Source organism: Schistocerca nitens, chromosome 4 (genome assembly GCF_023898315.1).
Source record: "Schistocerca nitens isolate TAMUIC-IGC-003100 chromosome 4, iqSchNite1.1, whole genome shotgun sequence".
NCBI classification, from domain to species: Eukaryota; Metazoa; Arthropoda; class Insecta; order Orthoptera; family Acrididae; genus Schistocerca; species Schistocerca nitens.
The window spans coordinates 577,019,438-577,122,712 of NC_064617.1; the positions used below are offsets into that span (position 1 = coordinate 577,019,438).

A 103,275-nucleotide genomic window follows, 5' to 3' on the forward strand; every position below is an offset into this window, starting at 1 on the left:
ACATAAGAAGAAATAATCATCATAGTAGAATAAGAGAGATCAGAACTCGCACGGAAAGATTTAGATGTTCGCTTTTCCCGCGCTGTTTCGATAGAGAAACGGAGAGATATAGCTTGAAGGTGGTTCGATGAACCCTTTGCCCAGTAGTTAATTCTGAATTACAGAATAATCATGTATATGTGGGTGTAGATCGCCTAATTATGTACACTCATAGCATAATTACCTGTAGGGAATCACAGGAAAGATTGAGACCATTAAATGTAAAGCAGAGCGATCATACATTTCTTTAATTGTAATAAGAGAACATAAACACCGTGTTTCATGGGAAATAACTGAAGAAGTAAATTTGATGACGGAAAACACTGCACTGTCTCCGATGTAGGAACCGTGTACTGACGTCATGACAGCTGTACATGTTAAGCTGAAAGGATATAGTATTTCAGCCCTCGCACTGGATTAATAGGCACTGCGAACGCGCCATCATGGCGCCCAGAACACAATTATTACAATTAACTGAATTTTAATAGCTGGTATTGTGGGCCTTCGGGACGCTAGTTGATCCTTCTTTTGAATTTCCCAACACGGACATCCTTACCAGTATTTTCAGTTGTTGTAGAAAGCCATAACCAGCAAACGACTGTATACCTCAGATGTTTGTAAGTAACATTTAATACTATAAGAAATTTCTAGAACGCATTGCTAACCCTTCTGTCCCCGTTTCTGTAAGCTGTAGGGGCGTGCAGTTTTTTTTTTCTTTTTTTTTTTACATGAGTTCAGTCCAAGGGGGTGGGCTGTCAGTGTACAAAAGCCTCTCTTGATTCGAAAATGAAATCCACTTTACAAACGTTGTACAATACAAAACAAATGAAGATGTTATTGTGGTTTTAAATACTATTTTATTTATTTATTTAACCTGGCAAGATTAGGGCCATCAGGCCCTCTCTTACATCTAACCAGGCATTCTACATATTTTACATTCATATGTTTTCGTAGGCATGTTAAACTACATCTAGTACAAAAAAAAAAAAAAATTGCAAAGGCACACTTGGAAAAAATACATACATATAGAGTTTATATTCGTAGATGATAAGTACTGTTATAATTAGACATTATGAAAGAGACAGATTGTAGATAGGAGTGCTAGCAGAAGGGAGTATGAGGGAGATTGGTGGTGAAGGGAGGAGAAGAATAGAGACATGGTGAAACATAGTTAAGGAAATATAAAGGAATTGAAGATTGCGTGGCTAATCGAGATAGATGAAGAGGAAGAAGAAAATGGAGCAAGATAGGAGACACTAACTTTGCTATTTGACGGAGGAGAGGATTGGCCTTGGGACGGACGGAGTGGCCGAGCGGTTCTAGGCGCCACAGTCTGGAACCGCGCGACCGCTACGGTCGCAGGTTCGAATCCTGCCTCGGGCATGGATGTGCGTGATGTCCTTAGGTTAGTTAGGTTTAAGTAGTTCTAAGTTCTAGGGGACTGATGACCACAGCAGTTAAGTCCCATAGTGCTCAGAGCCATTTGAACCATTTGATTGGCCTTGTACATTAACTTTGCGGAAAACGTTATGAGGATGATAGCAGGAAATGCTTCAGCTTCTTCTTAAAAGCAGCAGGTGATTGAATTTTGCGCAAGATAAGGGGCAGTTTGTTCCAGAGGCGGACAGCGGCAACTGAGAAGGAGTTTGCAAAAGTTTTTGTTTTGTGAGTGGGCACAGTTAGGATACCAAATAAGAGTGACCTCGTGTTTCGATTATGATGGCATGAAAGGTGTTTAATTTCTGAAGCAAGGTACTGGGGTGCTTGCGCGACGGCCGCAGCCACCCTAGCTGGGAGTATGAAGCACTAACATGATCATATCGGCGAATGTTGCAGGTGTAACGCATACAGGCATTCATGGTTAGTTCTAACCGTCTTTTGTTTTCACTACTCATGCCTTGTTGAATTACATCACAATAGTGGAGATTCGATAGAACGAGTGCTTGCACGAGCTGGCATTCAAGTCCTGTGGAAATACGTTCCGAAACTTTTTGACAGCACAGAGACAAGCGGACGTCTTCGGGCACACTGCGACTGTGTTCTCCGCCCAGTTGAGATGCTCATCCAAAGTTACACCCAGGTTCTTAACTGTTTTCTGATACGGTATTGTAATACCGTCGAGCAGGATAGGAGGCAGTCGTTCGCGGAAATCTGAACTTATTAATTTCTGATGGGCTATTAATATTGCTTGTGTCTTTTTTGCATTTAGTTTAAGACTCAGGTATTTCGCCCATGTCACTACTGAAGACAGATCATCATTCATCTGAGCGATTGCAGTGTTTACATTTTTAGGTCTGACGCTCCAGTAGAGCTGGAGGTCGTCGGCACAGAAATGACATTTACAGGAGGACAGAACCGACGAAATATCTTTGACATATAAAGAAAACAAAAGTGGTCCTAAGACTGATCCTTGTGGCACTCCCGAGGAGACATGTTTCCAGGAAGATTTTTCATTTACGCAGACAACACATTGCTGTCTGTCTTTTAAGTAGCTTTCAAACCATCTCACTGCACTATCTGAGAAATTAAGCTGTTGCATTTTTCTGAGCAATATGTCAAAGTTAACAGTGCTGAAAGCTTTGCTGAAATCTAGTAGCGTCAATTTTGTTGTTTTTCGGCTGTTGATGGCATACTTAAATAATACGTTGATTTGAAAGTGTAAATTTAGAACTGACCGATGAATTTACTAGTTGTTTTGTAATGCATTAGATGTCGATGTTGGTCTTTTTATGCAGTGCCAGCTTTGATCATGGAAATGAAAAAGTTTTTTGTGATTTGTCCTTGAAAAACCGGGAGAGGCAACGAATATTAATTGAAGCTAGGTAGACAGAAGGAAGAAGAAACGGAAGGTTAGGTTGGGTTGGAGCTAAGATTTAGCATTGTTTGCTGTAGCTGGTAGTAGAGGTAGTTGTGCGTGTTGCGATCCATTTCAGGGTTCGAAACCGAGTATCAGAAGAGGACAGCGCGTACTGGGACTGGCTTTATGGTTAAAGTATTGGGCTCGAAGTCGCTAAAGGCAAAATGTCTTAAATAGATGTCTTGAAGTAGTATGCAAGCTGATGAAGGTAGTTGCATGCAAAAGGTACGTGTTTCCCTTTTTCTATTTCAAGTAATTTACTTTTAAAATAAATTGAGATAAATCAGGCTTGGCACAAGTTATGATGGGACGAATGAGGAATCTCTTATTGAGGATAACGCTAGAAGGACCGAAGCGCAAATCCTTTGGCCAGTGTTCCATATGGTACACGCATATATTCCAGGTAAAATCTTACGTAGTAGCGTACTGCCAAAATTTCTCTAAGTATCTACTTTCCAGTGACGTTCAAGCCGGAGATTGGTTCAAATGGCTCTAAGCACTATAGGACTTAACATCTGAGGTGATCAGTCCCCTAGACTTAGAACTACTTAAACCTAACTAACCTAAGGACAGGACACACATCCATCCCCGAGGCAGGAGTCGAACCTTCGACCGTAGCAGCCGCGTGGTTGCGGACAAGCCGGAGATTGAAGTAGCGATCAGACAGCAGACCACCATCCTAGAAAACCATGGAATTTTATTTATTTTTTCTTAGTTTTGGATGTAGTATTTCAGAAATGTAACACTGAGAAGGTGTCAGCTTGAAAATAAGAAAAGAAATTACTTAGTCCGAACTGTTAATGTGGCTGAACCGTGCACGTATTTATGGCAAATAATACTGCTCGTGATTTGTTTGCGTTGAGCGGAGCTCTGGGTTTTATCGCTTGTACCCAGTTGTAGCGGAACAGGAAAGGTCACGTGGAGATAAACCCCTAGTGTGTGTGTGCTCGCGCGATAGTCTGCAGTGGCCGAGGCGCTAACCCGCTCGTTGGCTGTTGTTGAAAGCGGTTGGTGACATCGGCCATTCAGTTCTCGCAGAACAGGTACTGTGACCAGTAAGAGTTTTGTACAGTAAATTGTCTCATTGGAGTCAGTGGTGCAGCTTCCGATACGCGTACCTCCTACGTTAGCGTGATGTTCACTCTTCTCTTCTGAGCTACAGTTCACCTAGCTGTCGCCGTTGACATTTGTTTATTTTGTTTTCTTCGTATGGCGCTTTTGCATTACTGTGTGGTTGGCAGGATTTCATTATTTGTTCATTCGGTTGCAAGGGTCTTCCATGGGCCACGTGAGGACTTCTACCTCTCCCGGTGTTGTGGTTGGGATTATTGTGTAAAGTAGAAGATGAGACAATTAAAATTCAGTCAGTTAATGAACTTGGTACTTTAAAAGGGTGGCCTGCTCGAGGAACTGTTATGCCTGCGTCACTGACTGTGATATCTCGTATGTTGTCAATTTTGTCATGAATCTGCCGTGATATTTCCGTGATTAGGTCCCATAAATTCCTAATATTTAATTTTCCATGTGTACCGGTATCTGCTGTTTTTTGCCACCTGACTGACACGTAACTGGTATCCACACGTTAAGCTCCGAGATGAGATACTATACACGACCGCAGGTAAGACTCCAGCTTTATTGAGACGCACTTTCGTATTAATGTCCAGTTATCAGCTGAGGAAGAACGGTAGCAGCGGTATCACCGTACCCATAGACCACTGTGGTTTGTCTTGGACTTGGTATCTGACAGCACGTTTCAAGTCAAAATTGCCATCGAGGTATTTGTCTGCCCACGCTATTTGTATTTGATGGCTTATAGTTGAAGTCACGTTCCAATCTTTGGAATTTTGGTGGCAAAATCGAGGAAGATAGTATTTTAGGACTGAGTTAAACCTTAGTTTTGCTGCATTATCTTTCTCTTTCTGTCTGTTGAGTCTTCAGTGGCCGAATGTTCGCCGCATGGTATCATCTACTCGTGAGAGACACAGTACCGCCTGAAAATTGGGCAAGGAATGTACTGTAGTGGATCTGGGTGTCGTCAGCAAATATCGAAGAGTGCTGAGGAAAAAAACTGATCCCTGAGAGAGTTTTGCTTTTGACATATTTGTTTCTAATCCTTGGCCTATTTTTACCACGATTCATCGTCGTTGGAGGTAGGTGGCTTTCAGCTTTCGAGAATCCTGGTTTGTTGTCGCAGGCACGCCATCTGCTAGTGACATCTTCGCCTATATCTCTTCCTATGCAGCCTAGAAGCGCTCTGGCCATGTCGCAGAAAGTTACTTAAGGGATCTCTATATTCCCTGCTCTAACCTCTTGTAAATCGAGCTAATTCGGACTGCTTTGCCGATCGTGCGCTGTCCTTGCTTTCGCGTCAACTAACAATCTGTATATATCAAACCTTCAACAGCGACAGTTAAGAAATATGTAGCTGTTTGTAATGTCCGTAAATTCCACGATTCAGCGTCGCGACTTCTAAGGGATTCCCACACTTTCTTGATTTTTGTACCGGAAAGCGTTACGTATTTATAAACTAAAACCACTAACTAAAGTGTTTCGATTCTATTAGTCAGGAGAACCGTCCGACTTTTTTTCCAAAATACATACATTAAATCACAGAGCTGCACAAAATAACCTTTTATTTTATTTGCTCAGAAAAGATGAACAGGAACAGGTTCAAGAGAATATTACATATAGATCAGGTATATCCACATATAAAAATGAAATACCGTCGAAGTTCAGTGAATTTTCTCGAACAAAATTCCAGTTGAGGATGCGAATATTTTGCGGAAAACCAACTGTCAAGCATCTGGCTGTCATTTATGATAACTGTAATCCTACATCTACATCTGCACGGATGCTCTTCAAATCACTCTTAAGTGCCTAGCAGAGGATTCACAATACTTCTCTATTATTCCTCTTTCGAACAGAGCGCGGAAAAAACGAACACCTATATCTTTCCGTGCGAGCTCTGACTTCCTTTATTTTATTATGATGATCGTTTCTCCCTATGTAGGTCGGCATCAACAAAATATCTCCGCATTCCGAGCAGAAAGTTGGTGACTGAAATTTCGTGAGAAGACCCCGCGGTTCCGAAAAAAGACTGTTTTAATGATGTCCACCACAAACCTTGTATCATATCTGTGACACTCTCTCCCATATTCCTCGATATTACAAAACGTGCTACCCTTCTTTGAACTCCCTCTAAGTACACTGTCCATCTTCGTTTTTATTCAGTTTGAATAAAATATAGTGTGCGAAATTTTCTGTTGAGTTCCTTCCGAAGCATAATCACATACGCAACTGATGTATTCGTTAATTTGTAACTACACTCCTGGAAATGGAAAAAAGAACACATTGACACCGGTGTGTCAGACCCACCATACTTGCTCCGGACACTGCGAGAGGGCTGTACAAGCAATGATCACACGCACGGCACAGCGGACACACCAGGAACCGCGGTGTTGGCCGTCGAATGGCGCTAGCTGCGCAGCATTTGTGCACCGCCGCCGTCAGTGGCAGCCAGTTTGCCGTGGCATACGGAGCTCCATCGCAGTCTTTAACACTGGTAGCATGCCGCGACAGCGTGGACGTGAACCGTATGTGCAGTTGATGGACTTTGAGCGAGGGCGTATAGTGGGCATGCGGGAGGCCGGGTGGACGTACCGCCGAATTTCTCAACACGTGGGGCGTGAGGTCTCCACAGTACATCGATGTTGTCGCCAGTGGTCGGCGGAAGGTGCACGTGCCCGTCGACCTGGGACCGGACCGCAGCGACGCACGGATGCGCGCCAAGACCGTAGGATCCTACGCAGTGCCGTAGGGGACCGCACCGCCACTTCCCAGCAAATTAGGGACACTGTTGCTCCTGGGGTATCGGCGAGGACCATTCGCAACCGTCTCCATGAAGCTGGGCTACGGTCCCGCACACCGTTAGGCCGTCTTCCGCTCACGCCCCAACATCGTGCAGCCCGCCTCCAGTGGTGTCGCGACAGGCGTGAATGGAGGGACGAATGGAGACGTGTCGTCTTCAGCGATGAGAGTCGCTTCTGCCTTGGTGCCAATAATGGTCGTATGCGTGTTTGGCGCCGTGCAGGTGAGCGCCACAATCAGGACTGCATACGACCGAGGCACACAGGGCCAACACCCGGCATCATGGTGTGGGGAGCGATCTCCTACACTGGCCGTACACCACTGGTGATCGTCGAGGGGACACTGAATAGTGCACGGTACATCCAAACCGCCATCGAACCCATCGTTCTACCATTCCTAGACCGGCAAGGGAACTTGCTGTTCCAACAGGACAATGCACGTCCGCATGTATCCCGTGCCATCCAACGTGCTCTAGAAGGGGTAAGTGAACTACCCTGGCCAGCAAGATCTCCGGATCTGTCCCCCATTGAGCATGTTTGGGACTGGATGAAGCGTCGTCTCACGCGGTCTGCACGTCCAGCACGAACGCTGGTCCAACTGAGGCGCCAGGTGGAAATGGCATGGCAAGCCGTTCCACAGGACTACATCCAGCATCTCTACGATCGTCTCCATGGGAGAATAGCAGCCTGCATTGCTGCGAAAGGTGGATATACACTGTACTAGTGCCGACATTGTGCATGCTCTGTTGCCTGTGTCTATGTGCCTGTGGTTCTGTCAGTGTGATCATGTGATGTATCTGACCCCAGGAATGTGTCAATAAAGTTTCCCCTTCCTGGGACAATGAATTCACGGTGTTCTTATTTCAATTTCCAGGAGTGTATTTTGTGGTTTCCTCAAAAGACACACAACTTCTTTAGCAACACAGACTCATTTCATTTGTACATGGTTTCTCGCAAGCTGAAATTGTTTTCATATTTTGCGATTCATGATCAACATCTTGGCAGCAGAGGTTAATTTGTGCCGCTTTTTCTCTAAACCCTAAAGATTCGTTGTGCATTTGTGTATTTTCTTCCTTTCTTTCGACTGTGAGTGAACTGATACTTTTCTTTCTCGGATTCCACATTTCATTTAGAAGCGTTAATTATACTCGTATTGAATGTTGTAAGTAAGTACTGTTTCCCACGCTACACGTAAATTTGTGTTCTTGTGCATCTATGTGTCGTTGTAACCTTCTGTAGTTTCTATTAGGTAAATAGCTCTCGTGATAGGCTATGTATGTTGTATTCTGCCTTTGGACTACACTTGCGCGACAGAGGAAAAAAAGATAAAATGAGACAGTGTAACTGAGAGAGGAGACAGCAGCAGTGGGATATGCTGTAAATCAATGGGTGAAAAAGGAGACAGCGGGAGATGTATAGGCAGTTGGAGTGAGAGAGAGAGATTGGGTAAAAGGATCTGGAATGTTCTGCGTTAAGCGGGAATATGTGCGCGGCCAAAATTTTTGGTGACGGTGGCGGAATGAGGATTGAGGAAGCTGGTTCCCCACTTTTCTGTAAGCGTCATTTAAAGAGGAGCATATTCAACATTTTTGTGCTCACTAGCTGTATATTGTATTGTGCTGTATGGAACTGGGGACCTAGAAACGACGGAGAGGCTGTGTCCCTGCCGTAGCCCTCAGTGGTTCACAACCCCCCAACAGGCTACAGCCGTCCACTCACCCCACCGCCACCCCACACCGAACCCAGGATTATTGTGCGGTTCGGCCCCCAGTGGAGCCCGACGGGATCCTCTCATTCCAGACGAGTGTAACCCCAATGTTTGCATGGTAGAGTAATTATGGTGTACACGTACGTCGAGAAAGTGTTTGCACAGCAATCGCCGACATAGTGTAACTGAGGTGGAATAAGGGAAAGCAGGCCGCATTCGCCGAGGCAGATGGAAAACCGCCTTAAAAACCATCCACGGGCTGGCCGACACACCACGCCTCGACACTAAATCGCCCGGTGGACTCGTGTCGGGGACGGGCACATATTCCCGCCCGGAAAGCAGTGCGTTAGACCGAACGGCTAACCGGGCAAGCTTTAGCTGTATATTACACGTCTTTTTCTGTAGCTTTCACCTATTTTCGAACATCTTGCACCATTTTACATGTCGAACAGATTTTCTAGGTTGGTTGGTTGGCTGTTTGGTTTAGGGAAGGGGAGCAAACAGCAAGGTTCAAAATTCGTTCAAATGGCCCTGAGCACTATGGGTCTCAACATCTGAGGTCATCAGTCCCCTAGACTTAGAACTACTTAAACCTAACTAACCTAAGGACATCACACACATCCATGACCGAGGCAGGATTCGAACCTGCGACCGTAGCAGCAGTTCGATTCCGGACTGAAGTGTGTAGAATAGTTCGGTCACAGCGGCCGGCAAAAAACGTCATTGGCTCCGTCGGATTAGGGAAGCATGGAGAAGGAAGTCGGCCTTGCCTTTCAAAGGAACCATCCCAGCATTTGCATCAAGCGATGCAGGAGGGAAATCACGCAAAACGTAAATCAGAATGGCAGTAGGCGGGTTTGCACTGTCTCCTCCCGAATGCGAGTCCAATGGCTAACTGCTGCGCCACATCGCTCGGTATTTTCTAGGTCGACGAATCCTATGAAGGATGCTTCCATTAACAAGCGCGACGTCAGTGCTGCCTCTCTGTGTCCTTACCTTTCTTAAAGCCAAACTGATCGTCATCTAACAAATGCTCATTTCCTACTGTCAAGCCCATATGCTCCATGTCTTCTGTTCCTTCCCTACTCTGGCATCAAGTCACCCACAATTATTCAACTTTCATCTCGATGGACGTATTAAACTACACTTTCAGAATCCTCACGTACTTTCTCTCTCTTTTTGATCTTCTGATTGTGACATCACATTCTCTTCTTTGCTTTATCATCCATGCTGTATCCTACACTTGTTACACAATTTGTTGTTGCTGTTGAGCTTACTTTATATTCGCTTAACTAGAAATGTTTATCTTCTTTCCATTTCACTTCACTGGCCCCCGCTATAAGTAGTCCGAGTCTTTTCAGACTTAATGATTTCTCTACCACATTCAGGCTTCTTGCGTTCCAAAGGCTAACTTGTAGAATGTTAAAATAATATTATCTTGGAACTGTTTGTAGAATGTTACCCTTCCGTTAGTCACTGAATCTTTGACAATTCCCTCCCGGAGATTCGGGAGGAAAACTAATCAGAAATCTTTTGCCAATGAAAAGACGATCAGAGTTTTAGGTGACATGTCCTGTAAACAAACATTGTTTCTGTAATGCAGCTGTCTCCATTGCCTTCTGAATTCTCATGCCGTTGATCTTCGATGAATCTTCCGCATTTTAAGTGTTGTTGCCCACCCTAAGGGCAAGAGGGTGCCCTGAAGCTCCGTACACTTCCCTTACCCTTCCCAGATCCGTGTTTCTTTTGCATCGTTACAGATTTCGTCGTCAACAGCTTACTACCTATCCACCTTGTCCTTCTCTTTTTGCTTATTTATGAATAGCGCTACAAAGGAACTGGCATTAATGGGCCCTTTAGCGCCTTCAGTCGCCGTTAAATGATTTAATATTTCCGATACACATCTGTTAATCTTTCACATGGAATGTACTGTACATTTCGGAGCTCTGCCGTATTTTGGCAAAACTCGGTGATTTTTATCTCTGAAGGCATGTCTTAGTGCGTCCATATGAATTGTGGATTAGGGAGGTTGAATTTATTTCCCATGGAGAAAAGGTGGGGGGAGGAGTTAAGTTCAAAATTCAATGTACCATGAACAATTAATGTATTCGGAGAATATGGCACATTGCACCTTATTTCTGGGTTAACATACTGATGAAAATTTAAAATGAAAGAAAGATTCTACTGAGTTTCTCAGACAGCTCAGTTCAACAACTATACCTCTTCTTCTAATTGTTAGTCTGGGAAACAAACAAATCAGCTTTTTGGCATACTTTTTCATATTTCTGCTCACTAATGCAATCTGGAATAATTTTCGGAACAGCGCATTACTTCGAAACAATGCACTGATTGTCGAAAAGCCAGCAGTGAGAATAATGCGAGATCAGCTGTAGTAGTGTTGTAGGCTCTTCTTCAATGAATGTAAGCGAACACTGATAGAATGCCTATTAAAGCTGAAAGTTATGTTTACTTTGGTCATCTCCATCATGACAGATGAAAGACAGTTACAACAATTTTTGTAAATTTACGAAACTGAGCTGGTTTGTATTCAGTAAACGGCCAGAAATCATACATACCAAAACAAATCACTTATACGCAGTCCGTAAAATGACTTGTTATGATTACTCGTTACACATCGTTTTGACAGAAACTGCTCAAGTAAACAACCAACCAACCTATCTATATACCGATTTGTATCCGTCGATTTGAAGGACTTATTCGGGTTATATGGATGTTTCGGAGCGAGCTTTGTATTTGGGCTGATGGTCTCGTGCTCTCATGAGGTGGGAAGACGGTGGCACTGAATAAACAGGCTTTTGTTTTCATTGGCCAATAGTTCCTAATAAATACTGGTGCTTCTACTAGCCACACGGCATTTCCATTTGCTCTCACAAGTTATACATTTTCTAGTTTCCCTGTTGTGCATAGGTTGAATTTAATTATCTAATGTAAAACATGTGTCTTTCACAGGAGCTAAGAACCCGTAAAGTTATATATTATTACTGAATTGTGTTCTGTTTTTTGAAAAATATATTGTCTTGGTCTTATCGGCATTTTTTCCTGTTTGATATACATGATATATCACTCCCAACGTAAGCACCGTGTCAGGCGCTGCACGTAAACCAGTACAGAGGTGACAAGACTCCAATCGCCGTTTGCGCTGTGGACCATTCCTCAGGCTATGCCTGGTAGCGTATCGGCTTTAGCCAAGCTTGACAAGGGCTTGCAAAATAGTCCTAGAAAACTGTTATCCAAGTTATAACTGGAGGTGTCCGTGTCATTAGGTGCAGCCCACGGGGCTGTAGACAAACTGAAGCTGAAAATTTACAAAGTAACAGCAGAGATTCGGATGACCTGTTCCGATGTCCTATAATCCTGTCGCTTCTCCGTATCAGTGTTTTCCACATACTCCTTTCCTCTCCGATTCTGCGAAGAACCTCCTCGTTCCTTACCTTATCAGTCCAACTAATTTTCAACATTCGTCTGCAGCACATCTCAAATGCATCGATTCTCTTCTGTTCCGGTTTCCCCACAGTCCATGTTTCACTACCATACAATGCTATCCCCGAGACGTACATTCTCAGAAATTTCTTCCTCAAACTAAGGCCAATATTTGATATTAGTAGACTTATCTTGGCCAGGAATGCCCTTTTTGTCATGGCTAGTCTGCTTTTGATGTTCTCCTTGCTCCGTCCGTCATTGGTTATTTTACTGCCTAGGTAGCAAAATTCCATAACTTCATCTACTTCGTGACCATAAATCCTGATGTTAAGTTTCTCGCTGTTCTCATTTCTACTACTTCTCATTACCATCGTCTTTCTTTGATTTAGTCTCAATCCATACTCTGTAGACTGTTCATACCGTTCAGCAGATCGTGTAATTCTTCTTCAGTTTCACTCAGGATAGCAATATCATCAGCGAATCGTATCATTGATATCCTTTCACCTTGAAATTTAATTCCGCTCCTGAACCTTTTATTTCCATCATTGCTTCCTCGATGTAGAGATTGGACAGTAGGGGCGAAAGGCTACATCCTTGTCTTACACCCTTTTTAATACGAGCTCTTCGTTCTTGGTCGTCCACTCTTATTATTCCCTCTCGGCTATTGTACGTATTTTTAGAATTTCGAACACATTGCTCCATTTTACATTGTCGAACGCTTTTTCCAGGTCGACAAATCCTATGAACGTGTCTTTATTTTTCTTTAATCTTGCTTCCACTATTAACCGCAACGTCAGAATTGCCGCTCTCGTGCCTTTACCTTTCCTAAAGCCAAACTGATCGTCATCTTTTCTATTCTTCTGAATATTATTCTTGTAAGCGACATGGATACATGAGCTGTTAAGCTGATTGTGCGATAATTCTCGCACTTGTCAGCTCTTGCTGTCTTCGGAATTGTGTTGATGATGCTTTTCCGAAATTCAGATGGTATGTCGCCAAACTCATACATTCTACACACCAACGTGAGTAGTCGTTTTGTTGCCACTTCGCCCAATGATTTTGGAAATTCTGATGGAACGTTATCTATCCCTTCTACCTTATTTTACCTTAAGTTCTCCAAAGCTCTTTTAAATTCTGATTCTAATACTGGATACCCTATCTGTTCTAAATCAAATCCTATTCCTTCTTTTGTCACATCAGACAAATCTTTCCCCTCACAGAGGCTTTCAGTGTATTCTTTCCACCTATCCGCTCTTTCCTCTGCATTTAACAGTGGAATTCCCGTTGCACTCTTAATGTTATACTCTTGCTTTTAATATCACTGAAGGTTGTTTTGACTTTCCTGCTAAGTCTGTCCTTCCGACAATCATTTCTTTTTCGATGTCTTCACATTTTTTACTGCAGCTATTTCCTCTTAGCTTCCCTGCATTTCCTATATATATCATTCCTCAGCGACTTGTATTTCTGTATTCCTGATTTTCCCGGAACATGTTTGTAGTTCCTCCTTTCATCAATCAACTGAAGTATTTCTTCTGTTACCCATGGTTTCTTCGCAGCTACCTTCTTTTTACCTACGTTTTCCTTCCCAACTTCTGTGATGGCCATTTTTAGAGATGTCCATTCCTCTTCAGCTGTACTGCCTAGTGAGCTATTCCTTATTCCTGTATCTGTAGCCTTAGAGAACTTCAAGCGTATCTCGTCATTCCTTAGTACTTCTGTATCCCACTTCTTTACGTGCTGATCATTCCTGACTAATATATTAAACTTCAGCCTACTCTTCATCACTACTATATTGTAATCTGAGACTATATCTGCTCCTGGGTATGCCTTACAATCCTTTCGAAATCTCTGTGTAACCATGATGTAATCTAACAAATCTTCCCGTATCACCCAGCCTTTTCCAAGTATACCTCCTCCTCTTGTGATTCTTTAACAGAGTATTCGCTATTACTAGCTGAAACTTCTTAGGGAAATCAATTAGTCTTTCACCTCTATCATTCATTGTCCCTATCCCATATTCTACTGTAACGTTTTCGTCTACTCCTTCCCCTACAACAGCATTCCAGTCCCCCATGACTATTAGATTTTCATCCCACTTTACATACGGTATTACCCTTTCAATATCCCCATACACATTCTCTATCTCTTCATCTTCAGCTTGCGACGGCGGCATGTATACCTGAACTATCGTTGTCGGTGTTGGTTTGCTGTCGATTCTGATAAGAACAACCCTGTCACAAATGTTCAGATGTGTGCGAATTCCTAAGGGACCAAAGTGCTGAGGTCATCGGTCCCTAGACTTACACACTACTTAAACTAACCTATGTTAAGAACAACACACACACCCATGCCCGAGGGAGGACTCGAACCTCCGGCGGGAGGGGTCGCGCAGTCCGCGACATGACTCCTCAAACCGCGCGGCCACACTGCGCGGCACAACCCTGTCACCGAACTGTTCACAGTAACACACTCTCTGCCCTACCTTCCTATTCATAACGAATCCTACTCCCATTATACCATTTTCTGCTGCTGTTGATATTACCCTATACTCATTTGACCAGAAGTCCTTGTCTTCTTTCCACTTCACTTCACTGACCCCTACTATATCTAGAACGAACCTTTGCATTTCCCTTTTCTGATTTTCTAGTTTCCTTACCACGTTCAAGTTTCTGACATTCCACCCCAACCCCCCCCCTCCCCAACTCGTAGATAGTTATCCTTTTGTTGGTTATTCAATCTTTTTTTCATGGTCACCTCGCCTTTTTTAGTCTCCTCCCGGAGATCCGAATGGGGAATATTCCGGAATCTTTTCCCCATGGAGAGATCATCATGACACTTTTTCAATTACAGGCCACATGTCCTGTGGATACGCGTTATTTAATTTAATGCAGTGGTTATTGCCTTCTGCGTCGTCATGTCGTTGATCATTGCTGATTCTTCCGCCTTTAGGGGCAGTTTCCCATCCCTAGGACAAGAGAGTGCCCTGAACCTCTGTCCGCTCCTCTGCCCTCTTTAACAAGGCCGTTGGCAGAATGGGGGTTGGCCGCCAATATTGATTATTATTCAAAATTTGAGCAGCTGCGTGATTCGAACCCAGCACTGAAGACATTTTGATTATGAATCGAAAGATGCTACCACGTGTGCTACAACAGATTACTTTAATGTTTGTGACGGATAGATTGATCCTGAAATGGTGTTTCTTCTTATGAAGCATGGTGTTACTGCAACTAAGTGCTGCAGGGTGTGCGTCATGGATAGACTGATCATGAAATGCTCTTCTTTTTTTTCTGATATGCGTGACTTGCAGGACAGCTGACGATGTTCTTCTGGAAGTCCTCATCAGTTACAGCAAGAGTCTCTACAAGTTTTAAAAACAGGAGAGCGATTTGCAAATAGTGCAACAGCTCTTTTCCACCCATACTATAAACCCTGATATGTTTGTGAACAATATATTCCCATCTCTTTTTAGAGAACTAAAATGTAACGGAAACACCTACAGTTATTTCGTGCAAGAGAGCACAAAAGCAAACACCGCCAATGCACTTGGCAGTATTATCAGGTGATTTTTTGATAAAATCTTTCCAATAAATTGTCGCAAAACTAGTGTCCAACAACAGTATCCGAATCGGTGAGTTTACTCACTACCACAGTTTTGCGAGGTTTCAGTTGAGTGTGTGCACTACTGTGAGAGAAAATGCCGATGACACAACAGTCTGAAGTGCTTTATGGCACAACGGCTTTCCTCTTACTTCTTGCCTATGCCGGTCCTCACTCGTCTAGTACAGATGAAATCGTTACGTTTCCAGTCTGAGGAACAGGCCGGAGTGAATGAGGTGCTCGGTGTCGTATTGGTTCGCACGCAACGCCGAACACAGTGATGCATTGTCTGTAAGACACCGTGGAGATGCTTCATCAATCTGTCTTTAAAGTGTGTAGATATTGTTGTTGTGGTCTTCTGTCATGCAGCGCTCCATGCTACTCTAACACAAAAAAAAAAATTAGCATGATAGATGTCCCATCTACGCATTCTCTTCGATAGGAAGACCCACCTCCTGTGAATGATGTTTGTATTCTTTTTTTCACTGGGAATGAGAAGACTCTGGGAAGATTCTTACTATAGATCAGTGCCATGAAACGCGTCTGGTTGTAGCCAGCCTCGCACTTCATTCTAATTATTCACGTTTACCGAATCAGTAATATGACAGGGAGATTTGTTTTTCAAGAATTTAATACATCTTGCTATACTGAATCTCTGTGTAGTTAGAGGGCAGAACAGCAGATCGGTGACCAGGGAACCCCTTTAGGCTCGGGTGGCGGTCAAGTCAGTGTCCAAGGAACTGGACGTCAGCAGTCTACTGTGTAGGCGAAGTCGCGGGAGATTTCGCCACGGTCCTTCAGGTGGGCAGCCGGATTCTCTGTTTAACAGAATTAGCATTTACTTGATCTAGCAGCGCCTGGACTGCCGCTATTCGCAAGCCTCCCCAACCGCTAGGGCGATGCCATGATATTTTCTATATAGCGCCTCCAAACTGCTTTTGACCACCTGCATAGTGCGCGCTGGTGTCCGGTCGGCAGGCGGTAAAGGCATGTGACTCCCGGTTCCTCAACAAGATAAGATCACTTCGAAACGCTGGCAGAGCAAAACTACATCGTTAGGACCAGTTTCGTAGCTCGCGGGCCCTTTATGGGGCCGCTATTAGAAACATAGTCCACTTGTACTTTATGTGGGAAAGTATGGCTGAGCTACGACTTGTCGGCATTCGCAAACTACGGAAACGATGGCTTACCATTCGTCAGTACTCACAACTTTCGAAAAAGATCAGACTATTTTGCATTATGAGTTTATGGGACAAGATTCCACTGGCAGAGATAGAGACGTTCATTTAGAATGTCTTGCGAGTAGTTTTAGGCATCCGGTCTCGTAAACTGACACACGGCCGGGAGAGCGGTGTGCTGACCACATGCTCCTTATCCGCTTCCGGTGACGCCTGTGGGCTGAGGATGACACGGCGAACGGCCGGTAGCGTTGGGCCTTCATTGCCTGTTCGGATTTAGTTTAGTTTTAGTTTCATTAGTTTTTGGCAACATCGCGAGGGCTGAAGCGGAAAGCACTAGGTTTTCGAAATCAAATGGTTCAAATGGCTCTGAGCACTATGGGACTTAACATCTGAGGTCATCAGTCCCCTTCAACTTAGAACTACTTAAACCTAACTAACCTAAGGACATCACACACGTCCTTGCCCAAGGCAGGATTCGAAACTGCGACCGTAGCGGTCGCGCGGTTCCAGACTGAAGCGCCTAGAACCGCACGGCCACACCGGCCGGCGCAAGTTTTTCGGAGCAGAACATTTAGACTTGAGCCTTCTTGAGACAGTCAGGAGATAGCCTTTTTCGGAGACACCTGAGGAGGGGGAAGCAGGGGCAGAGGCTGATGTGTCACTTACGTGGCAGACCACCACTCACTGCACTTCTTCGTACATCGGCACCGTTTAAGTTGTTTAAGTTTACACAGCAATGTGGCAAGCAAAAACACTTGCGGAGCAAATGCACTGTTCCCGACCTCTTGTCTATGACTTTGTTGTCAGATTTTCTAACATGTTTATCAATCTCACTTAGCAAATCGATGCAATCATCGTGATCAGAACGATTCCGCCTCTAAATTCAATTACATTCCCCGTGAAGCTTTGTTTCCAGAGTTAATTCAATTCCTTTAAGAGTTGTACCCCTCACCCCAACAGTTAACGTGATTATTTCCTGAACTCAGGTTCAGCACTTGTTCCTTCCCAGAGAGAGAATCTAGTAGCTAATTTTGTCCAGTGATAATTTACGTGCGATTAAATTGTCAATAAACCAAAATGTCTGTGAATTCTTGTTTCATTCTAGTAGCCACCTGTCCCCCGCACTACTCTAATATTTATTAATTTCGTACAAGACACACAGCTGCGGTTCATATGTCAGAGTCATTCTTCGCTGCCGTTTCCTTGGACTTACATCATTACCACACATCTGAATCGTTGTGGGGCTATATTGCGTATAGGGGATATTCGCTGCATATCGAAGTCTCATTTAATGAAGTATAGTCATGGCGTCTTCCAGTGAGTAGTATTAACTGTTTATGTGAAAGATTCTTAAGTTCCTGTGGTTGCTATAAGATCGATACGTGACGTTTCTCTCTTGATGGTTTTTTTACTTTAGTCTGTGTTGTGAGTGCTGGTAAATTTGTTGTGGATCTGTTTTGGAATTCTTAAATTAACTGGCCGTTCGTTATATATTTCCTTCTTGAATCCTAGATGCGGATGCGAATTTTGCGCATTATTAATTTCCATTTTCTCCAGTGTGTAGGAAATGAGATCTCTTTTGGAGCCCATAGTTATTTACGGTTGCCTTGAGATTCTAAGTCTTTTAATTGCCATAATTGTTAGTTAGTTAGTTTCATGTTCATGAATCACTTGAATAATAAATCGTAATGATGTGGAAAACGAGTTCTTTCACATGCACATCGACAAATTAATTTGTAAATATGGCTATATGCAGGAATATTTACAAGGTCTTTTTTTAATTTTTTATTGATGAGTACATCTTGTCCTCCTATATTTGTTTATTCTGCTGCCATGATACGTAATTCGTATTGAAATTTGTGCGTTCTGCATTTTATGCGGATGTCTGTAGATCTCTCAGTGTCTCCTGTGTTAGTGTTTCTGATGCCGTAATTCCTGTAGTAGTTATCAAAGTTAAACCTGTTGATTAGGATACACGTCAGCGTTTGTCGATTTACCGATAGCCTTCTGAGTTAGGCAGTCATTCGCTGTTTTTATGATTTATTTTAACGCTTGCTTGTTTTGTTATAGAGCCCTTGAGCTTCTACCAGTTGATAAATTGTCTTGACAGAGCCGCTGACGGATTGACATTCGTCTGAGATTTCTGAGGACTAGGTCGTTTTTTCTATGGATCCCACTTGGTGCGTCGAATTCAATATTTGTTGTTACATTTCCGTTTATTTTACTTACCAAACTTCTATCATATTTCACTATCTTATGCACAACTATCATGGCTTGTTATAGACAGTCAGGGAAACTTCCGTAACTCTGTCTCCTCCACCGGCATATCAATGGACATTGTCACTCATACCTCTTCTCTACAAAACGCTCTTGTCTAAATAATGTAGCAGAACACTCGTTCCCGTCAGAGTAAAATCCTTCCTGTCGCACTCCATCACTTAGCCAGTAGCAGGAACAGGACTCTGAAATGACGTTGCTCGTTATATCGGAGAAATGAATAATCGCTCAAGCTTCACAAGACACTTGACAACACACCGATTCAAGCAAAAAGTCTCACTTTGTTCCTTTATGCACTCATAACCCGATTGCAATTAAATATCCTTCTTTCCAACCGGATTTTCCTTATTTTCGAAAGCTCTTTGCTGGTACAGTCTACCTAATTTACTCTCCTTCAGAACTCACTATCCGAAAAGGTCACTTTAGTACAATAATAAACATATATTTTATCTGTCACTGTGATTATTATTACTATTATTATTATTATTATTATTATTATTATCAGCAGCAGCGGTAGAATTAGTAGTACTTAGTATAGTTATTCACAAAGTCCTTACATTCAGATCACTTTTAATTCTGTTAACACTACTTTACTACTGTTTATCGTGTTAATACTGTCAGTTCTTAAGTAACTATGCTCTTCAAAAAATACTTCATGTAAAGGACCGGTCTGATGTAAGGTAGGATTCTAATCTCATTACGCTAAATAAATAAAACAAATATTGTGATGTTCGGATATCTGGGTGTTCGTGGAAATGGGAGAGTTCATACACCGAGTCTGCGCATGCCTCTATCACAGTTTATACTGTAGTTCTCCAGATTCGAAAAATACGTTTGATTTCCTATTGTCTCTATTTATTTATCAGGTGGGATTCTTTGGCTTCAGATTGTCATTTATTCTCGTCGTTTGATGATATTTCTAGGTGGTGATACGTCCTTCTGTAAGTGTGATGCTTCCTGTGTTGCTGGCTGCTGTGGCCGAGGGGGGGTTTGCTGCTACGGTCGCAGGTTCGAATCCTGCCTCGGGCATGGATGTGTGTGATGTCCTTAGCTTAGTTAGATTTAAGTAGTTCTATGTCTAGGGGACTGATGACCTCAGATGTTAAGTCCCATAGTGCTTAGAGCCATTTGACCCATTTTTTCCTGTGTTTGTTTGCGCAGTAACCACTAAATACCTTCACTGGCTGTGGCAGTTCTTAGTTGCTGTAGTTTCGGTCAATTCTACTTGTCACCTTTCAAAGTTTGAAACACTCAGTGATACGAATCTGCTGTCCCGTTGTTTTTCTGTTTTAATCCGTTTCAGTCCGGCTGCTTCAATGAAGTCTCTATAGACGGGTTCTCTGGTTGCTTATTTACTCCCGTACCCTCCCCCCCCCCCCCTCCCCGGCAACCTTAAATGCTATGATCTTACGTCTCGGGCCTTCTTCACAGTCGTTGATATTACCTCGCCTTATTAATGAGATTAGAACTGAAATGATGTGCACCAGATCTGGCTCTGGGATCGACAGCCTGCGTATCATCTTTTGCCAATGCCGTCAATGAAAGTGGTACGGAGCGGGGTGGGGTCAGCATATCGTACATTGCTGGTGTTTTTTCTTACCATGGAGCCACTACTTCACTCAAGTAGCCACTTAAAGGACATCAAGACGCTGTGCGCACCCTCTTTCCAGGTATCCAACAAAAGAAAAATCTCTAGCAGTATCGGAAATCAAACCCAGATACCCACATAGTAGCCACACATGCTGAGCACTGGGATATATATATATATATATATATATATATATATATATATATATATATATATATATATATATATAGTATCGTTTTCAAATCATTTTCTTGTCCAATATTTACGTTCAATATTGAAGTTGTCACATTGAATTAAAAAAAATGTGTGCCTGTATTTCACATATTCACTCGAGTTCCACTTTTCTCGTGGCATAACACAAAGCCACTGCAACATTATTTCATAACATTCTGCTGCAGATTACCATTACTGTATATTTCACAGTCGAAGTTAGGCTTCATCCGGTGGATCTGGTGATTTGTTCACCCAGGATACAATGGTTTGCTTCGCAGCCGCTTTTTACATCTCACTGAATTCTCTGACATGCAACAAAAAGATTGGACGATTTTATCGTCCTTCTTTTCCCTTTTGACTTCGTTAGTCTTCAAGACTGAACTTTGCGTTTTATTTCTCAACTTTTTCAGTGTTTGTCTTGTCCGTTTTGAACAAGGTACTGTTGCTGTTTTGCACCTTAGCAATGACAATTTTGACAACTGTCTCAGTGTAAAACTGGTCTCGGTATTGCATCTATGGCCCAAGAATTTTTCGAACATAGTGCTCCCATCGGTGCAAGACTCATTGTCTCATTTGTTGGCTGCGTGTTCAGAACAGCTACATGGCCCATTCGTACTAATATGACCACCGCGAATGCTCGATGTAAAGGTGCAATAACCACTTAGACGGCAGGTGGCAGAACTAGCAGTGGAGGGTATACAAAGTATATCGGGGGGAACGCGGGAAACGGTGCAGTCGTTGTCCTAATACGGAAACGGGGCGATTTATCTGATATCCAAATGGGGATGATCATTGGTTTTCGGACCAATAGTGGAAGCATTTCCGAAACGGCTAAGTCTGTAAATTGTTCGCAGTGATTAAAGTATACAGTGTATGGCAAAAAGGCGCTACTGGAAACCAACACCGAGGCAAGTATGGTGCACCACAGGCTATAGATGGCAGGGGTAAACGATGGCTACGGAGATGTGTATGGACAAATAGACATACAAGTGTTGAGCAACTGACCGCCCAGATCAACCAAGGTGCTCCTCTGCGAACACTCAGTGAACGTTGCAGTGTATGGGCCTCCTCAGCAGGCTCCTGGTTCTTGCAGCCTTGCTGCCTTCTGTTCATCGGCGACGAAGGCTGGAATCTGCACGCCAATACAACTGGACGTCTACTGAATGGCGACAGGTGGCTTTCTCAGGCGAATCACGTCTCATGCTCCATCAGACAGATGGCCGTTGGCGTGTACGGCGTGAATCGTCTGAAAGCAAACACCCTGCAACCAGTAGGGAGCATTATGGTTTGGGGAGTAGTTTCGTGGTATCTCTTGGAAGGCACAATGGTTTAACACAAGTATCCATCTACCCTAAAGGAGCATGTACACCCCTACAAGCAGTATGTTTCTTCTCGGTATGATGGCATCTACCTCTAGGCCAATGAAAAACAGCTCGCGTTGTACGTGTGTGGTTCTAAGAGCACCAGTTGAGTTTATTGTACTCCGCTGGCCGCCAAACATCACAGATCTTAACTCTGTGGGACCAACCCGGGTGTTTGGGCCATGGATCCTTAGCCAAAAAACCTAGCTCACCTGGCCACGGCACTGCAGTCGGCTGGGCTCCACATCGCTGTCTTCCAGAAACTTTCTGACTCTCTTCCTGCACGTCTCGCGCTGTAGAAGGTGGTTATTCAGGCTTCTAACAGGTGGTCACATTAATGTGCCTGGACAGTGCAGTTTCACTGTGTTTCAGTTTTGCTATGCTTTCATTAACGCTTGCTGCCACTCCACATTTTCTTCCATCCCCATGGTCACATTCTGATATTTCTCATACCGTACGTTATCAGTGACGTTGATTGATTTACTTCTATCGCTTGCTACGCCGCTCTAAACTCAGTTCCCTCGCTCTTCGGCAATAGTATCACTGACGCTTTTGCCATCTCCACTTCCATAGGCGCAGTCTTACGTTGCACATCGTGTTTGTTATAAATGACATTAATTGTAACCTTGTTCGGTGACTTACGTTTATTGTCTGCATCATCGCTAACCATTTGACTCCCTTGATCTTTGGCGATAGTTTCTGTAACGTCCTCATGTAGATTTCTCCCACTTTCAGCCCCTGATGTTCTCACCGTCCGGTCTGTCTGCACTAACAGAATAGTTGCTTATGTGATTACACCTGTTTGATTTCTTCCAACAGGCAACTATACAGGTCTATGGGCACACTTTCTCTCAGGTGTTCAATAGAATTGCATATGGAGTATGTGCAGGGTTGGTTTCCGTATTGCTTTTTGTATAGAACACACGTTCTATGACTGCAGTCAGATACGTAAGAGTATATCTGCTTTTTTTAATTCTACTTAAGCTATTCTATTGCCAATTAACAAGCCAAAGCAAAAGTTTGCTGACCAAGTTTCTTCTCTGATACCATAAACTGTCCCGTTCATCCTAAGCACTTCTCTGGCGGTTTTGGGCGCCACTTTGCGCGGCATATTACAGACTCTCACAGATTGCAAACCAATAGCTATGTAAGTTCTTGACAAAATGCTGACAGATCAGCCATTATTCTTAAATTTTACGCTATCATCAGTGTCCCTGATTATTCTTTCACAAAACTTCTTTATTTATACATTTTGCATATAAACAGTTCACAGCGTTGTTAAATTTAATACCTATCACTTCCTCATCACGCAAGTTTACTGCATCAGTCGTCAGTTTCCCTCTAAGTGGTAGGCGTAGCGTTTTCGGTCTTCTTCTCAAAACTAAATGTGAAGCTTGCTCTCCTCGAGGAGGAAGTGGAGATTAGTGTTTAACATCCCGTCGACAGCGATGTCATTGGAGACGGAGCACAAGCTCGGATTAGGGAAGGATGGGGAAGGAAATTGGCCGCGCCCTTTCAAAGGAACCATCTCAGCATTTGCCTGAAACGATTTTAGGGAAATCACGGAAAACCTATATCACGATAGTCGAAGACGTGTTGAACCGTCGTCCTCCCGAATGCGAGTCCAGTGTGCTAACCACTGCGCCACCTCACTCGGTTGTTCTCCTCCAGGATGTCACATTACTTAAAGTTCTGTTCACACTACCCGTCAGCGCAAGCGGCACTCCACAGTAAGTAATGGTCCGCTGTACACAGTGCAGCATACACCCGCACGCCACAACATCCAAACACGGACTGAGCAATGCAGATGAACTTCTGAAGTGAGGAGCTGTAAGATATTTCCAAGACTAGCTTCGTTTGTTTTGTTCGTCTCTCGTGAGGTAGTGCGACGGTGTTGGCGATGCGGAGGCAGCCTCACTCTATCAGAGTTGGTGGTGTGTCGCTAGTGAACTCTTTGTAAACGTTCCTTCCTTGAGTCGAGTCTAACAAAATGGTGATGGCATCCACAGACAGGTGTTATGCATATCTTCCAGAATCGTACTAACGGACTATACTCACTGGATAAAAAGTTGAACTAAGTGCATTTATCCTACAGAGGATACAATGAAAAATATTAAAAAACTAAAAACCCGCCTCGATTGCGAAAAATGCACCTAGTATTAACCCAGGTTTCGGCGTAGATAACTACATCTTCTTCAGAACAACAATAAAACCCTGAAGTGCCTAAGAAGACCTTTGTCAATGATTTTGTGGGTTTTATTGTTGTTCTGAAGAAGGTGTAGTTATCTACGCCGAAACCTGCGTTAACACTAGGTGCTTTTTTCGCAATCGAGGAGGGGTTTTAGTTTTTTAATGTATTAACCAACGATTGCTGACGCGCTGCGATGCTGAAGGTTCTACAATGAAAAATCTGTTTGACGTAGAAAAAAGCCTGTCATTGTCATTTCACATTTCCCTTCTAAATGCAATTCCACTCTGACTAGCTCCTGTTGATTATAACATCCCCACACAACATTTTCATCTGGTGTTGAGATCCGATCCAGAAAGATAGTCTGTGTATTGATCTAAAAGTGAGAGAACCGTCTGCAAAGTAAACCCGAACACTGTTGACAAAATTTCGGAACTGTTCAGGAATACTTCCTGAATATTTTGTTGTTAGGGATACTTGGATTTCTGCTGCACGCAACACAGCAGTAATGTAATTAATAATAATCTAATTGTTACTGCAGTTACCTTTGTTCCATGAAAGTACCTTGCAGACAGAAAAATACTGTAATACGCAAAAAGTAAAGTGTACGAAACAAATGATAGTAACGCAAAAATACTCTGACAGATGCAAAAGTACTGCGATGTGCTGCCACCACTACGGGAACTGCTCAGCATAGTGCCTTTGTGTCGCTCAACGGTGAAACTCCACACAAAGTGCATATTTGCCAACTATCCAGCAGTAAACCTGTCCATAGCGCTGTGTATCACTAGTAATGGAAAACTAACATTGCCCGACGAACAAACCCTAGAGAGAGCCGTGCAGTACTGAATGCACAGTGAGGTTTAAAAGTGAAGTGGAGTTGCTATCGTTAACAGAAAATACCGTGAACACACAGAACATACCATCAACCTTTGCACTGTTGTGTAGATACTTTCAGTGCAGTACTGATAAGAAGATAAAGTAGGGTAAAAACTCAAACGAAACGCAATTACCACTGCTCCCTAGGATACTCAGCACATATCCCTTTCAACCTCCATTTTGTTGGTGGCATTCGGGTTCACCGTGTATATCTGTTCAGGTATTTATGCACATTCAGATGACTGCCTGCCAGTTCTCCCATGCGCTAAGCAGCCCGTGAGAATTTAACACGAAACGATGTTGAAAATGCTTATGATACTACTGTCGCGTCCCAGGCGTGAGTATGGCCTGAGGTTGGACGACGGGGTTCGTAAGAATGGTGTTAGCCACTATTTTATGTGAGAGTGAGCCTTGACCTGGCTATAATATTAAATCCCTTACTACAAAATGTATGGATTGGAAACTGACTTGAAATAACGTCAACAAGAAGTTGTCAGGTTGCAGCAGTTAGAGTGTGTTATGATGGAGTACAACTTCTGGTTTTATGTATCTGACATATAAGAATTTGATGAGCACGATATGTAATACATGACATAGCAAATGTGCCTGATAATGATTCACGGCCGGAACTAGCTAATAGCACGAAGGAGCCGGCCGGAGTGGCCGTGCGTTTCTAGGTGCTACAGTCTGGAGCCGAGCGATCGCTACGGTCGCCGGTTCGAATCCTGCCTCGGGCATGGATGTGTGTGATGTCCTTAGGTTAGTTAGGTTTAATTAGTTCTAAGTTCTAGGCGACTGATGACCTCAGACGTTAAGTCGCATAGTGCTCAGAGCCGTTTTGAAGCACGAAGGAGCTGTACCCACGAAGAGGCCAAATCTTAGAACAGAGACTGTGACTGGTTAGCAGCGTTCCGTCTGCTTTGAAATGAGGCTGTCAATATTAACTGAGTCGGCACTCACTATACGACACACAGAGTTCCCCAGCTGTTCGCCACCGATTTTATTAACTGCGCTGACAGTATTTCATGTTCAAAATGGTTCAAATGGTTCTGAGCACTATGGGACTTAACATCTGTGGTCATCAGTCCCCTAGAATTTAGAACTACTTAAACCTAACTAACCTAAGGACATCACACACATCCATGCCCGAGGCAGGATTCGAACCTGCGACCGTAGCAGTCGCGCGGCTCCGGACTGCGCGCCTAGAACCGCTAGACCACCGCGGCCGGCAGTATTTCATGTAGTTCCCGGCTACTCTCCTGCTTCTCTCTCTCTCTCTCTCTCTCTCTCTCTTCGCTGATTTCACTGCTGACTTCCCTCGTTCGGATCGCCCTGCTTCTGAGTTTTGTTTGGATTTCCCTTTTGTCCACCCTCTCCCTGACATGACACGAAGCTGAAGGCCTTCTGCCACCCCATTGGCTCTAATTGTGCACTGTTCTTCAGTAGTTTTCCGGAAGCTGCATAAAGAGGGACAGCAGTCTGCCTCTGTATGGTCACACCCTGTGTCCTAACACTGTCATTGGCTTTCCATGACGTATTGATGTCCCAAACTTCCTCTCTCTTTATCCCTGTTGTCCCATGCTTTCTGTAGAGCCAGGAAATGCTGACCTCGGCATTACTGTCAATATGTGTTCTGAGTACACTTGGAGTTATGTCTGACAATGGCACTCTGTAATGTCCCTGGATCATTGTGTCCACAACTTATACGGTTTAGCTATGCGTGGTCGCCCGACATGCCGGCGTCCGAGTGGAGCACTGGCAGCCCGGTAGCTTTTCCTTACCACACCCTAAGACTTCTAAGATGTAACGTTATACACCATTTTTACTATTTTTCTACCAGACTTGGCTCTTTTCTGTGTATACGACACTACGTCGTTTAATGCAATATACAATTTTAACGCATTGGGTGCCATGCCCATAATATTACAAGATTTTAAACATGGCTGAAACAGCAACTGTTGAAAGTCTTCACGGTAAATGATAACAGCCAAACAGTTACAGGATAAAGATATATTAAAATCATTGACCACGATTTCGGTGTATCTGAATATATCTTCATCATAAGTAAAATACACCAAAATCACATCCTGCAGCGTAGAGACATAAAACAATCGTGCCAAAGGCGTTGTCAGTAGTTAAAACATCATCTCCACTTATACAACACAATTATTGACAAAGGGTCGATGCGAACACACCATAGCATCAGTAGTTCGCCTGTATAAATGGAGATAATATTTTAACTGCTCACAACGCAGCGTAGATCCTGCAGCGTAGATACATAAAACAATCGTGCCAAAGGCGTTGTCAGTAGTTAAAACATCATCTCCACTTATACAACACAATTATGGACAAAGGGTCGATGCGAACACAACATAGCATCAGTAGTTCGCCTGTATAAATGGAGATAATGTTTTAACTGCTCACAACGCAGCGTAGATCCTGCAGCGTAGATACATAAAACAATCGTGCCAAAGGCGTTGTCAGTAGTTAAAACATCATCTCTACTTATACAACACAATTATGGACAAAGGGTCGATGCGAACACAGCATAGCATCAGTAGTTCGCCTGTATAAATGGAGATGATGTTTTAACTGCTCACAACGCCTTTGGCACGATTGTTTTATGTATCTCCGCTGCAGGATGACATTTTAGTGTATTTTACATCTGATGAAGGTATATTTAGATATACCGAAACCGTGGTCAATGATTTTAATAAATCTTTATCCTGCGACTGTTTGGCTGTTATCATTTACCGCCCATAATATTATGTTGTGTTCACTGCTGGAAGAATGCCATTCCCATAGTATTTTAGGCATATTAAGGGCACAACACCTTCGTGAGGACTCAGTAACATGTGCCCACAACATTAAGGGCGTGATTGCAGGATTTCTCAGCTTATTCCAATGTTAAGTCTTATCAGGTGATCATCCGAGTGGTGGCGTCGTCTTGTCACAATGTTTCGATGAGCTTCGAACCATGATCTTCACCTGAAGTTGGTGGGTACGAAACTCATCGAAAGCTTGAGACAAGACAAAGCCAGCACTCGGCTCGCTTGAAATGATGAGTATGAAACTCATCAAAATGTTGTGACAAGATGATATCACTAATTGCCTGATCTCCTGAGAGGATTTTATCGTAGGCATGTAGAATTAAGTGCATGGTACTCAAAATGTTTAAGAATATCAATGCAAAACAGTCATTGACAGTACGAAGCTACTCATATCAATGCACAAGCCGTTTTGTTGATGTAGTATTTCTTTCTTATTCCAGAAAGCGAGTAGAGAATGAGAGGGGGAGAGACGGAGAGGAAGTGCAGAGGCAGAGGCGGCACGCAGAGGGCTCTGGCGGTGGGTGTTCTGTGCGTGCTGCTGGCATCTGCTATGGGGGCCGCCATCGACTCCGACCCTGCAGCGGAACCCTCGCAGGCCACGCGCTGGCTGGACCAGCTCGTCACGCCGCTGAGAAACGTCTCCCTGTCGCAGGTAGGTCGCTACACTAAAAATCTGCATCTGCAACCTTTTCACCTGAGGCCAATTAGATCAGCTCGCGGTACACGTCATTAGTCATCCTCTACATGAGTACACTGGGCACGATGGAGCGCTGTAGATGGTGTGTGTACCACCGGCACAAGAGGGTTATGCCACGCTTCATCACTGATGTAACTCATGGCTGTGAAGTGATGTGTGCCTGTCAGTTACATGCAAGCACCACTGTAAAATGGGTCGCAATGAAGGCGTTACATGGTGGCAGAAAGAAGCTATTGTGTATGGCCAAGGCCCCGAACATCCCGTGAACCAAGTTGCCCGAACTGTGGTATATCAGTACGACCTGTCCAACATGTCTACAAGTAATGGTGCATCACTCGCAGCCAAAGTAACACGGCGTGAGAACAACGATCCTTAAAATGTCAGAGAGAGACGAGACTCATGCTTAATCAACAATAGTTTCCATTCCCAAATAGAATTGCTGTTACCACAGGATACAGGTATATCTCAGCCAGTTTATGAGCTAAATTTTTGGGCAGAAGGGGGTGAGGGATGTATGGGGATGTAAGGGGCTGCTTTTTATACCATCTATAGGGCCCATTATGAACCACAATGTTAAAAGACATTTTGAAGTTTTCCACCTCAGCTGTTTTTAACAAGTACTCACATTATTACATCTTACACGACTGACCTATTTAGGCCTTTCTGGCTAATTTCAAAAGCAATTTACAAAGAAACACATCAAATATTAGCTTTCTGACATACAAAAATGATAATTTACAACGAACAGCCTAAAATTGTAACCACAGCTATCTATGTGTTGTACAGTGACTCTATTGTTAAAGGTGGTATAGCCGATCAAAAGCGAGCACATAACATGCAAGCGTCAGAATTAAAACCAGAAAGCTCACAACTAATGCCAATTTCTAGAACACTACATGTGCTCACTTTCTTTGTTGGATACCAGCTGTCACATCTTCAATGTGGGAACAGTTAACGCAAAGATACAGCGATCTGAATAAGTGTGCCCATAGACCGATACATGCGTCAGAGATGCAACGAATGGTATGATACTATAAGCACATATTTAAAGGTCGAAATCGTAAAAACCAAATTTAGAGCGAACAGTGTGCCAAGGTGTCAAATGCGTCTGCAGAGTGTCGTGAAATCCAGGAAAAGGTGGTAATTAAGTGTTTATTACGTTTTGTATGTAAAATAATTAGAAATACTAGCCTGTCAGACGGCAAATCATTATAAAACAACCTGCGGCTACATAGCTTCGTATATGAGACAAATAATGTTTATTTTAGCTAGAAAGCGACATTTATGACTGAAGATAACTTGCATTTAGAGTATGAATAGTAATTGTTACACGTGGTTGGCCAGATGACACGTAAACATCCTCGCCGCATCAAGACCATTTTCAAGGCTAGAACCGGTGTTATACCATAATAGTTCAAATGGCTCTGAGCACTATGGGACTTAACTTCTGAGGTCATCAGTCCCCTAGAACTTAGAACTACTTAAACCTAACTAACCACGCCCGAGGCAGGATTCGAACCTGCGTCCTTAGCGGTCGCGCGGTTCCAAACTGAAGCACCTAGAAGTGCTCGGCCACAACGGCCGGCCCGTCGTATTAGTGTGAGGTTCATTTGGGGGGGGGGGGGGAGGACTAATTTTTTGTGCGCTGCGTTTACGAATACTTACTTATTAAAGCGAAACTCTTATTAGCATTTCTGTTAGTGTTAAGTATACATTAATTTTCTTCCACTGTGCACTGATTTCATAACTTCTGTTCATCTTCGGTGGTTAGCGTCTTCAAAAATCGGCAATACATATTTCATAATATGATGTATCTTACACTGTTTTCTTTGTAGCAGATTGACTATAGTCCACTTAAAATTACTTAAGCCGGCACGGTAGCTCAGCGTGTTTGGTCAGAGGGTTAGCTGCCCTCTTTAATAAAAAAAATGAGTTACTGGATCAATAACGAACTTGAACGGATGTCTTACGACGTCCGCCCCGAGCAGCTGCAATGAACAAAAGCGAACAAAATGAAATTAAAAAAAAAAAAAAAGCTGTTCTAGGCGCTACAGTCTGGAACAGCGCGACCGTGACGGTCGCAGGTTCGAATCCTGCCTCGGGCATGGATGTGTGTGACGTCCTTAGGTTAGTTAGGTTTAAGTAGTTCTAAGTTCTAGGGGACTGATGACCGCAGAAGTTAAGTCCCATAGTGCTCAGAGCCATTTGAACCATTTTGTTCTGTGGACAATTGTCTAGGCTAACCACAACCTCGTGATGCGTAATGTATCCGAGAATGCGGTGGTGAACAATCTGCGACAGAAATAAAGTCACGATCAGTTTGCTCATGGCTATTAAAGCTGACCTCTACGATCAAACTCAAGACAGAAAAATTCAGTTTCAGCGCTAAAAGCAGACTGTAATTTCTCACCATCATTGGTTACCTGAAATTATTCTCTCACTGGCTAGTGGAGCTGCCGCATTGCAGACCTCGTTGGCATTTGGTTGCAGATTATAGACAACACATTCGGATTCTAGATTAAAAAGAATGATAGGTAGAAAAATAAGATCAAATAAAGAAGTCAATATGTTGATGAAAATGAAGTGACAAAGAATTAGACCTAAAAAATTACATTTAAACAAATTAATTGAATAAAAATGATAATCAGACTCTTTTGATTAGATCCATAAATAAAAATTTCATGCGATTTTACGAGATTCAGACGTGCAACCTTCAATTATGGATCAACACGCTAACCATTGCGCTATATTACAACGCAATGTCAACTTGTTACATTTTCGATTGTGATTACTCAGTGGCGGTGATGAATTGCAGCCTTCAAAAACTCGGTTCAACGCAATGACGTGCGAAGCTTATTTAATGTAAGCCATCTCCGTGATTATGATAATCGCGCCCTGTGCGGAAGTATCCAGTATTGTTTAGTTAGTGATCTGTATGAAACTGTGTGTACTTCATTAGCATCGTTATATGTGTGTATCGTTTATGGTGTGGTTATCAGGTACGGTGAAACACGAAATAAAAGCACCAGATCCATGATGCGGGATCCAAACACACCAAAAATCAATGGCGGCCAAGGAACTGGAAGAGAACTGATCATTAGCCGTGGCAGTTCCGCAACAGTGGAACGGTTCGGTCGTGCCACTGAGCGCTCTGATTGGAGGAAACTGACTCCAACTGGTGAAGTGTCAACTATCAACTATAATCTACATAGGCTTAATGTCTCTTAGTCATATGTCCTACTAGTAATGGTTTTTCGGAACTTCTGCCTTCATCTAGTCCTTCCAGTAACTCTTCATGTCTAACTTTTCCGATAAAAGGGTTGTGCTAATCATATGTAGCAACTATTTCTTTTATCTCTGTTTTGTCGATTTCCAAATAAAAAAATCTGCTGGTAATAACATGATTACCTCCATTTTATATTTCCTCCGAGTTTTGAACTCACGACTCACCATGCACCAGTCTAGCATCACAACCACTACACCACAGTGACTGTGCTACTGAGCTTCTTGTGCGACATTGCTGCGTCCTTAAGAGAACACCGTCTCGGTGTTACGTCCTCCTAGTCCTGGAACGAGTCATCGGTCCTGCATACTCCGACTCCCGATGACTGATGTTCGCTCTGGCGGTGATCTTAGAACTTCCTTTGCCGCTACGCTCTTCGTCACCTTTTCGCTTGTTGACTGTCGCTGGAGCTTCGAATTTACCCTGGGTTGCAAGATCCTTATAGGGCTTCATTCGAAGGACGTGGACCGTATCTCCGAAAACAGGTCTTTTTTTTATTTTTGAGTCATCAGTCCTCTGACTAGTTTGATGCGGTCCGCCAGGAATACCTCTCCTGTGCCAACCTCAATTATTTGCTGGATGTATTCCAATCTCTATCTTCCTGTACAGTTTTTTCCCTCTACAGCTCCCTCCAGTACCATGGAAATCATCCCTGATGTCTTAACAGATGTCCTATCGTCCTGTCCCTACTTCTTGTCAATGTATTCCACATATTCCTTTCCTCTCCGATTATGCGTAGAACCTCCTCACTCCTTATCTTATAAGCACACATAATTTTCAGCATTCGTCTGTAGCATCACATTTCTAATGCTTTGTTTCTCTTCTGTTCCAGTTTTCTCACAGTCCGCGTTTCGCTACCATACAATGCTGTGGTCCGAACGTACATTCTCAGAAATTTCTTCCTCAAATTAAGGCTTATGTTTGATACTAGTAGAATTCTCTTGGCCAAGAATACTCTATACTCTCTTTGCCAGTACTAATTTTCTTTTGGTGTTCTCCTTGCTCCATCCGTCATTACTTATTTTGCTGCCTAGGTAGCGTAATACCTTAACTTCATCTACTTCGTGACCATTGACCTCGATATTAAGCTTTTCGCTGTTCTCATTTCTACTACTTCTCATTACTTTCCTCTTTTTTCGATGTGCCCTCAGTCCATATTCTGTATTCATTAGGCTGTTCATTCCATTCAGCAGATCATGTAATTCTTCTTGTGTTTCACTCAGGATAGCAATGTCAGCAGCGAATCGGTCATTGATATCCTTTCACCTTGAATTTCAATTCCACTCCTGAACCTTTCTTTTACTTCCATCATTGCTTCTTCGATAAACAGATCGAACACTAGGGGCGAAAGAATACATCCCTGTCTTACACCACTCATATTCTCGGACTCTCCATATAGCTTACCCCTATTTTTTTCACAATTTCGAACACCTTGCACCATTTTGACTTTCGTACGCTTTTTCCACGTCGACAAATCCTGTGAACTGGCCTTGATTTTCCTTTAGTCTTGCTTCTATTGTCAACCGCAATGCGGAACTGCCTCTCTAGCGCCTTTACCTATCCAAAACCCAAACTGATCGTCATCTAACACATCCTCAGTTTCCTTTTCCGTTCTTCTGTATATTATTCTTGTAAGTAAGCTGTTGAGCTGATTGTGCATTAATCTTCTTACTTGTCAACTCTTGCAGTCTTTGCAATTGTATGGATGATATTTTTTTCGAAAGTAAGATTGTATGCCGCCAGACTCGTACAACCTACACACCAAAGTCGTTCTATTGCCACTTCCCCCAACGCTTTTAGACATTCTGACGGAGTGTTATCTATACCCTCTGCCTTACTGGTCTCAAGTCCTCCAAAGCTCTCTTAAATTCTGATACTGGATCCCCTACCTATTCTAAGCCGACTCCCGTTTCTTATTCTACCACATCAGACAAATCTTCCCCTTCACAGAGGCCTTCAGTGAACTCTGTCCATCTATCCGCTCTCTCCTCTGCATTTAACAGTGGAGTTCCCGTTGCACTCTTAATATTACCACCCTTGCTTTTAATTTTGCCGAAGGCCACTTTGACTTTCCTGTATGCTGATTCAGTCCTTCCGACAATCATTTCTTTTTCGATTTCTTTACATTTTTCATGCAGCCATTTCCTCTTAGCTTCCGTGCACTTCCTATTTATTTCATTACTCTGTATTCCTGAATTTTCCTGAACGTTTTTGTACTTCCTTATTTCATCTATCAACTGAAGTATTTCTTCTGTTACACATAGTTTCTTCGCAGCTACCTTTGTTGTACCTATGTTTTACTATTCGAAGTCTGTGATTGCCCGTTTTAAAGATGTCCATTCTTCTTCAACTGTATTGCCTACTGAGATATTCCTTATTGTTGTACCTACAGCCTTAGAGAACTTCAAACGTATCTCGTCATTCCTTAGTACTTCTGTAGCCTACTTCTTTGCATATTGATTCTTTCTCACTAATCTCTTAAACTTCAGCCTACTCTTCATCACTACTACATTGTGATGTGAGTCTATATCGGCTCCTGGGTATGCCTTACAGTATCTGATTTCGGAAACTCTGTCGGATGCAATCTATTTTAAATCTTCCCGTATCACCAGGCCTTTTCCAAATATATGTTCTCAAAATGCTCAAATGTGTGTGAATTCCTAAGGGACCAAACTTCTTAGGTCATCGGTCCCTAGACTTACACACTACTTAAATTAACTTAAGCTAACTTATGCTAAGAACAAGGGAGGACTCGAACCTCTGGCGGGAGTGGCCGCGCAGTCCGTGACATGACGCCTCAAACCACGCAGCTACTCCTCGCGACATATCTTCTTCTCTTGTGATTTTTGAACAGAGTATTCGCTATTACTAGCTGAATTTTATTACAGAACTCAATTAGGCTTTCCTCTCTCTCATTCCTCGTCCCAATACCACATTCTCATGTAACTGTTTCTTCTATTCCTTCCCTACAACTGCATTCCAGTCCCTCATAAATACTAGATTTTCATCTCCTTTTACGTGCTGGATTACCCTTTCAGTATCGTCATATACTTTTTCTATCTCTTCATCTTTACCTTGCGACGTCGGGACGTATACCTGAATTATTGTTGTCGGTGTTGGTTTGCTGTTGATTCTGATAAGAACAGCCCTAACAGCCCTACCTTCCTATTAATAACAAATTCTACTCCCGTTGTACCATTTTCTGTTGCTGTTGGTATTGCCCTATACTCGTCTGACCAGAAACCTTTATCTTTTTTCCATTTCACGTCATTGACACGTACTATATCTAGAGTTAGCCTTTGCATTTCCCTTTGAAATTTTCTATCTTCCCTACCAGGTTCATGCTTCTGACATACCACGCCTCGACTCGTAGAACGTTATCCTTTCTTTGGTTACTCAATCTTTTTCTCATGGTCACCTCCCCTTTGGTAGTCCCCTCCCGGAGATCCGAAAGGGGACTATTCTAGAATTTTTTCCCCATGGAGAGATCATCATGGTACTTTTTCAATTAAAGGCCACATGTCCTGTGGGTACACGTTATGTATCTTTAATGCAGTGGTTTCCATTGCCGTCTGCGTCGTCATGCTGTTGATCATTTCTCATTCTTCCGCCTTTAGGGGCAGTTTTCCACGCCAAGGAGGAGAGCGTGGCCTGAACCTCTGTCCGCTCCTCCGCCCTCTTTGAAAATGCCTTTGGCAGAATGGGGATGTCTTCTTATGCCGGAAGTCTTCGGGTGCCAATGCTAATTATTAAACAAAATTTAAGCGGTGGTGGGTTTCGAATTCGGAACCGAGGACATTTTGATAAATAATGAAAGATTCTACCCATAGACTACGGGTCCAAAAATAAAACTGTCCCCAAAGTAAAAAAAGAGAAAGACAAATTCAAAAATGTGGAGAAAATACAATCGAAGAATAAAGTGCCTCACACCTTACCCGGTCCCTGTGAGCCACAACGAGAAATGAGGTTGTGAGCAGGGCACCACATTTCGTTAAACAGGTGTACCAAGAACCAGCGGATATGATGCAGAGGACATCATGCATCTAGGCAACTCGACACTAGAACAAGCTAGCCCACCAACCATAATTTGTCAGTGGCTCACAGTCGTCTGAAATCATGCAGATGTCCCCTGAAACCATTAACGTTCCACTTAAGTACGGGAGCCATTTAAAATGTGTTTACCAATTCCTGCTATCTATTTTAAATGGCTCCCGTACTTAAGTGGAACGTTAATAGTTTCAGGGGACATCTGCATGATTTCAGACTTCGTAAAATAAAGACCTTCCTGCGTATATTTACAAGGAACACATTTTAAATAATTATTTAAATGAAAATAAATTATTAATATAACATGCTTTAAAATCAGACTAAAAGCATGAAATAATTTCTCTTAGCACCATCAGATTCCTAACCCCGTACACATAGGCCGGAAAATATATTCTTGTGAATTTTTAACAGTTATAACGGTACTTGAATTACGGAAGACATGAAATCCAATAAGGAGATGAAAATGCTTATAGCAGTTGCCAAGGAGACTTTAGAAAGAGGAGGCTTCAATGTGGATGTATGATCAGGGAGCTGAGGGCGAGACTGACGAAGTGCTTTGTATGGAGCATATGGACACCGAGGAAAGTGGAAGAAAGAAGAATAGATGCATTTGAGATACGGTTTTGGAGGAAGATGGAAAGGATAAAATGGATAGACAAAGTGAGAAATTGAGGGGTGTTGATAAGAGTGGGAGAAGAGAGAGAAATATTGAAGGGAATCATGAAGAGGAAACGCGTCTGGCTTGGACAATGAGAAGAGATTATTTACTGATGGGTACTATGGAACGACTTTGAATGGAAGAAGAAGAAGAAGAGGATGCGGAAGATACCATATGGTGGATAGTATAAGGACAGAAAACCATTATGAGGAAACAAAGAGGGTAGGAAAGGACAGCACTGCATTGAGAGCTAGACGTGAAGACCTGTCCTGGGGCAGAACACTGATCATGATGTAGTTGTAAGATTTATAACATAAAACGGGGGTGCTTACAATAAATAATTAACGCATAAACGTATGTGATGAAACATGATCATGCTGATCATGATGTGTCGCCAATAGGACGTGATTATCAGCATGTAAAACGCAATAAGACCTCAAAAGAAGAGCCATTTATAGGAGATGAAACGTAGATCAAGAGCTTTTGACTATTACCTTCCGCAGCTGGTGGCTGTTTTTATTCCATATACTACATTTGCACGTTGCTGCTGTAGCCAAGATTAAGATTCCAATGCCCTGCAGAGCAGCTGACGTGTCGGATATTACTAACAACCCCACCCCCACCGCTACCTAACATTCCGACAAGAAAGCGAGTTCCCACTGCACTGCCATCCAGGTCTGAGCTGTGCCTGAAATTTCAAGTCTCTACCCCATCGGGAAGTTAGTTGAAAATAAATTTCAAAATTGGTACCGATCAGACCGATAACAAAATGACCCGTTCAAAACGTGTTAAAATATAGACGCTCCAGTGCCCAGAAAAAAAGACGTAACAATGACAGGGCAAAGGTCGGTGTATCTGCCACCACATCTGCCATTTGAACCAGTGAGACCTTTAAATTATAGTTGGACGTCCCTATTTTTTACTATACAGGCGTCCAAAATTGAAGCAAGAAACGGAAATTTTGCGAGGTTGCGTTTATTTTGCCACAATACAGTATAAACAGGTGATAGTAAAGTAGAAACAATATAAGGAATACAGAACGTAATCAACTGCAACATGCATAAAGGTAGACAAAAATGTTCTTCGTTTTTTTTTTTTTTTTTTTTTCAACTTCACGGATTTACACACACATTCTGACAATTGGTTAAGTGGTGTACGGGGTGTGACCACCTCTGGCTCCAATACAGGCCTGACAACGGCGGGACATTCTGTGAATGATGTCATAGATCTCATGTTGAGGCAATAACATCCATTCTTCCTGCAGAGCTGCTCGCAAGTCTTGCAGAATGGTTGGTGGATGCTGACGTAATGTAACCTGTCTTCCTAGTGCATCCGAGACATGCTCTATGGGATTCAAATTGGGAGACCGAGCTGGCCAAGCCATGTATGCAATGTCTTCCATTTACAGAAAAATATCAACCATCCGTGCTTGATGAGGTCGAGCACTGTCGTCCACCAGTACGAAGTCTGGGCCCGCAGCCCCTCGCAACAACCGCACGTGAGGTCCCAACATCTCGTCACGATACCTCACAGCAGTTTAACCTTGCCGATTTAACCGTGCAATTTCATGAAGAGTTTTAGAGTGGTCAACATAATCCCTGCCCACATCATTAGGTTTCATCCTCGATATCAGTCTCTTTCCAAAATGTTTGGGCCCTGAAATCGTGTTCCACTTTCCCTCCAGATGCGAACCCGTCGAGAATCATTGTCTAGACCAAGTCGGGACTCATTTGTGAAAAGAACATTGGCCCACTGTGCGACCGTCCAGATGGCATGTTGACGGCTCCACTCTGGACGTTCCCTTCTGCGAAGACGCGCTAGAGGTACACATCAGCAGGTCTCCGACAATAAAGGCCACTCTCCCAAAGCCTTCTGTACACCGTTTGCCTCGATACAACACGTCCAGTGGATGCTGCCTTCTCAGATCCCAGTTTCAGTATAATACTACGGGGGTACCGTCAAGCCCTCACAGCTAAATAATGGTCCACTCATTCTGATATCACACATGGTCGGCCCTTTGCAAGTCTCTGTGATAAACTTTAGGTCTCTGTAAACTATCGCCTCATCCGAAAAGAACATAACGATTCACATTACGTCATGGGGCCTCATCAGTTTGCGACTCTCATGCTTCCATTCTACCTGTGGCCCTCCACAGCGGAGTGCCTGTAGACATATTCAAAAATGTTCAAATGTGTGTGAAATCTTATGGGACTTAACTGCTAAGGTCATCAGTCCCTAAGCTTACACACTACTTAACCTAAATTATCCTAAGGACAAACACACATATCCATGCCCGAGGGAGGACTCGAACCTCCGCCGGGACCAGCCGCGCAGTCCCTGACTGTAGCGCCTAAGACCGCTCGGCTAATCCCGCGCGGCTGTAAACGTATTCTTTGTGACTGCGTATACAGCGATTGTGGACGTGGGACTACCCTGCAAATACTACCCCGCTTTATAGGTGCCCTGACGTCATTGCTAGCGTGGTTGTCCGTTGATCGGAATGTCATCTTCCGTGCAGAACACGATCGTAGTAATATTAGTTGACAGGTTGTTCATTATATCCCGAATTAGGCACAGGACGCAGAAATAGCATTTCGCTGCTTCATTCCATATGAATCTGGAAACTGCAGTTATCACACAAACTGAGGATATCATGTTGATAAGCAGGGATCATGCTACTCATTGCAACTTTGGTACGACAGTGGGAAGTAGATCACGATCTTCACAGAAGTGACTACTCCCCCTTCTGGACTCCTGTGCTAGATTCACACATCCTATGAAGAGACCGCATAAATACATATGCTCATAAGAGATAATGGACTCTTTATAGCTCTGAATCTGTTTTCGAATAGCGTGAAGCCGTGTAGGGCTCGATGAATATCTCGCCATGATCGAGCATGTTACTTATGCATCCACTCCAGAGTCATCAATAAAATCCAGGAAGTTCGTGGAACAATGAGCACCATACCACACACAGTGATGGTGGGGGTGAGGAAGGGAAGGGGGAGGAAGGGGGTTTGGAGCTACCTGAAAGGTGAAGTGATGTCCCAGGGCCAAAAAAACCTTTAAATATTTCTGGTAGCAAGACTAGGATGAGGAGAACAGTTAGTAATATCTCATGCCGACAGTTGCCAAACTCAATAAATCCACAGCTAATGTAAAGTACGCTAAGTCATTATTAGGAATTTTATGTTGCATTCACAAACGCTAATCGCAAGTGTCAAACATCAGGAATGTTTCCAAATAAGACCAGTGAACATCTTCCAGACAGTCATGTTCTCAAAAGAGGACGACAATAAGTCGCCTTAATTTTCACTTCAGGAGGTATTCCTGCACCTGCGGATACCTGACACAGCTGGAAGCGCCAATTCAACGGGTTTTGCTGCATGAGCTGTACCGAGTGGGAGAGTACTTCTATCTAAAGACGACTGCAGTCTGATTTTGATGATGATGATGATGATGATGTTTGGCTTGTGGGGCACTCAACTGCGCTGTCATCAGCGCACGTACAAAGTCCCAATTTTTACACAGCCCAGTTTTTGTACACAGGTTAATCTAACCACTCTCACGAATGATGATGATGATGATGAAATGATGAGAGTAACACAAACACCCAGTCCCTGGGCAGAGGAAAACCCCCACCCGGCTGGGAATCGAACCCTGGACCCCGTGATCCACACGCAGCAACGCTAGCCACTAGACCACGAGCTGTGGACATGTGTGATCTTGCAGTCGTTTCTATCCACTCTGAACGTTTTATGCAGAAAAATAGCATACCTTGACGATGTGTTTCAAACCTAATGGCGTTCGGCATCGTGATGAACTATATACCGTAAAGACCCCTGTAAAGCGTTGCTTATTTGTGGATCGTTTTTTCTACCGCCATCAGTGCATCCTCCAGGTCCAAAAAAAAAAAAAAAAAAAATGCCCAAGAGATCTGAGGAATGGGTGAAAGCCACAAGGTTTAATTTCTCTTCCGAGAAAACTGTTGGTGTGGTTTGCAATCACTCTAGGTCTTCCTTTAATTTACCCAGTAATACCCTATTCAATTTTAAGGAAAAAGTGAACTTTCCGCTTCTCATTTGTATAAGACTACCACAGCCGCTCTATCTCAAAGACCCGGCATTTCTGCTCCATTTCATAAAAGATTCGAGCGGTCCCGGCTCGACGGCGGGTAACTGAATCACGTAACAGAAAGCTCTTCATACATTAAAATGCTGTACGCCGCACACAGTGCCGAAATTAGATTAACCGGGGTTTGTGGCACAAGCTCAAAAACTAGCTTGTGTGCGGAGGCTGTCTGGCTAGCGCAGAATGTTTGGTCTACACTTTCTATTTGAGAGTGTCATCTAATAGTATACCAACATATAAGGCCACTATCCACTCTGACGACCACCATTAACAGTAAGACTTACTTAACAAGACAGGACGAGACTTATTTTTCTTTTCTCACCAGATACTCGGCCGTTGGTTTGAAGTAGAAGAAGTGCGAAATTTTGCGCTGCAGCCAATAGACCTTTGCGAGACATTCGACTTTTTCCGGAGTTCCGACAATGGCACCGTGCTGTTGAACCAGTCCCTCAGCAGGGGCTCTGAATCGTTCGACCTGAAGGAACTGACAGTTCTGCCCGACGCTTCCTGGATGGTTAACAGTGAGTCTACACATAACATTTATTATTATTATTATTATTATTATTTCTGGTAGTAATGGTATTAGTAGGAAAACATTACTTAATGGGCTTAAGCCAGTTAGGAGATTAAAAAATCGTTTTGCCGCCGGAGTGGCCGTGCGGTTCTAGGCGCTACAGTCTGGAAACGAGCGACCGCTACGGTCGCAGGTTTGAATCCTGCCTCGGGCATGGATGTATGTGATGTCCTTAGGTTAGTTAGGTTTAATTAGTTCTAAGTTCTAGGCAACTGATGACCTCATAAGCTAAGTCGCATAGTGCTCAGAGCGATTTGAGCCAATCGTTTTAAAAATTAAAAGCATTTTATTGTTTGCCTTCAAGAAGGAATCATAATTATTTTGCCATAGGTACTACTGTCACTTTTTATTTACATTTGACTCTTAGCGATTTGTGTTTTTATCATACTTTGCAATGGCATGTTAGTAGTTTCGACAGCATTAGTTCCCTCGATAGAAAGCCGCGCGTAGTAGCCGCGCGGTTGAGGGCGTCATGTCACGGGCTGCGCGGATACTCCGGCCGGAGGTTCGAGTCCTCCCTCGGGCATCGGTGTTTGTGTTGTTCTTAGCATAAGTTAGTTTAAGTTAATTTAAGTATTGTGTAGGTCTAGGGACCGATGACCTAAGCAGTTTGGTCCCTTAGGAATTCACACACATTTGCACCTCGATAGAAAGAAAGGAGCTAATACACACTAATGGTATAATAGGAGGACTCGTTCCAAAAGAATCCGCTGCTGAAAGCTTTGGTCGATTACATTTATAGCAACAGGATTGGTTAGGCAAGGGAAGGAGATCGAAATATTTATATTTCTTCAATGACTGACGTTGTGTAAATATCCTACATTAAATCATTACCACCTCTGTAGTGCCTCATAGAATAAAGTCATCAACGATTTCATTGTCATTTTATCTGACGGCGAAAAAGCGACTCCCATGGTGCTACTGTAAGAGTCTTCTCTTTCTCACCTCGTATTCGTTTTCCAACGCACCTCTACTTGAGAAATCTATCAGGGCCCTTACAAAGACGTACTACTGTTGCATGCCTACGTACCTTTGTTGAGTTCGGAGAAGGAAGGAGTGGGAGAGTGGGGCCTGAACATCATCCGTTACAAGAACAGTACTAAATACCATTTATTCCTAAATAAAGACTAACTTAAAACCCAAAAACCTTAAGATTTAAGATAATAATTTCCTTCTCGGCTAAAAGAACTGCAAGTATTTTGATTAAGACAACAAGATTACACGAGCAGCCAGTTAAATTTAAACTGAACCGTAAATCTCCAGTGCAGCAAAGGCTGCATAATAAATTCGTTAATCCCTAGAAGACTTACAACAGATTTAACAGGAATCAACATCAAATACATTGAATTCAAATTTCAAAATTAGTAAATAATGTGAAGTCGGGCATTAAATTCCCAGAGCAACTCCGGAAGTGGTCGTGCTTTAAACCATCGCCTCTGGTGACACCGCTAAGAAGTGCGCCTCACAGTAAACCGCCCAAACAACTCAGATTATCTGCCTCGAAAACACACATAAAACACAATTTTAAAAATAAGAGCAAAGGCACACACACACACACACACACACACACACATACGCGCCCGCTCACGCACGCACGCACGCACGCACGCACGTAGTCATCCAACAGCGATATGCCAACTCCAGTTCCCCGCAGGTTAAGTAAAGGAATCTGTCTCTCCTAAGACAATTCAGGCAACGAGAAGATTATGTATACTAAATAAACAGTCACAAACAGAACACTTTCCATACATAGCGTGAGTAACAGCTACTGGCAGTTACTCAATAAACACTGACCGCACGGGCGGTCATAAGCAAGTAATGAAATCCAAAAGCTACATGCAATGCTGTCAATAACATTTATAAACCACCTAATATATTAGTAATACATGTATCAAGATGTAGGGCCGGCCGAAGTGGCCGTGCGGTTCTAGGCGCTGCAGTCTGGAACCGCGAGACCGCTACGGTCGCAGGTTCGGATCCTGCCTCGGGCATGGATGTGTGTGATGTCCTTAGGTTGGTTAGGTTTAACTAGTTCTAAGTTCTAGGGGACTGATGACCTCAGAAGTTGAGTCCCATAGTGCTCAGAGCCATTTGAACCATTTTTGAACCATCAAGATGTAGGCATTAAATAAACAACAAGTGACTCGCCTGAAGGATCTTCCCCATGGGAGACTGAACTTAGTCAAAAACGGACGAAGGATTACAGTGGCAATAGAAACGATTTGGAGCCAGAATGTTCACTCGGCAACTGCGATAAGCTAGCAAGCACGCTCTTGGCAACGACACTGCCGGAGGCGCACAGGAGGAATTGCAGAACGTCGGGAGCCTGCTTCCGATCCCAAGATGTCAAGTGCTGTAGCCAATGGGTATTACGCATCAGTGAAAGTTAAATTTTGTTATTTTCGCAACACAAGCTTCTCTTTACTTAGCGACTCCTAAAATGTAGCCTTTCACTAGAGTTTATTCTCAATATATATCTGCTCAGTGACATTGCTATCCTCAGTCAAAGTGAACAACAGTTATAGGACTTTTTGAATGGAATGAAGAATCTAACGAGTGCAAATCTGAGGAAGACGGAAGCAATGAGAAGTAGAAAAACTTAACATCCGAATTGGGAATCACAAAGTAGACGAAGTTAAGGAATTCTGCTAACCAGGCAGCAAAATAACTCATGACGGCCGAAGCAAGGAAGATACAAAAAGCTAAGTAGCACTGGCAAAAAGAGCATTCCTTGAAAGTCGCGAGCTCTTCAAACTTCTTATCTCGTGTTTTCTACTGAAAATCTCGTGCTTGTACTCTTGTTAACTTTACTATTACAGAGATCACCTAAACTTTTTTTTTAATTGGTCCTGTGCCCAACAAATAACTTGCTCTTTCTGCTGCCACTGCTTGATCTGCTGTATTCCATTATTTAACAAAAATATAAAGAAACCTATGATTCATGCTGAGTGTAATGCATGTTTTGCATGGCAGCTCCTGCTGTTGCTGCTGCTGCTGCTGCTTACTACAACTACATATAATTCAAGACAAAGGGTTTGGTCACATCTAAACTCGATAAATGATAACCGAAACAAGTAATTCCTTTTTTCAAAAACTATATTCTGAAAGCGATTCTTTCTCATTCAATTAACAAAACGCTAGAAGCTCTTTAAACAATCGCTTCGTATGTAAATCTGCCTCCAGTGGCATTAAAGCAATATCACAAATTAATCAAACTCTTGAGACAGATTGAAATACTTCTCAGTTAAATACATAGTGAAACAATTCCCTGACAATTACAAAAGAAATCAATGACAAAAATCAATACTTAATCTATTCGCGTAACAATGGTTTCCCTTAAGAATTCAACTCCTATCATTATCAAAATTTCCGTCTGCTGCTACGCACTTACACAAACCCTTTTCTTTAAATTAATAAGCGCGCTGCAAATTATAAAAAATATCAACTCACTACCAAATCCTGTGTCGCTGCTGGCGGACACGGCAGAACGGCAGCTCGGCGACGACCCCTCGCCCAACGCACGTGCGCACCACAGCAGGCGGGCTCCTACCCTGGTTTCCAAACTGCCACTAAATTAATCCGTGCGCTGCGAAGCGCGACAACAATAACTTAGATTCCAGAGCGTGTGTATGCGCGCTGTAGCCAACCTTTAAATCCTAAGAGAGTATTGCCAACTCTCATCTTGGCCAAGAAAATCTACTAGTGACAAACATATGCTTTAATTCGAGGAAGAAATTTCTGAGAATGTACGTTTGGAGCACAATATTGCATGGTAGTGAAACATGGACTGTGGGGAAACCGGAACAAAAGAAAATCTAAAGATTTGAGATGTGGTGCTACAGAAGAATATTGAAAGTAGGTGGACTGATAAGCTAAGGAATAAGGAGGTTCTCCGGGATACCAGCAAACACTCTCAAGAAGAGGGGACGCAATGATAGGACATCTGTTAAGGCAACAGGGAATGACATCCATAATACTGGAGGGAGCTGTAAAGGGTAAAAAATGAAGAGGAAGACAGAGGCTGGAATGCATCCAGCAAAATAATTGAGGACGCACGTTGTAAGTGCTACTTTGAGATGAAAAGGTTGGAAGAGGAGAGGATTTCTTGGTGGGCTTCATGAGATACAAGCACCGAATATTGCAACCTAATGACGCGGGATTTTAGACGAAAGTATCCTAAAATTAAAACAGTCCTGTTTTAAAGTTTTGTTTATATTGTGGTCATTCATTATTAAGTACAGTTGTAGTTAAATAGGCCGTTTCTCATATCGTTTTTTGCTGTAGAACACTGCCAGTCGATGGAACGTTTACCACAAGGAGGAATAAAGACCCGAAAACTTATACAAATGACTGTCCAAACACGAACAGTCGTCTGAAACTTACCGTGTCGGTTCTAAACCGGTAATGCTATTAACAGTGGCAGGTCCCTGTTTTCTTCTCAGCAATAATCAACCTGTATTTTGTACACGGCCACGGTCTCAAAATGTCAGATTTCGACAAAATACCATTATTTCTACCTCGTCCTCCTCCTATGTTTAGAGCATTATCGATTTCACCTCATCCTGTTAGCTAAAATTCGCACAGTTATTTTCAGTCTTCTAATATATTCCACAATCGACATCTACAGTCCTGGTACGGGTTCGATGACATTCTTAAGTGTCTCCCAGCTTTGATTCCACAGATGGACGCCCCAGATGGCTAATTGTAGTCTTCCTGCAGCTATGAGTAGGTCACAGTCAAATCAGACATACAAGCATTTCTCAACTTTCAGAAGCTACCCGTAGTAACGATGTTGTGTATACATTTTATAACAGGCGGCAATTCCATTAGGCACGGTTTCGAATTTGTTGATTTAATCGTGCTGCTTTATTCAACTTTTTATTGAGAATGTTACTCATGTGGACATGCTATCAGCTGTATAATCGATGTAGGGTTGTCAATACGCTATGTGCTGACACGTATTGTACCCCGAGTGATCTAAAGATAGTAGTTAATCAACTGAAACAAATAATCACATTCAGCGTTTTGTAATGTACCCGATCTAGACAATTATAATATTTAATTTTTAAGAAACAGCGTCACAGTGTTGCCAAGTACACATTCTGTGGAGACGTCGTGTCGTTTCATGTGTCCCGAAGATCTGAAGACGATTGCGTTACTTTCCAGGACCGGCTGGAGCTGGCAAAATGCCGATAATAGGAAGTTGGGAGACGCTCTCTCTGCTTAATGTCACAATAGTTTAGTTTGTTTGGAGTCAAATTTTTATCTATCACGTGTCTGTCAGCTGGAAGATTCTACAATTTCAGCTCTATATAGATGAACTGGTTTATTCCTGATTAAATCACATGTGATTGAATGTCTTCTTGTAATATTCATCGGATTGCACTTGACAGCACAAAACGTGGTGGTGGAAAATCGTTGTCGGAATTTAGTCCGGTACAGCACGAACGCTAACTCAACTCAAGGTGCCGTTTTTCCAGTGTACGGCGAGAGCACGTGGAGGAGGAATTATTAATTACCGCTCAAAAATTACCCTATCTGTTATCTAGACCTATTCAAACAAGACTTAAAAACTTTTCTGCAAATAAATTACGCTGTTGTTACTAGTAGGTACACTACATAAGGAAGGTTAGCTGTTCTTTTTTCTTTTTTACAATTTATTGGCTTTCGGGCCGAGCTGATTCCTACCTCGCAATATCAGTGTCAATTATAACAATATGAGTGTAAAGACAACACAACACGCAGTCACCGAGCTGAGAAAAGCTCCGACTTGCTCGGCAATCAAAACCGGGCCCCTTTGCTTAACAAATCTTTGTTTAACAACTACCGAGGCAGACTACGTTCAGGTCTCCGACACTGTTGCTGAATGATCAACTTGTGTGCTGTGTAAGGAGACACATTTTCGATTGCACGTGAAGATGAAACAGGTTTCCGTTACCTTTCTTACCGTGTGAGATATATACTTCATAGAAAACAACCCTCTACCCCGCTGACGTACAGTTAATTTTCCACAGTAGAAATCACACTTTTTAGGGTGTAAATCAACGACGGTCACTTGTAGTGGCCAGTATGATACAACTGACAGCAACATTCGCTGTTAGCCCTTTCACGTAGGATGGAAATGGATTCTGAAAATAAGAAAAAAATGTAAAAACTTCATCACAGTCTAACAGAACGAATATTATGAAAAAAGGTTATTCAGCCTACACAACAGCACGACCACTGAGGTTTTCTTACTATTATATTATTGAATTCTGGCAAGAGGAAGATACACTGGATAACAAACTGCTTTCTCTGCACTAGTATGGGACCATCCAAGATAAATCGCTGTAAAAGAGTTCTCGCCATAACGGCATATTTTTCGAAAAAATATCACTTGGTACAATAGTTCAGTCTCTTCCTGAAATTTTTGATAATGCGTCGGGTGATTGAAACACGTAAATACTCTGCGGGTTTGACTTATGGTGTTACAGAGAGTTGCTGGACTAATAAGGAAAAGAAGTTGAGTGAAATGATAGGGAGCTAAGTTAGTGAGAGAATAAAGTGCTGTATCAAATAAACTTTTACATTTCAGTTATTTTACTTAATAGTAAGTCAAACATCGAAAACAAGAACTTTTAGCTCTGTTAATGTACGAGGCAGACACTTCAGAAAAGCTATTTACACCGTATTAACTTTCCGGCTCTGGTAAACACTCAGTATAATGAGGGCGCAGTAATAGAATATGAAAAATAATTCCACCTATAAGCTGCCTTAAAAACCAATAGAATAAAGAAACACAGTAATTAACTGAGCGCCTTCACAGCGAGCAATGTGTTTAAATACAATTTTGAAACAGATACTGTTAGTAGCTCGCCTTAGTCGGCAACGAAGATAAGTAAAATTTAAAAAGTAGCATTTGGCAAGTAGCAATGACAGCAGACAGACTAAATTAAGAAAACAGAGGACATCGGAATTTAACTATCCGCCTCAGGCAACGAACTACGTTTCAAATGATTTACCAAAACTTACAAAACAGCTCTTCAACCGAGACCTTCAGGAAACAAAGTTCTCCACTGGGCTATCTTTCAAGATTTTCAATTGCTTACAATGTCAAGGCCCATACAGAGCGAGGTGGCGCAGTGGTTAGTACATTGGACTCGCATTCGGGAACACGATGGTTCAAACCCGCTTCCAGCCATCCGGACTACGCAAGCCACCTGACGGTGTGTGGCGGAAGGTACCTTGAGTACCTCTATCGGTTCTCCCTTCTATTCCAGTCTCGTATTGTTCGTGGAAAGAAGGATTGTCGGTATGCTTCTGTGTGGGCTGTAATCTCTCTGATTTTATCCTCATGGTCTCTTCGCGAGATAGACGTAGGAGGGAGCAATATACTGCTTGACTCTTCGGTGAATGTATGTTCTCGAAACTTTAACCAAAGCCCGTACCGAGCTACTGAGCGTCTCTCCTGCAGAGTCTCCCACTGGAGTTTATCTATCATCTCCGTAACGCTACCACGATTACAAAATGATCCAGTGACGAAGCGGGCTGCTCTCCGTTGGATCTTCTCTATCTCTTCTATCAACCCTATCTGGTACGGATCCCACACTGCTGAGCAGTATTCAAGCAGTGGGCGAACAAGCGTACTGTAACCTACTTCCTTTGTTTTCGGATTTATATGATCATCCCATCTTAAATCCTAATGCGTACTCCCAGATAATTTATGGAATTAACTACTTCCAGTTGCTGACCTGCTATATTATAGCTAATTGATATGGGATCTTTCTTTCTATGTATTCACAGCACATTACACTTGTCTACATTGAGATTCAATTGCAATTCCCTGCACCATGCGTCATTTCGCTGCAGAGCCTCCTGCATTTCAGTACAATTTTCCATTGTTACAACCTCTCGATACACCACAGCATCATCTGCAAAAAGCCTCAGTGAACTTCCGATGTCATCCACAAAGTCATTTATGTATATTGTGAATAGCAACGGTCCTATGACACTCTCCTGCGGCACACCTGAAATCACTTTTACTTCGGAAGACTTCTCTCCACTGAGAATGACATGCTGCGTTTTGTTATCTAGGAACTCTTCAATCCAATTACACAATTGGTCTGATAGTCCATATGCTCTTACTTTGTTCATTAAACGACTGTGGGGAACTGTATCGAACGCCTTGCGGAAGTCAAGAAACACGGCATCTACCTGTGAACCCGTGTCTATGGCCCTCTGAGTCTCGTGGACGAATAGCGCGAGCTGGGTTTCACACGACCGTCTTTTTCGAAACCGATGCTGATTCCTACAGGGTAGATTTCTAGTCTCCAGAAAAGTCATTATACTCGAACATAATACGTGTTCCAAAATTCCCATCAGGTCCAGCGGCCTTTCCTCTTTTGAGCGATTTTAATTGTTTCTCTATCCGTCTGTCGTCTATTTCGATATCTACCATTTTGTCATCTGTGCGACAATCTAGAGAAGGAACTACAGTGCAGTCTTCCTCTGTGAAACAGCTTTGGAAAAAGACATTTATTATTTCGGCCTTCAGTCTGTCATCCTCTGTTTCAGTACCATTTTGGTCACAGAGTGTCTGGACATTTTGTTTCGATCCACCTACCGCTTTGACATAAGACCAAAATTTCTTAGGATTTTCTGTCAAGTCAGTACATTCATCTGCAAAGGCCACCTGTCGCCACTCCGCGGGCGTCCAGTTGCGGTACTGGCGTGCAAATTCCAGCCTTCGTCACCGACTAACAGAAGGCAGCGTGGGTGCATGAAGCAGGCGCCTGTTGCGGAGCCGCATACGCATTAACGTTTTCTGAACGATCGTTGAGTAGAAACTATTGGTAGCCCCTTGGTTCATCTGGGCGGTCAACTGCTCTACAGTTGTACGTCTATTCGCCCGTACACATCTCCGCAGCTGTCGTTCACCCCTGCCATCTATGGCCCGCAGTGAAGAACAGTTACCGGTTTTGGATAGCGCCATTTTGCCGTTCACGGCATATTTGTACGTTAAAGACGGCGGTACGCCGACAGCCCGTTTTGGAATGCTTTCGCCCTTGGCCCGAAAGCCAATGGTGATGCCATTTGGACGTCAGATAAATCGTTCGACAATGACTGCTCTGTTTTTCACGCACATACCCTCCACTGCTAGTGCTGCCACCTGCTGTCTGTGATTCGTTATTGCATGTTGAGGCGAACAAAGGCGGTTGTCACATTAATGTGACTGGACTGTACACAACGCTGCAACCTGTATTCTCTGTCAGCATCTGTATTTTTAGTATTACTTATTATTGTCATTAATTCCCCTTAACGATAACGAGAGCACTAAAACACAATCAGTTTTCAAGACACTCTTTTCTGTCTCTTTCTCTTTTCTTCCCAAAAACCACTCATATATTCACTTTATGTGTTTGTTTAAAATCCACACTCCCAATAAACTCTTCCATGTATTGGTCTGCTTTCACTCCCTTACTGGGAAACGGCCTACCCCCCAGTACCCTCTCCTCCCTGATGACCGTCCCTTTCCTGATATCCTCATAAAGGGCTGCCACTTTGCCTCCCACCTTTTTGATGTCTTTTCCATTCCAGATGATCCCCAATTTCATTATTCCCTCTTCCCCTACGTCATCCCACGTACAGATACCTCCACTTCTCCCCTTGCTCCTAGCTTTCAGTACTTGGGCCACACACCAACAGGACATCAGCTTCACACTCCATACTAAACGCAACACCATCCCTGGACATGACCGCATTAGCCATCTTAAACACTGCCCTCCCTCCTTCGTTGCAGTCCTTGCCGCCCTCTACAACGTAATCCTTGCCACCGGCTTCTACCCCGACCTGTGGAAAACCTCCTGTATCCTTATGTTCCCCAAACCTAACAAGCGTCCATCTGATGCCTCTTCCTATCACCCTACATGTCTCACCTTGGTGTTCAACAAGCTCTTGGAATCCATCCTTACCATGCGCATCCTTCACTTTATTATTTATTTATTTATTTATTATTCCGTGGGACCAAATTAAGGAGAAGTCTCCATGGTCATGGAACGAGTCAATACATGATATTATAACACGATATTAGAAACAGATAAAATGAAATACAAAAAAAAAAAAACATATTCAGGTGACAAGTCGTAAGTTTAAATAAAGAAAATCAACACTGTAACACTGGAATTGGCTTAATTTTTTAGCTCTTCCAGGAGCTCCTCGACAGAATAGAAGGAGTGAGCCATGAGGAAGCTCTTCAGTTTAGACTTAAAAGAGTTTGGGCTACTGCTAAGATTTTTGAGTTCTAGTGGTAGCTTATTGAAAACGGATGCAGCAGAATACTGCACTCCTTTCTGCACAAGAGTCAAGTAAGTGCATTCCACATGCAGATTTGATTTCTGCCTAGTATTAACTGAGTGAAAACTGCTAACTCTTGGGAATAGGCTAATATTGCTAACAACAAACGACATTAAAGAAAATATATACTGTGAGGGCAATGTCAGAATTCCCAGACTATTGAATAGGGGTCGACAAGAGGTTCTCGAACTTACACCACATATAGCTCGAACGGCCCGTTTTTGAGCCAAAAATACCATTTTTGAATCAGAAGAATTACCCCAAAAAATAATACCATACGACATAGGAGTATGAAAATAAACCAAGTAGACTACTTTTCGTGTTGAAGTGTCACTTATTTCAGATACTGTTCTAATGGTAAATAAAGCAGCATTTAGTTTCTGAACGCGATCCTGGACATGAGCTTTCCACAACAGCTTACCATCTATCCGAACGGCTAGGAACTTGAACTATTCCGTCTCGCTTATAATACGCCCATTCTGTCTGATCAAACAATCGGTTCTTGTTGAATTGTGAGTTAAAATCTGTAAAAACTGAGTCTTACTGTGATTTAGCATCAAATTATTTTCTACAAGCCACGAACTTATTTCATGAACTACATTATTTGTTACTGTTTCAATATTACACACAAGATCCTTCACTATCAAGCTGGTGTCATCAGCAAACAGAAATATTTTTGAATCACCTGTAATACTAGAAGGCCTATCATTTATATAAATAAGAAACAGCAGTGGCCCCAGCACCGACCCTTGGGGAACGCCCCACTTAACAGTGCCCCATTGGAACTGAACATCACTACCACTCTCAATATTGCGGAGAATTACCCGCTGCTTTCTGTTGTTAAAGTAAGAGGCGAACCAATTCTAAGCTACTCCCCTTACTCCATAATGGTCCAATTTCTGCAGTAATATTTTGTGGTCAACACAGTCAAAAGCCTTCGTTAAATCAAAGAAAACACCTAGCGTTCGCAACCCTTTATTTAATCCGACCAAAACGTCATAGAGAAAAGAGAATATAGCATTTTCAGTTGTTAAAACATTTCTAAAACCAAACTGAACATTTGACAGCAAATTATGTGAATTTAAATGCTCCAGTAACCTTGGTATATACAACCTTCTCGATAACTTTAGCAAACACCGATGGCATAGAAATAGGTCTAAAATTGTCAACATTATCAATGTCTCCATTTTTTATAAAGTGGCTTCACTACCGAGTACTTTAATTGGTCAGGAAACCGACCACTCCTAAAGGAAAAGTTACAGATATGACCAAGTACTGGGCTAACATACATACAACAATACTTCAGTATTCTGCTAGATACCCCGTCATATCCATGGGAGTTCTTGGTCTTTAGTGATTTAATTATTAACTCAATCTCCCTCTTGTCAGTATCATGGAGGAGCATTTCAGGTAACAGTCTCGGAACACTTTTTTCTAAGAGCGCTATATGATTCCCTGTTGGGACTAGGTTTCTATTTAGTTCACCTGCTATATTTAGAAAGTGATTATTAAGTACTGTACATATATGCGACTTATCAGAAACACGGACATTCCTACTACGCACTGATTCTATATCCTCGACCTGTCTCTGCAGACCAGCCACTTAGTTTACGACTGACCATATTGTTTTCATTTTATCCTGAGACTTAGCTATTCTATCTGCATACCACACACTTTTTGCCTTCCTAATAACATTTTTAAGCACCTTACAATACTGTTTGTAATGGGCTGCTGCATTTAGATTTTGACTGTTTCAAACGTTTTGATATAATTGCCACTTTGTTCTACAAGATATTCTTATCCTTCTAGTCAGCCACCCAGGCTGCCTGTTTGTGCTAGTACCCTGTTTTGAACGTTCTAACGGAAAGCAACTTTCAAAGAGCATGAGAAAAGTCTTGAGAAAAGCATTATATTTATCGTCTACTGTATCAGCGCTATAAACATCTTGCCACTCTTCTTCCTTGATAAGGTTTACAAAGGTCTCTACAGCAACTGGATCAGCTTTCCTAAACAGCTGATGACTATATTTAACACGTGTTTCAGCACAAAAATCTTTTAGAGTTAAAATTTGTGCATCATGATCTGAAAGGCCATTCACCTTTTTGCTAACAGAATGCCCTTCTAGTAATGAGGAATGAACAATAATGTTGTCTATGGTTGTTCTACTGTTCCCTTGCCCTCTCGTTGGAAAGAATACGGTTTGCATAAGATTATATGAATTAAAGAGGTCTACCAGCATCCTCTTCCTTGCACAATTACTTATACAATTAATATTGAAGTCACCACATATAACTAACTTTTTGTATTTCCTATAAAGTGAACCAGGAACCTCCTCTAGCTTTAGCAAAAATGTTGTGAAATCGGAGTCTGGGGATCTATAAATAACAACAGTTAGAAGTTTAGCTCTGTTAAATTTAACCACACCTGCACAACATTCAAACACCTTTTCAGTGCAGTACTTTGAAACATCAATTGACACAAATGGGATGCCGTTTTTCACATACATGGCTTCTCCCACACACCGCAAAGAGCTCCTCGAAAAGCTGCCAGCCAACCTGTATCCTGGTAAAGGAAGCCTCTGAATTATCTCCTTATTTAAGAAGTGTTCAGATATACCAGTAATTTCAGAGTCAACATCTATAAGCAGTTCACTAACTTTATCTCTAATACCTTGTATATTTTGATGAAATATACTAATTCCCTCATTACTCGGATACCTAAGCTTTGTCGAAAGTGGTTCCTTTGTTAGAGAGACTTCCCTTAAGTAGGAATACCTATCAGCTGACTTCAATCTAAAAAAATGTGCAGCTCTAACACTCACTACTGCAGGAATTTTCCCTTGAGTGATCCCACCAACCCCACCTATGCTGTCACCTATAAGCTTTGCCAACCTCCCCTTCCCATACCTGTTGAGGTGCAGGCCATGTCTAGTGAAACCCGTCCTGCTGATAGACTCCACCGACACCACTGAAATGTTACCCATGCTTTCTGTCATCAGCGCACCCCCAAGTGTCATGTTATTACGCCTGACGGCTGTATTAAGATGAGGCCGATCGTGACGCTGAAACAGTTCCACGAAATACACATGCGTGTTGCCAGTCTGAGTGGCTATCTTTTCCAGGTCACCATCTATGTTACACTCCCCATCACTATCAGTACTATTACCAGCCCCACCCACAATCACTACCTGATCCTCTTTAGTAAAATCCCTACATAACACCCCAATGTTAACAGTCACCTGAGCCAATCCTGCATTAGGCTTCACAATGCTGGTGACCTGGTACTCACTCCCCAGCACTTCCTGCAACTGCTGGCCTACACCTCTGCCATGAGAACTACCTAACAGCAGAACCTTCTTCTTCCTCTTCGACTTTGCAACTGTTCTAGGCACCGTAACTACTGAGGTCTGCTGCATGCTTCCTACATCTACAGCTACTAGAGATTCCTCTCCACTAGACTCTGACAGTTGGTCATATCTATTGTAAACACCAATAGTAAAACTATCTGAAAATCTTCTTCTCCTAGCAGATCCCTTGCCAACAGCCAGCTCCCATTCCCCAACCCCCTTCTCCCTCCTCATCCTATCTAGCTCCTCCTGTGCGTTTTTCATCTGCACCTGAAGGGCACAGATCTTACGCTCCTGCTCCTCTATCAACTTACTCTTGCTACATAACCTGCAGTTCCAGGAGAGGATCTCACCAGAATGCCCACTGGCTTCCCCACTGCATTCCCACCAGTGAAAATACTTCGAACAAGTCTCACAACGCAATCCACTACTAACGAACCTACGGCAAAGCCCACACTTTTCACTCATGGTAAAATTTTACTTTTTCTAAGTTCCGCTACTACAATAAGATGTTAAAAACCTGACTACAATAATCACAAACTTACTCTACAAGGGAAGTAACTACTATTATTAACAGTATTAATAAACAACAAATGTGAATATAACAAAAGACTAATACAGAAAGAGAATCAAACGTCTAATGACACAGTAATGTAGCTGAAAACAGTTCCCAAAAGGTTCTTCTGAAATTATTTCACCACAAAAAACAAAAAACTCCGGTTGAAGACTACTAAAGTTCCTACATAAACCACTATACACAAACAATTAATTAGTACTTAGCTTTCGATGCGCCGCTACAGCTGAAACTGGTCAGCGCGGAATGTAAACACAGGTAAGAGGTTACGTTGCTTGATACGAAACACTCAAAAATATCAGGTCACAACACAAGAAAGTCAGAGGTGAATGAAGGAACCACCAACACGTCACCTATATAGTAAATATTATCACAAAAACCGTTAAAATATGTATCTGAAACCTAAAAATATATAAAAACTTGGAGGCGATCTCACATGCAGTCACTCGCTTATGACGTCACCACCTCCACCGACACAACCTCTTCCCCAAAACATAATGTGGCTTTATACCTACCCTCTCTGCCTATTACCAACTCCTAAACCTCACTCATCTCCTCTCCGTCCAGCTTAACTCCCGTCGCTCTGTCATTTTTGCCTCCCTAGATCTCGAAAAGGCCTATGACCGCATATGGCATCCCAGTCTCCTGTTTCAACTCCAGACCTACACCTTCATATCAACTATGTTTGTCCGATTGCCTCCTTCTTCTCCCAATGCCCCTCCTATGTTACCATCCATAACGCTGATTCCTGCACCTTTTATCCATCTGTAGGTGTGCCCCAGGGCTCTGTCCTCTCCCCTCTCCTCTACCTCCTGTACATAGCAGATATGCCCCAACCCTCCCCCTCCAGTCCACCTCCTGCTGTATGCAGATGACACTGCCTTCTTTGCACCCTTTCCTACCCTTAAATGGTCCCAATGCCTTCTCCAGAATCATCTTGACCTTTTTGCCACATGGTGTAACCAGTGGCTCCTCAAAATCAATCCTTTCAAGACCAAGGCAATCACCATAAGTTGTACCACTCGCTCCTTCCGTCTCCTTGATGTTTCCATTACCATCTGCACCTGTCCTGTCTGCCTTTCTCTCCCACTCTCACCTACCTTGGACTCACCATTGACCGTCACCTCACCTGGATCCCTCATCTCAATTCTCTCCAATACAAAGCCCACAACCATCTCTGTCTCCTTAAACTCCTCTCTGGCCAGATATTGGGGTTGAACCCCTCTACCATCCTCAACCCCAACAAATCCTTAATCTGTACCATACTCTGTTATGCCGGTCCTGCCTGGATATCCACCCCCCCCCCCCAAAATTCTATAAGTCCCTCCAGATCCTTGAGCTCCATGCAGTACACCTCGCCTTCCGCCTCCCGTCCCCCACGCGGATCCTCTATGACCTGATTCATTTCCCCCATCTGCTCGTTTCCCTCGAACATATCCAAGTCCTCTACACCTCCCGCTAACTTGTTCCCCCCCCCCCCCAACCCCTGGTTGCTCCTCTCAACTCCTGCCTGCTGCCGCACTTTCACCATTGTGTCCCCCTTACCCTCCATCTCTACACACTTCATCTCCTTTCCTAAGGTGGCTTCTGTCATCTACCCCTCCCAGATGATGGCTTCTCTTCCGCCATTTATCCCTCATATCAAATCTGATCCTAGCCTCCCCCTCCCTCCCTCTGTCCTTTTCCCAGGCTCCCTCTGCCCCCTTCCATCCTGTTTCTTTTTCCCCGCCAACCCTCTCTTTGACATCTTTCTCTTCCTTAAGTCCTTTGGCTTTCCCCTCCACTGCCTTTCCCCACTCCTTCTCACATCCACCCATCCCTACATCGGCTCCCCCCCCCCCCCCGAAGTTGCTTTTCCCCTCCTCCCCAATTTTCCCTCCTCTCCAGTCCAGGTCCTCCCCCTCCCCCCCCCCCATCTGCTTTCGTGTTTCCTTTATAATACAGTGTTTAAGTGATGTGTCAGTATTGCGCGTCCCATTTTTTTCTTTTTTTTTTTTTACATGTTATGAACGACACCATCCTGTCACTAGGTGTCTTTTTAACTCCTGCGAACAAAATTCAGACTGTCGCCATGTTTTCTTTAATTGAGCCTGTCGAGTTACTATGTGTTTCAATCAGCATCACCAACCCCTTGTTTTATATTTTAAATTCCGTAACTTTTCGCCCTGTTACAGATTTCACCAGTCACCTTTTTATCCTCTGTTTTTATTGTTTATTCTCTACTTATTATGTTTTTAAACTCTACTGTAGGCTGAAGAGCTGCATATTACACTGCTGCCAGCCCGCTCCCTCCACTGGGGACGGTAGGAATCGAAATTCCTCTTTTCTTCTATATGGATGTTTGCTGAAATTTTTGATATTTTTCTCTATGTTTTTCCCTGTCTGTCGTGTCTTATATCGAGATGTTTAATTTGTTGAGGTCTTCCATGATTTCCTTTACCAATTTGTTTTTCACATTATTAGTTGTTGTTGTTGTTGTTGTTGTGGTCTTCAGTCCTGAGACTGGTTTGATGCAGCTCTCCATGCTACTCTATCCTGTGCAAGCTTCTTCATCTCCCAGTACCTACTGCAACCTACATCCTTCTGAATCTGCTTAGTGTATGCATCTCTTGGTCTCCCCCTACGATTTTTACCCTCCACGCTGCCCTCCAATACTAAATTGGTGATCCCTTGATGCCTCAGAACATGTCCTACCAACCGATCCCTTCTTCTGGTCAAGTTGTGCCACAAACTCCTCTTCTCCCCAATCCTGTTCAGTACCTCCTCATTAGTTATGTGATCTACCCATCTAATCTTCAGCATTCTTCTGTAGCACCACATTTCGAAAGCTTCTATTCTCTTCTTGTCCAAACTATTTATCGTCCATGTTTCACTTCCATACATGGCTACACTCCATACAAATACTTTCAGAAAAGACTTCCTGACACTTAAATCTATACTCGATGTTAACAAATTTCTCTTCTTCAGAAACGCTTTCCTTGCCATTGCCAGTCTACATTTTATATCCTCTCTACTTCGACCATCATCAGTTATTTTGCTCCCCAAATAGCAAAACTCCTTTACTACTTTAAGTGTCTCATTTCCTAATCTAATACCCTCAACATCACCCGACTTAATTCGACTACATTCCATTATCCTCGTTTTGCTTTTGTTGATGTTCATCTTATATCCTCCCTTCAAGACACCATCCATTCCATTCAACTGCTCTTCCAAGTCCTTTGCTGTCTCTGACAGAATTACAATGTCATCGGCGAACCTCGAAGTTTTTATTTCTTCTCCATGGATTTTAATACCTACTCCGAATTTTTCTTTTGTTTCCTTTACTGCTTGCTCAATATACAGATTGAATAACATCGGGGAGAGGCTACAACCCTGTCTTACTCCCTTCCCAACCACTGCTTCCCTTTCATGTCCCTCGACTCTTATAACTGCCATCTGGTTTCTGTGCAAATTGTAAATAGCCTTTCGCTCCCTGTATTTTACCCCTGCCACCTTTAGAATTTGAAAGAGAGTATTCCAGTCAACATTGTCAAAAGCTTTCTCTAAGTCTACAAATGCTAGAAACGTAGGTTTGCCTTTCCTTAATCTTTCTTCTAAGATAAGTCGTAAGGTCAGTATTGCCTCACGTTAGTTGTCACTACGTTAAAAATTTTCTTGGCCAATCTATTTTCGTTCATCGTATGTGTGTATTCGTAGAGCGTTGCCCTTCTTTTCCTGATGTTGTCTATAATCGTCAGCATCTGTTCGTACAGCTCTTTTTAGGTATCTTTATTGTGATCCTCTCTTTATGAATCGGCGCGTAGATCTTTCTCTGGTTTTTCCTCTCTTGTTTTTCCAGCTCCTTGATTTTCGTCCTTCCCTTGATTACTGTTGTTTCTGAGGCCTCTGATAAGACTACTGTGTTGTAGTGTATTAATTTGGCGTTGATGGAAATCCTTCTGTTATTGTAATGATAAGTCTGTATGATTTTTGTCATCCATTGGATGTCGAGTTGAGTCCTATTTTCTGTATAATCTCTCCCAGAAATTTGAAACTTTCTATTTGTGTTAGCTTTACATACTTCCTTGTCAGTGGTTGTCTGTCTGTGGATTTTATGTCAATGTACTGCAGTATTTCTCATAAGATTTGTAGTTCTCTTTTGGCTAAGATTTGGTGTAGAGTCTGTAGAGCATCTTTAGCTTCTTTTCCGTTATTTGTTATCATGACTATATCATCGGCAAAGACCAGACATGTTATGTTGACGGTTTTATCGTTGTATCTTTACCCCGTTGACTCCTTTGTCCCATGTCCTGACTTTTTTTCTCCAAAACTGAGTTAAGTAGAATGGGTGACAGGCCATCTCCCTGCCTGATTCCCGTCTTGATTTCGAATGGGTCCTAGATCCCTTCCATAAACTGTACTTTGGATGTTGTATTTGTTAATGCTTCCTGGATCAGCTTTCTGTACTTGTTGTCCTCCTTCATTTCTTCCAACTTATCGAAGCCTGTTTCTCGTTCTGTGAAGTCATAGAATTTTTGAAGTCGACTAATGTTATTGTGGTGTTCCTGGACTCTAGTGTTGTTGATATTGTTTTCAGGTACCAGCCGGGGTGGCCGAGCGGTTCTAGGCGCTACACTCTGGAACTGCGCGACCGCTACGAATGAATGCATCTGATGAGATATGGTGCTTACTTAGTGTCACCTGTCAGAGTCTTATCTACACGTATCAGGGGTCCTACATCAATCCAACTGCACACGCTCCACACCATTACAGAGCCTCCACCAGTTTGAACAGTCGCCTGCTGACATGCACGGTCGATGAATTCATAAGGTTGTCTCCATACCTGTACGAGTCCGTTCGCTCGATACAATTGAAACGAGACTCAGCCGATCAGGCACCATGTTTCCCGTCATCAACAGTCCCATGTCGATGTTGATGGGCCCAGTCGAGGCGTAAAGCTTTGTGTCGCGCAGTAATCAACGGTACACGAGTGGGCCTTCGGCTGTGAAAACCCATACCTATGATGTTTGTTGATAGCCCAGCACTGAAATCTGCAGTAATTTGCGGAAGGGTTGTACTTCTGTCACATAGAACGATTCTCTTTAGTCGTCGTCGGTCCCTTCCTTGCAGGATCTTTTTCCGGTCGCAGCGATGTAGGAGAACTGGTGTTTTATCAGTTTCGTGATATTCGCGGCACACGTGAAATGGTCGTACGGAAAAAAATCCCCATTTCATTGCTACCTCGGAGATGCTGTGTCCCGCCGCTGGTGCGCCGACTATAACACCAAACTCACTTAGATCTTGATAAACCGTCTTTGGAGCATAAGTAAACGATGTAAAAACTGCGCCAGACACTTGGTGTCTTACATTACCGTTGCCGACGGCAGCGCCGTATTCTGCCTGTTTACATATCTATGTATTTGAACACGCATACCTATGCCAGTTTCTTTGGCTTTTCAGTGTATGTTATCGGCAGAAGTGAGATGCATCTGCATTAATGTTCAAGCACGTAAACTACTGGTCTTTAAAATTGCTACACCAAGAATATGACGTGCTACAGACGCGAAATTAAACCGACAGGAAGAAGATGCTGTGATATGCAAATGATTAGCTTTTCAGAGCATTCACATAAGGTTGGTGCTGGTGGCGACACCTACAACGTCCTGACGTGAGGAAAGTTTCCAACCGATTTCTCATACACAAACAGCAGTTGACCAGCGTTGCCTGGCGAAACGTTGTTGTGATGCCTCGTGTAAAAGGAGAAATGCGTACCATCACGTTTCCGACTTTGATAAAGATTGGAATGTAGCCCATCGCGATTGCGGTTTATCGTATCGCGACGTTGCTGCTGGCGTTGGTCGAGATCCGATGACTGTTAGCAGAATATGGAATCGGTGGGTTCAGGAGGGTAATACGGAACGCCGTGCTGGATCCCAACGGCCTCGTGTCACTAACAGTCGAGATGACAGGCATCTTATCTGCATAGCTGTAACAGATAGTGCAGCCACGTCTCGATCGCTGACTCAACAGATGGGGACGTTTGCAAGACACCAACCATCTGCACGAACAGTTCTACGACGTTTGCAGCAGCATGGACTATCAGCTCGGAGGCCATGGCTGCGTTTACCCTTGACGCTGCATCACAGACAGGAGCGCCTGCGATGGTGTACTCAACGACGAACTTGGATGCACGAATGGCAAAACGTCATTTCTTCGGATGACTTCAGGTTCTGTGTACAGCATCATGATGGTCACATCCGTGTTTGGCGACATCGCGTGTATTCTTCATCGCCATACTGGCGCATCACCGACGTGATGGTATGGGGTGCCATTGGTTACACGTGTCGGTCACCTCTTGTTCGCATTGACGGCACTTTGAACAGTGGACGTTACATTTCAGATGTGTTACGACCCGTGGCTCTACCCTTCATTCGATCCCTGCGAAACCCTACATTTCAGCAGGATAATGCACGACTGCATGTTGCAGGTCCTGTACGGGCTTTTCTGGATACAGAAAATGTTCGACTGCTGCCCTGGCCAGCACATTCGCCAGATCTCTCACGAATTGAAAACGTCTGGTCAATGGTGGCCGAGCAACTGGCTCGTCACAATATACCAGTCACTACTCTTGATGAACTGTGGTATCGTGTTGAAGCTGCATGGGCGGCTGTACCTGTACACGCCATCCAAGCTTTGACTCAATGCCCAGGCGTGTCAAGGCCATTATTACGGACAGAGGTGGTTGTTCTGGGTACTGATTTCTCAGGTTCTATGCACCCAAATTGCGTGAAAATGTAATCGCATGTCAGTTCTAGTATAATATATTTGTCGAATGAATACCCGTTTATCATCTGCATTTCTTCTTGGTGTAGCAATTTTAATGGCCAGTAGTGTAATTCTTGCAGTGTTCCCATGTTGTTGTGCAAATCCTGAATGTGTGTGTGTGTTTCGAGTGACACTTTTCTTTCTTCCCCTCAGGATACCAGGTGGGATACAAGGTGCTAGACATATCCGCTGACGGCGGCTTCCTGTCGCTGGCCTCGTGCAACAAGTTCGCCCAGCAGTGCTACGGCGTGATCCTGGCGCGCGACTTCAACGTGACGGGCCGCGACGCCGAGCTGCTGGCGGCTCACCGCGGCCTGGCGCGAGCCGGCCTCAACGACACCGCGCTGGGCCACCGCCAGCACCCCGACGCCTGCAGCCGGGAAGGGGTGGCAGCAGGCTCAGGCGCCGGCGGCGGCGGCGGCGCAGGCGCGGGGGACGCCGCCCTGCAGCCCGTGCGCTACGACGTCTGACGGCTGACCGCCGCCGCCGCCGCCGCCGCCGCCGCCGCTGCCGGCTGCCAGCAGGTGGTCCACCCGCGCCCTCAAAACAGCAGCACGCAGTACTTGCTGTTACAGCAGGCGTCGTGTTTCACTATTGCTGCAGTTCGTGCTGAAAACAAAAATATGTTGCTGCTCGAATCACAAGTTACCCATCTCTAGGCAAATTAAATTTAGAACTATCATTAATAACGCGTGTATGTCGTGAAAACAGATTTTGCGGCCATCTGTCCACATACAACCGTTTTATAGTTCGGCTGTACTTGCTAACTGTGAATCTCGCACCGAAAGCGCTGTATAATAGATCTGAAATAAAATGGTCTGTTTTACTAGTACACTAAACGCCAAACATAAATTAACTGCACTATTACACCATGTTTATTTTGTAACATAAAATATTATTTTTACGTTTTTTTTTTTTTTTTTTTTTTTTTTTTTTTTTTTGTGTCGGACAATAATGGTTACGAAGCTCGGTTGGTAGTTGATATCCTCGGAAAGAAGATTGGCAAGAAGGGTACTACACACTACACTTGGTTCTTTCATCAGCGTCCCAGAAGAATCGGAGAAAAAAATTCTTCTCAATTCCATTTTAAGGTCCAGTGTCATACCAGATTCAAAGGTTGCTTCGGATTAAATACAAATGTAATATTGCCTTTTCTACAAATAACAACTGGAGAAAAAATTTCATCCATAATTTAAAGTCAACTACTAGCCCACTGCATAATTCTAGTGTCTACAAGATTTCATGTGACACTTGCGGTGCCTATTATATTGGTCAAACAGGACGTGCCTATTCAATTCGCTGTAAAGTTTTCTGGGGAAAAACGGTTCGTGTGCCCCTAATTCTTCTTTTGCAGATCACCTGTTAATCACAGGACACGCTCCTTAAGGAGCTGAGAAGTTGGAAATTTTGCGTATTGAAAAAAAAGGGCGTTAACTTGATATTTTGGAGGAGCTGGACATTTTCAAGCATTTACTTTCGAATGACGGACTTTTTCTCAACGAGCAGGTGCAGTTGCGCGGAAGAAGTTATTTCAATGGTATAAAACCGCTGCTTGACTAGATCTAACACTTTGATGTACCAACTACTTCTTGCAGATTCGGAAATACCTTTTCTTTCTACTTCTTACGGCTCATATACGTAAATTTGAAAAACACTTTTTTGGTTTTTATAACGTATCTTTAAAGCAATCAGTAATGTCACCTAATGGATTACTTCGTATATGTCTTCTTTATGCATTTATTCTGGAATTTTTGTAGTACAGCCAATCATTCATTAGTTGTATTTTATATCATGCAGTATCCCGCTATTGTAATTACTTCATGTACACCGTTCAGGTCTTTGTTTATTTCCCTCTCTGCAGTTACGAGAGATGGTTACAAAATAGCTTGTTTTACCAATTTGCCACCAGATTGTCTTGAAGTCACATGATGTTTCAGTTTTGTGTTGACTGTAGCAGAGGACACATGGCAGCCCCTAGTGCCTTGCACCTCTGTTGCGTTTTATTTTAATTCTGACTATCTGACGCTGTCAGGTATGACCACAGCTTTCGTATTTTTTGGTACTTTATGCTGTAACATTTAGTTTTAATTTTGTCCGAAGAAGGTGTCCCTTGTGACACTGAAACCTAGGTTACAAATTAATTGTGTTGGCGACTGAGGCCTATTGTTTTTCAAAATTTTGTATTATTTTTACTGTTTATAGCCATGTAACTGTCATTTAATCTTATGCTGCTCAATGGCTTTGTTTTTGTAACTATCTGACAGATTGATGCTCTTGAATGCTTGGTGCTCCACAACTTTCAGAAGTTTATCAAAGCTGCACAGAAATGTTTATTTGCCAAAATCGGTCTGCGGGTTAATAATCCATCATCAGTGGCATCTGATATAGGGAAACAAACTATCTATATTGGTTTCTACAAAATGACAAGTGTATATATAGCGGCAGTAATACAAGTCTGCTTACATTATTTACGTCTGTAGCACTGATAAGCATGTCGGTTAACACGACAAGAAATGAAATCTGTTCTGTAACATAGTATACAGGTTCTCATATATATTACTGCTATCAGGTCTTAGGCAGTCACAATTCTTGATAACGTTTGACATAATTCTAAACACGGGACTGACAGGTTGAACAGTGTACATTACCTCTCTTTTGTTATTTCTAAGATAATATTTTGCGACATACGTTCATACATGTAAATTACAATTTTTAGACTTTTTACATGAAGGTAGAATATGCAAAAGGTACAAAATTTCGAAATAATCTAACATATCACGTCTAATTAGACAGTTTTACATGCGGGACGTAGACTCCAAACCATTCTCCATAAAGCAGAAAAAGGCAAATTATTAAATATTCTAGAAGTATTTGAAATATACACCCATATGAGGAAACAAACAGACAACATGCTTACGGGATAAGATGCACAAACAAAATTTCAGAAGTGTTTTAACCAGCTAATGTTTGTTTGGAGTCTATGTCCTCCATATAAAACTGTCTAATTGGATGTGATACGTCGGAGTATTTTGCTATTTTATACCTTATTTTATGTATTCTACCTTCACGAACGATTTGTTGAAAAACTGTAATATGTATGTGTGTGAGTATGTGTGTGTGTGTGTGTGTGTGTGTGTGAATTAACAAAACACAACTAATGTAGACTCTTTGTTCTGTCAGTTCCATCTTTTCAGTATATCATAATTATGTCAAATGTTATGAAGAACTGTCACTGCCTAAGATTTGCAAACTGAATACTATGCAATAGGACGCGTTTCAGATCCCATCATATTAACTGACAAATATGTCACTGCTTTATTTTACTTCTAGTTATGTAGGACCAAATTGAGGACCAAATCTTCAATGTCATGGAACGAGTCAGTAGATGAAATTAAAACATAAAAATAATAACACATAAAATAACATGTTAATGAATCCAAAAAAGACTGTCCATAAGTTTATGTAAACGCAATCAACAATATAACACAAGAATAAGCTTAATTTTTCAAGGAGCTCCTCGACAGAATACAACGAGTGACGCATGAGGAAACTCTTCAGCTTAGATTTGAAAGCACGTGGATTGATGTTAAGATTTCTGAATTCTTGTGGTAGCTTAATGAAAATGGATGCAACACTACACTGCAAACCTTTCTGCACAAGAATCAAGGAAGTGCGATCCAAATTCAGACTGGATTTCGGCCAAGTATTAACTGAGTGAAAGCTGCTAATTTTTGGGAATAAGCTGATATCGTTAAATAGAAATGACGGTAAAGAATATATATATTTACATACCAATTTCAGAATACCCAGACTAGTGAACAGGTGTCGATAAGACGTTCGCGAACTTAACAGCCCTTGTTGCCCGAACTACCCGTTTATGAGCCAAATATATCGTTCGAGAATGAGAAGAGTTACCCCAAAATATGAAAACATACGTCATACGAATCAAAACCAGCAAACTACTTTTCGTGTTGAGCTGTGACTTACTTCAGATACCGTTCGAATAGTAAAAATGGCAGCATTAAGTCTTTGAAGAAAATCCTGAACGTAGGCTTTCCATGACAGTGTGCTACCTATCTGAACACCAAGAAATTTGAACTGTTCAGTTTCACTAATCGTATGCCCATTCTGTGAAATTAAAAGGTCGGGTTCTGGGTGTCAGAAAATGTAAAATCTTAGTTTTACTGTGATATAACGTTTATTTGTTTTCTACAAGCCATGAACTTATGTCATGAACTGCACTATTTGAAACAGTGCCAATGTTACACACAATATCTTTTACTGCCGAGCTGATGTCATCAGCAAACAAAAATATTTTAGAATCACCTGTAATACTAGAGGGCATATCATTTATAATAAGGAACAGGAGAGGCTCCAGCACTGATCCCTGAGGCACTCCATTCCCCCCCCACCCCACCCCACCACCACCACCACCACTTGACCATACCCCATTCAGACGGTGCATCATAGCTATTCTTAACACTGTGTATAATGATCTTTTATTATCTGTTGTTAAAGTAAGAGGTGAACCAATTGTGAGCAACTCTCCATATTCCTTAATGGTCCAACTTCTGGAGTAATATTTTGTGAGCAACACAATCAAATGCCTTAGTTAAATCAAAAAAGATGCCTAGCGCTCGATACCTTTTGTTTAATCCATCGATTACCTCACAGAGAAAAGAGAATATAGCATTTTCAGTTGTTAAACCACTCCTAAAACCGAATTGTTAATTTGGTAGCAAATTGTGTGAAATAAGATGATCACTTATCCTTACATACACGTCCTTTTCAACAACTTTAACAAACACTGATGGCATAGGCATAGGTCTAAAATTGTCTACAGTATTCCTTTCTTCCTTTTTATAAAGCGGCTTTACTGCTCAGTACTTTAATCGTTCAGAAAACTGACCATTCCTAAAGGAAAAATTACAAATATGGCTAAGTAAAGGGCTAACATGTGCAGCACAGTGCTTTAATATTCTAGGTACTTCGCCATATCTCTGAGAGTCCTTTGTCTTCAGTGATTTAATTATTGAATCAATCCCCCCTTGTCAGAATCACAGAGGATTACTTTAGTCATTAGTCTCGGAAAGGCATTCCAAGAGAGTTATATGATTCCTTGAAGAAACTAGGTTTTTATTTAATTCACCAACAATTCTCAGAAAGTGATTGTTAAATGCTGCACATATATCGGACTTAGCAGCGACAGAAATGTTTTTACTATCAACTGGCTTAATATCGCCGATCCTGCGATGCTGGCCAGACACTTCCTTCGTGGCTGACCATATGGTTTTACGTTTATCCTGTGAATTAGCTGTTCTATTTTCTTAGCACACACTCTTTGCCTTCGTAATAATATTTGAAGCACCTTGGAATACTGCTTGTAATGAGCAACTGTAGTTCGATTGTGACTGTTAGCATTTTGATATAATATCCACTTGGTTATACATGATATCCATATGCCGCTAGTCAGCCAACCATGCTGCCTTTTACTGCTAGTACCCTGTTTAGAACGTTCTAACGGAAAGCAACTTCCAGAGAGCACGAGAAACCTGTTAAGGAAAGCATTATATTTGTTATCTACATTATTGGCTCTATAAACATCCTGCCACTCTTACTCCTTCACGAGGTTTAAAAAACTCTCTATTGCCGCTGCATCAGCTTTCCTACATAGTTTGTAGTTATATATGACAGCTGTTTGAGTAAAAAAACGTTTTAGAGATAAAATTTGTGCATCATGGTCTGAAAGCCCATTCACCCTTTTACTAACAGAATGACCATCTAATAATGAAGAATGGCTAACATGGTTCAAATGGCTATGAACACTATGCGACTTAACTTCTGAGGTCATCAGTCGCCTAGAACTTAGAACTAACTAAACCTAACTAACCTAAGGACATCACACACATCCATGCACGAGGCAGGATTAAAAAAAAAAAAAAAAAAAAAAAAAAACAGATTGCATCAGATCATATGAATTTAGGAGATCTTCCAACATCCTTTTCCTTGCACAGTTACACACTACAGAGGTACATAATATGAGTAGAGTTATAGTACTGCTTCTATATATACAGTTGTCATTTGGTAGAAATCAGTTTACTTACATTTTTTCGTTCCTCTGTATCATATGCCATTGATGATGTCAACCAGTTTTGGAAAATAAACGTTTCTAGTGCACCTCATGGTGTATAGAAGACGTCCTTTAATAAATTATTGCGTAATATTGGTAAAAGGATCTGCGACATGTAAGGTCTATTCTTCAGCACTGAATCCAGTTGTTCTAATATTGAAGTTGTCTCTTGATCAGCCATCTATACCTGAAGCTAGCATGCCAATATCGTACTCCGTTTCACATCATTGAATACTCATTGAGTGTGTCGCTCCCATTATGGTGACGACACTATACATTTTTGTCGTTATATTCGTGAGAAAATGATCTTTAAATAAGAAACCAACAATTGTAAAGTTCCTGAGCTACGAATTATTATTGATCATTTAGAAGCTCAGCACCGACTGTTAATGTTAATGTTAATTTTTGTCAGTCCCGTAGACACTTCGCCGAACGTTGAAATGAACACAATACTTTGCTTTTTACTCACTCGCAATATCTTACCTTTTTGTACTCTCAGCATGATTTTCACAATCACTGCGCATTCTCAGTCCTGCCCACATGCTTCCAACCGTCACCACTCGAAATTCACTATCGCCTCTCCGGTTCTCTCTCTATCTCTTCCTTCTCTCTCTCTCTCTTTCTGTCTTCCTCCCTCCCTGTCCCTTCCTCCCCATTCCTTTGTGACATTCGCCACCTTCCGACCGCCCATTTAACAAGGGTGCGCCACCTGCCTATTAGGCTCTGATAGAGCGAACACCACGCAAGAGTTCGCAACAGTGAAACATATGTCTCGCACATAGTAGGCTGACGAGCCTATTACTTTTCTGAACGATAATTTTTTGCGGGATATTTCGTACTGAAACAATTAAATCAAAGTGCACTGAATCGAGGAGCTAATGCTTTAATCATATATGTGTTAATAAAAACGTGAGCTAACTTCCTGGCAGATTAAAACTGTGTGCTGGACCGAGACTCGAACTCGGGACCTTCGCCTTCTGCGGGCAAGTGCTCTACCAACTGAGCTACCCAAGCACGACTCACGCACCGTCCTCACAGCTGTACTTCTACCAGTACCTCGTCTCCTACCTTCCAAACTTTACAGAAGCACTCCTGCGAACCTTGCAGAACTAACACTCCTGAAAGAAAGGATATTACGGAGACATGGCTTAGCCACAGCCTTGGGGATGTTTCCAGAATGAGATTTTCACTCTGCAGCGGAGTGTGCGCTGATATGAAACTTCCTGGCAGATTAAATATGTGTGCCGGACTTATTACATTTATTACCTTTTGTCACTGAAGCAGCGTGTTATAGCAACTACACGAGGTTTTCCATGCGTACACATTGCTGATATTGATTATTACGTTTTCTTTCTCCTTTTATATAACTGCATTATAATTAATATATGTGCTGTTTAGTACTAGCAAGTAAGACATATGCTTATGTAACAGTTTCCTTTATGTTACACAACGTATTCGTTCCTGTTACCATATTTATTGTCTTGCGTACAGCCTTTCGTTAACATGTAAATCTTAATAATACTTATAAATGTAATATATACGTTACAGCTACAGCGCGGGAGAGTCTGCGCTGTAAAATATCGTTAGCCTACGCCCTACGGTCTTACAGCAGACACTGCGGCAGTGTGTGGGCAGAGATGTAACTCTGGTAGCTGGACTCAGTTCACTTGTGTGTCAAGTACGACAGAAAAAAAAATCGTGACTTCGGTATATTCTGCAGTTTAATGTGATTGAGCATGCATTAAACGTGAGATAGCAAACGACAGTTTCACGTGGCAGAAATGTGTTTTGCCAACGCGAGCGTAAATGAGTGAGGATAGTTTTTGCTTCCATCCAGCACGTATTTAGCAGAAGCAAACACTGAGATATCACAGTCGGCAAAATGATTACGCACATCATGAGGAATGTTGCTACTGTAGGCCTACATGAACATTAAGGACCGTACAACTCTATCGCCGCCTCCGCCTAGCAACAGAGAGAACGTTGGAGGACATCATGCAGCACGCGCAGCTAAGTGAATTCAAACTACGAACTGTCACTCCCCCCTCTGCAAAAATTAACTAACATTTTCATTACTAATTTTTAAGTACTTCCGTTCCAAAGGGCTTTACAGAAATCAACATTTTGTAGAAATGTGCTTTAACAGTAACTGAACTGATTGGCTCAGATGGCTCTGAGCACTATGGGACTTAACAGCTGAGGTCATCAGTCCCCTAGAACTTAGAACTACTTAAGCCTAACTAACCTAAGGACGTCACACACATCCATGCCCGAGGCAGGATTCGAACCTGCGACCCTAGCGGTCACGCGGTTCCAGACTGAAGCGCCTAGAACCGCTCGGCCATTCCGGCCGGCACTGAACTGATTGGTCTCTTACTTATACTTGGCCCCGATATTCATGTATTACATTATCATAAAATTCCCGTTCTAATCTGTTTAGATACACTTTTTTTTCAAAGTATATAATTTCAAATATGTTCTCCATTTTTACGTACAGTGATATGTCTTGCAGTTTGCCATTTACGTAAAAGTGAATGATGTCACATATTTCCGTGTTATTAACGACAAAACAGTGACGGAAACTTGGGTTTGCTTATGAAACATGTCACTACAGCTCTCTGAATTCGTGGATGAACTCGGTTGCTCATTCAATCATTTCTGGGTGTTATTATAGCTCATGTGAGTTTCTAGCGAAAGTACGAGGTTGAGTCAAATGAAAATCTTAAATTTGTAATAACAAATCGAAATTTCGCGCCGTTATCCTTTAAGTTGGTAAGCGTGCTACAAACAGCGTGCAGAATGGCCTATAGGTGGCAGCATAGTGCAGATGCACACATACTGTCGCAGTATCAGTATGAAGATGGCCGACCCACTTGCGACTTGCACCAGGGAAGAACAGAGTTCTGTTATTCGGTTTTTGCATAGTATAGGTGTGAAAACTATTGAAATTCATCGACGAATGAAGGTTCAGTACTGTGATGCATGTTTGTCACAGCAGCAAGTCTACGAATGGAGTAGGAAGTTCGCAAATGATATGACTTTAGTGGAAGATGCTCCTGGTCCAGGTCAGGCACAACGAGTTGTGACTCCACAGAACATTGCAGCTGTTGAAGCCATAGTGAAGGAAAACCGCCGAGTGACATTGCAGTATGTTTACAGGTTAGTCATGGGTCAGCATACCACATTGTGCATGATATGCTCCAGTTTCACAAAGTGTCTGCAAGATGGGTGCCACGGCAGCTGACTCCTGAAATGAGAGAACGACGTGTTGATGCTTGTGAAGAACTTCTTCGGTGCTTTGAACGGGAAGGTGATGGCTTCCTTGGAAGAATCGGCACTGGGGACGAAACCTGGGTTCACTTCCACCAACCGGAAACGAAGAGAGCGAGCAAGGAATGGCGCAATTCCTAATCACCAAAGTGATTTCCATATGTTTGGACCACTCAAAGATGCAATGGGAGGAAAGAAGTTCCGTTCTAATGAAGGGGCACGCAACGCGGTGAATGATTTTCTAAAGGAATTTATGCGCTTAGTAAGCGCTGGATGACTTGCATTGAGCGTGGGGGAGATTATGTTGAAAAGTGATACAGCTTTGTACCACTTCTGCAAAATAAATAATATCTTTAAAAAATATTTAGGGTTTTCATATGACTCACCCTCGTACTTACGAGGTTTCCGTAATTTTATATAGTTTTTCTTTTTTTGTGGTTGTCGTGGTCTAGTGCGTAGAGCACTACACTTTGACTCTGGTGTACCGGCTTCGGTCCTGAATAGGGGTGGGGATTTTTTCTCACTCCAGTCCCACCAAGACCGCCCCACGATCTCTTAGCGTCCTAATTGAACAGTGGGGATTTTTCCTGGGGGTAAAGGGCGGCCGCCGCGTTCGGCCACCCTCACTCTCCCAATGTAGTGGGAAGAAATGCGGCACTCTAGCTGGAGGCAGGCCACTAGCGTGGTCTGAACTTGTGCCACATTCTTTAACTATATTTTTGCCTAGTTTCGTAACAGTGAACTATAGTTTCTACAATGTCTATCACATACACAATTTTTCCAGAACGATTTGTGTTACTTTATTATAAATATGGTGGGAATAATGTGGCTCGTTTGCATGAGCACAGGCAAAATCTAGGGAGTTCATTGCTTGCAATCTTATAGTGACGTATTTTATAGGAATACCTATCACGACAAATAGTATAACATTTCCATTCCAATCAAGCTTGGCCACAGCTGCTCGTGAAGACGATCTGCCGCACGCGTGCGGACTGATGTTAGGCCTGTCTGGGCTTTACTCACACTTTCTCGGAGGTACTCGGTACAGCGCGACATTTCATTTAGCATTGCAGTGCAGCGCTCTTTAATCAGCGCGACTTTCTTCAGTTCGGCGGAATTGTGGTATCATAGCTCTTTACTCTTTGGTATTTGATTGTGGTGTAAAGGGAGCTGAAAAGTCCAATGACTGTTTGCGCATTAAGAGGCTGTTTGGTGATCGATCGTCAGAAGCCTTAAAAATGAATTCGAATACGAGAAGGATGAGAGTTGTCAGTACCTATTATACAGTTGTAATAATCGACGGGTACCGCAAATTTCCTAAGGAACAACATTACAACACCGTTCAGAGAGAATTTAAAGATTTAGGTGCCGATGAAAGGGCAGAAAATTACAACGATCTACAGACGATTTATGCGGTATCAGTTGTTCTGTACATCAAGAAACAGTTTGTCCTAAATTTGCAGACGTAGACCACACGTTGAAGTTGATGGTACGAATAGTAAATTTTTTGAATTCTAATGTATTATTACACTGTCATCTGCAAATGAGAAGCCCAGATCAAAAACCACTAACTGCATGTTAAGCGAAACTGAGATAATCGCGAGAATTCCGTCCCATCCAAACTATTAAAGTAATAAACTTCACTTCTTTTTTAAAAATAGTTTATTACTCGGTATTAAGGGGACTTAGAACACCCTATCCCGACAATGTTAAATTTACCAACTTGGCTTCACTGTATTTCAGGAGCCATTGTAGCCATTGACATGAAACTTTTACAGGACATTAAATTGTATGTTCTGAGTCTACTGAACTACAATACAATTTTTTCATGTTTTGGCGGCGCAAAGACTGTTCCATTAAGTTTCGGGTACAACAGTATAAAGGGACGAAGCGAGCACTGGAGCGGCAGTCATGCGGCTCACTCTGAAGATGGCTGAACGTTATACAGCCGAAATATTAGAAGAAGAAGGAGATTTCTTGCGGCTGCACACCCGAAACTTAATGGAACAATACAATTTTTAATTATACTGTTAAAATCTTGTGTACTTTTTTGTGCGTTATCCTAAATACACTCCTGGAAATTGAAATAAGAACACCGTGAATTCATTGTCCCAGGAAGGGGAAACTTTATTGACACATTCCTGGGGTCAGATACATCACATGATCACACTGACAGAACCACAGGCACATAGACACAGGCAACAGAGCATGCACAATGTCGGCACTAGTACAGTGTATATCCACCTTTCGCAGCAATGCAGGCTGCTATTCTCCCATGGAGACGATCGTAGAGATGCTGGATGTAGTCCTGTGGAACGGCTTGCCATGCCATTTCCACCTGGCGCCTCAGTTGGACCAGCGTTCGTGCTGGACGTGCAGACCGCGTGAGACGACGCTTCATCCAGTCCCAAACATGCTCAATGGGGGACAGATCCGGAGATCTTGCTGGCCAGGGTAGTTGACTTACACCTTCTAGAGCACGTTGGGTGGCACGGGATACATGCGGACGCGCATTGTCCTGTTGGAACAGCAAGTTCCCTTGCCGGTCTAGGAATGGTAGAACGATGGGTTCGATGACGGTTTGGATGTACCGTGCACTATTCAGTGTCCCCTCGACGATCACCAGTGGTGTACGGCCAGTGTAGGAGATCGCCCACACCATGATGCCGGGTGTTGGCCCTGTGTGCCTCGGTCGTATGCAGTCCTGATTGTGGCGCTCACCTGCACGGCGCCAAACACGCATACGACCATCATTGGCACCAAGGCACAAGCGACTCTCATCGCTGAAAACGACACGTCTCCATTCGTCCCTCCATTCACGCCTGTCGCGACACCACTGGAGGCGGGCTGCACGATGTTGGGGCGTGAGCGGAAGACGGCCTAACGGTGTGCGGGACCGTAGCCCAGCTTCATGGAGACGGTTGCGAATAGTCCTCGCCGATACCCCAGGAGCAATAGTGTCCCTAATTTGCTGGGAAGTGGCGGTGCGGTCCCCTACGGCACTGCGTAGGATCCTACGGTCTTGGCGTGCATCCGTGCGTCGCTGCGGTCCGGTCCCAGGTCGACGGGCACGTGCACCTTCCGCCGACCACTGGCGACAACATCGATGTACTGTGGAGACCTCACGCCCCACGTGTTGAGCAATTCGGCGGTACGTCCACCCGGCCTCCCGCATGCCCACTATACGCCCTCGCTCAAAGTCCGTCAACTGCACATACGGTTCACGTGCACGCTGTCGCGGCATGCTACCAATGTTAAAGACTGCGATGGAGCTCCGTATGCCACGGCAAACTGGCTGACACTGACGGCGGCGGTGCACAAATGCTGCACAGCTAGCGCCATTCGACGGCCAACACCGCGGTTCCTGGTGTGTCCGCTGTGCCGTGCGTGTGATCATTGCTTGTACAGCCCTCTCGCAGTGTCCGGAGCAAGTATGGTGGGTCTGACACACCGGTGTCAATGTGTTCTTTTTTCCATTTCCAGGAGTGTAATTTTAATTATACAGAACATTATGTTCTTCTTTTAGTTCAGTAGACTCAGGAAATGTATGTTATTACTTCCAGAAAATTTGAATACACTACTCGAAGTAGTTTCTGAGATTTAGGGAAAAATGCATCAGAAAACGTATATTTTCAGGCACAGCTTCTAAAGTTTCAAAAGACTGTAACTCACTTAATATATGCTTAATTTTTCATTTTTAGTCACTCAGAAGCACTCTGAACTATACTGTATATCATCCTCTTGATCTTCTTCCGCGTTTTTCTTCTTTTCTTCTTTCTGGACTCCTTAGTGGCTAACTGTGCTGCGTACTCTGCTTTATCAATGCGAACCTTTTCCATCCATTCAAGTTCTCTGATGCAGTTTGCTCCAGGATTAATTTCCATATGCTGTAGCACTTTCGCTGTACCAACGTTGCCATCATTAAAAGCAATAAAAGCATCACTGACCCCCACTTTAGTTACTTCATTCCAACAAAAACATTTTTCGGTAAGCGACTCCATGTAAGATTATTGACCGACTCATTGGGATTTTTGAGTCTGACTATGCAGACACTTCTTCAGCAATACAGGATTTGCCAGGTCTCTGTAAATAGGTTTTAAGATTTCCATGACTGCTGCTGGGATGGAATATTTATGACTGTATGAACTGTTCGAGTATCGGACATGGCGGTAATTGCACCATGAATCAGGTCCAGGAGAGCGAAGGTAGTGTACTGGTTCTTCATCAGTTGACAGTCTGTGGAAGAAGGTAGCCCATACTGCCTCCTTCATTTTCAACAAACCCTCAGTATTATTCCTAATGGCCATCCCATAATACTGTTTTGTCTGTCAGCCTGCTCTTATGGTTTTACCATCAGAAAGTTCCTTGTCTCTCGAACTTTGTTTCGACTTACTCAACTTGGTGCCCACCCTCTTCTGGATATGAGCGACACATTCCAGTTTTGTGATAATCTTCTAACCATAAGGCTGAGTGGCTACTACACTCTTATATGCTTTTGAGTCTCCATCAGCAAAGAACTTAGTGTAACACACTCCCCTTTCGTTCACAGATCGACTAAAAATTTCATTAGCAGCAAAGGCCTCCATATCACCACTTGTTCCTTCATCATGTTTGTCACAGATATGTCCTTCATTCCCTGATTTACACTTATAACAATGTTTGGTTAAAATCTGGAAATCTATTACCTTTCCAGTATCCACATTGGTCACATTAGCAACAGAATTCTTAGAACTGTAGCCGCGCTTCTGCCAAGGGCCACCAAAAGCTATCGGTATGTCAGTCATACCATCATTTATTTCAACAGCTTCGTTTGCAGATCCCTTCATTGACTCACATGCAACAGATTCCACAGCAGCTCCAATAAATCCTGCATACTTGTCGATTTACAAGGTGGGGTGGCATAATCATCACGGCACACATTGTTTCTGCTGCAATGCGTCCTTTGCCAGTAGCTCTCAATCCATAAAAACCACCTAACATTTACTTCAAAATAATTAACTTAAGACTTATCAGATTCCAAAATGAATGAGTATATTTATAATTGGCACAATTAATGATAAATTTACTGGCTAGTCCATTTGATACCTCACTCTCTTCATGTAAACTAAATGGCCCTCCACATTTTTACAACTCCCAGATTCACCCAACACCCTTGTTTGGATGTGTAAATCTATCAGAATATAAGCTAATCTACCATTTACATCACTTTCGTTCTGAGAAAACTGTGTATCACAACGTTTTATTTTAATCTTCGAAGCAATGATGAATGTTTCTCTAGATACCGACGAGTTTGCCTGTATTTCATTGTCTGTAACTCCACACACACCGTGTTGAATACAATGTTTCCCTTTATTCGAAAATCTATTCCCATGAAACCCACGTTTCTTAAAAACACTTCGTTTTGGCGTCATACTTTACTTTTTGAGAGATTTAGCAATCTATTCATCCCTTTTCCTCAGAAAAACGGTAGCACTTCGACATACAACGCGTGTTTATACTTTGAAACGATACGATACTGTTTGTGGCAGTGCTACCAATACAAACACGTAACTTAACCTTTATAACACAGCAATCCACAGCCTTCTATATAACAAATTACGGATTTTATTAGATCTTGAAGTAATGCACGTAATAATTTTAACATTTTCAACAAGTGTAGATTATATTTAAAAAAATAAAATAAAATACTTCCTATGTGAGTTTATAAGTGGTGATAATATATAAATATATATAATTTTATTCGGAAAATTGTAACTTTTATAATGAGATAAAAGTCCGAAAATGTGAAAAAAATAGTTTTCCGGTTTAACTCCCCTTAACGGCTGAAATCTGCACCCAATTTATGTAGTTAGTAGGTTTTGCGAACGTATCGATCCAATTACAAAAAAAACATTCGGTAGCAAAACCCGCTATTCGGTGATATGTTAGAATGGCAGGATGGAATTTAATTATTGCGAATATAAACCAAATACGTATTATTTCAAAGAGAACGCTGAAAATTATACAAAATTGGCATATAAAAATACGAAAGTGACATTATTTTACCAGAAAAAAACTGACTTATTTAATACGAAAAACAGAACAGAAACGAATGTTCAACATAAGTATTACTTTAAAAAATCGTCATTTCGACATCACACGATATTGTAGAAAATAAATTTCAAAGTGCATCATAGTAAAACATCGACAAAATTTTAGAAAATGATAAACTTCGCACAAAGTTGTATCTCAGTTGAAGCAGCGACAAAAAATTCTAGAAAATAAAATTGAGTGAAAAGTGCTTTCAAGTCACGTCGGCCCCAACACCGTCCATCAACTCAAAATCGCTTCCGGCTTCTTCGTCGTTCTGAGGGTTGGCAGTGGCAGGAAAGATTCTAGAAATATCTTCCTGCTCCTCCAACATCTCCGTTGTGGCTTCACCTGGAAGCCTAAATAATGTATGACGTGATTTATTCAACTGATATGAATGTAATGTAAACCGAGAAAACAATGCCTATAATATTGTGAGTCATTTTGTAGAGTTTGATAGTATTTTGTGACAAATATTGTAAACATTTTCCATTAATCTCAGATATAAAGAATACGATATTTCAATACATTCCATGAAAGCACGGAACTTCAAGTGGAGTATATATACACAAGAGCCACGTTGCTCGCCTCTGTTTGTTCTCTGTTTTTTCGCCTGTCTCACCTGTGGGTCGATGTATGTATAACTCGCTGTCTGTACAACAAGATTTAAAGTTACTATATATTGTTACTTGAAAGTGTCTTACGTTTCCTTTCAAAAATACTTCTCCCTCCACGTGAAATTTATATAAAGATAATAATATTACTGTCGACTGCCCATCTGGCTTCGACAGTTTCGCAGGCTCTGAGTTCCCCATTATTTGTACTAAAGAACCACTCAGTGTTTGCGATCTTCACTCGCAAAGAAAAATAATCCTAAGTGCTTTTATGAATTTTGAGAGTCAGTTTTCAATATCAAAGTTAGTTAATATTTTTGATAACGAAACTTATTCAGAGACTTAACACCGTAAGGCTTAGGTGAGGCTTCACCTCTGGTTTAAAATATTTTCAGTTAATTCAAAGGATTAAAAGTTAATTCAACTCTTAAAGAGACAAAGTTACAGAAATTCTTTGCAATTATTTCGATAATACACAGGTGTTTGTATCATTCTTTGTTACTGTGTAATATTACATTAATTTACAGGGAAAGAAATCATTTCATGCTCTATATTATAGTTGGGACAGTTGCTGGTTACGTTACTGAGTCGTGCGTGGATCGTGTTCATGCCGTTTCTTGCTTGACAGCTTGTCTTTTAGGGAACTGTCGCCTCGTTTCTTATTCGATTTACTGGCGTCACTAAGTTTCTGGCTTGCCTGCCCGTGAGTGGCAGCAGCAGCGCGTATCGATAAGACCACTGTCGTATTATCTTTTAAGCGACCGCTAGTATTTCCTGGTCGTGGTGTGTCGGGAGTTCGGTCGAGACGGAGCGCCAGCGAGGCGCGGACAGCCAGTACTGGCCGATCGCTGGCCACACACATGAACTGTCCGACGACAGGAGATTGGAGCGGCAACGACCGTTGGTTGGTCGTTCGGTCGGTCGTCTCATCGAGCGACGTGTATTTTGTCTTTTGAGCGTTTCTGGGCCTCGTCAGTTGGTCATCTTGCCGGACGTGAGACGGTTCCTTCCTTCTGCAGAGATGCCGTGGCCAATGGGCAAGAGTTACCTCTGCATGGGTGGGTCCGAGCCAGTGTGCCCGGGTTGCCTTTAGTGAATTAGCGGTCTTGTTAAAATTTGATTAACTCTCTACGGTAAATTGATGGACAAGATGTGTGACTGCTGTGTACGCACGCAGAAGGAACTGGCCACTCTTCGCGAACAGCTGAACGTGTTGATGGCCGCGGTCAGCCGTCTTCAGGCTGCTGCCTCGGAGTGTAGCGGCAGTGGGGCGTCTGGTGCGTCGCATGGTACACCCCAGGTGTTATATGCTTCACCCACTGTCCCTGTTGTCGAGACATCTTCGCGGGTACCGGGCGCAGTTGAGCCACCCTCTCCCCAAGGGGAGTGGCGGGTTCAGCAGCGTTCGCGGCGCACGAGGCGGAGGGTCAATGTGGAGGCTGGCCATGTGGCGTCGCCCGCTCTGCCTGTGAGTGGACATGTGGCTGCTCCTTCAACAAGGTCCGAGCAGGCACACGGGGGCAGGGGTTTATTAGTGATTGGGAGCTCCAACGATAGGCGAGTGATGGAGCCCCTTAGGGAAATAGCGGAAATGTCGGGGAAGAAGGCCAGTGTTTACTCTGTCTGCTTGCCGGGGGATCTCATCCGAGATGTGGAGGAGGCCCTGCCGGCGGCGATAGAGAGCACTGGGTGCACCCGACTGCAAATTGTTGCTCATGTCGGCACCAATGACTCCTGCCATCTGGGTTCAGAGGTCATCCTCACTTCATACAGGCGGTTGGCGGAGTTGGTGAAGGCGGAAAGCCTCGCTCGCGGGGTGGAATCTGAGCTAACTATTTGTAGTATCGTTCCCAGAACCGATCACGGTCCTCTGGTTTGGAGCCGAGTGGAAGGCTTAAACCAGAGGCTCAGACGATTCTGCGGAGACCTGGGGTGCAAATTTCTCGACCTCCGCTATCGGGTGGAGAAATGTGGGGTCCCCCGGAAGAGGTCAGGGGTGCACAACACGCAGGAAGCGGCTACAAGGGTAGCGGAGTACGTGTGGAGTGCCCATGTGGGTTTTTTAGGTTAGAGAATTCCCTCCCTAGGCCCGACAAGACGCCTCCTGAGACGCGACAAGGTAGTAGTAGGCAAAACGCAACGGGGAGTAACAATATCAATGTGATATTAGTAAACTGCAGGAGCGTCTATAGAAAGGTCCCAGAACTACTCTCATTAATAAACGGTCACAATGCCCATATAGTACTAGGGACAGAAAGTTGGCTGAAACCAGATGCAAACAGTAATGAAATTCTAAACTCAGATTGGAATGTATACCGCAGAGACAAGCTGGACAGTGAGGGGGGAGGCGTGTTTATAGGGATAAAAAGTGCAATAGTATCGAAGGAAATTAACGCAGATCCGAAATGTGAAATAATATGGGTGAAGGTCACGGTTAAAGCAGGCTCAAACATGGTATTGGCCCCCTGGCTCAGCAGCTCTTGTGGCAGAGCACCTGAAGGAAAATTTGGAAAATATTTCGAGTAGATTTCCCCACCATGTTATAGTTCTGGATGGAGATTTTAATTTGCCGGATATAGACTGGGAGACTCAAAGGTTTATAACGGGTGGCAGGGACAAAGAATCCCGTGAATTTTTTTAAGTGCATTATCTGAAAACTACCTTGAGCAGTTAAACAGAGAACCGACTCGTGGCGATAACAAATTAGACCTTCTGGTGACAAACAGGCCCAAACTACACTCCTGGAAATTGAAATAAGAACACCGTGAATTCATTGTCCCAGGAAGGGGAAACTTTATTGACACATTCCTGGGGTCAGATACATCACATGATCACACTGACAGAACCACAGGCACATAGACACAGGCAACAGAGCATGCACAATGTCGGCACTAGTACAGTGTATATCCACCTTTCGCAGCAATGCAGGCTGCTATTCTCCCATGGAGACGATCGTAGAGATGCTGGATGTAGTCCTGTGGAACGGCTTGCCATGCCATTTCCACCTGGCGCCTCAGTTGGACCAGCGTTCGTGCTGGACGTGCAGACCGCGTGAGACGACGCTTCATCCAGTCCCAAACATGCTCAATGGGGGACAGATCCGGAGATCTTGCTGGCCAGGGTAGTTGACTTACACCTTCTAGAGCACGTTGGGTGGCACGGGATACATGCGGACGCGCATTGTCCTGTTGGAACAGCAAGTTCCCTTGCCGGTCTAGGAATGGTAGAACGATGGGTTCGATGACGGTTTGGATGTACCGTGCACTATTCAGTGTCCCCTCGACGATCACCAGTGGTGTACGGCCAGTGTAGGAGATCGCCCACACCATGATGCCGGGTGTTGGCCCTGTGTGCCTCGGTCGTATGCAGTCCTGATTGTGGCGCTCACCTGCACGGCGCCAAACACGCATACGACCATCATTGGCACCAAGGCACAAGCGACTCTCATCGCTGAAGACGACACGTCTCCATTCGTCCCTCCATTCACGCCTGTCGCGACACCACTGGAGGCGGGCTGCACGATGTTGGGGCGTGAGCGGAAGACGGCCTAACGGTGTGCGGGACCGTAGCCCAGCTTCATGGAGACGGTTGCGAATGGTCCTCGCCGATACCCCAGGAGCAATAGTGTCCCTAATTTGCTGGGAAGTGGCGGTGCGGTCCCCTACGGCACTGCGTAGGATCCTACGGTCTTGGCGTGCATCCGTGCGTCGCTGCGGTCCGGTCCCAGGTCGACGGGCACGTGCACCTTCCGCCGACCACTGGCGACAACATCGATGTACTGTGGAGACCTCACGCCCCACGTGTTGAGCAATTCGGCGGTACGTCCACCCGGCCTCCCGCATGCCCACTACACGCCCTCGCTCAAAGTCCGTCAACTGCACATACGGTTCACGTCCACGCTGTCGCGGCATGCTACCAGTGTTACAGACTGCGATGGAGCTCCGTATGCCACGGCAAAGTGGCTGACACTGACGGCGGCGGTGCACAAATGCTGCGCAGCTAGCGCCATTCGACGGCCAACACCGCGGTTCCTGGTGTGTCCGCTGTGCCGTGCGTGTGATCATTGCTTGTACAGCTCTCTCGCAGTGTCCGGAGCAAGTATGGTGGGTCTGACACACCGGTGTCAATGTGTTCTTTTTTCCATTTCCAGGAGTGTATTTGAAACAGTTAACGCAGAACAGGGAATCAGCGGTTACTGCATCGATGATTTCAGCCATAAATAGAAATATTAGAAAAGGTAGGAAGAATTTTCTGTTTAGCAAAAGTGACCAAAAGCATATTTCAGAATATTTGATGGCTCAACACAAAAGTTTTGTCTCAAGTACAGATAGTGTTGAGGATCAGTGGACAAAGTTCAAAACCATCGTACAATATGCATTAGATGAGTATGTGCCAAGCAAGATCGTAAGAGATGGAAAAGAGCCACCGCGGTACAACAACCGAGTCAGAAAAATGCAGCGGAAGCAAAGGGAACTTCACAGAAAACATAAACATAGCCAAAGCCTTGCAGACAAACAAAAATTACGCGAATCGAAATGTAGTGTGAGGACGGCTATGCGAGAGGCGTTCAATGAATTCGAAAGTAAAGTTCTATGTACTGACTTGGCAGAAAATCCTAAGAAAAGGTGGATCAAAACAAAATGTCCAGACATTCTATGACCAAAATGGTACTGAAACAGAGGATGACAGACTAAAGGCCGAAATAATAAATGTCTTTTTCCAAAGCTGTTTCACAGAGGAAGACTGCACTGTAGTTCCTTCTCTAGATTGTCGCACAGATGACAAAATGGTAGATATCGAAATAGACGACAGACGGATAGAGAAACAATTAAAATCGCTCAAAAGAGGAAAAGCCGCTGGACCTGATGGGATACCAGTTCCATTTCACACAGAGTACGCGAAGGAACTTGCCCCCCTTCTTGCAGCGGTGTACCGTAGGTCTCTAGAAGAGCGTAGCGTTCCAAAGGATTGGAAAAGGGCACAGGTCATCCCCGTTTTCAAGAAGGGACGTCAAACAGATGTGCAGAACTATAGACCTATGTCTCTAGCGTCTATCAGTTGTAGAATTTTGGAACACGTATTGTGTTCGAGTGTAATGACTTTTCTGGAGACTAGAAATCTACTCTGTAGGAATCAGCATGGGTTTCGAAAAAGACGATCATGAGAAACCCAGCTCGCGCTGTTCGTCCACGAGACTCAGAGGGCCATAGACACGGGTTCCCAGGTAGATACTGTGTTTGTTGACTTTCGCAAGGCGTTCGATACAGTTCCCCACAGTCGTTTAATGAACAAAGTAAGAGCATATGGACTATCAGACAAGTTGTGTGATTGGATTGAAGAGTACCTAGATTACAAAACGCAGCATGCCATTATCAATTGAGAGAAGTCTTCTGAAGTAAGAGTCATTTCAGGTATGCCGCAGGAGAGTGTCGTAGGACCGTTTCTGTTCACAATATACATAAATGACCTTGTGGATAACATCGGAAGTTCACTGAGGCTTTTTGCGCATGATGCTGTGGTATATCGAGATGTTGCAACAGTGGAAAGTTGTACTGAAATGCAGCAGCATCTGCAGTGAATTGACGCATGGTGCAGGGAATTGCAATTGAATCTCAATGTAGTCAAGTGTAATGTGCTGCGAATACATAGAAAGAAAGATCCCTTATCATTTAGTTACAATATAGCAGGCCAGCAACTGGAAGCAGTTAATTCCATAAATTATCTGGGAGTAGGCATTAGGAGTGATTTAAAATGGAATGATCATATAAAGTTGATTGTCCGTAAAGCAGATGCCAGACTGAGATTCATTGGAAGAATCCTAAGGAAATGCAATCCGAAAACAAAGGAAGTAGGTTAAAGTACACTTGTTCGCCCACTGCTTGAATATTGCTCACCGGTGTGGGATCCGTGCCAGATGGGGTTGATATAGGAGATAGAGAAGATCCAACGGAGAGAAGCGCGCTTCGTTACAGGATCATTTAGTAATCGCGAAAGCGTTACGGAGATGATAGATGAACTCCAGTGGATGACTCTGCAGGAGAGACGCTCAGTAGCTCGGTACGGGCTTTTGTTGAAGTTTCGATAACATACCTTCACCGAGGAGTCAAGCAGGATATGGCTCCCTCCTACGTACATCACGCGAAGAGACCATGAGGATAAAATCAGAAAGATTAGAGCCCACACAGAGGCATACCGACAATCTTTATTTCCACGAACAATACGAGACTGGAATAGAAGGATAAACCGATAGAGGTACTCAAGGTACCCTCCGCCACACACCGTGGATGTAGATGTAGATGTAGACATCGAGTTGAGTCTGGTTGGAGCTGCAGTGAGCTCCGGACAGCCAAGACTCGCCCGACCGTTGCGACACTCATAACTTGAGTGGGGACGACCTTGGTTGGTCGTTCGGTCAGTTGTCTCATCGGACGACGTGTATTTGGTCGCAGACCGCTTATGGAACCTCTGTGTGTGTGTGACTTGTCATTTCTCCTTGTTGTTCCACGGTGATTGGTTTTAGGATTGTCGGAGTTCTTGGTGAATGTTTACGTGGAACTGTGTGTAGCTTCTGTTCAAAAAATGGTTCAAATGGCTCTGAGCACTATGGGACTTAACATCTATGGTCATCAGTCCCCTAGAACTTAGAACTACTTAAACCTAACTAACCTAAGGACAGCACACAACACCCAGCCATCACGAGGCAGAGAAAATCTCTGACCCCGCCGGGAATCGAACCCGGGAACCCGGGCGTGGGAAGCGAGAACGCTACCGCACGACCACGAGATGCGGGCTGTAGCTTCTGTGATTTCCGCTGAGCAGATGAATGCTGTCTGCGTACTGGAACAGCCAGTCAATCGGTGCGACAGAGGGGAATTGATTAGGTTGTTGGGTGGTTCGTCAGCCGTCCCTAGGACGTGCTTCCACCCAATTATTTAGTGTTACGCTTGGCTGCCTGTCTCACCTAAACTGTTGTTAGAGTTTCCTCCCGAGGCCGACCCTTGGAACACTTCTGAGCACCATTGTTCTGTTGTTTGGCATTGTGATTTTCTTTTGTCGCAAGTACTGTGCCAGGGCTTCAGCCCTGTATCAATTTTCTCTGTCCTATGTTTAGTATATGGCCTTCAGCCGAATCTTATGTGAAGTATTTTAATATTAGGCCTTCAGCCGTGTTTTATTTAAAATTCTTGTTTGCTCTATATTTAGGCCTTCATTACCGTTTGTTTTAAAATTTGTGGCTTTCAGCCGTAATGTGTAAATTCCTGCCTGTGAGGTTTCGCTTCAATTATCTTGAATTCTTAAAATGGCCTTCAGCCGTACTGTGTAAATACTTATCCTAAGGTCTGCCTTTTATTATGTTGAAATATTATTGGGCTTTAAGCCGAGGATTTCATTTATATTTTCCTTAATATGGCTTTTATCCGAAATTGGTAAATTCTTTCCTTTTAAAGAATTTCCTTTGCTCATCTCAAATATTATTTGTGCCTTTATCCGAGAAGATATTTTAATTTTACTTAAAGTAAGGGCTTCAGCCGTTTCTCTAAATCCTTGTGTTTTAAAAGGAATTATTTAAACCTTATTATTGAGTAGTTACTTGGACCCTCAGCCGTGAATTGATCCTTGTTGTTTTAAAGAGAAAACTGTGTATTGTGTTTTCGAGGAATAAAGTTCTGTGTTCTTGTGTAACTAACAGTAACTGATTTTGCCCCCTTTCCACAACCTGATCCGCCCTGTGCTGCGATACTGGACTCCAGTTACGTTGCCATTAATTGAAAGAGAGCGTAACATTTCCACTAACAATAAATAGCTTTTTGCCTGCGTGTTGAGATTACGTCACGCTATGTATATTTAAAACGCATTAACTCGCGCTCAAAATGTACCTGGCGTTACAAAAACAATGTTCAGAGTTTAAATTGCTACTTTGCATTATCATTGATGTACGTTGCCACCGACGCCTGCCCGCGTATTTCAAGCTACACGTAGCAATCGGCACTGACTTACACGAAATAACTACATTAATTCTACACCACAATAATTACGCAGGATTGAGGTAATTGTGCAGTTAGCGCTTTGACTTAGGGGCCGATTGAATAATACAATCATAGTATAGTTTATTGTAATTTTATTGTTTTTATTGTAAATTTATTTTATTTATGTGTATATTATTTATTTATGCATTTATTTTACCTGGCAAGATTAGGGCCTTCAGGCCCTCTCTTACACCTAACCAGGCATACTCAGATTCAACAAATTTCAGTTTCTACAGAACATTAAGGACATATAACGTATTATACAGTATTTATGTTAAAGAAAAAATAGAGATTATAAACGTAGTACAATGATAATTATAACAATCAAAAAATAATTATAACAATCAAGAATAATAATAATAATAATAATAGTAGTGACTATGTATATGAAAGTAAACATATTTTTCTTTTATGAATGTCAGTCCTGTTGCTAGTTGGGAATTTTCTCGTTATATTCTTGCAGCTTGTGAGTTATTCTCATCAAGCAGAGACGTAAGATGATAGAATGGGGTGAAAGAGATGTAGAAGAGGTAGATAGGTTAGAGGAAGAGAAATAGAGTGGTAAAATTCGAAGCTATGATGGAGAGGAGAAAGAAAGAGATGAGAGGGGCACAACAATGGTGGCTATACCGTCCCTAATATGTAAGTCTTGAGTTCCCTCTTGAATGTTGAGTGGTTCTGGATAAGACGCAGATCACAGGGGAGCGCGTTCCATAGTCGTATGGCTGAGATGGAGAATGACACGGAGAAAGATTTTGTGTTATTTAAAGGTACAGCCAAGATACTAGACGTATCCGATCTGGTATTGCGGCTGTGGAATGATGATGGGTATTTAATGTAAGAAGATAAGTATTGGGGGCACCAGTGGCTAAGAAATCGATTAAGTAAGCACATCGTGTGGTATGAAGGACTAATATGATAATACAACCGTATATTGCATACGTATCTAACGCAAGCATTCATCACTAGCTCGAGGCATCTCGAATTTTCACTATTTGTGCCGTGTTGAACTACATCACAGTAGTAAAGATTAGGCAAGACTAGTGTTTGGACTAATTTTTGTTTAACATGGGTTGGAAATATTTTTCTAAATTTTTGAATTGCATGTAGGGAGGAGAGCGATTTCCGGCAAGCTGTGACTGTTTGTTCTTCCCAGTTTAGGTCTTCATCCAAGATTATTCCAAGGTCTTTTACTGTTTTTTGGTATGGTAGTTGGGTACCATTGAGGAGTATTTGAGGGACTGTTTCGCGAAAGTACTGACTGATTAACTTTGGATGAGATATAAGTATGACCTGGGATTTCTTGGGGTTTAGTTTCAGACGTAGGTTCTGTGCCCATCGAGAAACAGAGCAAAGATCTGCGTTCATACTCGCTACTGCGTCAGCAATGTTCTTGGGACTTGCACTTATGTACAGTTGGATGTCGTCGGCATATAGATGGTAGTTACAGAAGTGAATCACTGAAGAAATATCATTAATGTACAGTGAGAAGAGTAATGGACCAAGGACGGAGCCTTGGGGAACTCCAGAGCGCACGTTTTTCCTTGATGACTTTTCCGACCCACAAATGACTTGTTGACTTTTGTTTTTGAGGTAGCTGTCGAACCAGTGTATTGCGCTGTTTGAGAAATTCAGCTGCTTCATTTTAATTAGTAATATATCAAAGTCAACTGTATCAAAAGCCTTGCTAAAGTCAAGCAGTGTTAGGATGGTAGCTTCACGTCTGTCCATAGCATGTTTAATATCATCAGTTACTTTGATTAATGCAGTTGCTGTACTATGGTGCTTTCGAAAGCCTGACTGATATTTGTCGTGGTTGTTATGAGTTTTGAGGTAATCCGTCAGCTGTTCATGGGCTTTAGATATTGCAGGTAGTATGCTGATCGACCTGTAGTCACCAGGCGACTTAGGGTTGTCAGTCTTGGGTATAGGTTGAATTAAACTTTCCTTCCACTCAGTGGGATATGTACTACTGACAAGAGACAGGTTGAAGATGTCTGTGATGACCGGAGTAATAGTGTCTACGACGTTCTTAATCATGCTCACTCCATCATTTCCTACTGCCTCGGAAGAGATTCTCATAATTGCCTTGTGTACTGTGCCGGTAGTGACATGTGTTAGGAAAAACTTGTCTCTCGAGAGATTGATATCTTGGGGCTGGTAATTTGTCGCTGCGTGGCAGTTTGCAGCTGTTGAGAAGAAATCGTTTAATTCTTCTGCAGACGCTTGATAAACAGCGTCAGATCTTCACTTCCCTATACCGAAACTGCGCAGCTTTTTCCACAGTGCAGCAGGTTTTGATATGCCGCATACGACAGAGCGGGCATGTCTGATTTTGCATTCCTCACGCTTTGCTTGGTTCTATTCCGGAGTTTCCTATAAGCTTCGTACGCCTCGGGAGTTGGGTTACGTTTGAAGGCCCTATGTGCAGCATCACGTTTATTCATTAACAGGCGTAATGCAGTGGTGAGCCACGGAGCGGGAACTCTCTTTACCTTGACAGTGCGTTGAGGAGCATGTTTATCATACATTGCAATAATTTTGCGACATAATTCCCGAATTTTTCCGTCTAAAGTCGGTTCATTTCTTATATCATGCCAAGGGATGTCTGAGCAATCCTTTTGAAGAGCGTCATGGTTAACATTTTTTAGGTTTCTGTAGGTTACCAGGTGAGATTTTTCTTTGGTAGTATGCACTGAGTAATTTAAGAATATCACGTCCTGAGCAGAGAGTCCCAGAGCGGATGTCTGATTGGCGTGAATTATTTTATCTGGTCGCTTTGTTGCTATTATATCTATGAGTGTATGGCTGTGTGGCGTGTGATGAGTTGGGTCCAGCGGTGTTAAACTCATATCATTGGAGTGGAACAGTCTCCTTAGTTTTTCTGCAGAGGGAGATTTTTATTCTAAGTCGATGTTTGTGTCGCCCATAATGATTATGTGTTGATACAGTGTCACGAGCGAGGACAGGGCAGACTGAAAGGAGGACATAGCACCGACGTTTGGAGGTTTATAGATTACTCCAATTAGCAGTTTCTGATTTGTTGTATTTATTTCGAAAAACAAGAACTCTGCTTCTCCTTCGCCCTTTGCATCCTATGTGCATAATATAGTAGGTCTCAGATCAGAGCGAACATAGGCACCCACACCACCCCCGCGTCGTGTTTCACGATCTGCCCTTAGGAGAGAGTAACCAGTGATTCGGATAGCGTCGGAAGAAATGTTTGGTTTCAACCAAGTTTCAGAGACAAGGATAATATGGAACAGCGATTGGCAGAACAGGTCACAGAACTCGTCGAAGTGAGCCGTTAGCGACTGAGCGTTCGCGTGGGCCACAAAGAGCCCGCCGCCGGAACCGGTCCGTCCCATTGTGGCCGCCTGTAGGACCGAGCGCGCTTCGTTTACCTGCTGGCCGGAAGAGGGACAAAAGCTGGATTTCGCAGGGGAAGACATATTTACAGGTGTGTCCAAGGTCGTGACTGACTCTAGCGTCTTTGGGCTAAAGGTGAAAGACAAGCTGGAGGTATCGGAGCAGGGAGCGAAAAGAAAGATGGAAAGTGGCAGTAGTGGTTACGAAAAAGATAATAGTAGTAGTAGTGGTAGTGACGAGGATGAAAATAACAGATATAGAAAGGCGGTTTTAAGGAGATTCCTGTTAATGGAGAATGTTAATTCCCGTTTGACTGACAATATGAATATACATGAGCACTTATGATAGACAAATAAAGATGCAATATTTATGAGAAACAATTGACTGATTTTAAATCTTGTCTACAACTTGTTGCCTTCTGAACCTCCCTCTTCCAGCTCTTTCATTTCTAGCCGAACCTTGCGTATATCATACATATGGATGAAATAGGTGATGGCGCGGTGCCCTAGTAAGTCTCTCTGACATGGCAACCATTCTCAATGAAAATCAGCTGTCTCATGTGTAAGATGAATGAATTGAATATTGTTAGTTCTAAAAGCTCACTCATATATAAAACTAATTATCTGAATACTGTAAATCATCTTGAGGTTGAAGCTCTTTTGTACGTGTTTGCTTACAGATAGATCTGTTTTTGGAGAGGGTCCATCATGAGCAAATCACAATTTTTCTTTTCCTGTTTGGTGCCCAGACATGTCTCATTGAAGTTTCAGCATCATCAGTGAGTTTTTCTTATCTCGTATAAAACAGCAAAAATGCTTTTTAATCTTTGTACACAAATAAATTAGAGTTTTTAAAGACAGTACTCATATGTTTGAAAAACAGACAGACTTTTGTATTTATAGCTTTTTACCATGCACTGTGGATTTCCGGGATTTTATGTAATTTAATGCCGTTGTTTCTTTTTCACAGTCTGTCATCTAAAACCATATAGTACTTAACGTAGGCCAGCTATTAACTTCGAAAATTTACGATTGGGCATGTTATGGTTACGCCTACCGTTAACTAATACTATGTGAAAAATCGTGTGTATGTGCGTGTGTGTATGTGTGAGTGAGAGAGAGTGTGTGCACATGTGTGTGTGTGTGTGTGTGTGTGTGTGTCTGTGTGTGTGTGTGTGTGAGTGTGTGTGTGTGAGTGTGTGCACGTGTGTGTGTGTTTTAATTTTTATTTTTATTTTAATCGCTATGTAGATGACATTGTATGTCTTCTAGATGAAAGTCCCAGTCACATCCAACAACTCCACAATAACACAGTTCATCCCAAAATAAAATTCACAATAGAAACAGAAAACTACAAAGACCCACACGTTAGCCGAGAGCGCTAATGCGCTGCTTCGTGGACTCGGGTAGCGTGCCCGCCCCGGATCGAATCCGCCCGGCGGATTAACGACGACGGTCAGTGTGCCGGCCAGCCTGGGTGTGGTTTTTAGGCGGTTTTCCGCATCCCCCTAGGTGAATACAGGCCTCTGAGTCTCGTGGAGGAATAGCGCGAGCTGGGCTTCACACGATCGTCTTTTTCGAAACATGGCTCGCAGACATCTGAACACTTTCGCATTATTCCATGGATTACACTAGTCACAGACGATTGGGGTACACTAATTCCATCCTAGGGGGTGCGGGGTGGCGGCAGGAAGGGCATTAGGCCACCCCTTACTCTAACATTGCCAAATCCTGTTAACCATGCTGACCGTACTGGCGGTACAAAGGCACAAGCGAAAGCAATAGAAATAGAAAACTACAAAATGTTAAATTTTCTTGACCTCACAGTACACAGAGACAACAACCAACATCAATTCTCCCTATTCAGGGAAGTCCCACCACCAGCTTAGATATGCACACATACTCTAATGATCCATTTGTGCACAGACTAAACGATTTTCTGTGTATGCTGCACAGACTGAACAAAACTGCATTCGTGACCGTCTATGCTACTAATTAAGGGCAGTTTCTTTACTACCATAGGCGTTTCGCTTCTTTTATTTGGGAAGCATCATCAATGGCCTGTAATACATGTTTCCTTTTATACATACAATAAAAGTATTACCTGGTAGATACAATATGCTGTTATACTATATTTTGTCGCGTCTTCTCTTGTTTTCTTTTGTAACACAAAGTTGATTTTAACCTAGAAAACAAGAGAACAGATAGTACTTTTATTGTATGTGTAAAAGGAAACATGTATTACAGGCCACTGATGATGCTTTCCAAATAAAAGAAGCGAAACGCGTATGGCAATATACAAACTACCTTCAATTAGTTGCATAGACGGTACATACATTTAAAGCAACTAAGGGAAGGACGGAAAAGAAAAAAATGACGAAAACTGCATTCAGTGAAGACAACTACAAAAAGGAATTACAGATAATCAAGCACATAGATATAGCGAAAGAACTTGCCCCTCTTCTAGCAGCAGCGTAACGTAGATATCTGGAGGGGCGAAGTTTTCCTGGTGATTCGAGAAAAGCACAGGTCATTCCTGTTTCAAGATGAGCAGTTTAACAGTGTGTTGTAGAACTTTGGAACATGTTTTATGCTCAAGTAAATCTGCTCTGTAGGAATCAACGTAGGTTGCAAGTGAAAACACGCTCGCCCTGTTCGTGCAAGTGACCGAGGAGGCGGAAGATACTGGCGCCAGGTGGATGCCGTATTGATTGACTTCCGTAAGGCATTCGATACAGTTCCGTACTGCCGCCTGTTGAACAAACTTGAGCGTATGGAATATCAGACCACTGTGCGATTGGACTGAAGAGTTTCTAGCAAAAACAACACAGCGTTTCATTCTCAATAGGGAGAAATCTTCAGACGTAAAAGTAACTTCCTTGTGGATAACATCATAAGTTCACTGAGGCTTTTTACGGATGATGCTGTAGTATATCGAGAGGTTGTAACAATGGAAAATTGTACTGAAATGCAGGAGGATCTGCAACGAATTGCCACAGGGTGCAAGGAATGGCAATTGAATCTCAATGTAGACAAGTGTAATGTGCTGCGAATACATAGGAAGAAAGATCCTTTATCATTTAGTTACAATATAGCAGGCCAGCAACTGGAAGCAGTTAATTCCATAAATTATCTGAGAGTACGCATTAGGAGTGGTCTAAAATGGAATGACCATATAAAATTAATCGTCGGTAAAGCAGATTCATTGGAAGAATCCTAAGGAATGCAGTCCGAAAACAAAGGTAGTAGGTTACAGTACACCTGTTGGTCCACTGCTTGAATACTGCTCAGCGGTGTGGGATCCGTACCAGATAGGGTTTATAGAAGAGATAGAGAAGATACAACGGATAGCAGCGCGCTTCGTTACAGGATCATTTAGTAATCGCGAAAGCGTTACGGAGTTGGTAGATAATCTCCAGTCGAATACTTTGCAGGAGAGACACCCAGTAGCTCGGTACGGGCTTTTGTTGAAGTTTCGAGAACATACCTTCACCGAGGAGTCGAGCAGTATATTGATCCCTCCTGCGTATATCTCGCGAAGAGACCATGAGAGATTAGAGCCCACACAGAGGCATAACGGCAATCTTTCTTTCCATGAACAATACGAGACTGGAATAGAAGGGAGAACCGATAGAGGTACTCAAGGTACCCTCCGCCACACACTGTCAGGTGCGGAGTATAGATGTAGATGTAACTTCGGGAGTACCCCAAGGGAATGTTACAGATCCATAGCTTTTCCAACATATACTGCCGGAAAAAATTAGTACACCGTTTTAGAGGTTTCCATTTCATTCAAGATTTATCGCTGCAACAGTGCATATGGAGTACATGAAATGATTATATCTACGGATCAATAGCACAAGTGGTTCTGAGGAATCAAGCATCGAACCATGTTGAAACAACCATATTAGTACAGGTTGTTGCCTCCACGGGCGGCAATGCAGGCGCTGACTCTGGCATCCAGTCGATCGTGCAGATGGCGAATTCTGTCCTGGGATACGCTATTCCACGCCTGCTCGACCATCTCACGTAGTTCTGTAGCAGTTGCTGGTTGACGAGTCGCATGAGTCACTTCTCCTCCAACCATAACCCACATGTGTTCGATTGGAGACGACTCCAGAAGTTGTGCTGGCCAGGGAAGTTGATGCACGTCTAACAGAACACGTTGAGTTTCACGGTCAGTGTGTGGGTGGGCATAATCCTGTTGGAACAACATATCACCTTCCCACGGAAAGAACGGCAAAAGAACGGGTCTTACAACACTTTGCACGTACCGAGAGCTGGTTAACGTCCCCACTAGAAACGCCAAAGGCAAACGATAATTGTAGCTTATCTCACTGCAGACAATAAGGCCTGAGGTGAGGCCAATACTTGTGGGACGTACAAACTCTACGAGACAGCACTCACCAGGTTTTCGTTGTACGCACAAACGACCATCACTTGCATGTAGGCAGAATTTTCTTTCATTGCTGTAGACCATGGCGTGTCATTCCAGTTTCCAAGTGATCCTGTGATGGCACTAGTCGAGCTGTGCACGTGACTGTAGGAGAATACAAGAAGACTTAGAATTTCTAGTTGGTGTGATGAATGTTAGCTTGCTCCAAATGTATAAAATTGTCAGTTAATGTGGGTGACTAGAAAAAAATAACCCTGTAACGTTCGAATACAGCATTAGTGGGGCGATGCTTGACGCAGGCACAAGATTAAACATCTAGGTGTAATGTCCCAAAGCGATATGAAATGGAATGAGAACGTCAGGTTGGTGGTAGGGAAGGCGAATGCTCGACTTGGTTTTACTGGAGAATTTTGGGAAAGTGTAGCTCATGTATAAAGGAGACAGTTCATGGAAAGCTATTGCGACCCATTCTCGAGTACTGGTTGAGTTTTTATGATCCCCACCAGGTCAATCATGCTGTTAGATTTGTTATCGGTTGATTATATCACCACGCAAATATTACGGAGACGCTTCATCAACTCAAATGGGTATCCCAGAAGGGAGGTGACTCTCATTTCACGAGACATTATTGTCGAAATTTAGAGATCTGGCATTGGAGGCTGACTGCAGAACGATTCTGCTGCCTCCGACGTAAATTTCGCGTAATGAGACTTTAAGACGATCGCTTTTCCTCGTCCTATTTGCGAGTGGACAGGAAAGGAAATGATTGGTATGGTACGAGGTACCCTCCACCATGCAAAGTACAGAGGCTTGCGGAGTATGTATCTAGATGTAGATGTAGATTCGAGCCCACGCAGAGGCTTACCAGGAAGAGTCCTTTCCGCGAACCACTCGCAACTGGAAGAGGAAAGGGGGAGGTGAGAGTGGTATACAAAGCACCCTCCGCGACGTTCCACAAGGTGGTTTGATGAGCATAGGTGTAGCTGTAAAACATAGTCATTCTTCTTTTTTCCCAATCACGATTATGCAATAATTTCGAATAACTTTTTCCAAAGTCTTTGAATAACAGATGTATGGTATTCAGACCTATTGGAGAAAATATGAAAGCGCGCATATCATCTGTAAACTACATTATTCTACAATTTCTACTTATTTACAGATTAATACATACATGTGCTTGTACAGTTGTCTAATTCCACCTTCTCATGAACTTTGTTATCGAATACATACTTGACCAAATCGTCAAAAAGTGCTTTAACATGGGCTTGCCACTGGCTGAGTCTGTCCGCTGCATTACATTTTTCATTGCAGAAACTGCATAGGTTCACAATAATCTGGCACTTCAAAAATACAGCAGACTCTCATATCTATTCGGCCCCCGTACTATTCGGGCTACTTAATCCGACCTTCATCATTAATTTCATAATACTACTTCTCCGTGATAAAATGAGGATTAATTTATTGTACATAATGTAGGATTTAGTAAGAGAGTGTCGGCTAAATGCGTGTGGTATTTCAAAATGTTTTATGGCCCTTTTGTGCTTCTAACACATCTGGAATCGCAATTATAAGGAACGTATTGAATCGTTAATATTCAATAAATTACACTGGTAAACAAAATTAAACTTTTTCCGCCAAGGATAAAAATATGATATTCTAAAAGCATTTGAATGCAAATATCATTTCCATTTTCCCCCATCAGGCAGCAGTTTCGGGTAATATCAGTTTGAATTTTTGATCATTTCCAATAAAATCAGTAACTGCTTATTAACACTAAATGATATACTACTACTCATTCTGACTTAGCTATCTAGATAGCGATGTTCAGGCGTACTTTGCATCTCTGTTCTTGGTCCCAGCAGTAGTCAGCCAACGTGTTAGAACTTCACTCACCTTGGTACTTCTTTTCCATTGTAGAAATTTGCTGATGAAAACGCTTCATTGTGTAAGACAGGTGTTAATGTAGATGGAAAAATCGGATGCTTTACTGTATGTTTTCATTTAGATGTGATTCTTTAAATACATGTTCAATAAAAACATCAATCCGTTAGGTCATCCGTCGGTTCCATGAAAATAATGGGAATAGGCGATTTTCCTATGTTAAAAATACTGTTCGGATTGCTGTTATTCTGATTGATTATAACATTTAAATAGCATTTGCGGTCAATATTATAAAAAAAATATGTCTTATTTTTATGTAATTAAAGTTTAAAAATCATTTAACATCAAGATTTGGTCAAGTGGTCGAAAACGCTTTGTTAGTGGCTGATGCTTTGATGAAGTCACAGACTAGGAGTGAAGACGCAACTATATGTGTGTTATAGAAGTGTTAGCAGATATTACAGTGTTTTTGCGCACTTTTTTGAGTTGTACTTCAGTGTCACTTCATTTTCATTCTTACATCTGTGGTATGTAGGTGGTTCTTAACTCGATAATGCTTCCTTCCAAACAGTAAATCCCCGATTATATAAAGACTGGAACTCTGCTGTATCAAAAGGTTACAAACTTCTGATTACTTTAGCAAATGAGTTAGTGTGCTAAACAATTGACATTAGGGATAAAAGTGAGAAAAGCTTAGGAAAGGTTTGAAATTATGTTTAACGTTCATTAAAAATCGCTTAGTGCTCTCATCATCAAACACAGGGTGAGTATCTCCCGGCTAATTTGTACTCCGTTTTAATAACCCTAGTTTGCTTCGCATCTAAGTGTCTATGGTGTCATATCCCCTGAACTATGAGTCGTACAATCATACACGGGGGCATGCTGAAAGGTAATGCCACCAAATTTTTATGTGAAATATTTAAAGATTTCTGAACAAATCAAACGTTATTAACATTCTACATCTTTATTCTTCGTACTTACATATTTATTTTTTCAACATAGTCACTCCACGACGAACGCAGTTCTTCGAACGAGAGGCAAGTTTGTTATACTGAAGAATGTTTGAATTTGTTGACGGAACCACAATCTCACCTCTACTTGCACCGTTTCATCAATATTCAATTGAAGTCCTCGAAGGTGCTCTTCATGTCTTGTAAATAAATGAAAATCGAATGGGGCCGACTCGGGACTGTTTGAAGGGCGATCTATGACAGTGAACACAAGGGGGCGGACTGTTGGTGACGTCGCAGAGCTCGTGTATGGTCTGGTATTGTCATGTTGAAGGAGGGAGTGCTCCATGTTTGGACGAACTCTTCCAATTCGAAACTCTGTTACAGCATGCTGTTTCTCACACATCGACATAGGTAATTTACACACCGCCATGTTGCACGCTACAATTCAGAGCCCTCTAGCGGCACTGCGTTACAAACACTTAGACATGAAGAATACAGATGAAGAATGTTAATAAAGTTTTATTTAAAAAGTATAACAGTTCTGACTTGAAAAAATTGGAGGCATTACTTTTCAGCACGCCCTCATAATGTAACTGATACATTCTGTTGCACGTGTATATACGGCAGGAAAACTGTGCTGTGAATAGAGTTCGCAGTAAAAAAGTAATAAATTATGACATCATACTTGATGCGCCAGTTTTATTGCCTGAGCAGCGTAAATGTACTAAACGATAACCTTTTCCATTTCATTATTTCGTTCGAGTGTCAGCGGGAGACTTTCGAAGATTTGAAGGTATGTGTTGTTTGGAAGTCGCTAATGCTCGTATTATGGAGGAATATGGTCTGTATAGTCTGGACACTTTCACGCGATGCGTTATGCTTATTTTTCACCCTCACTCACACCCCTGTAAGAGGTGGTGTTTTTACCCCCACGGTGCTTCTTTCCGGATGTCAAGAGATACGTGTACCAAATTTGATAGTTTAGAAAATGTTGAACATACATAAATATAGATACATAAGTAGAGCGGTTGGACAAAAATATGGAATCTACTCGAGAAACGCACGTTTGAACATAAATGCAGATACTAATCACGCCTGCAGGTTGCGCTGTTGTATTTGACCACGAACGGCACCAACGCATGATCCTCAATACGTTGCAAGTGTCGATCGTGGCCCCAATGGTGTAATTGAGTGCATAGTGTCAGAGCTCAGTACGTTCGAAAGTTGTGAAACTGTTGGTGATCGTATGTAGGTGCTTCCGTAACCAAGGCAGCCGAAATGTTTGGTATTCAAGAGGCACGGTATCGATGATTAATCTCCCACGTAGGAAAGGCGAAGAAACGTTGCCCACTTAGTCACAACGCGGGCGGAAGTTTGTGTTGAACGGTCGCGATGGACGGGCAGTGAGGACTGTGACAAAAACAAGAGGTCAACAGCTGCGAAACTCACTAGAGAACTAAATGTTGAAACGTCCTGGCAGATTAAAACTGTATGCTCCATACTCAGGGAATTGCAGGGACAGCTGGAACTGCAAAACCACTCATCAGTGTGAGACCTGAGTTTCTCCTGGCGTGTACAATTATCAAACAACTTACCGGTATTCAGCCAGGTAATACTTTCAGCGACCACCATATTTCGGCGGGAGTACACCCCGCCATTTTGAAGGCCAACTGCAACGGACAGGCTATGTACAGGCAAATTTAAAACTTCGATTTTTAGACTGATGAAGGAAAGATAACACACACTGAACACTAGTGCCACCAAAGATGACTAAAGTCAGAGATATCGATAATGAGACTACGAACTAGCAGGTGAGGTAACAGTGGTCGAAAACGCTTTGTTAGTGGCTGATGCTTTGATGAAGTCACAGACTAGGAGTGAAGACGCAACTATATGTGTGTTATAGAAGTGTTAGCAGATATTACAGTGTTTTTGCGCACTTTTTTGCAACTAGTTCAGCTATTTAATGATGGAAAAGGCAATTACATTTTTCTAGTATCAATAGAAAGGAATTTTGTGAACGCTGATAGTGGAAACCTAGTGAAAGTTGATGAGTTTATGCTCCGCCCATTTATAGGGATGATACATACAACGACGGACATTCTTTTCCCTGCTTCCTATAATATTATTAAACCTGCTCATAACTAAGGAATTGTAGAACGTTTGTAAACGGGGCGGTGTATTGTAAGTATCGACCATCAGTCATGAGCTACCACCAAAAGCACAACAAAATTAATGTTGACAAACCTCATTGCTGATTTTCCTATTTAGAAGAAACTGAACAGAGACAATTTTCCCAACAAGCGCTCTGTGGCGAAAAGGGTAGTGCATCGGACTAAAAATAAGGTGGTCAGGTATTCGAATCCTGGAAGGGTCATACATTTCTAAAACTTTTACAAAAAATACGAGAATAGCGTTAGCAAGAACTGATTATAGCAGTTATTTCGACGGTGGGATATTTTATACATAGTTTCACATTAATCTTAGTCTGAGAAATGAATAACAAAGGATAAATACATTTACTTTTCGAACAAACAATTCACTTTTTTGGAAAGCATTGCTAGTAGTGAAGATATCACCATACTTCGAAATACAACTAGATGTAGAACGATGAGGTATTTTTTATGGAGAGATATAAAGCATGAACAACATGCAAGTAACAAAAATGTAAGGGCTGTGATGTTTGTGAGTATGAACTAACGTCAGTGTCCGAAGCAGACTTACTTTATCTTTATGTAAGATGATGAAACTTCAAAAGTTTATAAACTAAGGCTCCGATCTGGACAGTACGATGATAAAAAGAACATTGTAAGTAAAAAGTATGTGATCACGTTACTTACAAAATATCTTTTTGAACGAGACGTCTGTGGACAACGATTGGAAATGTAAGCGCATGAAAACAGTAAGGAAAACACGATAATATTCTGTTTCTGAACTGTGTGGTGAAGTTTTGTACTTGTGATTTGGTTTTCATATGAGAGGACTGTCGTTTTACATGTGAGTTCAAATATTCGCTCGGACTGGATTCTAAAATTCAACGGTCTAACCGCTCTAACAACTTAGTTACCAAACAATTTAGGCAGAGTTGGCTAAAACATCAATTTTCGCTAAGAGTTTAATTGCGTTGAGTGACGCTTTCTTTTCTTGTAACAGTGGGAAAGCATATCTCGGATGTAAATTAATCCTAGCTTCACAGAGCAAAAAAATTTAATTAAGTTCGTGAACTTGTGCGTCGACGTGGTGGCAATTTGACGCCACAGTGCAACCACATTTTACGCACCTTCTCATTCTCTGGACAACTCAAAAACAACTTTTCAGGAGATTTTGTAGGTGTATTTGTACAGTATAGTACTACACACCATTTATAACCCATTGTTCAAAACGTAAATTCCTAAACAATATATCACTGTAAATGAACTTTAGTACAATTCCTTCTTTCACATCGTTTCCTGACGATCTGCTTTGTGCGTATTGATGTACAAGAGCGCCTTCATTCAACGGATGAATTCCGGTCATATTTCTGCTAATTTTTGGCTCTTTTTCTAGACTGTTATTGATAATTAATTGAAATAAAAACCTTAGCAACAACACATTACACATTATTAGTATAATATAATACACAAAATGAAACTGAATATTAATTATAATATGAAAAACTATTTATTATTGTTCAGAATAAACTGATGTTTTTTTTTTCAGAACAGAGATGTAGTAAAATAATTTATAATCGCCGCTATTACGTAAAGTTAATTTTTGTATGACAGTATGAAAACTAATAATATGCAATGGTAAATTAAAGAGTTCCTTTTTTTTTTTTTTTTTTTTTTTTTGAGTGATCTGTCTTCTGACTGGTGTGGCAGCCCGTCACGATTCCTCTCCTCTGCCAATCTCTTCATCTCAGAGTAGTACTTATAACCTACGCCCTCAATTATTTGCTGGATGAATTCCAATCTCTGTTTTTCTCTGTAGTTTTCACGCTCTACAGCTTCCTCCAGTACCATAGAAGTTATTACCTGATACCTTAACAGACGTCGTACTATCCTGTCTCTTCTTCTTGTTAGTGTTTTCATGTATTCCTTTGGTCACAGATTCTGCGGAGAACCTCGCCATCCCTTACCTTATCGGTACAACTAATTTTCCACATTCTTCTGTAGCACCACTTCTCAAATGCTTCGATTCTCTTCTATTCCTGTTTTCTGACAGTCCATACTTCTCTACCATACAAACCTGTGCTCCAAACGTACATTCTCAGAAATTTCTTCCTCAAATTAAGGCCTATGTTTGATCCTAGTAGACTGCTCTTAGGCCTTGGATGCCCTTTTTGCTGGTGTTAGTCTGTTTCTTATGTGTTCCTTGCTCCGTCCGTCATGGGCTATCTTGCAGTCTAGGTAGCAGAATTCCTTCACTTCATCTACTTTGTGATGACCAATCCTGATCTTAAGTTTCTCGCTGTTTTCATTTCTGCTATTTCTCACTACTTCCGTGTTTCTTCGACGTACGATCAGTCTGTGTTCTGTACTCTTTATATTGTTCATTCCATTTAGCAGATCCTGTAGTTCTTCTTTACTTTTCACTCAGGATAGCAATCTCATCAGAGAATCTTATCATTGATATCCTTTCATCTTGAATTTTAATCCCACTCTTGGACCTCTCTTTTATTTCAATCATTACTTCTCGATGTGTAGTTTGAACATATAATATACCCTTTTCAATCCAAGCTCTTCGTTCTTGGTGTACACTCGTATTGTTCCCTCGTGGCTCTTCTGCATGTTGTATACCACCCGTTTCTCCCTATAGCTTATCGCTATTTTCCTCAGAATCTCGAACATCTTGCACCGTCGAACCCAGGACCCAGGGAGTTAAAAAGTTAACCGAAGTGTGTGTCGTTTAAGCGGCCGAATCCAAAGGGATGGGAATTTTGTACTCCATTTCGTCTCACATCGTGCGTCGTGCGTCCATTCATTGACATACACTCCTGGAAATTGAAATAAGAACACCGTGAATTCATTGTCCCAGGAAGGGGAAACTTTATTGACACATTCCTGGGGTCAGATACATCACATGATCACACTGACAGAACCACAGGCACATAGACACAGGCAACAGAGCATGCACAATGTCGGCACTAGTACAGTGTATATCCACCTTTCGCAGCAATGCAGGCTGCTATTCTCCCATGGAGACGATCGTAGAGATGCTGGATGTAGTCCTGTGGAACGGCTTGCCATGCCATTTCCACCTGGCGCCTCAGTTGGACCAGCGTTCGTGCTGGACGTGCAGACCGCGTGAGACGACGCTTCATCCGGTCCCAAACATGCTCAATGGGGGACAGATCCGGAGATCTTGCTGGCCAGGGTAGTTGACTTACACCTTCTAGAGCACGTTGGGTGGCACGGGATACATGCGGACGTGCATTGTCCTGTTGGAACAGCAAGTTCCCTTGCCGGTCTAGGAATGGTAGAACGATGGGTTCGATGACGGTTTGGATGTACCGTGCACTATTCAGTGTCCCCTCGACGATCACCAGTGGTGTACGGCCAGTGTAGGAGATCGCTCCCCACACCATGATGCCGGGTGTTGGCCCTGTGTGCCTCGGTCGTATGCAGTCCTGATTGTGGCGCTCACCTGCACGGCGCCAAACACGCATACGATCATCATTGGCACCAAGGCAGAAGCGACTCTCATCGCTGAAGACGACACGTCTCCATTCGTCCCTCCATTCACGCCTGTCGCGACACCACTGGAGGCGGGCTGCACGATGTTGGGGCGTGAGCGGAAGACGGCCTAACGGTGTGCGGGACCGTAGCCCAGCTTCATGGAGACGGTTGCGAATGGTACTCGCCGATACCCCAGGAGCAACAGTGTCCCTAATTTGCTGGGAAGTGGCGGTGCGGTCCCCTACGGCACTGCGTAGGATCCTACGGTCTTGGCGTGCATCCGTGCGTCGCTGCGGTCCGGTCCCAGGTCGACGGGCACGTGCACCTTCCGCCGACCACTGGCGACAACATCGATGTACTGTGGAGACCTCACGCCCCACTTGTTGAGCAATTCGGCGGAACGTCCACCCGGCCTCCCGCATGCCCACTATACGCCCT

General features: G+C 42.8%; 1 protein-coding gene across 1 annotated transcript; it reads left to right on the forward strand.

Moving 5' to 3' along the window:
• Positions 1-3,809: 3,809 nt before the first annotated feature.
• Positions 3,810-63,311, forward strand: LOC126251705 (uncharacterized). The gene is made up of 4 exons (XM_049952299.1): positions 3,810-3,939; positions 28,467-28,678; positions 41,168-41,363; positions 62,626-63,311. The coding sequence occupies exons 2-4, from the start codon at positions 28,481-28,483 to the stop codon at positions 62,940-62,942; spliced, it is 711 nt and encodes a 236-aa protein (XP_049808256.1). The 5' UTR covers positions 3,810-3,939; positions 28,467-28,480; the 3' UTR covers positions 62,943-63,311.
• Positions 63,312-103,275: the final 39,964 nt, after the last annotated feature.

Excerpts from the sequence above, each read along its gene's own strand:
- LOC126251705 (XM_049952299.1), top strand. The coding sequence starts at position 28,481 with ATGAGAGGGGGAGAGACGGAGAGGAAGTGCAGAGGCAGAGGCGGCACG. Across the intron at positions 28,679-41,167 it reads GAAACGTCTCCCTGTCGCAG|ATACTCGGCCGTTGGTTTGA; the intron begins GTAGGTCGCTAC and ends TTTTCTCACCAG. Across the intron at positions 41,364-62,625 it reads CGCTTCCTGGATGGTTAACA|GATACCAGGTGGGATACAAG; the intron begins GTGAGTCTACAC and ends TCTTCCCCTCAG.